Genomic DNA, 138,764 nt, shown 5'->3' with positions numbered 1-138,764 from the left:
CTGTAACATTATAAAATTTATAGTTTTAGTACAAAGCTTTAAACTTCGATTTTATAAATGTTTTGTCTTTAGGTTCAAAACTTTACACTCTAAAATCAAAACATAACAAACTTTGTACTCTATGTTAAGAATCTTTAAAATACAACATTACAAGAAATATTACTAAGGCTTCAAAACTTTACATTAAAGAAATTATCAAACTTTGAACAATCACATCCAAAAATATATACCTACTGCTAATTTCAAATTTGTCGCTTACAATTATTAATAGTATTTAAACTACTTCTATACTTATAGTTCTATAAACTTTAAACTATCACATTATAAACTTTGTAGTAATAGAATTGGAACTTTTACACCTAATTTTAAAACCTTTATACGTACTATCTCATTTTAAACTTTTTAGTGACATGCTATGAACTTTATACACTCTTGAACTAAAATCTTTTTGTTATATTGCATGCTTTTATTTGTAAGGAAAACCTTATATCTTTTGGCTACTGGTCGTGTTTTGCAGGGCCTTGACTTGAACACAACGGTTAATTATCCGCTTGGGCGAGATTAGAGAGAGGATCTCCAAATTCATTCTGGAGTGGATCATCCACCCAGATGGTCCGTTTCATGACCCTGCTGGTGGCCTCATGAACAATAGTTATATTGATGATCACAACAACAATAGTTATATTGATGATCTGTGATGCTATTGTAAGGGTGCATTTGTCCTAGCTAGCTGCTCCTATGCATATATGCATAATTGTGTACTGTTAATTGTGTAAACAACTGAAAATTTGAACTTTGTGTTGACATATTTGAAAATTTGAACTTAATTTAGTTGATCTGTGTTGTGTTGATGTATTATGGGCGAGTTTGGATTATATGCGAACAGTACTTTTTTTTGGTGATTATCAGCATTGTACAGACGTGTGTTATTAACACGCGTCAGTAATAAAGAATGTACACAGACGAGCGTTATTTTACCACAGACACTTGTCAGTACAGCGTGTCTCTAACAAATTACAATTACAGACGCTTACATGCACGTCTGTAATAAATCCTTATTACAGACGTAGTATTGCAGGTCTGTGAAATACCTGAACACACGTCTGTAATAAGCTTTTTTCACATAGTGTCATTAGGTTGATGATGGCAATGGTTGTCGGTGCCGTTTTTCTCCTTAGAGGCGTAAGGATAGACCACCGCCCTCGTGGTGTGAGATCTTGCAAGTGAAAAGTTTGTGTATGCTATAAAGGGAATAGTATCGTCAGTGGTACTTTGTATCTCTCCTTGGAGGCATCGTTCTCTTGCTTAATCCCGACATTCATTGTTGCTTTTATATGGTTTAGGAGGAATAAGGATGTTCCAATTTGATGGAGCTTTGGAAAAGAAAAGGCTCAACTATTACTCAAGGCATTGATTACCGTTTTGATAGGTTGCTAGAGGACAAGTGAGATTCAGACATATGCAAAATGTTTTAGATGTACTGTTCATCACCTTTGTATGAAGACAATAGAGTTTTAAGGACTTTAGCCATCTCTCTTCATAGTCCAAGAAAACAACAGAACTGTGTCAAGCTAGCTTTTTTTAGCTCTATAACTGGAATGTAGTTTGATAGTTAAAATAAGAGAACTATGTCAAGCTAGCTTTTTCTCTGTAATTGGAATGTAGGTTGATATGTTGTTTTTATGCTGTACCTTTATTAGTATGATGTTTTATACATTTAGAGTATATAATAGATCCCATTTTTATTTCTTTCTTTTTTATTTTACTATAATGGTAATACTGCTTTGTTACAAAGATCAAAACTTTATTTAACTTAAATAAAAAGCTTACTCCATCTAAAAAGAAGAAAATTCTGTAAATATTATAACCAAGCCATTTGATAAGGTCATTTTGGGCCGACCATCGGTAATAGTCAGTTAATCGGAGCTCTAGAAAGCTCCTTAAAGCCCACATACCTGCCCCTTCATGATCAACCTTAGCGTGAAATGAAGCCCATAAAATTTTCAGGCCCATGAATGAATTCCCTGAAAAATGAAACACGCTGGTTTTGTGGATTGAGTTTTGGTACATAAAAACTGTTTCATTTCCTTCTTTTTGTTCTCAAAAAAAGAAAAGGAAATTTTCATTTTTTGTACTGTGTAATGCAGAAATGAAAGGCGCATTAAGCATTTCCTTGTTATGAAATTCAACTCGTGAAAAACTTGGTTTGGTCTACCTTCTGCAGCTTATTCGTGGCTGCTCTCACGCCACTTTGAGTTCCAGAACATAGACATGCGTGTAACTTTAATCCTGTCTTCTTAATATAGTACGTGTTTCAACAGATCATGTACTATAGTGGGAAAAAATGCATGGGCTTATAGCACTGCTTGACTTCTTTTTATGGTAAGCATTGCTTGTGTCCTATTGCAGTTTACAGTTCACATGGATTATGGATTTATCCCTGGGACTAAAAAAAGCCTCAATTCTATTAGATAACAAGGGATTTTTTATTTTTATGCCTCTAAGACTGAATTAAAAATGCTTTTAACTACCGTGATTTGCTAATGATGTCATGACACACGTGCAACACTCGTCACCTGCGCCCTACATGGATGCTCCGACATGGATATGGCTGGATATGAAGCTTTTCTTTTCGACAATCGGCAGGATATGAAGCTTGTTTGGATGATGGTAGGGGATTCTTGCCTGGCTTAGATAGCACGTCGGTAGATGTCTGGTTTTGTGTGCCTCTAGAGACCATGATCATTTGTCTGGTAGGTAGACCCGAACACACCCAAAATCAGAATTATTACCAGCCTCCATGACAACACAAGCTCTCTTTTAAAACAGGGGTTGATGGACTTCAGCAGTTTGTCCCTTGAATCAAGCACTGCCCAGTGCCCCGTTGTGCTTCTGTACACTCTAGGTCTGCATCCCAGTGTGCTCGTCATAACCTGACGTTTTATGGATAACAACGACAGATGTTTGAGTATATGCCATATATACGCAAAATATTAGTAGAAGAGAAGTAAGAGACGATCTGATGATCAACCTCAAGTTTCATGATGGCTTCCAAGCCTACAAGTGTGTAGCTAACGCTATCTACACTATCATCTCTCGCTTGTGTTGCTATTTCTGCATTGGATGCGAATATCGTTCATTGCATTTTGCAGCCCCAGGAGTATTTATAGAGTGTTCTTCTTCCTGAGGGTCCCTTGTGCCCTGGGCCCTTCAAATTGACATTATTTTAGATCGAAGTAAGAGACGATCTGATCAACCTCAAGTTTCATGATGCTTTCCAAGCCTGCAAGCAGTGTGCAGGTAGCGCTACCTACACTACCGTCTCCCTTGCTCACGTTGCTATTTCTGTGTTGGATGCGAACACTGTTCATTGCATTTGCAGCCCCAGGGGTGACAGAACCTATAGTATTTATAGAGTATTCTTCTTTCTGCACATCCCTTGTGACGTGGTCCCTTCTAATTGACATGGATGCGTCATTCAGGCCGCCCCTTCAGTGTTTTTAAGATAGTGCTTTCAAGTTCAGTACTTTTCTTTGGTATAATCAGTTACTCACATCACATGACTTCTGTAGTCGGTAGTGATGATGAAGTCCTTTTCTAAAGGAAACTTTCATTTTTTCATGTAATAATATGCCGCGAGACTACTTGATCAGGTCATTTTGGGCCAACCATCTGTAATATTCAGTTAGTTAATCGAAGCTCTGGAAAGCTCCTTACGGCCCACATACCTGCCTCTTCATTTTTTATTTTTCTTTTGAGAATCACATACCTGCCCCTTCATGATGAACCTTAGCATGATGAGAAATGAATCCCATAAAATTTCCAGGCCCATGGATGAATTCCTTGAAAAAATGAAAGTATGCCTAGTTGGTTTTGTAGATTGAGTTTTGGTACATCAAAAATCGTTCATTTCCTTCTGTTTGTTCTAAAAGAAAAGGAAATTTCCATTTATTGTACTGCGTAATACTAGCAGAAATGAAAGGCACATTAATCATTTCATTGTTATGAATTCAACTCATGATAAACTTGGTTTGGTCTGCCTTCTGCAGCTCATTCGATCTTGGCTGCTCTCACGCCACTTTGAGCTCCAGAACGCAGGCATACGTGTAACTTTAATTCTGTCTTCTTAATAAAAGACGTGCTTGAACAGATCATGCACTTTGGGGAAAAAAGAAATTCAAGTCATGCATGGGCTTAAAGCATTGCTTGACTTTTTTTATGGTCTAAGCATTGCTTGAGAATTTTTATTTTAAGCCTCTAAGACTGAATTAACAATGTTTTTAACTGCCGTGATTTGCTAAGGATGTCACGAGCACACATGTGTCAGCATTCGTCACTTGTGCCCTACATGGATGGCTGGATATGAAGCTTGTTTGGATGATGGTGTGAGATTCTTGCCTGTCCTAAACAGCAGCGTCGCCAGATGTCTGATTTTGTGTGGCTCTAGAAGCCACGATCATCTATCTGGTAGGTAGCTATATCTGGGAGCCAAAGATCCAAACACACCCAACTCTGAATTCTCAGCCTCCACAACAACACAAACTCTCTTTCAAAGCAGGGGTTGATGGATTTCAGCAACTTGTCCTTCAATCAAGTATTGCCCAATGACCCCACCTCTGTGTTAGAATGCCTTGATCTGTGCCACCTGACTTCCCGACAGAAGTTGAGCAATCAGGTGAATGGAAGTGGGTGGCGCGACGATACACCCTAGGCCTGCATCCCAGATTCCTAGTGTGCCATAACAACGACAGATGTTTCAGGATATGCCATATATACGCAAAATATTACTAGTACAAGAGAAGTAAGAGATGATTTGATGATCAACCTCAAGTTTCATGATGCCTTCCAAGCCTGTGAGTGTGTAGCTAGCGCTATCTACACTACCGTATCTCTCGATTGTGTTGCCATTTCTGCATTGGACGCAAACACTGTTCGTTGCATTTTGCAGCTCCAGAAGTGACAAAATCGATAGTATTTATAGAGTAATCTTCTTCCTGAGGGTCCCTTGTGCCTAGGCTTTCAAGTTTAGTACTTTTATTTGGTATGATCAGTTACTCAGATCACATGGCTTCTATAGTCAGTAGTGATGATGAAGTCATTTTCTAAAGGAAACTTTCAATTTTTTTCATGTAAGTCAGGTAATGTTTCACTGAACCACTATGCCCTCCAAGTACAGAGGTACCGATATGTACTCATGAAAAAAAATTGTACCACATATTGATTCTTAGTCCTTGGAAACTCTGAGAAGGATAATATTTCAAAACACTAAATTGTAAAAAAAAGGTTAAATACAGATTACTTCATCTAAAAAGAGGAAAATTCTATAAATATTACAACTTGGCCATTTGATCAGGTCATTTTGGGCCAAACATCTGTAGTTAATCGGAGCTCTAGAAAGCTCCTTACGGCACAGATACCTACCCCCATTTTATTTTGTTCTCAAAAAGAAAAGGAAATTTCCATTTATTGTATACTGCGTAAATTGATACTAGGCAGAAATGAAAGGCGCATTGAGCATTTTCTTGTTATGAAATTCAACTCGTGAAAAACTTGGCTGGGTCTGCCTTCTACAGCTCATTCACGCCACTTTGAGCAATGCTTGGCTTTTTTTATGGTATAAGCATTGCTTGACTTTGGTCCTATTGCAGTACACATGGATTGTGGGTCTACTATCTCTGGGACTAAAAAAGCCTCAATTCTATTAGATAACATGAGAATTTTTATTTTCTATTAAGCGGTCTAAGACTGAATTAACAATGCTTTTGTTATGTATGAGGTGGGTATTTTGGATATAGATAACTAGGCCTTATGCTTTGCCAAGAGCTTTAGGATAACTAGGCCTTATGCTTTGCCAAGAGCTTAAGAGAATGAGGGAGACTAGAATTGTTTCTTCATAATTCATTGCTTGCTTTCCATTGTGCCCTATGGGCTGAATATAAAAGGTACATAGGACTAACACCTCTTGTGCCTAGACAATATGGTACTATTCCTATAGACAAATAATTAAGAGAGACACTAATTAACACTAATGGGCTTAAGGCCCAACTAGGACACTTGCGCCCTACGGCGCCCCTCTTTATGCCCATGACAGCTTTTAACTACCATGATTTATTAATGATGCCATGAATACACGTGCAGCATTCGTCACCTGCAACCTAACTGGATGGCTGGATATGAAGCTTTTTTTCGCGATTAGCGTGTTTTGCATCAAACAGAACGCTGGACGATAGCGTGAGATTATTGCCTACCACAGACCACGGCGTCGCCAGATGTGAGATTCTTGCCTACCACAGACCACGGCATCGCTAAATGTCTGATTTCGTGTGCCACCAGAGCCCATGATCGTCTTCCTAGTTGCCAGCTGTCTTAGAGGCCGTGATCCTAACACGCCCAACCTCTGAATTCCCAGCCTCCAGAGACGATCTGATGATCAACCACAAGTTTCATGATGCCTTTCAAGCCTACAAGTGTGTAGCTAGCGCTATCTACACTACCATCTCTATCGCTTACGTGGTTGTTTCTGTGTTGGATGCGAACACCGTTCATTGCATTTTGCAGCCCTAGGAGTGACAAAACCGATAGCATTTATAGAGTATTCTCTTCGTGAGGCTCCCTTGTGCCCTGGGCCCTTCAAATTGACATTATTTCAGATCGTCGTTGAGATAGTGCTTTCAAGTTAAGTACTTTTCTTTGGTATAGTCTGCTACTCACATCACATGGCTTCTGTAGCTGTAGTCAGTAGTGATGAAGTCATTTTCTAAAGGGAACTTTCATTTTTTTTCATGTAATAATATGCTACGAGACTGCTAGTTGTACTAGTCAGATATCACACAATCACTACGCCCTGCAAGTACAGAGGTACCGATCTGTATTCGTGAAGAAAAAAATTGCACTACATATTGATTCTTAGTCCTTGGAAACTCTGAGAAGGACAATATTTCAAAACACTGAATCGTAAAAAGGGAGCAAATTTTCTACTCATGGTTGGTCTCTTCTATAGTCGAAGAACTCAATAAAACCAACCCATAAAGCATCTTGGCTCATCCAGCATGGCAAAATATCCTAAGAATTGGCTGCCTGCTCATAAGTTCAGTCAATTTCGCATAGGCCTGCATGGCCGAAATTCTTTTTCGCTAAAGTTCAAGAAGAAAACTAGGCTGAACTGTCTTGGCCTTACAGAATTCTAGATAGTTATATTTATTTATTTGTGAAATTTTCAGCATTACAGCACAACAACACAAGCTCTCCTCTTCCAAATCTGCAGGTGCAGGATATCAGCAGCTCCATTCCTTGGAGCAGGGGGAGGCCCGGTGCCCCAACCTCAGTATTTGAGGCCTTGATCTGCGCCACCCGTCTTCCTGGAAGATATTGAGTTATGAGGTGAATGGAAGCGGGTTGCACACTCGCGCTACTGCACACTCAAGGCCTGCATCCCAGTGTGCTCGTCATGACCTGATGTTTCATGGATTGACAGCGACAGATGTTTGATGCAAAATGTTACTAATAGAGAAGAGACGAGACGATCTGATGATCAACCTCAAGTTTCATGATGCCTTCCAAGCCTGCGAGCAATCTGCAGCTAGCTCTACCTACACTACCATCTCCCTCGCTCGCGTTGCTATTTCTGTGTTGGATGAGAACACCGTTCATTGCATTTTGCTGCCCCAGGAGTGGCATAGCCGATAGTACTTATAGAGTAGTCTTCTTCCTGTGGATCCCTTGTGCCCTGATGCGCTGGTCCCTTCAAATTGACATGCATTATTCAGGCCGTCCCTTCAATGTTTTTGAGACAGTCCTTTCAAGTTTAGTACTTTTCTTTGGTAATCACTGATCAGTTACTCAGTATCACATGATTTCTGTAGTCGGTAGTGATGATGAAGTCCTTTCCTAAAGGAAACTTTCAGTTTTTTCCAAGTAAGGACTCCTGTCGTACTAGTCAGGTAATGTGTCACATAACCACTACACCCTGCAAGTACAGAGGTACTGCTCAGTATTCATGATGAAAAAATTGACTATTTATTTTTTGAGGGTCAATGGGGGGGGGGGGAGGGGGAGGCGTTCCCCACCTGAAAAAACTTTTATTTTAGCCCAAAACGGCTCGCATATAGCGTTTGGCAAGTTACAAGAGGGTAGGAAACACGAAAATACAAGAGGTGCAACTCAAAGTTGCTGAAAGAAGTTTTAGAAGCAAGTTGATAACTACTATGCCCTGCAAGTACAGAGGCTTCATATGCTCTGTAATGATAATGTCATCTTCTCCAATTATGGAACTTTTTAGAGATAATTTCAAGAGTTCCATATATATCAGTTCTGAAGCTAAGAACTTCAGAAATCACATTTTATGTGTACTGTTCACTGAAAACTGCAGCAGTGCATTATCAGTTTGTCTATGTCTAGTGCAAGTTTTCCTTTTTTTTCTTGTACATTGATGCACATTCTTTGCTTAAGCTACAGTAGCCATCATGCCTAACTGAGATTTTGATTTGGGATGATCCCTACTAGTGCTTCTTTCTGTTATGCTTTTTGTAGCTCTGTTATCCTCCAGTAGCAATGACATTGATGAAGCATTTTTGTTTACCCTGTACTGCTTGTGTATAGCCTCATCCTCCTAGAGTTTTTGAACTGAATGAATTGGGTAATTGAATTAGAAAAGTAGTGTGCTTGTGCTTGTGCCATTTATTATTTAGTTGGCTTGTTAGCTAGTCAGAGCCTCCACGAACTGCTTTCTTCACCGCCTATGCATCTAGGCTGTTGTCGATCAATTTCAGCCCTGACATATCTTTGTTTGTGTGCTTGTCCTGAAGGTGTTTGTTAATGCCGGCATGGCAGAAAGGAACAGAATGTGTCAATATAAGGAACAGCGAGGCAATGGATTATATTCGTTGGTACAAGCTTTATTTGATCTTTTAAATATTTGCTGATTAGTAGGCTAATTGCAGATGATATTCATGTATGAGCCTTGATTTTATCTCTGGTTTGAAAACTGATAAACTAGATTCAGAGTATAGTGTTCATAATGGAAATTCAGAGTAATAAGAAGCTAATCTCTGCAGCTCTTCAAAATGGATGCGTCCATGGCTACTATACTGCTCATCACCAATCTGTATTCATGAAGAAAAAATTTGTACTACATATTGATGAATGGATAAATGTTATCCTTAAGAATTGTTGGGTGCTCATAATTCAACCAAGTTCGTATAGGGCTACATGGCCAAAATTCTTTTTGACTATGCTCAACAAGAAAATAAATTGCATCTAGTTTCACGGTGGTTGAAAAAATGAACCGTTTATCAAGACAAATTTCAATGCATAGAAATGGAAAGTACTCTAGGTGCCTAATGAAAAGTACCCAAAAATATAGTACCAAAAATGTGGGACCAATAACTAAATTATTGTTTTTTACTTTTTAGGAGTACTTTTACTCAAGGGTGAATTAGTAAATTCTTAAAGTGAATTAGTAAATTCTTAAAGTTTCTTTACGGCACCATGATTAGTGATGTCATCAGGGAATTCTTCATCGGGGGATAGCTCCCAATCCCCTAGGGAAAAAAAATTCTCAGTCAGTTGGCTCAAAAAAAAAAATCTCAGTCCTCATACCCTCGAATACTCGCGGGAGAGCTTCTCGTCCCATCCCTGTCCCCATTACAAAAGCAACATTTGGACAACAAAAGCAAATTCATGGTGTCAAATCAATACAAATTGAACAAGCTATATTTCATATTACAAGAGACATCTAATTTAGGGATTAGTTTGCGATTTAAACCATCAGTCTATGTGTTGGACTTATGAATTATGATAGGATTTTAACAAGGCGACAGTAACTCTGAAGTCTGAACCTACCGATTAGGTTGTGTTTTTTTTACTGATGGATGCTGGCAGGCAAGAGGCAAGCGTCTGTTTTATGTGTGATGCACGGATCGCCGACCTGTTGGGTATGATTGTTGTTTAGTTTACTGATGGATGTTGGCAATTGGCATCTCTCGCCGGTCTCCATCTCTCTCCAAATTCCAATTTGTGTAGTTTCACCTAATATTGTTTATTGCATAGATGCGAAATATTATTGGCGCAGAGAATCTCTTGGGTATGATTATTTGACACAAAAGGCTTAGGTGGTAGAGTATGTGCAATGTAGAGTTGAGGATAATAGTCCTGGAGATCTCGTACTCCTGTATGGTAGCTTTAAGCATTCTTGCATCAGCTGAATGTGTTACGAGCACACAATATTCCATCCTCCCGATATATAATAAAACACCTGGACCCAAGTAGTACAACAAATCTTTCATGACAACAGTTTATCAACATTTTGTTATGCTGGATAATCTTTACCAGAGACATTAACGATAATCTCCTCTCTTATAGTTCTTTATATACCAATATGTGCAGAAATACATCAGCCAGAAGGCCACCATGTTGATTCCAACTTCCAAATGAGAAGGAAATCGCAATTACAAGTTCTGATGCATTCCTATAAGTTTACCCTAGCAAGGTTAAAAAGGATTTTGGACACAAACTGAAGTCGATGCACACATCCCTTTGGTGCACAGCGAACACAATTGTTACAAAGGAAAACTAAAACCTGTAAAATCATTGATCTTCGCCCCCTTTTTTTCCCTCCTTGATGGGCCATTACATTTCATAACACAAAATTGGAGCATAATGCACAGAGGAACACAAGATGAAGTGCTCATTTGCTCTTTTTAGCCTATGGTACAACACAAGATTTAATTGTACACCTCAGGTAAGCTTTGTCCTACCAACAACTACAAAACTGCCACTGCCAGTTGTGTAACCACTCTGATGCACTTACATTTTGATAGTAACCTATGGCCAAAATTTCACTGAAGTTTAACCTCTTTGTAAAATGGGAAACCTCAGCTCTCATCATCCGTATCAATGCTAGAGAGCAAGCTCTTCAATGTCTCATATGTCATGAAGGCAATTCCAACACTAGGAACAACCTTGAGGTACTCAGGTGCAATACCTCTGTAGAAGCCACGCAAACCTTCCTTCTGCAAGATATCACGGATAGTTCCAGTTATGGTTGATTTCTGGACAGACGCTGTCCCAGCTGCTCCTTGAAGTTGCATCCGCCGTTTTACAAGATCAAGGGGAAATGTGGCTGCAACGATGAATATAGAATTTAACATCCATTGTTGAAAATCATTTCTTTTATGATGTCAGGCAATCAATTTAGCAATGCAAGTGGATAAATTATGTCTGTCTATCTGCTTTATAAAAGCATATAGCTGCATAAATGTGCTGCTAGCTCCTTCAGCAGAGATCGTTCTTGTTGTGCAAGCAATAATATAAGTGCATGTCATGGCTTTGTTTATTCAGTAAGAAAAAATCAACAATGACAACCATTAGGGCTCAAATGTCAGTTCTTACCTGTCGATGATGCAATACCAGATAGACTCCCAGAAAACAAGCTAACAACTGCAGTTGAATCATGGGGCCTGGTGCATATATGTCCATAGGCATCAGTTGGAGTTTTGGACAACACATTCAAGAGGGCATTACAATATAAAACAAAGAGTAATAATGATGAGCACCTTTCCATTTGCCAATGAGACCTCAGTGATTCGTAGACAGAAAAGCTGATTGCTATACTAGGTCCAACTCCCTGTAATTCCTAAAAGTTACTGGCAATCCAACACTAAAAAAACATATATATAAGTAAAAGGTCCATGACCTACCAACAGCGTGGCCCCAATGCCTTTGTACAATCCTTTGATACCCTCGTCTCTACAAATTGTAGACACCGCATGGAAGATGCCCTTGTAATACCTAGTGGTTTTCTGCAGAAATTTAGATGAAAAGAATAGTATGAATCCTTGGTCCATAAAGCAACACCATGCAAAAGCTGATTTAAAGGAGTACAAAATTGGCCAGGTGTAACTTTTATTCAGGATATAAGAATAATATGGAGTATTACCTGTGTCGCCAAACGAGTACGAACAACATCCAACGGGTAAGTTAAAGATGCAGCAGTTATTCCCGCCAAGCCACCACCAAGCAAACGTACAACACCCACATTATTTGAGTCTCTATCCAAGACAGGAACCGTTTGGAGAAGCTGAAATACTTATCTAAAATCAGCTCATGAAAATAGTATTGAATGCCAAAGCTCACTATGCAATGTTTTATTTTTTAAGTACTAAAGCACAGAACCTTGGTGCTTACATTTTTGTAGCGCTCATATGAATAGAAGCTGATGGCAGAATAAGGTAAGCGGTGTACAATTGTCACTAGATTTCCTTTCCAAAAGGCTCCAAACCCTTCTTCTCGAAAAATTCGTGAAGCCTCATGCCATATGCTATACTTCCTTACAGTCGCAACATCTGAATGCATACCAGCTACCTGTCAAATCAGCATGCAACGGACTCGTATAAGAAATCTTAATGTCAAGAAGGTGTTGACTGTTTCTTGTGAATCAATATCAGATCAGGCATGCACACACAATTAATTAGTAACAACTGCAGCAGTTAAATATTGTGAAGCAGAAATAAAGAGCTCAGGACACTTATCAAGCATAAGAATGGATTGCTGCAGTAAAAGAGAACAATAACGCCAAAATTGCCTAGTACATGATACTGTGTCGAACATTTATTTAATGTGTGCAATTGGCAAGATTATATAGTGTCTCCACCTATCCAGTGATGTGAGTTTCCATATACGGTAGATGGAAACAATTTGTGTATTAATCAGAATGCAAACCATAAATTCCCTCTTAGCTTATTTAACAATTCCAATAGCAAATGAAGTATCCTGGTTCACTGAAAAGAGATGTCCTGTAACATGCTTGCTTAGTTACTTTCATGATATGATATGTACATCACATTGCCGGACGAAGTAAACTCACTTGCTCTTAACACAAGGAGAATTACACATTCAATTATTAGCGAAGTTATCATTAATACAGGTTGAATGTGTAATTCTACAGTGGCAGGAAAAGAAAAACATTGTTCTGAATTGCTAATAATCTTATACAGGTTGAGTCCTGTAAGCCTTATAAGTATCCTCAGTCCTATAAGCGTTCCAAGTCTACTATGAGATGAAAATGCATTTGTAAACATTTGTTTCAATACTCTATCCATTACATCTTTTCTGGAAAATCTGTATCTACTGTATGCAAATATACAACTTATAATCAAACAAAAGAACTTGCAAAAGAGACAGTATACAAAAGCTGTCTTGTCCCTCTTAGCTTCTGATCCCTAAGACTAGTGAAATGCCTAGGTATCTTGTTCTTAGCATAAGATTCCTTTCAAAGACCATGAAGTGCAGCGACAAGGCGCACTAACAACACCCCCAAAGAGGAAGATATGAAGTCTCACATCATATAAGTTGTTACTCCATTCTTTTTTAGACAACAACAGATGGTATTGCTTTGACCCACTGATAATGAACCTCAGGGGTCAGTGCCACGCAAAAGAGAGATTGCTTTTTTGGACAGAATCTGCTCCATAACAATTCATTAAAGCACTAGTGAATTACTAGTGAATTAACTAGTAAAAACAAACAGATATACATATCTTTCTTAATTAGCTCCATGTGGCTGCTACTGCTAGCGTCCACCAAGCATTTGTAACTGAAAACAGGGGACGAATTTCCGTGCATAATTTCCCCATAGAGCAGCAAACAAAAACAAAAGGGACTAAGATAAGGACGCCTCTTGCGTGTGGACGTATTATGGTGTAAGCCCCCAATCCCTTCCCCGCCGCTCGTCGATTCCAATCCGTACCATAACGCTTATATATAGCATGAAAACATAACGTAAAGTCTTAGATAGAGATATAAGCTGGGAGAAATTTCACCTGGAAGAGGATGGTGAGCCTCGCGAGGGGCGCGGTGCACGTCTTGCTGACGGCGCCCGCGAACCCTCCAGCGGCAAGGTGCCCCGCCGTGCTGATGTGGCGCTGCCTCTGGCAACGGCCCACGGCTGCGCCTGCGCCGCCGCCGCCGCCGTCGACGACGACGCCCACGCGCGCCTCCGTCTGCATCGGGCGGGCGCGCGCTCGGACGGATAAGGCTAGGGTCCGCGGTGTGAACGCTCCTCGCGGGGTTGCGGTTGCGGCGCCGAGGTCGAGGGGCGGAGCGGAATTCGAAGCTGCGACTGCGAGGGAGGCTGGGCGCGTTGGGCTCCCTCCTCCTCCGCACGTTTCTCTGCCCCTCTACCTCTGTCGCTCTTCTTTCTATGTTTTTGTTTTTCTTTCAAAAGAAAAGGAGAATTTTCGGACCCGGCACAAATCCGACCTGGATTTCGAATTCGTATATGATTTGATTTCATCAGAAATTTATTTCGAATCTGACCTTGTTTACTTCCACCCAAAACCCAAAATTTTTCAAGATTCTCCGTTACATCGAATATTTAGACGCATACATGAAGTATTAAATATAGACAAAATAAAAACTAATTACACAGTTTAGTCGAAATTTACGAAACGAATCTTTTGAGCCTAGTTAGTCTATGGTTGGACAATAATTACCACAAATAAACGAAAGTGCTACAGTGTCGCGAAATTTTTTTCACCCAGGAACTAAACACGGCCTCTGTATATGTTTGTCAGAAATTTTAGAGTAAATTTTATTGACGTTCCTCGACTTGTTCCAAATCCTCATCTAGATTCATGTACCTCACTAAAATTATTTTGAGTTCTCATTCAGATCTCGGTACTACTAGTTATATGTTATATGTTACTCTCTAAGGTTATCTCAAGTTCTCATCCAGATCTTGAACTATGCATTTAGCTCCTAGACTGGTCCCAAGTTCTCGTCATAGTCTATTTCAACCTATCTCCTCCTCACACACTAGGTTGAATATGCACAACTAGATTCCTAGGATCTGCATTGTCGCTTGGCTGTCCTTGTAATGCTTGCACCACCACACATCTTAGCCAAAGCCTTGGTTGTTGTGGCCTTTCCCACCTTCCACAACACTTAGTTTCCCACACTCCTAGCCTTCCTCATCACCCTCGACAACGATAGGGTCATCGTTGTAGTATAGTAGGATGAGTGGAGCACGTGGCATGACGGTGCAGTGGGCATGACATGGTCTATCGTGGCAACATGAGTGCAGCACTGCACAGACGATGCAACATAGACAGGTGTGGAGTAGGAGGTTGAGCATAGTGCAGCCTTGTATGGCGACGTGGGGTAAGGTGAGCATGCATGTGTGATTTGACAAAGATGAGGACGATGGTGCATGGGTGGATGGACTATAATGGTACAATAATACAACTTTAGGGATCTGATTGTGCATTTTAAAAGTATTAAGACTTGGGCCTTGTTTAGATTCAAAAGGTTTTTGGATATTGACATTGTAGCATTTTCGTTTTTATTTGACAAACATTGTTCAATCATGGAGTAACTAGGCTTAAAAGATTCGTCTCGTGATTTACAGACAAATTGTACAATTAGTTTTTTCTTTTATCTATATTTAATGCTCCATTTATATGCCGCAAGATTCGATGTGACGGGAATCTTGAATTTTTTTTTGTTTTTAGGTGAACTAAACATGGCCTTGCATGAATACTTGGAACAAGTTTAACTAAATACGCAATTTAAAAGTATCAGAAACCTAGATAAGAACATAGGGTAAGTTCATAAAGCTAGATATGCAATTTAAAAATACCGAGATCTGACTAAAAACTCAGAACATGTTCAAGGACTTACAGTAGTCGAAGTTTTATTACGATATATTCTATGGTACAAGTGGATCACGTGCAGCTATGTTTTTATTAATTAATTTATTTATTTAATCAGGACAATGCCAAGGCCAAGCATTACAATGAAGATAGTACTAGTAAGCAATATGAAATTTCGAAATGGAAATTTGTTTGAAAAAGATGGTTAGGCGAAGTTCTGGTCAGCTACTTCACGGCAGCGACAGGCCGTTTAGCGCATTATCTAACTATTACTACTAGTAATGTAATGTATGAGGAGCTGGAGCATGGGCGATGTAGTAAGGGTCAGTCGGTCACGTGGATCACAAGCGACTAGGATGGCTGAACGCCCCAGCATGAAACCTCTGAGAAAGCTAGTGATTCATTTGTAGGAGTACTGCCTTATGCCTTGGTCATCATCATCAATATACTACAAAGTAGTGATTTTCTTTCGTGGCGTATTCCTTTCCTAAATGAAATTATCAACACAAAAAAAAAAAGTGCATACACTATCCAGCTTGCTCATTTTCTGCAAGCCGCTGCTGCGTCATGAGATGACAAGTTGTTTCCATGTCCCAAGTCCCAACAGGATAGGACAGCAGCACACAGCACGAAACCATGGAACAGCTAGCGGGAGCAGCCCCTAGTTTGTCGACAAAACCGGAATCCCCCTGAGACAGAGAGAGCATGCCTTGCCTTGCCTGCATCACTTGCTACTTTTGCTAGAGTCGTTGCTGCCACAACGTTACATTCTTCAGGGGGGAAAAGCAATAGAGATGGTGCGATATGATGCGATGCTAATGGATCAGGATTAGCAGCGTAACTTGCGTGCGACAACGCGATTAGCACTCGCCAAAGCAGTTTGAGGAAACTATGTAGGGCAAAGCCTCGTTCATGTCATGTGTTAGAATGAATTGAAATAAAATTTAATTTGATTTCACTCTAATCCAATTCAACACATATGAATTAAGATAAATATATGCACATCCAAATATCTACAACTAAAAATTATGGAGAAGACCCATCTAACACACTCATGATGAAGCCATAACTCTTATACTTTTTACTTTGCCATGATAAGTTATCCCATCAACCCAGACCCCACTCACCCATGCATGCAAAATTATTTTACCGAATTAAAAAAAGTCATAACTCTTAAACCAAAGATATAAATTAAATTCCGATTACACCATTAAATTTCTTATAACAAATCCTTCAAAACAAGATAACACATGAATATATTTAGATAAAATTTTATTAATGAATATTTATCTCTACAATTAAAAATTATGGAGAGGACCGTCCACAACTCTCATCCCTTTGGTGGTCTTTTTTACTGCGCGATGACACGTTATTCCATCAACCTAGGCCCCACTCGCCTATGCATGCAAAATTGTTTTAGCGAATTAAAAAAGTCATAACTCATAAACCAGAGATATAAATTAAATTCTGATTACACCATTAAATTTTTTATAACAAATCCTTCAAAACAAGATCACACATGGATATATATTTAGATAAAATTTTATTAATGAATATTTATTTTATAAAAATAAAATATTTTTTTATTAAGTAGAGACAATATTCTAGGTTCAACAGCCAATGTTTTGTCTTTGTAAAAAAATGTTATCGATTTAGAAGAATAGTATTTTGGTTTTAGGTTTATGAAACTGATATTACAATATACATAAAAATACATAAATACATGACATAGATAAAAAATAATAATAAAATCTAGAGCAAAAGGCATAAGAAAAAAGTAAAACACAAAATGGAGAAAAATTTCAAATAATGTCAATGGGTTACTTTTCAAATATCGTAAATATATTTATAGAACATTAACATCACTAAATACATCATAAAATATCATTAAATATATTATAGAACTTCGCATCTATTATAGATTACATGTATATTAAGTGAACACCATAAGAAACATCAAGAACACCACATGTATACTACGTAAACATGACATAACACAACATAAAACACTAAATATATACTAATAAACATCACATATATAGAAAATAAAAAAAATAAAATTACTAAGAAGAAAAATATAAAATCAAACATGATTAACAAATGATAAAAAGTGCATAGAGCAAATAAAATAAATGAATAATTTAAATAAGGATAAAAAAGAAAATTAAAAGAAAATATAACATAAAATAAGAATAAATAAGAATGAAGAAACATAGAAAACCTGAAAATAGAAAAAAGAAATAGAAATAGAAGTAAGGAAGAAAAAAATAATAAAACCAAAAAAAATGAAAATAAAAGATAAAATTAAACAAAAAAATAATAAGGAAAGGATAGGAAATAAAATAAAATTAAAAAACAAAAACTGAAAAAGAAAGAATATAGACAGAAAAAATGAAATAATAATGAAGAAACATAGTTTGAGCGCCTCGTCCCGTTCTCTCAACTGACAAGAAAAACATGTGACGACGGGTGGTTCCCATCAGCGTCGACGGAGGCCCACTAGTACAAACTCTATTGGGCTTCTACGGAGCGAAGAAAACAGAGGCCCGGAACAGATGCTTCAGAGTTCCGAATATACTAGTAGTATAAAAGGATTAATAACGTGACTTTAATACAATAACACGCGATTGGGGAAAAGATCTCATGCAATAAACACTTGCAGTGAGACACTGTACACCGAACCACATGTGACTTTTAAAAGGACTGATCCAGCTCCAGCTTTTACAATTTCTGACAGACGAGCGTGGCCTTGTTTTGTTCGCGAAATAAAAAGTTTTTGGTTACTGTAACACTTTCGTTTGTTTGTGGCAAATATTATCCAATCATGAACTAATTAGAGTTAAAAGATTTGTCTCGTAATTTACAGACAAACTGTGTAATTATTTTTTGTTTTCGTCTATATTTACTGCTTCATGCATGTGCCGCAAGATTTGATGTGACGGAAAATCTTGAAAACTTTTTGGTTTTTGGGGTGAACTAAACAAGGCCTTGCATACTTGCAGTACTATCACTGCTAATATATTATTAGGGTCCACATAGATGTGCAAGGAATATATATGTACATAGCAAAGCCGGTATTTGATTAAATAAGATAGTCCTGCGACTACTGCCGAGAGCTATTTTGATGATCTGTTTTCTGTTCAACCGTCTCAAACTAGCTTCTCTGTCGTAGTGATTGCACTGGTAGGTTTGAAAGTTTGCACATTTGTTTCTTTCCACACTATACCTAGCACATTAAGATGGTCACGGAGCGCACTTTTGGTTGCACGTTGAACACAAACCATGTCGTTCCAGGACATTTTCGCCGTGGATCGTAGGGTATACCAATTAAGCCAAGACACAATGCCTTCCCACAGCCATTTGCTGAAACGATAATCTTGGAAAAGATGTAAGCTAATAGACTCTGGCAACCGACGACACGGGGGCAATTTTTGGGGTTTGGCAAACCACATGCCCCCGAACGATCAGATGTCCAAACTCTATGTTGTAAAATAACCCGACTGAATAACTTGCACTTTGGCGATGCCAAAATCTTCCAAATAAGGAATCAAAAATTGTCTTGGTGGAGCCAATAAATTGAGCCTGGTATTTACATTTCTTTATCTGTCTTCACATTTCACCATATATTTGTGCAATTGTAGAGGGCAGAACTATTTCCATTTTATAGAATAATCAGTGAGCGCAAACAAATATATACTGAAACCACAAACAGTCACAGATACACATCACAGAGACCACAGTCAGAGTCACATATTCACATGTCCACAAGACCACAATCACAAAGTCTACTGAAACCTAAGGCATCCAGACATCCAGTCTAGTGGCAGTTTGGCATATATACAACTTATATTTCGATGAAAATTACATATATTGCCTTCCAGTTCATACATGGCTACATTGAGTGGATGGGACTACTAAGCCCAAATGCTTCTTCGGTGGCACGGAGCCGGAACAGCCACCTTCGGTGCGGCATAAAAACTTAATGACAGCTGAAGATGTCATAACGAAGGCACGTCTGTGTTGCGAACTGATGACAGCTGAGATGTCATCACCTGTGACCTCTCCATTGAGCTCCTCTGCTGGAACACCTACAAGCTTTTGTGCTGGACCATCAAATATCATGACATTCATAGAGTCTGTCTCGTCTTTAATCACTGCATCCAGCTTGTACCTTACTTAGCAAAAACATCAACCTGGTGAGGTCTTTCAAAAGGGAAACACAACATGTTGCTGCATATGAAAACTACAAATTGAGCAGCCATGTGGGAATGGCAGAAATATAATAGTCTTTCAGATTCTCACCTAACAGATAACTTGTTATTTGGACAACCATAGTTGCACAAGAATTTGCTTCCATCCCAACTAACCGAGTGATGGCAGTGAAAGCATGACTGGTATGACCAACCTTTATTGGAGTCTATGCCTTTCAAGGTGGCTCTGCACAACCAGGTGCGCTGCCATAGAGAAAAAGGAACAGATAAGTGAGCAAGACATATGGTTTAAATCTGATCAAAGGGCGCCACCTAACCTGTAATTCATCTGAATTGAGGTTTCTCAGCTGCTTTATTGTTCGCCAGCTATCAATTAACTCAGTTGGATTTAAAGGTTTTTGAAGCCGACATGGGAGGCGATCAATCGGTTTATATGGACCATCCAAGCTGCATACACATAGAACTATTAGCTCTGGCCTTATGTAACCTTGATCAGCATTTCTGCTCAAGTATAAATGATTGAGTTCAGTGAGTCCACACACCTTGCGCGGAACTTTTGCACCTCCTCTACATCCAAATCCAGGTAGTATTTTGAAGCAGATGTTGAGCGAACTATAAAGCCTATTTCTAAATTGCATGATGGTGAGATGAGATCTGAAAAACAAGGAAGGATGACATTATTATTATGCACTTAAAGAAATAGCTGACCTTTGTAATGCTCAACAAGCATCCCTGCAAAAATAGCAACAACTGGGACTTTTTGGCCTTGCTTGAAAACCTGCTCTGCGTCGAAATTGCTACCCAAATCTCCAAAAAGAGTGACATTCAATTGCTTTCCCCTATAAACAGTAATACATAAAGTAAGGTGCTGGCACAAATGTAAACTGATGATTTGGAAGGAAGATTAGTAATCCATCACCCCAAATCACGCAGATGTATGTTGCGAAAAGATATGTTACGCCAAGCACCCCACTTCCAAGTCCACCCCTCATCTTCAATGGAAACTATCTGGCCAATGACATCTACCAAACAAGCAAGTAAAAGGCTCAATTCAGAAATATGCAAACAGCAAAATTCATTGCAATTGTACTCTCAGTTCCTAAAACATCTACCTGTAAACAAGCTCCTGTCATTGTTCCTAGATGGAAGATCACCAAAATCAACAAACTCAAAGCTATGGAGAGGTATCGAAGAACCGGCATGGTCGGTTATCTCATTCACCACTGTCTGTGCTCCCATGCTAATTACTAAACCATTGCTACAGGCCATGTACTTGTCCAATTTTTCGCGTACTCCGAAATTCGACAAGGCGTAGACCTTCCCTTCAACTAGCTGGTGTTTGAGTCGCTCCATGTCCCAGGGACGCGCACACGCTTGCATAACTACACCCTACAAATGTACATATCATCAGAGAGAGAGGGGGAAAAAAGGAAAAAGGGTGTGCTGATACTGAAATATCAGGGACTAGAAGTGTGCTACTTGTCACCGGTTTAGTATATGGACTAAAGAACTTGAGCTGGGGAATGGACTGCCTCACCTCGCCGTCGATCAGGAGGCAGTGGAGACCGTATACCTCGCCAGTAATTGGATTGGAGGCCACCCAAATCCTGGAGACGCGCACCAGGACTCTGCAGCTCCGACCGTGGTATCCGAGGGTTAACTGGGACAGCGGGGTGAAGTCACCTTGACCTTGTGATGGACCACGCATTCCGGCATGGGGGCTCAAGCTTGTCCTCATCCCTAACCCTGGGCTGCAGGAGAACAAAGAACAGAACACAGATCAGTACAGATTACAGAACGATACTCGCAGAGACAGAGAGACACCAGAACCAGCGGCGAAGATTTCGATGCTAGTGTCTAGGTTGATCTTAATTGCCATCTATAGTCCTGCACTAAAAAGTAAAGAAAAAAGAAAAAAAATCATGCGGCGGTAAAATAAACCGCCGATTCAAGTTACTGCGCTATCAGGTTCATCAGTTACTGTTGCTATTGAAAGGGGGGGAATTGAAGCGTCGGATCCTAGGCTAGCGAATGCATTCCGCTTCAAGAACTAGAGGCATCGGACGCATTACCGACTACTCCAGATTTCAAGAACAAACGATCAAGGCGAGGCTTTTTGATTGAGATCAAGACGAGGTAACAGTCAAGAAACTGGTGTACCTCGCCTGGTGGAGCGACGGAGGCTTGCGCAGCAGCATGTCTCACCGTCACCGGCCTGAGAGGAAGAGAATGCACCCGTTGCTGCTCCTGCAGCCGCAGTAGCGGCACAAGTTAGACGAGGAGTGCTTCCAAAAAAAACAAGAACAAAAACAAAAACAAAACTGAGGAGACGCGGAGTGTAGCACGTGGAAGGAATAGGCAAGCGACTGGTGTGAAGTAATCTTGACGGGACAGGACGATGCCTTTAGTTCTAAAAAAAATTGTAAAATTGAGATCGTAATACTTTCATTGTATTTGATAAATATTATCTAATTATAGATTAATTACGCTAAAAAATTTATCTCACAAATTATAGATAAACTATAAAATTAGTTATTATTTTTATCTATATTTTTTATTGCTCTATGTATGCACTGTAAAATTTGATGTGACGGATAATCTAAAACTTTTTACAAAGAATTTTAGGAACTAAACAAGACCTAAATTTTTGAGAAATATTATACCATGGCTGATAAGTTAAACTACTAAGTTCAAGCGAACAAGGAACTAGTCAACCTTGCCGAAGATGATCAAACTCTGCTTTGATTGGGCACCGCACTAGAGCTGCCCTTAAAAAGGAAGATTGTATTTATTTTGAGAGAAAGAATACAGAGGATGGTAGATAAGCATATTTATTTCACAAATCATGAGATATATGGAATGCATGCACTTCCTAAAAAACTTGTGCAAATAAGATAAGTTATTTGCACAATAATATGGTACTAGAATGTAAGGTGCATATGCTGGTCGCAACTCTCTGCAGTATCGGCAGGCGAGCCATGTCACTGCCATGTAATTGTGCAATAAGTGTGTCGGAGGCAGATTAATCTAAGTTTCTTTTTTTTTAGGAAATAGATTAATCTAAGTTATGGTGATTTAAATGTCATGTAACATAATCAGTAAGTTTATAGACATGTAAATATGCATTTACGTTTTTAATTAGGACCTAGCTAGAAAACACCTTGAGCTAAATTTGATATTTTTTGATACGGATATTTTCCGATCGTATTCGAGATCGAATTCGTTTAGAGAGGTTCAGATCTGTCCGTATCCGAATCCGAATATTCAACATCCGCTACCGTATCCGTATCCGAATACTTAAATCGTATATTAATAATATCGACATCCAATCGTATCTTATGTGACATGATTGACATTATCCGTATTCGAATCCGAATTCGACCAAAAAATATAAAAACAAATATGATATCGATGATATCCGTCCGTATTCGATCTTTTTTTCATCCCTAGTACTAGCTAGCAAGGCACGGTTATATAAACAACTTCGTGTGTGTAAGTCTAAGGCGCAGAGGACGTGCGGTGTAGACCACCCAATTCCATTGTCACGGTCATATACACGAATTAAACACACAATGACCAGCGGGGGTGGGGGCGGGTGGGTTGCTGATTTTTTTTAACCCGCCAGCTGTAGATCATTGAAGTGCATAGTACCTGTTGAGGAGAACTATTAATTTGCTAGCTTTTGATCAGAACTAACGATACCTAAAATAACAAGAGACAAACATCGATCGAGTAGCTAGTTGACAACTTCATCGTCGTTCTGCTAGCTGTGCGCGCCATGATGGTGCTAACTACGACGTGGTTGTCGAGATCGCTGCGCACATCGCCGCATCCGATGAAGGGACATCTGCAGCCTACGAGCCACGTACGTCTGCGCAACTCAGCATGCAGTCTACCCAAACCTCGCACTGATGACATATATATACATTCATTCATGACTACGTACGTGTCGGTCGGTCGGTGTACCGATCGAAACGTGTACATACTATAGGTACGTGTAGTACGCACACTATAAACTTGTGTACCGTGCGTGTCTTGCTTTGCTTTTGCAGTTGCCAGGACATGCGTGCAAGGAGGGCGTCGTCGGGAGCATGGAGCTCGGCATCGAGTGGCTCAAACGGGCAGCCACTGCCGGGCACCAGGTGGCGGCCTACGTGCTCGGCGTCCTCCACTACGGGGACAAGGAGGCTGAGCGGTACATCAGGCAGGTCGAGGACGAGGATGAGGCTGGTGGACATGGGTGCAAGGCCAGTAGGGCAGCCAAAGTTGCAAGGGCAGTGGTTGTGGCGTGGCGGAAGGATGGGCAGGCTGCGCCACCTTTTGTAGCGACCGATGTAGGATTAGCCATTACCTGTTAATAACTAGAAGCACAACGACTAATGGTGACATAATCTTATACGAACCGATACTTTTTTGTCTTTAAATAAATCAATTTCTACAATCTATATACGTCAAACCACTAACGGTGTCAGCAGGGACAGCGGGGGTGGGTTGCTGAATTTTTTTTAACCCACCAGCTGTAGATCATTGAAGTGCATAGTACCTGTTGCGTCTTCCGTCACTACATCCACCTTGTACCTTGTGCATCGATGACAGCAAACAGTTAGGGCATTCACAGTGCAAGACTCTATCAAAGAGTCCAAGACAATTACATATTATTTATGGTATTTTGCTGATGTGGCAGCATGTTTATTGAAGAAAGAGGTATAAAAAATAAGACTCCAAGTCTTATTTAGACTCTAGGTCCACGTTGTTCGAGGTAATAAATAACTTTAGACTCTATGATAGAGTCTGCATTGTGAGTGCCCTTAAGCAGATCGTGGCGTTTGAACCGAACAACCATGACCTTCAGGCCGTGTTTAGTTCCTCAACCAAAACATTTCGTTACACTGTAGCTTTTTCGTTTGTTTGTGGTAATTATTGTCCAATCATGGACTAACTAGGCTCAAAACATTCGTCTTGTCAATTTCGACCAAACTGTGTAATTAGTCTTTATTTTCATCTATATTTAATACTCCATGCATACGTCTAAAGATTCGATGTGACGGAGAATCTTGAAAAGTTTTGGGTTTTTGGGAGGAAGTAAACAAGGCCTCAAGCAATCCCCTCTTAATGAAGTACAGGTCAAAGCTCGATCTCAAAAAAAAAAAAAAGGAACAGGTGAAGGAACACTTGGGCAACCTTGGTTGCACCAGAAGCATCCAAGATACCATTAAGCGTGGGTGCAATCTATTAAGCTTATTTGCCGAATTACCACTTATTTAAAAATATTTTTTTATTATAATAAATCAGCGAACAATAATTTTATTTATAGCTTTTCTGCGAATAGGTTCAATTCACCGAGGCTCTGCACAAATATGTGGTGCTCTGTAAACGAAAATGCAGACAAGTGACTCAAACATACAAGCAGGTTTATTATATGCAGAGATAACTGGTGGCAACCAACCAAGATCCTCATACAGCGCGACATCTTGTTCCATTCCTCCGTAAATGGTATAATTGTAGAAAATGAGACACTACCAATGAAAATTATCTGAGTGAAATAAACACAACTTCGACTACCTCAAATCCCGAATTTCAATGATGCGAAATTCTACAAGGTGCTCCAGTTTCCAGAACTGTTATGCCTCCAACATATACTATTTGGCCCACAATTGTCTGCATAATTGCAATCAACATGTAAAGCGGAAAAAAAATCATATATTATACAAAATATAAAGGATCGTTTCTCTGAAAATTCATGGCTGAAAGTAATATTCGCTGATTTATTATAAGAGAAAAACCGTACAACTTATAAGACAAGCGAATAGAGTCGTCGAAAACCCGACAAGGTTCCCTTCAACTTCAACTAGATGCTGCTGAATTCACTTCTTTTTCGCGCCTAGGCGCACGTTTGTATTGTTCGTCCTACGAGAGTGCAATTGAGTATCATTCCTTCTGTTTTTTTCCCAATTATGTTATAGCTGCAAACACGCTTGTTTACAGCACACGAAGTCATGTTTGTGTTTTTTTTTCGGACTCTGTTTGGTTGATTACTGTCCGTCACATCGAATGTTTGGACACATGTATGAAGTACTAAATAATAAACTATTTACGAAACTAGAAACTAAAAATACAGTTAGAGAGTAATTTGAGAGACGAATCTTTTGAGCCTAATTAGCCTATAATTGGATACTAATTGTCAAATAAAACAAAAATACTATAGTACATGTTAAACTTTAACAACTTCAACCCAACATTCACTCATCTCACCACTCCTTCCTTCCCCTTGCGGTTGCTTATTGTCAGTCACACTAACCTTGTCGAACAAATACTAGTATGACGCTTGTATAGAAGGTATTCACTTTTCCCTAGCCTAACTACTTATATAGTTTTTTTTTTGAGAAACAACTACTTATATAGTTATATCTAAAACAAAGAATTTGAATATCTTTTTGGATGCCTAGGTAATAATCAGATTTAGAGGACGGAAAAACCCTGCCGTCGAGCAAGGCCTGAATATTTTGAGCCTGGCCTGGGTTTTGCTTGCTGGGCCGTGGGCACGAACATCTTTTCGGCCTGTTCCCTCACCACCACCAACCCGGCTACCCCATTCACACACACACAATCCTCTATTTTCTCAACATGACAATAGGTATCCTGAATCTGATGGGTTTTTTACTTTATTACGGTAAAGATATATGAGTCAGTTTCTCCACCTATGTGTTTATTAATGGGCAAAATCCAGACCTAATAGTACCCAAACTCGTAAACTCATAGATTTTTAAAACCCTATCCATCATAGCGAAAAAATCAGTCCACAATATCCTAAATTTTTCTACTAAACTACTAGATTTAGAGACATATATAAGATGATATGTCCATTCAAGAGAAAAAAAAAGAATGGATATACTTTCATGTTCTGTTTTTTTATTGCTATATGGATGTGTTAACCCGATAGTTACGTGTGACACGATGAGCATGAGTCTGGGCACCAAATTAAACTTATCATAAGTCATGGGGTTTTTATAGGTAAAATCTATATTCATAGCATAGATTTGGATTAACAAAACCCAGCAGCAGATTTGTATCCGTTGCCATCTCTATCTTTTACCATCCGCCTCGTCTCTGGCGGCGGCGGTTTCGGGCTCGCCGGGGCAGCGATTGGCTGTATCTCCTCTCCTCGCACCTGGTAAATCGAGTTTAAAAACTCTCTTTAGAATCTGCATGCGAGATCGAATTCGACCTCGATCGGTAATTGCCTAATGAACTCCCGGTATATGTAGAGTATGTAGACAGGCGATTCCATCTCCTAATAAAATTCGGAAGGAAGAACCTTTTCCGTTTCGAGAGCGGAGGCGGCCAGGGCGCGGCGCCTCCGTCTATGGTCTCGGCCCTCCGCCGTGTCTGGCTTTGTCTGCTATCTCGTAAGGACGGAGTATATTGGCTTCCGGAGCTCTTAACTTATCCGGAAGCCTAGCGCTCCGTGGCCTACAATAACGTCGGCGTTTCATCGCCATCGCTACGGGGATGGGGCGTGGCAAAGCAATCCACCATGTAAGTCTCCCGGGTTCTGTTGCTGGATTGCTTACTCTTTTGAGATTGGAAGAGTTTTTACTTCTAGTCTAGTATTATTATCTAGTATGATGTATAGATTTGTCTTGCCAACAAGTTACTACCTGCATACATAATGAAGTGAGCTACTCGACCATAGCTTGTCTAATGGAACACAGACATCAGCATGGTCAAGTAGCTATGCTAAAATTCCATTAGATACTTTAACTTATTATTACTATGCTAAAATTGCATTCTTTTGTGGATGGAGAGAGTACATTTTTATAACAACTTTACGAAATTATTAGGTGACGATACAATCAACCGAAAATGTGACGTATACATTCCTCTTTTACTCCCCTACTTCATGTAACCTAAGCATACATTGATTCATTTTCTTGGTGGTGAAATACAGGGTCGACAGGACAGGCTAAGCAAGTTGCCTGATGACATTCTGCTTACTATCCTTGAGCGACTTGATATCTGTGACGCTGCACGAACCAGTATACTCTCTAGACAATGGAGGCACATACCTGCTATGCTCAATAAACTTGTCATAAAGGTTAGTTCCTTTGAGCCTAATAAGGACAACAGGGCCAAGATCACTCTCGACGATTTGTCCCGGGCAAATGCCACCATGCGTGAAGCAACAAAGAGCATCCTATCAGGGAGGACACATTTCAAACAATATGCTCTTCACCTACTGTGTCTACAATTCTACATAGGAGATGAGTCCAACTCCATTGTTCAAACCTGTTGGTTACGCAATGGAAAATCTGATGGTTGGTGCAGCAGAGTTCACAATCTTGACAAAGAAGAAACATGCCCACTGCACCGAAGATGATGTGAACTTCCATGGTAAGCAGCTGATGGCACTCTTTGGAGTTTGGCCAAATGCATTTGGTGGTCTCACACGTCTCAACCTAGAGAATATTAGTTTAAACAGACCAGACATGCCCCTCATTTTTAGCGTTTGCAAGAGACTGGAGTTCCTTCGCTTGCACAGTTGCGACATGGGGGTTCTGTCTCCCCTAGAAGTAGAAAACCCGCAGCTTAGAGAGCTAGAGATGGACGACTGCCGTTTTGACACAGTTCATCTCAAGTGGTTGCCAAAGCTCACCACGGTGACCTTTAGAATGTGGATCACTCAACAAGATCCCTTGTCTTTCAGTTATGTTCCACAACTCAGGAGTTTGAGCCTCATCAACATTGGTCTCTCTTGGCACAAGATGCTCAAGCTAAGTGATTTCCTTGGCAATGTCACAATCACTACTCTACAATTGAACTTCAGGAGTGAAAAGGTTAGTCAAGGTGACAGCTTCATTGGCGATGCCTTTTGCTTCCATTGCGCATGTTATCTATAGGTTCAGTATAACCTGTGATGTGGTTACCATATTCGGCACTCCCTTTTGCAGATTTGGATTCAACCAGAATATCCGAAAGAACTGTTGCCTGTGTTTTACAAACTAAGGTCTTGTTTAGTTCCGAAAAAATTTCGGATTTCGGCACTGTAGCATTTTCGTTTTTATTTAATAAATATTATCCAATCATAGACTAACTAGGCTCAAAAGATTCATCTCGTGATTTACAGGCAAACTGTGCAATTAGTTTTTATTTTCATCTATATTTAATGCTTCATGCATGTGCTCTAAGATTTGATGTGATAGGGAATCTTGAAAAGTTTTTGGTTTTCAGGGTGAACTAAACAAGGCCTAAGACTTTTGAATCTGGTCAACATCTCTGAAGAATGTGATCTGAACTGGACACTGTGCATTCTCCAAGGTGCACCCTCCCTTGAGGAGCTGCACATCACGGTTCAGGATCATTTCTGTGAAATGATGATGGACGAGGAGCTTAGGACGCAATACGCATATAGCAAGAACAAGAAGGATGTAGACTGGGAAGGAGCCACATTTGATTTCAAGCACCACAAGCTGGCTGTGCTCAAAATCTTTGGGTTTCGACCAGATGACAGGTATGCCAGAAGTGTCATCAAAGTAGCAGTGAATCTGGAGGATGTTTTTCTGTTTAACAAGTTGGTGTGTGAGAAGTGCAAGCGTGATGTTCCTAGGGCATCCAGATATCCATGGAAACAAAGGTTTTCGTTAAGGAACCGAATCACCAACGGGACCAACTCATTTGTTGCGATTCACTTCCCTAGTTAAAGCATTAATTAGTGCGGAAGGAAGTCATATATTTTTGTTTCTAGATCAAGTTTGATAGCAGCCATATCAGTAATCACTTGTAATGCAGTCTGACAAAAATTATTGTAATGCAACCCAACCCATGGCTGCCAAACTGTGCTGCTTTAGATCAGGTCTAATATGTACAATTTTACCAGATTTAGTTTGTACTGTTTGAATGCAAGAATCCAGTGGGTTTGACGTGCTTTCTAATTTTGAGACCATTTTTGGTTTTGAGAGATTCAATGATATGGCATATGATCTCCAATAATAGCAAAAGTTGCAAAGTGTATTATCGCAGTTGACAAATTGTTCTCTTTGCGATTTTATGCTCAAACTCTTTGATCTTTACTAGTGATCGCCCCCCCCCCCCAAGGATTTTAAGTAGTGGGAATTTGGTTGAAGATCTAACGAAACCTTAAGCGCTATAGTTTTTGCTGGCATCTAGCCAGCATCCTAGGCTCTGCATATGTCAAGTCAAGCTCCTACGAAATTAATGGTTTTGGGGCTAATATGGTGGTACTTCGAAACGGCTAGACTTTTCATCATTGCTTCTGCAGTTTCTCTGCCAGTACAAAGATCTTCTTTTCCCCTTTTGAATCTCAATACAGATCTAAACACTTGTGTATACACTGGTGCATCTACGATCTACCGAAGCTGTCCAGCTCACTGTTCGGCACAAAATCAATCCAAACCCAGTTTTCATCTCATCTCATCTCATCATATCAGAAAGCAGGACTCGTCAAAAATAAATCAGAAAGCAGGCAAAGGTCTTAACAATACTCCTACTATGAGCATCCACACAAATCGTCAACAGATGTGAAGAGGTCGACTTGGACCACATCCTATCCTCTTTTGCGGGAACCAGAGGTGCTTTCCCTTGCCGATACCTAGGACTGCAGCTGCATGTCCGTAAGCTTCAGAAAATACATGTGCAACCACTTATAGAGCGCATTGGCCAAAGACTGCCTGGGTGGAAAGGGAGATGGCTAAATAGAGCTGGTTGCCTCACTCTAGTCTCCTCGGTCCTCTCCTCCATGCCGACCTACCATCTCACTGTGTTCCCCCTCGCAGCTTGGGCCAGGAAGAAAATCGACAGAATCAGGAGATCATTCCTCTGGAAAGGAGAAGATAATGCAAACGGCGGTCACTGTCTAGTGAATTGGCCAACAGTTGCCAGACCTAAAGACCTTGGTGGTTTGGGGATACTGGATCTGGAAAAATTTGGTAGGGCGCTTCGCCTACGTTGGCTTTAGCAAGATTGGGTGGACGAATCCAAACCTTGGGCAGGCGCAGAGCTGCCTTGCAGCGAAGCCGACCGACTGCTCTTCAACTCATCAACTAAGGTCACGATTGGCGATGGCGCAAAGGCTCGTTTCTGGCACAACAGCTGGCTGGACGGTGAAGCACCCAAATATTTGGCACCACACTTGTTTGACTTGGTGAGATGTAAAAACAAATCGGTCCAGCAGGAGCTTCACAACTATAGTTGGATACGTTCGCTAAGGGGCAGGATCACCTCCGCTGTCCAAGTCGAGGAGTTTGTCTCCCTTTGGATAAGGTTACAAAGCATCCAGTTGACACCGGAGGTTCGTGACTCCATAATCTGGAGGTGGACAGCCGATGCTTCTTACTCCACCCGTTCAGCATACAGGATCCAATTCCAAGGTTCCTACGACGGGTTCCGTAGCGAACTCATTTGGAAAGCACATGCTGAGAATAAAGGAAAGGTGTTTGCTTGGATAATGGTGCGAGAAAAAGTCTTAACAGCGGATAATCTTGAGAAGAGAGGTTGGCCTCACAAGGACCAATGCGCCCTATGCAACGGACCTTTAGAATCATGCCTTCACCTATCACTCCTCTGCCCATTCGCCAAGACAGTATGGAGCCAAGTTCTTTCATGGGAGCATTTCGATGCAGAGTTGATCTGCCCCACTCAAGACCCACCTAACCTGAAGTCTTGGTGGCAAGAGGCCGCAAGCAAAATAGCGAAAGAAGAAAAAAGGCGCTTCAACGGGTTGGTCATCTACACACTATGGAACATATGGAAGGAAAGGAATAGGAGAATTTTTAACAACATCCAGGAGTCAGCAATGCAAGTGGCACTAAGTGTAAAGGAGGAGATCGAGCAAAGAAAAAGGGCTTTAGCTTGAGAAGGGACCAATATCGCAGGGGGCATCGTGTAATCCTTTTGGGAGTTTTGGCCCTTTTGATCTGTACATAAACCTTTTTCCCCTTCTTAATTGAAAGGCAGAGCTCCTGCCATTAAGTTAAAAAAAACAAATCGTCAACAGATCACGAGAACGACAGTATTATTAATCCTACCAGTGTGGTCGCGTGGGCGCTTGGGCGACGGCGTGGTGTCATCGGCGGCAGCGGAGCAGCCGGCGCGCGCGCTCGGGAGACGGAACGGAGGATCTCGAAACGGCAGTTGCATTGCCCGCTTTAAGAGCATCTCCAGCATAGGAGAAAACTCCAACCCAAATATATTTTAAGATTTTGAGGATCTTCTCTCTAGTAGAATGAGAAAATCCAATCATCAATGAGAAAATAGTGGACTGAAGGAGAAGAGATCTCCCCTTTCCCTTTCCTTTATTTGAAGGGTGGAAAACTATGATTTGAGGGCTAAAAAAATCTCATTAGAGTAGAAATTACGGAACTAAAGATCTCTAAAATAACAGTTTTTTTCTCATTAGAGGTTTGAAAAGGGGTACTAATGCAAATGCTCTTACATCCTATAAGGCCACTCTCAATGCATAGTTTCATGGTACAGTTACCAAGACTATAAACTAGGTAACCGAGCCACAAGAGTTTCATGGGGATGAAACTCCTCTCTCATCTGATGAAACTCCTTCATTTAATGACTCTGCCAAGTCAGCATTTTTGCTTATGTGGCATCCTATTTAATGTGCATGACACTCTTATGAAACATGCATTGAGACTAGCCTAAAGATTAGAGGAGAGGATGGAGAACATGAGGCCACGTGGCCAAATGAGAGACAAGAGTGTTTGGTGCATGTTCCATCTTTTAAAAGATAAAAAAGACATGGAGTAATGCTGTTTTTTTTTTCCAAAACTTAGTTAAGTTAGAGATGTTTGACTTAGAATACATAGTGTACTACATGCATTAGACATTTGACTTGTACCAATTATTTTTCAAAAATGGTGGGCGTATGAATCAACTAGTAGACGTTGCCAACGCATACATTAGACAAGCATTACGCCAGCAAGCGTATTGACGTTTTCAGGTCACGCAAATTCACCTGAATCACACATGTACGACCCCACAAAGTGAACACGCATTCGCATTTCGTGCCGAGTTCTGCTCGGCAATCACAAGGTGTCAATCACGCGGGCACCACCCCATCACAAAGATTTCATGTCTGACATTAGAGACAGCAGAGAAACAGGATTTCCAATCCTACTTAACCTTTCCAAAACATACTGGTTCCAACTTGCAGATGAACCGGTCGTTATCACACCACTAAAACCATAGCCAAAAAAACGAACTTCGGAAGTTCATGTAAGTGCACAATCATCTTTCATATTTATCTAAAACGAGAAGTTCAGGGCTCTAATCTCATTGTGCAAAGAACATTTTATGCCTGGGGGAATTGATAGCGATGGTGTAGATCTCTACTGCTTGAAATAATCCTTCAGCTTCCTCAGCCAGAGCAGGTACTCACGGCTGTCCTTGTTGATCATGTACTCGTGCAAGAAGTTTGTGGTCATGGGTGAAATGCCACGCAGCTCCAGGTACTTGTGGAATGCCCTCTGCAGGTTCTCATCAAGGTCACTGCACATACAAGAAAATGTAGATTGTCAGCGCCAAGAAAACGATTTGTTGAAGCATTTGAACACTCGAAAAACAAAAAATGAGTTAATTTAGTTAATTTTTTCTTACTTGAAATCAGGACCCTCATACACAATCATGTCATGTTCATCATCCCCTGAGGGCTGCGTCACGGACAGGGCGTCGATGAGGACCTCATCAGGATAGGCGGTGCAGGCGAATTCAAGGACCGGGCCATCACCCTTAGTGATAGTGACTGTGAGAGGAACGCTGGACTGCTCGGGCTTCTGGCCTTCGTCTTCCGCATCGTCATCTCCCTCCTTGTCCTCACCCTCGTCCTCACCATCACGGTCATGATCAGGCTCATCTCCAGTGACAAGGCTGGGCATGTGAGCCACAACCTCAATCTGCTCACCCTGATATGTTCTTTTAAGGGTAACTACATTCGTCCCCTTCTCGTCGCTGATTTTGAAAGGGAAGTTATCTGGAATCTCCTCAACCTGTTTTGGAATGAACTGATGAGTGATGAGAGCCTAACCACAAAACAAATCTACTAAAATGAAAAGGCAGACAAGGCAATGTTCTTTACAAAAGATAATAACAGGCTGGTTGATCCCCAACATCTTGCCATCATATTCACACAGGGTGGCTCACACATCAATCTCCAATTCATCTTTGGTTACTACTCCCTCCATCCCATCCCAAATTATAAGGCATCCAAGAATCTTGGAGAATCAAATCATCTCAAGTTTGACAAAAAATATAGATAAAGTTATAAAGATTTATGAGATCAAGCAGATGTACTATGAAAATATAATTAATGAAGAACCTAATGATACTTATTTGGTATCATAAATGTTATCATTTTATCATATAAATTTGGTCAAATTTGAGATGCTTTGACTCTCTAAGATTCTTGGAATGACTTATAATTTGGGATGGAGGGAGTAGAAATAATATATGGCTGAACTAAACCACTAAGGAATTGCATTCCAAAGGCCGACTCCTCTTCTATCCTACCACGTAGCTATAAGAAACCATAAAAAAAGTACCTTTTTGTTATGTATCTAGACAGAGCATATAGATAAGTGCAGAGCAAAAGCTGTGTACCTAGAAAAGCCAAATGACTTCCAATTTGAAAGGGAGGGAGTATTATCAATGGGCAAAGTGGCAACTAATTTATCTATTTTTATGCTCCCTTGCAACCAGAGAGTAACACAGCAGCATGGACACTTTACATTGAAACCACAACGCCAACCACACTGCTCATACTGATACACTACTCCAAGCAGTGGCAAGCATGCATAAGCTTCCTTAAACAAAAACCCAGTATCAAAACAAATTATATAGTACTAAAGGGAAAGAGGCAGTTGAATCAAAAGACAACAGGCAGTCAAGGAAGTGAAGTGACAGAAAAAAAATCATTTATTCGGATGAGGTGTCCAGGTGTATAGAACACAGGATGGGTAAACAAAGGCATCGAAATAAATTAAAATCATAAGGGCATTTAAGAAGAACAGATCATGTGTGTCAAAAGTATCACAATTTACAGTGACAATGGATCCGGGTGCAACAAACAAGGATTGATTTTTTTACTCTAAGATCGCAAAATAGATATGCACACATTATAGATATGGGAATCTGCTCGTTTACCCTGTCGTGGTCGTCGCAATCCTCGGCGTACTTGATCTCGGAGTCGATGACGCTGAGTAGCTCGGCGTCGGAGCTGGGCCTCGTCGCGGGGGCCGAGGAGAACGGCATCGCGCGGGGCTTTGGCCGCGCCACGGCGGCAGCGAGGGGCCGGAGCAGGGCGGCGCTGCGGTGGGACCCCGAGGAGGCGGAGGCGCGGAGGAGGATGGGGACGGATGAGGCCGCGGCGCGGCGGGCGGCGGCGAAGAGGGCCATGGCGAAGGAGGCGGCAGCGGCGGCGCTGGCGGCGTGTGAAGGCCTACTAGGGTTTTCTGGGTTTTAGGGTCGGGAGCCGGGACTTCTGTAAAGGCGTGGGGACTGGAGGCTTAAGAGAAGCGGTGGTGGGACCCATCTGTCGGTTTGATCTCTAGTCTCCCGTTCCATGATTCACGTCCAAGCTGTACTTCTTGGAAAACAAGAAAGAACTGATGTTTCAGATTTGTTTTAGCATCTTAGAAAATCAGTCTTTAAAAAAATCTAAGAAATTGAAGTCATCACAGTTATCGTGTGTACAGGTTTTTGAACCACGCATTTTACTGCATTTCAAACTTGTATGACCTCGAAAACTAGAAGCAGGTTGTTCGTTTTGCTGATAAGGGCCTGTTTAGATTGGAGATGAAAATTTTTAGGTGTCACATCGGATATGTCGGAAGTATGTCGGGAGGAGTTTTTAGAAAGTAATAAAAAAATAAATTACATAACTCGTCAGGAAACTGCAAGACAAATCTATTAAGTATAATTAATCTGTCATTAGCACATGTGGGTTACTGTAGCACTTAAGGCTAATCATATAGTAACTAGCCTTAAAAGATTCGTCTCGTGATTTTTAACCAAATTGTGTAATTAGTTTATTTTTTATGTACATTTAATGTTCCATGCATGTTTCTGTTGGCTAATTTATTCTGAGAGAAAAACATTGTTGAATGGCTAATAGATTTAGCTGATAAATCTAAACGAATAACTATTCAAACAAAACAGATATCTTAAGCGCTCGAGCTCACCACACTATTCAAACAAAACAGATATCTTAAGCAAGATTTAGAATGCCCTCATTTCTGCACAAGCACAACGACAGGCTCATCGCACTGTCGCAGCCACCAGAATTCCACAACATACATCCGGATTTTTTTATTTTTTATTTTATTTTAGTTTTTGGAAAGGAGATTACCTTTGCTTTTAAGAAAGCATATAAGACTTTACTGGGGATACCAGTTAACACTCACGCATTACAGCAACAGCAACCCTTGCTAAACAACAAGAAAACAGGTAAAACCAACTAACGTAGACACTAAAGGATAACGCTCTTCAGAGCACACGCCTAACAGCCAGGAAGACAGATATGTATCGTAATACCTAATAGCCACCACTAAACATTACTGGAAATCTACTTGCTCCTGTTTTGCCCGCTGATACAGATACATTGAGGCAGATACAATTCTCCTTTTTGGAGTGTGACCAACTTCGTGTAATCGTAGTATTCCTGTAAGGCTGTAACGCATACTAAGGCTAGGCTACCAAAACAAATTTGTCAAATCGCGCCGCTGTTCCTCACTGCTTGACGAAATCCTTCAGCTTTGTCATCCACCGTATGTACTCCTGAGCCTGCTTAGTCACCATGTAATCGTGCATATAGTTGGTAGCCGACAGCGTTACCCCCCTTTGCTCCAAGTATTTGAACAGGCCTTTCTGAACATTCACAGGGAGCTCGCTGCAATACAAATGAACCAGTAAATGAGTGGATTAGTAGCTAGCATTACATTATTACAGGACCCAAACGGATGCCAAAACTGATATTGCTTACGTGAACTCAGGGCCCTCATAGGGGAACTTCTCTTCTCCATCGTCGTCTGTTTTCTCTACTATTAGCATATCATCAATGGTGATCTCCTCACGAAAGGCTGTGCATGTGAACTCAAGCTTTGGGCCAGAGTCTTTGGAAACTACCACCTTAAGAGAAATGCTGCTATCTCCAGCACTCTCATCTTCTTCTTCTGCCTCTTCGTCATCCTTGCCAGCACTCTCACCATCACCCTCACCATCCTCATCATCAAATTCAGGGCCTCCTTCTAAATTAGGCATGCTGACAGTAACCTCAATCTTCTCGTCCTTGTAGTCCCTTCTCAAAATAACCACGCTCATACCATCTTCATCAATTATTTCAAATGGGAAGTTGTCTGGAAGAGGTTCCTGACAAAAGAAGGAAAAATAAAAATGAATATAGCTAAGCAAGCAACCTTATGTACTTGCAAAATCAAGGACTCAAAGTAGAGTGGAACCAGAAAAGTGATTTTTATGTTAAATGTCAAATGTTGCAGAAAGTAACATCTGCCCAAAGTCTTTTCAGGACTGTGCATCACCAGATAACCAGTCAACCTCAATGTCAGTTTGAACATTGCTCTCACGTGGAGCCTCAAAGTAGTTCAAAACTTGAAGCCGAATTCTCAACAAATTCAATCATTGGTCTTTGGTCCCACTAATTTTGAAGTCACAGTCCCTAAAAATCATTAGAATGATTGGGTGATTTGACATCAGCTGAATGATTGCAGCTGTTCAGAAGAAAAATGATAAAAAAAAAATATGCGGGCTTATATAATTAGACTCTTGGATATTCATGTCAACATCCGAGAAAAAACAAATGCAAGAAAGTCAGGAATCTGAATGATTGAACACAGTGAATAGAAGATGCAAGGAACAAAACAGCCATGAACACCGACTGGCTCATATAGCATATTTGCAGTATGATTTCTACTAACAGAATATAGATACCATGACTGGAGAATTTTGATACCGAGTTGTGCAGATGGAAACATTATCCATGTAAGAACACGGAATTGTTTAATCCACTACCACCAAACATGAAGAGGTATTAAGTCACTAGAAAACTCTCAGTGTTATTATTAATCAAATCCTTCATGCAAAGTACTCCCTCTATTCCAAATTATAAGATGTTTTGGCTTTTCTAAATAAATAGCTGATAGCTTTTGTTATGCACTTAGATAGGCAATATGTCTATATGTCTGGATACATAGTAAAAACAATGTATCTAAAAGTCAATGTATTATAATTTGTGATGAAGGGAGGAGCATTTAGGGGGTGTTTAATTCCCCTTCTATTCCAAAAATTTTTGGGTTTTGGTTCATTATTTTGCATAATGAAACTTTTGGCCTTGTTTAGTTCCAAAAAAATTTGCAAAATGGATACTGTAGCACTTTCGTTTGTATTTGAAAATATTATCCACTCATGGACTAACTAGGCTCAAAAGATTCGTCTCGCAAATTACAGGTAAACTGTACAATTAGTTATTTCTTTAATCTATAATTAATGCTCCATGCATGTGCCGCAAGATTCAATGTGACGAGGAATCTGAAAAATTTTGCAAAATTTTCTAGGAACTAAACAAGGCCTAAACACCATGCAAATTTTTTGGCAAAAAGGTGGTTATTCTCCATTTTGGAAGCCCAAAAGAGCCTCAAGAGGCCCTCATGAGGGCAATAAATTTTGCATTTTGGATGGAACTAAACATGACCCTGAAATTTTTGGCATTTTGCATTCCATCATTCCAAAGTAGTTGGCATTTTGCATTTTGCATTTTATGGGGAACTAAACACCCCCTTAAGTAGTCAGATTGGCCCTGTTGTGAATTGAGCTCTCTTTCCTAACACGCTAAATTATAGATGTACTCAGTGAGCAGAAAGAGATAAATCCATACCTACCATTTGCAGAGACGGTAATTAATAAACACATGACAAATTTCAGGTAATCCGCCGTCTCCATCACAAATTCCTCTCTAATACGGCCCAATACAATTCTACTACTCGCGAAATCCCCACTACTCTGATAAGGGAAATACGTTTACCACATAATAATTCGACGGGAACTGAACAATTGAAGTAGCAAAGCTACGAGGGAGTCACAGTCACCTGCTCGTCGCTGTCGAGGTACTCCTGCGCCTCCCTGATCTCGACGTCGAGGGCTCCGGCGAGGTTCCCGGCCCCGGACCCCTTCTTCTTCTTTCCCTTAGCCTTGCTCTCCAACACCACCGGCGCCGAGTTGGGGCCCTTTGCCGCGTGGAGCGGAGCTGTCGACGGCTTCCGCGCCTGTGAGCAGACGCACGCGCCCGCGCTGCGTGCTGGGGACAGGACGGAGAGGAAGAGGGTGGTGGAGGCGGCGGCGGTCGCGGAGACGAAGGCCATGGCGGTGTCGAGGCGAGTGACGGAGGAGGAGATAAGGCGAGGAAGAGGGGAGGGGGGAGGGCTTTGCTTGGGTTTTGGATTGGATGTTTTTTTATTGCTTGGGCAGCAGAATGCGCACGGGCTGCCGGCTTGTGTGGCCCACACGTCAGTGAGACAGTGACATACTAACGGTACAAACACAGCAGTGATATTAGTTGTGTTTGTATTATGTATAAATTTGGTAGAAGAACTGAATTAGTGTACAACCCGAAAGCTAAAATTTTGTTGGGAATCTTTCGAGAAGGCGAACAACTTTGGCAGAGACTATGAGAGTTAGGGAGTGTTGGGACTGCTCCACAAACTTCACTATGGAGCACCTCCATAAAAAACTGGAGTTTGTGGAGTACCTCTTTAGGTGCTCTCACAACTTCACCTTTTTTCCTCAAACTGAGTGCGTGGAACTAAAACCGTTTGGCTAAAAAATATGGAGCGGAGCTAAAAAAACGTGAAGCAGAGCAGTCCAAACACCCTCTTAGTGGCCACGTTTTTTTACTCTGCTCTATATTTTTTTAGCCAAACAGTTTTAACTCCACACACTCAGTTCGAGAAAAAAGAGTAGAGTTGTGAGAGTATCTAAAGAGCTACTCACAAACATAATTTGTGAAGCAAAGTTTATGAAGCAGTCCTAAACACCATCTCAGGAACCATGCATCTAGAGTTGGAATCGACTGGATGTTTCTTTCTCTTTACTTCTTCTATTCTTTTTTCGTGTAGTGCTGTCAGCACCCAACAGTTCATGCAAATGCAAATGATATGCTGCGAACTTCTGATCAATTGATATACTATCGATTTGCAAACACAAGAAAAAGGAAATCAAACAAAAAAACAGTAGGCCTCAGATTAAAAGGGCCAAGCAGTAGCAGAAGATCATGCACAGGGGACAAGAACCTCACAAAGCCTTGGCTAATTGATCTGATATATTGCAAATTGCTATCACAAACATGTACATATCAGTAGCAGTTTCAAATTCGCCGTGTCTCAGAGCCTGCAATTTGGCAAGCACCCGACTGATCACGTATATACAATAGCAGTTGCAGAGGAGCCACCTTCACAAAGGCGCCCCCCTGGACGGCTGGCACTCATCCATCCATCCACCCGTGCCTTTATTCCAAGGAGCAAAGGAGGGGGAGAATCTCCAAGAAGCCAAGAACAAGAAGGAGAGGAGAATCAACGAGGGACTCACATACTCAACACGGAACTAAAGGAAGGAGCTCACGAGAATTCTTCTTCTTCGCACGCCTCGTATCGTATCGCCTCGGACCCATCATCAGCCGGCCGATGATTTGATCGATCGGGATCACCCGCGATCGTAGTAGCCGCGCGCCGCGGAGGAGAGGAAGGCCGGCACGTCGGCTCCGGCGGCGGCGAGGCGGACGTAGTAGGGCGCCGGCGACTCCGGCGGCGACTCGTTGCGGAACGGGTTGCCGATGGGCGTCTGCCCGCCGTTGGCGAGGTGGAGGATGGCCCGGTACAGGAACGGCAGCAGGCCCTCCATGACGATTCCGCTCCGTTGCTCACCAAACAAAAGCGCAGCGCAGCGCAGCGCAGCGCAGGGCGGCTCCAAACCAAAAGCAAAGCAAGAGGCCAACGACTACTGTTCTGTTCCCCCTTAGCCTGGTGCAAGTGCAGCTGCGAGGGGTTTATAAAGGCGATTGATTAGCGAGACAGAGATGTGCTCTGGACTTTGACTAATCAATTCGATCGGAGGAAGTGGAGAACAACTGGATTGGATATGGCGGCTAGTGCTTAGCAAAAAGGCTGGGAAAGGGAAAGGGAAATGGTCAATCAGAGAGCATGTGGAAGAAGAGGAATGGATAATGTGCCTGGACGAGCTGAAGCTCAAGGTCAGGAAATTGATATTTATCAGGAGGCAGAGGAATACAGGTGGGGAGTAGTTTAGGCAGCGGCCTGGAATATTGGTTGGGGGAACAGCTCAGTTGGTGGGGACAAATGGTTTCTTTGTGTGGTGCCTGCTGCCTGCTCCCTGCTGGTGGAAATCCGGTGTTGCTCTGGGTTTCAGATTCTGGTCTGGGGGAGAGGACGGGGGAGGAGGACCAATCCAATCCTCCATATATAAACCACCACCACCAATGGGATTCTCTGTCTGAAGAAATGGAAGGAGGGCCACAAAAAAAGATGCATCAGGTTGAAGACAAGGGACAAGTTACCTGACGTTAGGACAAATTCTAGTGATGTTTGTTATGCATTCATGCCTCCGCTCCTTTGTCTGTTAGGTGAAGCTTGTGTTTGGGACTTCTTCACCTTAAAACCTATCATTGGGCCAATAAATTGAGGTTTGATCCGGAATTTGGTAGACCATCAATAATTCAATCCGGAATTTGGTAGACCATCTTTCTCGCGTATCAGAAAGAATGGGTCAACTTGAAGCATCATCCAACTTTACTGAAAATGACATACTACTAATGTCTAGCTAGGTGCAGACAAGGAGCTAGTGGTCAAATAGCCCCCCCTCCCTGGATCATCAAGAGCTTAGTACATTTCAAACTGCTCGGTGAACACCTGACACACCAATACACCATGGATAGCAGAGTAGTACAACAGCGTAAAGTTCTTACATATATATCCCAGCGGGCTCCAATTTGCAATCATTGGTAAGTGGTACACATAATTTAATTTCCAGAATGAATTTCTAGCAACAAGTGTCGAAGCCTCTCTCCCTCTCTACATAAGCTAACCTATTGCTGATGGCTGGCTCTGTTTGTGTGACGATTCCTCCACATGAAAGATGAGCAAGTCAACGCGGGGTAAGCAAAGATGTTGCTTACAAAACTGGTGTGACAACAATCCAAGGTGCTGTGGATGCGCATCACCTTGGCGAACTTAGGTGGAAGATCTGACAATCTGGTTTGTATTTGTTCTTGGATGTAGCCTCTTCAAATTTCTTCAGTGGCCCTTCGTTCTCTGTTAAGCCAGTCTGGACAAAGTATCGTGTCCACCATGAAGAACTCCGCAATTTTGCCTGAAAACAAACAAGGCAGACTTTGTCAGTGAATGAATTTAATTTGCCGAGCCAGACAAATCTTCACCCAGAAAGATTATGGCCTTCAGTATGCACAGTATATTCCATTATGGTGTGGAACAGACAAATACTTGGATAGTTGGATTAGACAACAAAAACAGCACAACCAACAGTCTCTGACCAATACCAAGTCACCAACCATCAATAGCACTGACAATATCTTACTAAGGTGTGGAACCAACAAAAAAAATACAACCATAACACAACAAAACGGCTAAAGCAAAAGGCTCTAAACAATACCTGCAATCAATATTCAATGACACTGACAGACTTGACAATAGGTAACATGTGTATAAAATTACGTCATACCACATCCTTAGTCAATATAATAGATCTAATCTAATTTTGAGATGTCAAACATCCAGACAGAAATGTGCCATATAAACAATATTACTAGAGCAGTAATTTCTAGACCATCAGTGTTTATACAACGTTGTTGTATCATGAACAGGAAATGCATAGAACAATAAGTTTGGCTTAGTAAATTGGACATCTTGTAGTTAAGTCATAAGCAAAACAAATTTGCATGCTATCAATAGAAACCATCTATGCATACCGGTCTTCCAAATTTTGGTAGTTCTGAGACCTTAGCTTTCTGCTGACCTGGATTGCCTGCAAAGATGGAATGAAAACATTTCTCAGATGATCTAGGCCATCCACGTATGTTTAAACATTTGGTAAATAATGGTATAAAAAAGAGTACAGGAGTAGAGCATTATTCAGGGCCTAGGTGGACATTACTAGCAGACTGCCAACTTTGAATGACTACTCAAAAAGGAATATAGATCTGTTTGAGCAGGAAAGTTTCAGCTCCAGTACCCACCACATGAGTCCAATCATGTACCTAACTACCTGCTCCAGAGACCACCCTTAAAAGTTGATAACACTTTGACCTCCAAGACGTTAGTATCATCTGAATATCTGATGTTGCACTACCCAGATTTAAATCTGCCATATTAAGATAGAAACACATACTACTTTTAAGGTTCATCCTTGTATCATCTGATGTTGCACTATCGTATATTTAAATCTGTTATCTTAAGACAGAAACACATACTTCTTTAAGGTTCATCCATATGTTTCCTTTTATTGCTTCCACTTGGGAAGAAAATCCAATCAGTTCAAGACACATAGCTAAGATACATAGAGTTCTTAATACAGTTAAAGAAAGACACGTGGAAAAATAGCAGCAAGAATATTTCAAGTAAAAGATGGTTTGTTTCAATATAACTGCAACCAAAGGAATATAAACAAGCAGTAGTATTTTGTTGCTGATAGTTAAAAAAAATGCATAGTACTTATTAAAAAAAAGCTATGTGCCACACAAAGGTACAACAATTGGTATGTGTAGGTCAAATGAGGGTTTTCCCAGAAAAAGAGAAGGCAGTAAACATTTCAAGAAAAAACACATACCAGCAAAAATAACAAGGCCATCTGTGGAAACCCTTGCTAAATCAGGAAGCGTTTTGTTCAGATACCTTGGGGTCAGATAATCTAAAGCATCTGACACGACAACAAGATTAAAAGAATCTGGACGGTATGGAAGGGGGAACTTAATATCAGACATACGGACGAAGCCCTTGCGCACGAGGCTTTTGCAAGTACTGTCAGTATCCTCCAAATCATAAGGCTCCACTCCCCAAGCTTCAACCTTTCCTTCTTTCAACAAATTAGAAACTACTGTACAACTATCAGGGCCTACATGGAGAACCTTTTGCATGGCATTGCCATATGCCTTTTTAAGATATGGAAGCGCCCGCATAACTTCTGATGTGCAAGAACCTGGATGCAGATGTAGATGGAAAGTCTGAGATTAAGAGGAAACAAAACTTCCCTCATCAACATGTTGGGGAAGGAAAATGTGAAGATGACTAAAGAAATTAAATAATCATTCTACTTCCACTGCAATATTGGTCAGTTCAACTTGCAGTTTGACTTGTATTAGGGAGTAAAGAAAGGGGGACAAAAGAAATCCGTTTTGTTTAGTTACCAAGAATCAAAGAACCAAATCATAGTGGCACAGCAGAGTTTCAGTGATCAGGGGGGGGGGATCCTATTTATCATGAGGTTGATTACTGTTACTAGTATTAAATGCACTGCTAGATATTTCATAGCCTACTGAACAATACCAAACATCAAATCAGCTACAAAGGAAATAGGACACAACTGCAGCAAAAGAGGAGGCAGAACAACATAAATGCAGGGTCTCATATGATATTGCTCTTAAGGATAAGCATACAGATTGTGTCTGAGATTTTCAGGTAACTGCACCTGCACTACTGAACAATGCTAAGATAACAATAATATAGCCAAGAGTAAGATATATTGTAAGATTGAAGTAAAAATAGTTGAGCATCTTAGTTGCAAACTAGAATAGCAATTGCAACCTTGTAATCAGAGAGAAAAAAATTATTTCAAGCTGCAAGTCTAATGACACATTAAAGAGCAAGTTTCAGAGAGAGATCAAAATTTTGGACGACTAAAGAAATAACATCAGCAGGTGATTAGCTACCCAAAAAGAGACGTGGAAGGGAGAGAAAAATGTGTACCTTCAGACCTGGTCACAGACTCTCTGCTTGTAACAGTTACACCTGGCCATTAAAGAATAAGTCAAACAAGAAGTACAAGGAAACACTGTTTGATTTTGTTTTGGTCTTCTGGAACAAACGACAGTACATGCCAATAAGATAGAACAGTCATAATTCATAGGTGCCAATTCAATACATACTGTCTCAAGTCAGTTTGCTTTCAAAATTGCATGACAATTCAAATACATTGTTACTTTTTTGACAAACAACTAGAAATTGTGCATGGTAGGTGTGTCCCCACTCTCAGATGATGTACTGACTACAAACAATTGATGAATTTGATTTTAAAAGCCACAAACTCTTTCGCCAAGCCATGTTCTATCGCCAAGTAGCAAGCACAAACTTTTCGTAATTTGTAACCCAACATTAATTAGGAAAAACTGAGTGAGCGAGTCTAACCGAGAATCTTTAACCGACCTGAGCTGCTGTTGAAGTAGGCGATGAGAAGAATGACACCCTGCAAACATGAGCACATACAGCATCAGCATCCGGAAAATTCCAAGTAACAGCAGTAGCAGTCGGGTAACAGACAGAGAGCTGGAATTACCAGGACGACGAGGGCAATGGTGAGCACGGGAGGCGAGCGTGACTTGGGGTGGAACAGGCCGCCGACGGACGGCAGACTCCCGTCCGACACCCGCCGGCTCGGGTTCACCGACCTTCTGGACATCCTCCCCTCCCTCTCTCTCTCCCTAATCCGACCACCCAAGCTCTGTGTCCCTCTCCCCCTCGATCACCTGGTCACATGAACACAAGCGTCGCTCAGATTATATCAGTAGCCAGAATAAAACGGGAAATCCCCCCGCAATGCCGCGGCACGGGATGCATCCGCAGCACGCAAGGCCCCGCGTCGGCCGTAGATCGGAACCCCCTTCTAGCGCGAGGCGGCGGCGGCGGTACCTCTGGCAATGGAGGCGGCGCGGCGGAGGCGGCGGTCGGAGACGAGGAGGAGGAACCCGGCGCTAGGGTTGCCGGATTGGGGGTGGATCTGAGGCGCGGAGGTGGGGCGGAGTGGGGTGGGGAGAGGGGGCAGCGCCAGCGGGTGGCGATCCGGCGTGATAGGGACGGCACGGCACGGGCACGGGAATGGGATTAAAACTTCGATGAAGCTCACACACAGGGACAGGGGGGGAATAAAGCGCGTCCTGTGTCCTGCTATATGCGACGGTGGGCAGCAGATCAGCACGCCATTAGCGACCGAGATTGAGGATTAGTGGAGCGCGGCCCGAATTCCGAGGGTGGGGAGGAGGAGATTTTGTTCGGGGATGTCGGTCGTCGACGCATCGTGGTCACTGACTCGTGGGGCCCTCGGTCTTTTCTATTCCCTTTTTTTTTTGGGTTGGTTGCTGCTGGCTGTGGCTGTGGCTGGTGCGGGTGGCCTGGCCCGGGGTGGGTTTCGGCCCAACCCCATCATCGTGCTCGTCCAGAATGTTGACTGCTAGTCACTAGTCAACGCACAAATGGCCATTCGGTTTTTTTTTTTGAGTGGAACAAATGGCCATTCGAAAGCCTGTATTGGCATCATCAATTAGGTTTCAGTGTACCTAACACTAGTACACAGTTGCGATCTTCTAGATTAAATAAAAACAGTTGCACGTTAGAGAGAAAAAGAATGGGAAAAGAAACATAGCTGTGTCAGCATACCAATGTGGTAGTGTAGAAGTTTCAGAGCTCCGCATTAAACCATTAATACATGAAGGCTCTCTTGGTAGAGCTCCACTCTAGTTTTTAGCGGAAAGATGAGGAGTAAGTTTCTCCACTCTAGTTTTTACCTCAGGCTTTATCTCGTAGGCTTCTTCGAAGAAGCCTGTCAAAGGGTCTAGTAGAAGGACCGATTTTCACTGGAACATAAGGAGTTGGCTAGCTCCTTGGCTAGGTTTCAGCTCTTTTTGGAGGAGCGTTTCCAAACACACCTAAAATATGACCAACTAAAAATTACTTGGGCCTTGTTTAGTTTACCCTGAAAACCAAAATCTTTTCAAGATTCTCTGTCACATCGAATCTTACACCACATGTATGGAGTATTAAATATAGACGAAAATAAAAATTAATTGTACAGTTTATCTGTAAATCACGAGATGAATCTTTTAAGCCTAATTATTCCATGCTTGGATAATATTTGTCAAATAAAAACGAAAGTGCTACCGTTCCGAAAACTTTTCAGTTTTCGGAACTAAACAAGGCCTTGGCATAAAAAAGGATAAAGAAACTAAAAAGTCGCTTGAACATAAAGAGCCACGCGCACTTCATTTACATGCAGTCATCAATTAATATATACTACGAGATATAAATCGCAATTAAAATGGCAAATGGATGAAGATGGCCTACCTTACCATTGATTGAGACGGTGGCATGGCATGCATTAACGCCACATGGAATGGCGGTAGGAGGGTGTTGGGAAGCCATTAATAATTAATAAAAACATTAAAGGTCGGTTTGGATGAGATATAACTAGTTTACTAGTTAGGTTAAAAAATTTAGCTTAAATTATCTAAATTTGGTTAGCTAGTTGGCTAAGGCCCTGTTTAGATTGGAGATGAAAATATTTTGGATGTCACATCGATGTGTCGGAAGGATGTCGGAAGAGGTTTTTAGAAACTAATAAAAAAACAAATTACATAGCTCATCAGGAAACTACAAGACAAATCTATTAAGCATAATTAATCTATCATTAGCACATGTGAGTTACTGTAGCACTTAAGGCTAATCATAGAGTAACTAAGCTTAAAAGATTTGTCTCACGTTTTTCAATCAAACTGTGTAATTAGTTTATTTTTTTATGTACATTTAATGTTCCATGCATGTGTCTAAAGACTCGATGGGAATGAGATGGACGAAAAAATTTTGGATGGGGAACTAAACAGGGCCTAACACTAGTTGAATATTTGGCTAAAAAATTATTACAACACCTATTAGCCATTCTGGTTAGGACTAATTTTTAGTTTACTATCGATTAGCTCTTACTCCCTTTGTCCCTAAAAGTTTCAATTCATAAAATTTGTGTCAGTCAACAGGAATATCTATAACATAAAATAAGTATCTTATAAAAATATATTCTATAATAAATCAAATGGTACTAATTTGATACTATAAATCTTAGTACTTTTTTAAAAATTTTATCAAAATTTAAAAATTTAACTTAAGATACCTCTAGAAATTAAAGCTACATATCACCAAAAGAAACACGGTAGGCTTTTAAGGCCTTGTTTAGTTCCCCAAAAATTTTGTAAAATTTTTTCAGATTTCCCGTCACATCGAATCTTTAGACGTATGCATGGAGTATTAAATATAGATAAAAATAAAAACTAATTGCACAGTTTAGTCGGAATTGATGAGACGAATCTTTTGAGTCTAGTTAGTCCATGATTGAACAATATTTGTCAAATACAAACGAAATTGCTACAGTGCTCATTTTGCCAAAAATTTTAGAACTAAACAAGGCCTGGCTGGTTTTGTGAGAGTACACGTCGGCGTCAGTATAGATTTGCAAAATCCAATACAAATATGAATAAAATTTAAAAAACCGAAAATATGAAGGAAAAAAGTCCGACACGGATCACGTTAACCAACTACTAGTACTTGCCTACCGAAACCGAGACCGAGAACAGTGCATGTACAACAGCGGAACCAAGCCATGGTCGTCGCGTCACATCACATGAGGGAACGAAAGTGATTCGCGCACGAGAGCGTGGATCGAATCGTGCGGGCGTGCGGCCCAGCCCACTACGGTTTCCACTTCATCATCAACGCAAGAGAACGGCTGGATCCGTGCGTTCAAAGATGGGCTCGATCCCCATCGTCCCAAATCCTCACGCGCCGCCTCCGGACGCATCACCGGTGTTGGCGACGAGCCTCGGCCTCTGGGTTTCCTTCTATCAGCCTCGAATTCCCGAGTCCGGCGACCAGATTAGCTCCGTGCTCGTCCTCCGCCTCCTGCGGCCGCCGGCGTCTCCATCCCGCCCACTCTAACTCCTGCGGCCGCCGGCGTTTCCATCCCGCCCACTCTAACCTGCCGGGTCTCTCTTGCACCCGCCGCCATACCCGCCCAGTACTACTCTCCCCGGCGCCGCTACTGCTGTTCCATTTCCACCTGGATCATCAGCGATCTTTTGATTCGGGATGCGGTTGGTGGGTCGCGGATCCTGCTCGGGGTCACGGCTCTATTACTTTATATTGTTTATTATTATTACAAGGTTAGCATGATCGAATCGTTGGGTTACGATTCTACAACATGTTCTGTGTCTACATTTGATAATCGCATATTGTAAGTAGTGATCTATACGAATTATTCATTGGACAAAGTTGCAGCTTATATTACTCGCAAAAACAAAAGTTGCAGCTTATATTGATCATGCAGCAGCTACAGCACAGCACAGACAGCTGCCATTTACTACGTAGATAAGCGTGGTCCTTGGGTGGAGTAGTGTTCAGATTTTGCTGAACAATGGCCGGGCACAACATCCGGGCTCCATCTTGGCATGCCTTATTTCCTTCTTGCTATACTTTGCAGATAAGCGTGGTCCTTGGGTGGAGTGGGAGCTTCTCTTACTAATCAGAGATCATCTCAGATATGTTGGAAGAACAGGAGGGCACGCTGAACCAGCACATCGTGCTTGCCCTTATTCGTCAGCCATTCAGCAGTGTTTTTCTTTTACAACAAATCAGCGAGCACAGCCATGTCTTATCAGCCAAGTGAATAGGCTGGGAACCGACATCTTGGGCCACGCTGCCTTGCCACATCCCGCTGTGTTTGCAAGCCCTGGTGCACAATCATTGACATCCGCCGGTTACTTTGGTGGCTATATTACTTTCCTCGGATTTCACCCTTACAAGGAGGTTGTCTTCTTGAGTGAAGGATTGATCCGAGGACTGGCCTATCACTTAAATACCTCAAAGGTTCAAGAATTAGGCAATCTCTTCCCAACACATTATGGAACGTGTATGGGTATCCAACCATTCATAGAAGGGTCTTTTCCATACACACCTTGGATCGGAGAGTTTCCATAGGAAAATTACTTTGTAAGTTCATCTTGATGATTACAATATAATAATGTTCTATAAGGCACTGTTTTTTAGGACAAGGCATGGAGTACCTTTTCAGAGCCCACAACGGCAAACACCTGACTTGCAGAACTATTGTTTATTTGGCATGAGAATACTGGAGGCTGGAATTTACCTGCAAAATGACGGTAAGTTGCCATTACATCTGGAAGCTATCATGTTTCCCATGATTGCTTGATTTCCACACGTGTTTAATGGTTTACTCTACCTCTTAAATCTATATTCCAAAGGATTTTCTTTGCTCAGTGTCATGTCATGACTGAGGAGGTTTGTCCTGCACAATAAGTTGAACGTCACAATATATGCAATTCCCAACCGTATAGAAGTCCTATAATCTGGGTTTATTTTCGAAGTGTGCTGTAAAATGGCGATGATTTATTTATTACACTTGAGTTTGATAAGCCTAAGGCAATGCCCACAACAAAATGTAGATTGGGGAAAATGAATTGAATGAAATCACAAGGTTTTCTGCACACAAATCCATGAACAAAATCACCTGAATTAAACTGCAAGTTGACAGAATTAGACATTGATATTACCAGGGGATCACAGATAGGAAATTCAGACATCCCGTGGGTTATTTAAGCCCCTATATGCCACAGCACATTCGCGCGTGACTAAATGGAGGGCCGGTCCATTGGTGACCATGCTTAAATATTCAGCCATATCACAAATCATCAAACCTATTGGATCCGACCAAATCCACTCTGTTCCCCTACTGCCTCGATTGCATTTTGACACTCATGTCTATGCAATGAAAATCTAATGAAATTCACAATGCTTATCCTTACAACATTGCATTTTCATATTCTGAGCTCATGGCCTTGTCCCTAGCCAACATGCTTTCATCTCACCATCTCTGCATTGACAAAAATGGCATGATGATCCAGGTCTCAACTTTCATCAGGCACTAAACACTTCATGAGATACTTCAGGCCCCAATATCATTTCCATCACAGCATCATTGAACAGGTAGTATACTCCCTAAAAGTATACACAACAGAACTAGTGCTGAAATTCTTCACAGGCGTAAGCAAATTAGCAAACATGGGAAGTAACACTGACCAATCTTGATTAAAGGATTGCTTTATGTTCAGCCTTTCCAGCAGCCAATGTTGCAATCCAGAATAGGAGCAAATCTATTTTATTTTATTTGGTGGTGTTGGTAGTAGGTACAGGTTGCTATTAGTGTGGCACAACACAATGCAATACCATCACAGATTTAAACCCAATATGCCAATTGATTCTTTAGAAACCGCATCATTGGTGTACATTTTAGGAGAAAAGTTTTTTGGGTGTGCATGCATGCTTGTAATAGCATACACTACATGCTTTTCCAAACAACCTAAACCCAGGAGGCCTAGTTTTGAGTTTCATTTCCCCATGGGAGTGGATTTTCAGGGCAGGGCTAAAGAAAACCCTCGCCACTATGTGGTGAAATACACAGCTGCAGGCGTCCTGGCAGTCAGATCTGATCTTTATTTCCATTACATCTTCGACACAAATACATAGAGCCAAGGGATGACACAATGCTGGTATTTTTTTGTGTGTTTGGGTAAGCAATGTTAATCCTGCAAATGGATAGCATTTTGGTTACATGTTGAATTCAAATTTAATATAGATATATAAGTATCGTGTTTTAACTTCGATATAATATTTGACCCAGTCCTTTTTTGGAACATGAGCTTATGTTTCTGCTATGAAGCTTTAGGTTCAGCTCATCTCTGGTTCGTTTCTACATGCTAAGTTCAATATAATAGTTAATTATATATCCTTATTACCAAGCATCAAAAAATATTATTGTTTCATCATGCTATATAATGTGCCGACTCATCAAGGAACTGACTAGGGAACTCATTTTTCAGGATACCAGTTAGGAAGCTCCGTGTCCTACTCCTACACTACTCTTACTCAAGCTGCTGAAACTCACTATATATATAATGTAATTGACCTATCTTTGTTTACGATGAATGATTGCATGCTTTGGCCAGCTCTGTGCTTCGTCATCACTACATACCTATGTGTACTGATAGCATTGGTTTGCCTGCTATTAAAAGGCTTTAAGGCCTTGTTTGGATGTAGTCGGATTCACATCAATCCACATGTGTTGAGGTGGATTAGAATTTAAAGTAAAAATTGAACTAAATTCCACCCCAACACACATGGATTAAAGTGAATCCGACAACATCCAAACAAGGCCAATTTGGTTTTTGTTGCTTGAACTGCAAACCGGAGGAGCACCGGCCACTGTCTGTCAACATTCTGGACGGGTAGAGTACGAATGCAGGATGGGGGTTGGGCCAAAACCCAGCCGGGCTAGGCCACCAGGCACCAATGTGGTATATATATTTTTTTACTTAAAAAGTAAAGGAAAAGAAACACAGCTGCGTCAGTACCAAATGTGGCAATGTTTGGAACTTGAGAGTCCACCGTTAATCCATATATGACCAAGTAAACAGTCACTTGCACATAAAGAGCAAACGCAGCACTTCTATTGTTCGTTGATTTACATGTAATTACGGTTATTATTTCTGGCCGGCATCCTTCTCTATAACTCAATTTACATTTCTTGCGTGCTTACAGCAGAAGATACAGTTTTTTTTTTTTTTTGCAAGACGTCGAATATATAAGTTATAAGTCTCACAAGTCACAGGGTCAGGTCTTCCATCGATCAGCTGCAGAACAGAGTCTCCTTTGTGGGGTTCCCAGTGGTTGAATTCACTCTGGTCGACAAATAAACTATGAGATCAGCAAACACATTACCACTAGACTGAATGGCCATCAATCCATCCATGTCAATGCCTTGCGTCCTTACCCGTCAGCGATTTTGCAGAGGTATTCCCGTTGATCGTCTCGAAGTGGGACATCGGTAAAATCTGCAGGTTGAAGAAAATGGCGCATGGTGACACTACTGCTTATGTGATCATGTAAAAAAGACAAGAACAAGCTCACTTATCCAGTTTGAGCTTTCCCTACTTTTGCTCATTTTGATTTTGCAAAGGGGAATGGAAATTTGTTTGTGCCCCCCTGTACTGATGACAACTTTTTGAATTGGAGAAAGGTACAGTTGCTGAGTTGCAGCAAGAGATGGCTATCAGAGTGGTATGCAAAAATCACTTGCCTGCCCCAGTTATGTTGGCACCTTTGAAAGAAGTGTTTCCTGTGACAAGTGCCCCTTCCAAGTTGGCATTTGATAAGTTTGTCTGCAAAATGAAGCGAGGCAAAACCAACCACGAGTGTTGAAAAACGATCACCATGCTGATATGTATGGACAGATAGTTCAATCAGATGGGGGAAACATGATGGGATTTTTTCATGAACAAAGTTGGCCCAAATATAAACGTCTGATTTAACGATGGCTGAACGTTGAGGTACTTGTCAGACATTTTGAACAGAACAGGATACAGCCTGCCGCGTGCACAAGTTTGATTGAATCTCGATGAAACTGAACAGAAATAATCAATGCTGAACATTTTATTACCTTTGTTAAATTCGCTAGCGAGAAATCGGCGCCTCGAAGATCAGCATCAGAGAGATCAGCGCCTGAATCAGTCGGCCGGCAAACATATCCAGTAAGCCATACAGCCAAACCCAAGTCACAAACTTTCCAATGACAAGGAGCAAGAACTGGAATCATCGAAGATAGCGAGCAAATTCAATACTTGTGAGGTCTGCGTCGAAGAAACTTGCGCCGAGCAGGTTCGCGCCTTTGAAGTTCGCCTGCCTCAGTATAGACTGCATCATCAAGAACATCAAGAATCAACAAGCATGAGCAAGAGACCCTGCTGACAAATGACATACTTTCTTTTTTTTTCTGCATATACATAGAACTTCGAAGATTTGATGCGTTTCTAGGCTTCTCCACATCGAGAAGCAAATTGTGAGAAAATTGTAGAGGCTAGGCAAGGTGAGATGTGCATGCAATCGCAGTTTACCGTCTTGAAGTCCTGCTTGATGAGCGTGAGGCCGCTGAAGTCCTTGCCGGTGAGGTCCTGCCCCCGCGTCACCTGCTTCCCGTACGGACCTCCTCCCTGCAGCCATGCCACGCGCGCTGTCAACACCCTGATTTCCCAAGAACTTGGGAGTTCAGCAGAAACAAGGGAGGGGAAGTAAGCGGCGGACAATGAATGCCACGGCGGGGTCGGCGACGAGGAGCGAGGCGGCGACGAGCGCGGCAGCGCCGGCATTGGCGAGGTGGAAGTGCACCGAGGAGCGCGCGGGCGAAGACGTCGCCGGTGGCGCGGCGCCGGCGAGGGCGGGTGGACACGGGGCGAGCTTCAGGGCGCCCAGGATGGCCATGGCCGCCGTGAGTTTCAGAGCTGCTTGTTTCTGTTTCCTTTCTAGGCTACATACGTGGCTGGGCTGTGTGTTTATCCGCTTTTTGTGGTGCTGCTTGGCCAGTCAGCCAAAACTCCACCATGGCTTCTTCCATTCCTTATTTCCTTCTGTTTTTTTGGGCAGAAAAACAAGATCAAAATCCCCTTCTCTAGTTTGAAATCCAAACTAATCCAAAAATCAAATCTTAGCAAACCAAGGTTAAACGAAGATACCTTATCGCTCTTGAGGGACAAAGTTCAATAACCTAGTTCGTCTTAGGGGAAAAACATACATGCTCTCGTAAAATGGAGAATCCCCCCTATCTCATTACCTTTTCCTATAAAAATGACCGGTTTTCGTGAAACTTTTACCTTTTCCTATAAAAATGACTGGTTTTCGTGAAACTTTTAAATGACTTTTATATTCGTCTCAAATATATTTGCTACATTTTGTCTATCACGTACAAGATGGCAAGAGTATATGAGTGCAAGACCATAAATTCATACAAAGAAAACCAACCACCAGTGTATCATGGACAGAGCTACTACGATGTGTCCCATTTCCAGATTTAACAGAAAAACTAAAAACTAAAAAATAGTTGAGATGACCATCAATATGAATTCAAGTTGTGTGGGCTACACCTAACAGGTGCACTCAAATGCATAGTTGTTCTTTTCTTTGCGATTTAAGCGCATGTGTGATGTATGTTATAAGTGTGAAGCTTTGTCCATGACGCCGGCTTATGGCATGACCCTACACATGGGGCCTATGGTCTAGTCAGCAAAATGCGTCATGAACGAGGAGCTCAAAACTAGAAAACATTGGATCCCTTCATTTTGGAGGAATTAGAATCTACTTAAGAGATTAGACTATTTGGCTTGGAGGTAGACTTTCTTCTTTCTTCTTCTTTTTTTCACAACTATAGTTTATTGCAATGGATTCAATTCCACGGATGCAAACAACAAACTTAAAATCTTCTTTAAGTACTTTTGTGACATATATTCTGTGTAATAAGCTTTGCTCTCAGCGATGATTTATGGTATGACCCAAAGAGAACGTAATGAACAACTCACAAAGAGAAATAACATCTACTTTATTACTTTAACTTATACAATGTATTGATATTAATTAAGTACTCACTAATATTTTTGTCCTTGCATTTTAGGATATACTTCTATTAGATGGAGCATCAGAATATTGAAACCCTGAGGCTCTTCACACGGCAAAATCCTTACACCCTACACAACATGAACCTCAGGACCATGAGCCTATCTCTTGGGGACTAGACCTTTCGGCCAAGGTGCTTAACGAAAGGATCCTATCCAACAGAGATGTATGTTTTGATCCAAGGCACAATACTTCAAGATCTATGATTCATTTTCCAATATGGATCTTGAGGGTATGATAGTTGTTATGGTTTAGGTACCACCCAACCAATTTAATCCAAGAACAATGACCAATTGTAAAAGGATTGGTCGATGGCTAGAGAGGGGTGAAGAATAACCTATTAAAATTTTTCTTCAAAGCAGCAACACTAGCACAACTAGTTAGACAATCAAATGGCCCTATTAACCACTACTTGAATCTTAGTCTAAATAGTCTAACAAGAGCAAAACCCTACACAATTCAAGTACAAAAGATAGCTACTACAACTAAGCACAATACTAGAATTGTTCAGCTAACAAAAACACAAGCTAGGAACAACTACAACAAGGCAAACAAGATATAGATATAGACAAGAAGATCTATATAAATTGAATGCACAAGAGTAAAGCAAAAGTGTAAAGAGCTTAAACCACACGTACAAGCAAAGACACAAGATTTATCCTTGAGGTTCGACAAATCATTAATCCCCTACATCCTCCTTTTGGTGTGTCCAAGGATTGCAAATCCTCCGCTAGCTCAATAACCCTCAAGGTAGGCTCTAACATGAGACTAGACTATGAGTTGGTAGATCACGAGGCACACCACAAGCCTCAATCCACTAGATTTGCTCTTTGCCTTCATCGACGGGGATGAACACAAGAACCCCTCACAATTGAAGTCCTAAACACCTCATAATCTCCAATTAAGTAGTTCAAGGGATCATCATTGCTTCAAGTTGTCTAGGTGGTGACAACCACCAACATTAACCAAAAATTTGCAGCCTAAACACTTATCTTGTGCCACTTGATGCAAACTCTAAATGCAAATACACTAGATCCTCTCCAATCTCACCCAAATACAATCTCAACTAAGCAAATGTGAGTGGAATATGTTCTTGAACTCTAATGAGCGTGTGTATCCATTAGTAGTGCCAAGAGAGCTAAACTACTTGGTCACACACTATATTTCTAAGCCCCACTCAAGAACTAGCCGTTACGAGCTGACCGGCTCTCTTGAAGGCACCATAGCTTCACTGCTTTAGTGGGCATCACCACATCAGAGTGCTCAACTTCACACTTGAGCTTTCCTAATAGCTCTCTGAGTGACTATTCAAACTAGTCATCATTACACTATACGAACCTCTAGTGCACTTTACGATGAACCACCTAGAGCTCTGGTGCCCCCTTGAGGCCTCTGCCTAGAGAACTCTTTGGGGTCACCGTCACCCTCATGCACAACTCCAGTGCACATCGGAGATCTCTGTGAGTGCATCTCTACTATAATGGACCAGTCTAAATTATACTAGGTCTCCGAAATAAAACGTCTCCCGCTGAGAGCCTTCAACCATTATACACCTAGAAAAATGTACACAATAAATTATCTCTATTAAAATCAAAGGCTACAAAATAATATCTCCAGGCATCAATCCAATCATGCGGCCACAGTCGCTCCCAGGCTTCAACACATCCTCGCACCCACAAGCCCGAGGTCGTGGCTTCATCGAGATCAATCACCGATCGCCGGAAAAAGAAAAGAAAGAAACTGCCCGCCAGCACCGAGGGGCAAGTGGCCGTGGCGCCCGATGTTGTGCCTCCATGAGCATTGCGAGGTGCTCGGTGATGATGATCAGAGGTGGAGACCACAGTTCGAATGGCTGGATTGGGCTGCAAGTGGCCCGAAAAACGCAGCTTGATTCGGACTGATTGCTGCAGTGGGCCATCAAGCGGGTGGGCCTAGAGTGGAGAGCAAGTGGGCCAAGATGGTTGGGCCAATTTGAATATGCTCATTTATTTTAGAATAACGGCAAAAGCTTTGCCTGGATTTTATTAGAGGAAGGAAAAAAAAAACAAATTTACACACCGGAAGCACAAAGGGAGACAAGACGCGCTCACTTTTATACGCTTTATTTATTGTTGTAGCTGTTACTATTTGGTGTATCGTGTCTCTCGTTCAAAAAAAAAAGATTGTTTCTTGTATGTATTTGGTGTGCTCGTGTTCACGACGTGTGGAAGAAGAGTAAAGAAATGATTTATCAAGAGCAGTATTTTGAAGAGTGTGTGAGCCGCCCACTCCTTGCTCCGTGCTTCTAAGCCGGCTCTGTAAAAAATTGGATCGACACACACAAGACACATCGAGGAACGCCTCATCTCAGCCTGTTCGTTTGAGTTTACGTACCGAATTTATCAGTCAATAGTATTTTTTTACAATAAATTAGTAAATAATACTTTTAATCATGATTTTTCAGACAAACGGACACGCTCTGCTATACTGGAGATCGGCTGTCATAGTTTGGTTCGTCTCAGTTGCTGCTCCAGAACTCATAAGGACGCAGAACCAAGGGAGTACATCATATGGTTGCACTTCTCATCTTCCACGCTGCACCTGCATCTTGGGTACAGTACACCAGGACAAAGGGAACTGAAGTTTGCATCTCCTGACATCCGCAAAGTTCCTCAGGAAAAAAATATCTCTTATCATCCAAAACTCAAATAACCATTCTGCCTCGGAATCACACTATTTTGTCGGTAGCATAAACTTTGATATCTTCTTATCATTAAGCCATTTGCTTGCTACTTGCAAAACCCATGAATGGAGAAAAAAAAAAGACTAGTGCCAAATCTTATCTCTGTCCTAGCGTTAAACATCTAGAGTTGCATTTGAGAAAACAAACTGAGAGGTACAGGGAGACTGATCACGTGTAGGAACTAGGGACATAACCCTGGGCTTCTGAGCCTTCCGTGGCATGGGCGCATGGCTGCTCCGTTGAAGTCCAGCTTTGAATATAGGGTCTTGTTTAGTTCATCCTAAAATTAAAAAACTTTTTAAAATTTTCCATACATCGAATCTTATGACGTATGCATGGGGCATTAAATATAAATAAAAAATAACTAATTATACAGTTTGTCTGTAAATCGCAAGACGAATTAGTGTATGATTGGACACATGCATAAAACATTAAATATAAACGATTCTTTTGACGTCCTCGTCATGGAGCAGCAGTGAGGTTGGGCAATTCAATCAGATTTATGTCAGTCTGGCTGATCACCGATTTATGTCAGTTTCGGATTCATAAGGCCTTGTTTAGCTCACCCTAAAATTCCAAAAAAATTAAAAGATTTTCTATCACATCAAGGCCTTGTTTACTTCTAAATTTTTTTGCAAAATATGAATAGTGACACTTTCGTTTGTATTTGATAAATATTATCCAATTATGGACTAACTAGGGTCAAAAGATTGGTCTCGTCAATTTCGACCAAATTGTGCAATTAGTTTTTATTTTCGTCTATATTTAATACTCCATGCATGTGTCTAAAAATTCGATGTGACGGAGAATCTAAAAAATTTTGCAAAATTTTTTGGAAACTAAATAAGGCCCAAATCTTTGGCCGCATGAACTATTAAATATAAATAAAAATAACTGATTGCACAGTTTACTTGTTATCTGCGAGGCAAATCTTTTGAGCCTAGTTAATTTATGATTGTTTATCAAATACAAATGAGAGTGCTATAATAGCCGAATCCCAAATTTTTCACCAACTAAACAAGGCCTAAAAACTAAATTTTGTCTCAGGTTTCTAAAATCTAGATTCTGACAAAAAAAAATGGTGACGGTGTTTGGATTTTCTAATTCTTAAGAATCGACTTCCTTTGTTCTACGAGTCACAAGAATCTGCCAAAAGTTAAGTATCAATAGCTTTCTGGTTCTAAAGATTTGGCAAAATCTGACAACAAAAACTAACATATTTGAATCTCACCTAATTTTCAAAAACTGAGTCTATTCACTTAGGCCTTGTTTAGTTCACGTTGAAAACCAAAAAGTTTTCAAGATTCTCTGTCACATCGATTCTTTCGACACATGCATGAAGCATTAAATATAGACGAAAATAAAAACTAATTGCACAGTTTACCTGTAAATCACGAGACGAATCTTTTGATCGTAGTTAGTCCATAATTAGACAATATTTACCACAAACAAGCGAAAGTGCTACAGTAACGAAATCCAAATTTTTTCCCATCTAAACAAGTGAAAAGTCATAACTGAATATATTACTGAACCGGTTCCGTGATAAACTATAATATCTTAAAAACTAGAAAAAAAAACTGTCGACAGATCCCCCAACCCCCAACAGTGCAGTGGAGCCCCTGCCATGTGAGCTGTCCTTGTTTTTGGTTTCCTGTATGGATCTACGCCCATTAATTCAGCCTATTAATAGGGAAACATCAAATCTGAACCGTTTTTATTTGTTTTTTATCCCTATTTCATCACATTTATATCAGGTTGTCTTTTTTTTGTCTTCCATGTCGTTTTCGTTAAAATAAAGCAGGACAGTGAATTATGGGCCCGCGCAAGGAGTGTGCATTGATACACGGTTCCTTTTTCATGGTTTAAAAAATAGCTTAAGCTTACTCTATAGCTTCCTTTAGCTTTTCGGTATATCTTTCGTAGGGTCTACCACTGTGATAATGTCAATTGATATGCAATTGTCTCATTAAGTCCAAATGAGCGTTTACCTGACCCGCTATCTCATTGCACGAATTTGACATATGGAACCCATGTATCAGTGGTAACCGCACATTACAAAAATCATATCTTTTTTCTGTGATCTTGAATTAAGACGATTTTTTTATGAAAATAGTAGCTTTTGATAGGGTCTACAACTTTATATTTTTTTCATTTGGGATCCTTAAGATGCAAAAAAACATAACCACCTTACAAAAATTATATTTTTCTTATATAATGCCAGATAAAGATATTTTGTATATAAAATTGCATCTATCTATGAGATATACAAATAATGAATTTTGAGTTTTGCCATTTAAGGTCGTTAAGATGCTAAAAAATAATATAAAATTTTAGAATCATATATAAAAGTGGATGATAATTTAAGGTCCATTTAAGGCTTTTCTTGTATGGTGTCGAAAAATGATACTCTATATACAGAGGTTATAGCACCCAATAAGAGCGGACAAATTTCTAGTTTTCAGTTTTGTCATTTGAAGTTGTTTCGATTTTTTGAAAAAAACTTATACAAAAGATGATTAATATATTTCTGAAACTTTGTATAAATTTTAGCATCTTAATGACCTCAAAAGACAAATATCAAAAGTAGAAATTTATATATCTCATTGAGAGCTTCAATTTTCATAGTCATAGTATCTTTATCCTATACCATATAAAAGATATGATTTTTCTAAAACGACAAGTCCTGATATGCATTTAATTTGTTGTTGAAACTTTATTTTATTTTTGAGCATCTCAATGACCTGAAATGATAAAACTCAAGACTAGGAATTTGTAGATTTCATTGAGAGCTATAGTTTTTGTATGCAAAGTATCTTTATCCAACACCATACAAGAAAGATATGATTTTTCTTAAGTAATATGCCATGGTACACGATTAATATATTGTTGAAACATTATAGTATTTTTTTATCATCTTATTGACCTTAAATGACAAAACTCAAAACTAGAATTTTATAGATCTCATCGAGAGCTATAATTTATATATAAAGTATCTTTATTCAACACCATACAAGAAAGATATGATTTTTCTAAGTCGATAAGCCATAGTATGCAATTAATATGGTGTTGGAACTTCATATTCTTTTTTATCATCTTAATCATCTCAAATTGAAAGACTTATAAACTATAAAGTCATCGAGGATATAATTTTCATATACAAATATCTTCGTTCGAAGTCATATGAAAAATATACAATTTTTCCAAGGTTGAGTCTCATCATTGACATATGAGTCTCATCTTTTACATCTATGCCACATAGGATAGCGTATCAGTAAACGCTCGTTTGACCTGGATGAGCACAATTTCAAAAGCTAGAAATATACTTTGAAACTTTTGGGACCTAGGCCTTGTTTGTTTAGGGCCTGTTTAGATCCCAAATCTTTACATCGTAAAACTTTTTGTTGTAAACTTTACATTTCAAATATGTGTTTAGATGCTTCTCAAATTTTTTGGTCTGCAACACATAAGACACGGACCCCTAAGCAAGTTTACACAGTTTTAGGGCTCCATGGTCCCAAATTCCAAACTTTACGGACCAAGTTTTATAGGCCCCTGTTTAGATCCATTCTTCCAAAAGTGCTCATTTCTCCAAAAATTTTGGCTGCATCTAAACAGGGGCTTAGTTCCAAATTTTTTGGCAAAATGAGCACCATAGCTCTTTCGTTTGTATTTGACAAATATTGTCCAAACATGGACTGACTAGACTCAAAAGATTAGTCTATCAAATTACAGGCAAACTGTGTAATTAGTTATTATTTTTTGAGCCTAGTTAGTCTATAATTGGACAATATTTGTCAAATATAAACGAAAGTGCTACCGTGTCCATTTTGAAAAAAAAGTTTGGAACAAAACAAGGCCCTAGATAACACCTTGAGATAACTTTGACAACCTCTATTGAATGTTACTCTGTAAGTTAATTAGTTTTTGTGGTACCATAAGAAAAGGTGCACACGTGCAGAAGAAAAAATAGTTGTATGCAGAAAAATTACTTATTTTATATAAGGTCATAAGAAATTGAATACTATATTATATATGAGAAATAACTCGATCAACCGATGAGCTTTTAGGGTAGTTTGGCGGAGCTCTCAAAGCAGCTTCTAGATTGAATCAAGGAGAAGCTCCGCTAAACAGTTTTTTATTGCGAAGTGATTCATGTAGCTTCTCCTGATTTACTCCACACAGAGAAACACTATAAGCATTAAGTTTATTCTAAAAAAATCATAGAGAATCAATTTCAGTAAGAGAATCACTTCTCACAGTTTCACATAGAATCTGGAGCGGAATGAATGCCAGGGCAGACTTTACTGCCTTGAATGTTGTGTCCAAATTCAGCTTGAGATAGCTTGACAGCGGTTTGTCCCAGCGCATGCTTCTCCTCTCCCTTGGCTTTTCTTCTCATTGGCACAAAGAAAAGCCAAGGGAGAGGAGAGGAATGCGCTGGGACAAGCCGTTGTGAAGCTATCTCAAGTTGAATATGGACACAACATTCAAGCCAGAAAAACCAGCTAGTGTCAGTGTCACGCTCCTGCTCGGCGGTGGCCGGCCGGTTAGGGCAGCTAGTGCTTGGGCGTGAGTGGCTTGGGCGCCGCTGGTGGCGATGGCGTGGTGGCAGGGGGTCAGCGTGATGGCAGCTGGGGAAGGGGCGGCGACACAAAGGGAGAGCGACATGGGAGGAGACTGAGGCTTAGAACAGAGGAGAGGGAGATAAGAGTTGAAGCCTAAGATTGGAATGTTACGTCGCCTCTCTATTTACAGTTCTGAGAGTCTTAGCCTCTACGCAATCTAAACCAAACCTAAAAAAAAACTAGGAAAAGAGTACATATAGATTTAGACTGCTTTCATTATAAGCCAAACTATTTATTTCCTAATAAATTTTGATTTATTTCTTCGAGAATCTCCAAAGTACCACATATCCTGCCTCATCCATATTTTTTGGAAAAAAGAGAAAAACTCATCTCCAAGAATACCCGATATCTCTTCCTCATCTATTGGCAATTGGAAAATAATTAAGTTGGCATTGTGCGTAAATATACGCATAACCTTTGTCGCGTGCATCGCTCTTCCCCTTGTCGTCTTCTAAAGGTGAAAAGATGTGGGAAAGAATAAAGATCTAGAAAGAGTTCCTGATTCAAATGTACTTTCCGTCCTGCAATAGAGTGCATTATATCATTTGAGAGGTGTCCCCAAATATAGTGCACACAAGAACAAGAAGATAATGTTTACTTAAACAAAAATATGGGAGATGAAAGAATTGAGTGTTTACCACATTTTCTATAGGAAAACTTAGATTGCACCCTTTAATCATACGGAGTAGGATCAGATTTCAACAAATTAGGAAGTTACCTGAGGGGTACATATGTCTATTACTCTCTCTCTTATTTTGTTTGATAATAGTCACAATACATTGTATTCCAAAACGGAGAGAGTATGAAAGAGAAATAATATATAAAAATAGTTACGATAATTTATAAATAATATAGAATTTCTGATGTAAAATTATTTTCTATTTTAGAAGTGGATTATTGAAAAATCTCGACCTTCATTCTTTTTTCTCCTAATACTTTTTGGCAGTTTGGCAGAGCTCTCAAATCAACTTCCGGGCTGAACCCAGAAGAAGCTACGCCAAACAGTTTTTTACTCCACACACACCGTATGCATTAAGTTTATTCTAAAGAATCACAGAGAATCAATTTCAAAAAAACAATCACTTCTCATCGCTTTCACATATAGAATCTAAAGCGGAAATTTGCTCTAACAAACTGTAGCTGGACTTACCACGGTCATGCATGCTGGTGCGGGCTGCACATTTTGTTCTATGCTTCATACTTTCGACACTAAAAGAAATGTACTTATATATTCAATAAGTCGACATTATTTAGGAACATATGATACTCCAAATAAATAAATAAACAAATTAAATACGACTGGCTTCGAGTATTTCTTGCATGACCCGCTTGAGCGCCCAGTCCTCTGTCACAATAGTACCGTGGTCAGCCCCATGAAGCTTGATCGACTTGTACACCTTGTTCTGCTCCGGCTGCCGACGCATCTTCTCGTCGAACGCTAGCATGCTGATCAAATTGATGATCTGGTCCCCGTCGCCGTACACAATCTCAGGTTCCGCGTCGAAGTCGCCGTCCCAGTAGACCAGCTGCTCCGGCGTGTTGTTCTTGCGGACTCCGTTGATGCACGTCGTCGGCACCATGGGAGCCTGGAAGTAGTTCATCTTCGGGACCGATCGTCTCCTGAAAGGCTCCACGCCGGCGCCGAAGCCGATGGCGACGAGGAGATCTTCGACGTCGTAGGCGGAGTAGTTCCTCCGCGCGGTGACCACGAGCGGCCTGTCCCCGAACACCGCCGGGGACGGGAAGTTGATGATGGAGGACTCGAAGCTCCTCCACATCGGCCTCAGAGTGAGCGCGAGCGGACTGACCGTGGGGATGTACATCACGCCGGACCCGGAGACGAAGTAGTGCAGCGTCTTCACGAACCCTTCCGCCGGCACCGGAGCGGCGAGGATGAGGTGCTTGATGTACCTGTTCCGCCACGCCATGGGAGTGCTCCGCACGAACTCCAGCGCCACCATGCCACCGAAGCTGTGCCCGAAGAGGATCACCTTCTTGTTCTCGTTCTTCTCGCTCGCGTCCTCGATGAGCCTCGTCAGCCGCCGGAAGTAGCGGGAGAAGACCTCCGATGACTGTCCGGGCACCGGCGGGGCGTAGCGGAGGTCGTACTGGGCAGCGAACAGGGTGTCGCCGTCGCGGTAGCCGGCCCTTTCCAGCTCGTGTCTGAGGACCTCGAAGCACCAGGTCCTGCGTTCAGAGTGTGCAGAGCCATGCGGTCAGTCCTCACTGTCTGATCGAGCTACTCCTACTCGTCATGGATCGATGGATACAATTCAGTACGTACGTGTGCTCCGGGTTCCTCTGGAAGCCCCGGGTGGAGCCGAAGCTTCGCACGCGCGTCTCGACGCCGGGGAGGTTCCGGTATTCGTTTGCGACGGGGTCGTAGACGAGGGTCATCTGCTCGAGGAAGCACTGCACGTAGTGGTGCGCGGGCAGGTCGGAGCAGTTGGCCCAGAGCCCGAACCAGCCCTTCCCCTTCATCGCGCCGCACCGCGGCACGGAGGGGCGGTAGGCGTCCGTGAGCCGCGCCTCCAGCTCGTTGCAGGTCAGCCCGGGCACCAGCACCAGCGGGTGGAGGAGGGCCTCGCCGCCGCCGGTTGTTGTTCCGCCGTCGGCAGCACCTGCCGGCGGCGGCCGGGGGTCGATCGTCGTCGTGGGCGAGAGGAGCTCCCGCAGGCCAGCGGGGAGCAGGAGGAGGAGGAGCGGCGCCACAACCTGGAGAATCCTCGCCATGATATGTTGCCGACCGGCTGTGTCTGTGAGTAACGTAACGTTGGCACTCCTCTGTGCAGTGCACTCCAGTCGGTCACGTACTCACGTTTGTACGCCTCTATTTATTTGGCTCCACACGCGCGTAGACGTTTGTCACGTTTCCCAATCGGGCTACCTTTCTAAATTAGTCCAGCTATGGCCTTGTTTAGTTCCAAAATATTTTGCAAAATCGACACTGTAGCTTTTTCGTTTGTATTTGACAAATATTGTCCAATTATGGACTAACTAGGCTCAAAAGATTCGTCTCGTCAATTTCGACCAAACTGTGTAATTAGTTTTTATTTTTGTCTATATTTAATACTTTATGCATGTGTCTAAAGATTCGATGTGACGGAAAATCTGAAAAATTTTGCAAAATTTTTTGAAAACTAAACAAGGCCTATATCGATGGAGAATAATTAAGGCCCTTTTTTTAAAGAAAATAAGTCCTTCTTTGGTTTCACAAGTTAAACTTTAACTTTCAATTATATCGAATGTTTGGATACATGTATAAATAAAGTACCAAATATATATTATTTATAAAACTAAAAACATAGCTAGAGAGTAATTTGCAAGACGAATCTTTTAAATCTAATTAGCTCATGATTGAACAATAATTAATAAATAAAATGAAAATACTACAATATCCGTTAAACTTTACTTTCCCAACCAAATACCCCCTAAGAAAGGACCGTAACGTGAAGCACGCTCTCCTTTTGTTTCCATCCATTTTTGTGAAAAATTTCGACTTTTTTGTCGTTGATTGATTGATTGCTACCACTGTAGATCTTCTCGTGCCATTTTTTTCCATCTCCCTCATATCCTCTCCAAATCAGTTTTGCATTTGATAATTTGCAAAAAACCACAAAAAGAGGGCTCCAATGGTTTTGCAAATGAGTTTTGCATTTGTGCAAACTTTGCAAATCTTCCTCCCAACTTAGCATTTATGCAGAGGACTCTGGGTTTGGCAAAATCTCCTCCCGCGCTGATTCGGTCGCCCGGTCCTCGTCTCGCGCGGACTCGCGCCCGACTCCGTGGCCGCCGCGACCCCCTGTCCTCTATCTCTCTCGCGTGATCCGTGGACGCAATCAGCGGACTCGATCTCTCTCGCCTGACGACTCGTCGTATCGCCGGCGCTGCGGGCACGCAGCGGACGCGGCTTCAGGCAACTCCGGCTTCGTGCGGCTGCCCGACGTCTCCAGGTGGCCGTGGCTCCAGGGTCTCCACGGCGCGCATACAGCAGGCAAGATCGAGGACGCGGCTTCAGGCAACTCCGGCTTCACGCAACTCAAACCGGACGGTGTGGATTTCGTTCACGAACCCGCTTTCTGGAACCCCTCTAGGCCTTTTTATGGTTGTGATCGTAGCTATGGATTTCTGCTAGGGTTTATTGCCTACACATGGTTGTGATGTGATGCCTTGATATGGCCGATCAGTAGATGTTAATTTTTTGATATGTTAAATTTTTTGCAATATTTGTGGTCTCTATTGATGGTGTGGCATCGATTGTGTTTTATTTTTCATGTTGAATAGAAACCTGAATGCCTATGTAAAGAAGATGTTAATTTGTTGATATGTTAAATTTTTTGCAATATTTGTGGTCTCTATTGATGGCGTTGCATCGATTGTCTTTTATTTTTCATGTTGAATAGAAACCTGAATGCCTATGTAAAGAAGATGTTAATTTTTTGATATGTTAAATTTTTCTTCATCTAGTGACATGGGTTGTTCTTTCCATTAGCAGATTACTTTGTAATGGAGGACGTTGGATACTATACCGGCATACTCACATCAGACGCTGATCCGAGTGATGTTGCATTGGGTCTGGATTTGAACTTGAATTTTTCGCTGACGCAGGACATTGAGTTCAGTGGTACTAATGATGAATGACAGCATGTCTTTGTTTTTTACTAGAATATTTGTGCAAAATCCGAGCAGCTGCGCACATAAAAAAGTCATCGTCTTCTGAAGACTCGTCATCCAATTGTCTCCGGAGACGTGATCTGGAAGCCCTCTTCCGCCGCAGCTGAGAACAATTACGCGCCTCACAACATTGAACAAAATACAAAAAATTAATGGACGGACACAAGAATTCACGCACAACAAACCTTGGCGAGCCGCAGTGCAAGCCTGTTTGATGGAGTCGGCGGCAGCATCGTCACCAGCAGCAACTTCGATCTAGAAGCCGTCGAAGGCAGCAGCGACCTGGGATGAACTGGAACTTCGCGACGTCTTGATGAACTTCGGGACTGTAACACCCTAGGTGTTAAGCATGCACTTAGTCTCACCAAAGTCATGCATAAGCATTTCCATCAAGCATAAGCATCATGAGCATGACACTCTTTTCAAATTATGATTTTATGTGCTTCATTTCATGTGCTTTAATTATGTTAAAAATGTGATGCTTGTTTCTAAAATTGTGAAATATTCAAATTAGGTTGCTTTATGTGTAAGAAGAATTAAGAACATTTTTGTGCAATTTTTGGAGCTATAGAATTTGAGAAATGGAATTTATACAAAAATATCCAAAAAGAATTTAATTAAAATCTAGAACTAAGTTTTAACTTGTAATTCAAATTTTGTTTGGAATTTGGTCTTGCTTGTTAAAGCAAAGTTGTAGAGTTTTTAATTTGGAACAATTTTGTTTTTGGGAGCAAGAGGTGAAAATGCTTTTTGGCTGGTCCAAGTAATTTTAGAAAGGAATTTGGAAAAAGAATTTCAAAAAAAAAAGAAAGGGGGAGCTGTTCACTGGCGGGCCGGCGCCAACCAACCGGCCCAGCCAGCGAAGCCAGCCCAGGCCGACCGCGCCGCGTCCACCTCCTCCCCGCGCGCGCTCGGACACGGCCGCGCCGCGCGCGCCCGACCGCGTCAGGCCGACGGCGCCGCGTGGACGGCATGCGGTGCTCGCCGGCGCCACGACCCCCCCCCTCCGCTGCGGACAGCGCCACCTCCCTCGCCATTCTCTCCTCCACCCGGTGCGCGCCCCCTCGCTCTCTCTCGCGCTCTCCTGCCTCCTCTCCGCGCGCACCGTGCCGCCGCTCGCCATTAGAGCTCCCCGAGCTCCGCTCGCCGTGTTCTCGGCACTTCGTCGCCTCTCAGCGCCTCCTTCCACCTCTCCGAGCTCCGCATTCATCTCCGCGTGCTCGGACGTAGTTTCTTCGCGCAGGTGAGCGGTTCTAGCGAGCCGAATCGCTCGCTGGAGAGTCCGCGGCCTCGCCGGAGCTCTCCGCGGCGTCGGCATCGCTGGTTTTCCCCCTCCCGAACCTCTCTTGCCTCGCTAGCGCGCACATCATGGTCGTCGTGGCTCCCTGAGTCACGAGAAGCCGCACTCGAGCGCTCTACCGGAGCGTGGTGGCCGGCACCGCTGCGGCAGCGCCGCCGGTCCGCCATTGCCGGTGGCCAACTCGCTGTGCGGGGTTTCAGGGCGAGTAAAGGGGTGGAATCGAGTCGCAAGAGGGAGGCAAACGTGTTGGTGCCGTTGGTTCCGGCCGAGAGGCATCACCGGCGGCGAGCCGTCGTCGGGGATCCTCCCCCCTCTCGGTGTCCTGGCCAGCGGGCCCGGCTGGCAGGCGGGTCCGCTCGTCAGCGGCCGCGGGTGCACTGCACCGGGTGCACCTAGCAGGGTCACGGGGTGGATGACAGGTGGGGTCCTCTGACTCACGTGTCCCGCCTGTCAGTGACTCCGAGGGAATGGATCCGGGTGCGTTTAGTGTTTTAGGTGGTTTTCCGTTTTAAAAGTTTTTCCAGGAAATGATTTAAATGTTCAAAAATCCATATCTTGATGAATATAGCTCCAAAAATGGTGAAATAAATTTTGGTGTGTTCCTTATTTCCAGATCTATAGCCAAGTATGATTGCATGTCATGTTTGAGTAACTTTCCTGTAAGAATATAATTAATCCATGTTTTTCCTAAACTTGGAAAATGCATAGTAAATAAAATAGGGTTCAGAAAAATGTAAAACTTGTTTTGCTGGCTCTGCATGTGTGTTTAATCACTGAGAAAATATTGTTACATATTATTTGGTGTATAAATGAATTTATGGTAATTTAAATGCTTGCATGGCAGTGCTTTATGATTTTTAATAATTAAATGGGTCATGCAATAAATCTGGAAAATTTTGGGGTTGTTTCTTATGATATTAGATAAATTGTAAAAATATGAAATCTGTTGTTTGACACTTATATCACAGTAGGGTGATTTTACTTGCCTTATTAATTAATCTTGTGATTTTTGTGGCTCAAAATAAGTATCCAAAAATTATGAAAAATTTTCAGTAAACTCTATGCTTAGCTGGAAGTCTCCTGTAATTTCTATGGAATTTATTGATGAACAGAATTGCATGTCATTTTTAATGGGCTTAGAAATGAATACAGAAAACTATGAATGGTTGTATATATAGGTTGAATGGAATAAGTTGGGTTTGGTGTATCTTTGAAGCATCATGGAGGTTGCTGGTTGCATTTGAAAAATAATTATAGAAGAGAATGTAATAGATGTTTGATTCAATTGTTTATTCTTGGATGATGTTGACTACCTTGTAATAAGCATGACCAAGTGTGTTACCTATGCATCATAACATGACTCCTTTGGTACTTTCTCGTACAAGCATCCACTCGGGCATCTAGCACTCCACTCATGAGCATATATGCATCATACAGGCTCGTAGGAGAACGAAGTGGGACCCGAGGAACCCGAGGAGATACAGGAGCAGGAACCTCCGGAAGCACAGGAAACCGGAGAGGAATTGCAAGAGTGTCCGGATCACCGACCCAGCACCTTTGAGAAAGGCAAGCCCCGGAGCATTCTAAGTCTCCCTATTCTCGCTAACTTATATAAAGTGTTATACCTGTTCTACTGTATTGCATATTAAGTGATAGGAGTTGCCTGATACCGTTGCTGCATATGTACTCCTTGTCATCCCTACTCGTTTATCTACCTTGTCCTATGTAGATAGGCGCGGAGTCTATGCTTAGCTTGCTTAGTCCGGTAGAAGTCGGGTGATGCCCTGTCACCTGCGAGATATAGGTGGATACCTGCTTGATTAAGCAGTGGTTGCTTGGGGAAAGAAATAACCAAGTGTGAACTGTAATTGGAGACCGGGCAGGGTCTTATGGTGGGTTGCCCATAGAGCCCCTGCCTGTGTCGATTAAGGACCGATCGTTGACGGCCCTCTTGTCATGTTGAACGCATGCCCCACATTTAGCTGGAAGGATAAGTCGTTCCGACCGCGAAACCTGAGCACTATCCGGGCCGGGAATCGAGCCGCCATGCGCTGTATTGGTGGTGGTTGAGGAGAACGACGAGGGCGCGGCGCGCAACCTTGGTATACCTTGGATACCTCGGTCGCCGGAACGGTCCTCGGGTACTGGCGGTGCCTGCCGAACCCGCGAATTGGTCCTGGATAGTGTAATACGGTGATCTGTAGCTCACTTGATCAGTGAGTGTGGTTTGTGTGGGGAATACCTCGCCAGCTGGTTAGAAATCGATTCGAATCGCCATCGCTCCTGGATAGTGAGCACTTGACATGAGCCCTGTCCTCGTAGTAAGGACTATGGAACACTTAGGTTATAATGATGAATAGTTTTAAGAAATGCTATGATGAGGTACTATCATAGTCTCCTACTTGCTTGTAATAGTGCAGGTGCAAACCTAGACGATAGGTAATGATACTTTCAACTTGAGCCAATTAAAAGAAGAAAGACTTATGTAGGTTATGTTAGCAAAATACTGCGGTTTTGCAAAATGGTCGTCAGCTATCCCACTATATAGCCTTCATGATCCTTGATGAGTCTTTATTTTAAGTTTATGACGGGTAAGTCTAGCTGAGTACCTTCTCGTACTCAGGGTTCTATTCCCATGTTGTTTTGCAGATGGTCAAATGTACTATGGTTATTGCATCCTCTGTCTGTACCCAGCTATGGGTGATGACTAGACCAAGGGCGATGGTCACTCCGTCTCTTCTTTTGCTTTTGTGGAATGACCGCACTATGGCACTATATCAGACTTATCGTGTGTGTTGTAATTTCAAACTATGAAGCTTCCGCTACTTGAAGAACTTGGTTTGTAATAACTTTAAGCACTCCGATGTATTTTATGAATGTTGAAATCTGGATGTACTTGTGGATGGCGACCGCTGAACTTATTACGATCTTGGCTGTTATGTGATGTGTGGTTTGAAATCCATCGAGATTTCACGGACTACCGGGATTATATGGGCTTAAGCGTGATAGTTCGACTATGCAAATGGTCACTATTAGGCTTAATCTCTTATAATTTGGTCGGTTCTGTTACAGGGACGAACGGGAACGGCAACTGGGACGAACTGGAACTGGGACGATCTCGACGACGACCACGGGAGACGGGACAGCAACAACCGGCGGCGAACTCGACCTGGAACTTCGCGGCGCCCTGTTTGTTTTTTCCGCAGCAAACACGACGGCGGCGAGGACGCGCGAAACGCAACAAGCAGCGCGCGAAAGAAAAAAAAACTCGCTGCCGGATCCAAATTGAGAATGCCAAGTCAATTTTGCAAAGGCCCTTGGAATAGGCATCTTTTTAGGCTTTGCATTTTCTTTTGAGACTTTGCAAATAACCTCAAATGCAAAACTGATTTGGAGAGGCCTTTGGAGATGCTCTTAGAGTAACTCTAGCTAGCCTTCTACTTAAGCTTTCATATAGCTCTCATACAAAAAACATGCTTCAGTAGGATCCTATGGTCATCCAAAATTTGGAAGGGCACCCAAATTCTACATTTGATACCTATTTTGGGCTCAGCCGGATGTTGGGTTGTTTTTCCCTCGCGCGCTTGGAATTAACCCACAACGCCGGCTCGCCCTTGTCCAGTGCCGAAGACTTGGCCGCGACTTACTCTAGCTCATGATGTGCTGCCATTGCTCCGGCGCCACACGGTCATGTCTGTCGCGAGTTCCCTACACCTCCCTTCCATGGCCCGCTGCTTCTCCACGCGTGGCCGCAACTCCTCCGTGAGGAACGCCCCATCGCGCAACTCCAGACGACGTCCCGTCGCACGACTACCGACGGAGCGTCCTCACCGGCCCACCCCGCATTGACTCTAGGCGGTGCATCCTCCCCCGCTTGCCCCATGTCACTCCCCGATGCGGCACCCCCTCCTTGGTGCGGCACGCTCCTCCCTGGCCACCCCTCTGTTTCTTCAAATGCGTCCAGGCTCTTCAACGTAGCTCTCTTCGGTCGTCCTCGCACCCCCACCAGATCGGACTGGAGATTCCACGAGCGCCTCTCTCCGTGGGCTCCCTAGCTTCTACCCGAGCTCTTCTACGTGGAGCCCCTAGCGGATCGGACTAGAGGATCGAACCAGAGTGATCATTGAGGCGTCTTCTATGTCGAGCTCCACAGCTGCTGAAGAACGGCGACGCGAGCGGAAGAAGGGACAAGCGCACCGATAAAAACGAAGACACACGAGTGAAAATAGTACACCAATGATGATTTGGAGGCTTGACCTAGAGCTCCAGGAATGGGTGACGAAGGGGGGTGGGGGATTTTTGTGCCCACCTAAATTTGGGTGCTCTAGTAAATGTGCCGTAAGAGATATTTAGCTATAGAGCTTAAGAAGGGGCCCTACTGGAGTTGCTCTAACCAGGGGCGGATCCACATGGAGGGCTGGGGAGCTGCAGCCTCCCCTCGTGAGCCTGATTTCTCCATTAAATCAATGTTGCTTAGCCTCAAATCACCATTAATCTCTAGCTCTAGTCTTAAATCTTTAATATTTAGCCTCTCTCTTTGTCCACGTCCTCGATCCACCCCTGACTCTAACAACTAGCTTAACCGATAAACTCATACCTGGACTAGTGAACCAGTAGCATGCATGACTGACCGGTTCTGTCTGAGGGTTTTGTTCTGTGCTTCGTATTTTCGACACTAAAAAATATGGTTACTGCTCCTATATATCCATACAAACTCGACACTATTGCAAATAAATATATTGTTTTATTAAAAAATCGCTAGAGTCTACAATAAATAAATTCATAAATTAATTAAATACGATTGGCTTCGAGGATTTCTTGCATGACCCGCTTGAGCGCCCAGTCCTCAGTCACAATAGTACCGTGCTCAGCCCCATGAAGCTTAATCGACTTGTACAGCTTGTTCTGTTCCGGCTGCCGACGCATCTTCTCGTCGAACGCCAGCATGCTGATCAAATTAATGGTATTGTCCCCGTCGCCGTACACTATCTCAGGTTCCGCGTCGAAGTCGCCGTCCCAGTAGACGAGCTGCTCCGGCGTGTCGTTATTGCCCACTCCGTTGATGCACGTCGTCGGCACCATGGGGGCCTGGAAGTAGTTCATCTTCGGTACCGCTCGTCTCCTGAAAGGCTCCACGCCGGCGCTGAAGCCGGCGGCGGCGAGGAGATCCTCGACGTCGTAGGCGGAGTAGTTCCTCTGCGCGGTGACCACGAGCGGCCTGTCCCCGAACACCGCCGGGGACGGGAAGTTGACGATGGAGGACTCGAAGCTCCTCCACATCGGCCTCAGAGTCAGCTCGAGCTGGGTGACCGTGGGGATGTACATCAGGTCGGAACCGGAGACGAAGTACTGCAGCGCCACCACGACCCCTTCCGCCGGCACCGGAGCGGCGAGGATGAGGTGCTTGATGTACCTGTTCCGCCACGCCATGGGAGTGCTCCGCACGAACTCCAGCGCCACCATGCCACCGAAGCTGTGCCCGAAGAGGATCACCTTCTTGTTTGCGTTCTTCTCGCTTGCGTCCTCGATGAGCCTCGTCAGCCGCCGGAAGTAGCGGGAGAAGACCTCCGATGACTGGCCGGGCACCGGCGGGGCGTAGCGGAGGTCGTACTGGGCAGCGAACAGGGTGTCGCCGTCGCGGTACCCGGCCCTTTCCAGCTCGTGTCTGAGGACCTCGAAGCACCAGGTCCTGCGTTCAGAGCCATGCAGTCAGTCGTCACGAGCTACTCCTATTCGTCATGGATGGGCAATGGACGATACAGTTCAGTACGTACGTGTGCTCCGGGTTCCTCTGGAAGCCTCGGGTGGAGCCGAAGCTTCGCACGCGCGTCTCGACGCCGGGGAGGTTCCGGTAGTCGTTTGCGACGGGGTCGTAGACGAGGGTCATCTGCTCGAGGAAGCACTGCACGTAGTGGTGCGCGGGCAGGTCGGAGCAGTTGGCCCAGAGCCCGAACCAGCCCTTCCCCTTCATCGCGCCGCACCGCGGCACGGAGGGGCGGTAGGCGTCCGTGAGCCGCGCCTCCAGCTCGTTGCAGGTCAGCCCGGGCACCAGCACCAGCGGGTGGAGGAGGACCTCGCCGCCGCCGGTCGACGTTGTTCCGTCGTCGGCAGCACCCATCGGCGGCGTCCGGTGGTGGATCGTCGTGGGCGAGAGGAGCTCCCGGAGGCCAGCGGGGAGCAGGAACAGGAGGAGCGGCGTCACGAACTGGAGAATCCTCGCCATGATGTTGCCGGCGGCCGGCTGTGTCTCTCTGTGGGTAAGGTAACGTTGGCACTCAGTGCAGTGCAGTGCACTCCAGTCGGTCACGTTCGTACGCCTTTATTTATTTGGCCGCACGCGCGCGCAGACGAACGGTCACGTTTGCCACAATCGGCTACCTTTCCTAGTGCACGTATATATTATGGATAGAGAAAAGAAAAGGACGGTAACGTGAAGTATGGCGTCTCCTGTTTCCATCATCCCTTTCGTGCAAAATTTCAACTTTTGTTGTTGAATTGATTTTTACCTGTAGATCGCCTTGAGCCATTTGTTTTTGTTCTTATATACTCCCACCGTCACAAAATGATTATCGTTTACTTCTCGAGAAATAACTTTAACTAAATATATATTAAAAATGATTAATATTTATGATACATAATTAGTGTTAATAGAAATATCTTTAAATTTAGTTTTTTTTAATAAATTTATTTAAAGATATAAATATTATATATATTATCTAAAAATTAAATCAAACTTATGACATGAAAACTAATAACAACAACAACTAATTTAGGATAATAATTAATTTAGAACGGAGAGAGTACCTACGTGTCTCTCATTCTCGCAGAATGGATAAACACGACTAGAGGCCACACCCGGTCGTCGTCGATCCAAGCAGCATGCGGATGTACTGTGAAGTGAAGCCCGCTGAAGCAAGCAATCAGCAACAAGAGATCCACCACACATGCCACTGTATAGTAGGGAAAAAGCCTAGAGACACGGTACAAATGTGTAGCTTTCCGAGCTAGCTATAGACATTGACTTTCGGGGTGAAAATTAGGAATGAATATCTGAATTATCCAATATACGAATCCGCTAGATTTGTAATATGGATATTTGTATTCGTATCTGTTTCTGATATGAATATTAAATGGATGTTTTTTAGTATTTTCTCTATCTAATTTCAAATCCACATTTCATAATATTTGACAGTATTCATACCCACAAACAAAACAAGGTATCGCCAACCTATTCAAATTTTTTCTCTCTGTAATGAATTAATTTTAGTATTTTGGTAAATATGATAAAAGTTTTAACTCTATTTGTGTACTAATTTAGTTGTTCCAAAAATATTGATACAACAAAATAACTATTTGTTTTCTACTACTTTTATTTGAATTTCTTCACTTGACCTATTATTTTAGTAAATATTAAAATTTATAATTTAGTTTAGATATTGGAGATTATTAGAAGTGTACCTTCATTTAGTTCACTTTGGTTAACGATGAACTTAGTAGTAAAATTTTATTCATGTATGTTGAATTTAACAATATACACTTTGAGAGCAGCTAAGTAAATATCCGAATAGAAATAAATATCTAGCATTGCTAGTGTGGACATTATTCATTTATATTTATATAATTGTTATGCATTGCCGACTGTGCATAGGATGTTGTGTAGTTGCTTGCCACAATTGTTCTATTTTCGTTTTTGTGTTGCATTTAAGTTATCCTTTGCCACTCATGTATAGTGAATTAATTAAATATCAGGCACTGCTAGTGTGAACACTGTTCACTTATTCAGATATAACTATTTTGCCGATTGTACATAGGATGTTGTATAGTTGATTGCCACAATTGATGATCTATTTCGCTTTGTGCTGCATTTAAGTTACCATTTGTATGGATACTGCTATAGAAATTATGGGCTGGAAATGATAGTTTTTAGTTTATATTAATTACTCTCTCTTTCTCAAATTACCCTTAGAAACTATCTATTGGGATTGCCTACATGAGGGTATTTTTAGTCGATTATAGACAGCTTCGATCCACTGGTATGCCGGTTTTTTTAGATTTTGCCTGGGAGAGAGATTGCTTATATACAGTTCAAAAAGGATAAATGATAGATTTATTCTGTTTTCGAAACAGATTTCTTATGACATTAATATTTTGGCTGGTGTTGGCTCCTACTATCCACACCCTAATATTACCGTACTCTCCAACTCCGGCAAAATTGGAATTTCATTTCCACATCCGGTAGGATCAAGCCTCTCCGGTGGGCAAAGGTCAGAGGAATCAGGGATTGGGGGTTAGATTTGGACTAGGGATGTAGAGTTTTGGCTCCCCTTTAGAACACGAGATTTTTTCATTTTTTTATTTTTACTATGAAAGAGTCAATTTCTGTAAATTTTCTTTATAATTTTTGTAAATTTTTTATAGAAGAGGCTAACACTGAGGCACGCCCTAGACATGTGCCTTTCAGAACATGTATGCTTATTGTTCTGTTCCATCTCTTTCAGTGTCAATGTTAACCCGTCAAATTTGCAGTGATTGTCGTTACTTTCTTGATCTCCCTGTCCTGCCGTTAATTTCCATCTCTTTCAATACATTTATTTCTCTACCCATCCTTCAGCTCGAAAGCTCTACGGTGGGAATCTATTTCCATACCCGTGATAGTTAGTTTGCCACGTAGAGACGATGGGAGATTAGGTTAGATGGTTTCCAGTATTTTTTTTAAAGAGAAAAAAAACTAAGTTCAAGCGATGCAATAAGAGTAGTCCATTGGATCAAGCAAGCATGAACGCAAGGGATGACCAAGGCAACGGGCCTTACTGATTTTTTGTGAGAAGAAATTATGTACTATTAATACCTGATAGATTCGATCGATAAGTTTAAGCGAATAGCTGAAGCAATTCTGCCAACAAATACCTAAATGTTTTCTGTAGCACCCCCTAGGTAGGGTCGGGAGCATGTTTCCTCGGATAAGACCCTGTTTCATATCCATGAGATTATAATAATCATACTTTGATCCAAAACAAGATTAGATTATATGGTAATCTATAATCAAAAATTTTGACTACCACAATCTCATAATCCAAGTGAAACCAGGTTATAGAAGACTATGGGGGTGTTTGGGACTGCTCCACAAACTCCATCGTGGAGCAGCTCCACAAAAAACTGGAGTTTGTGGAGTACCTCTTTAGGTGCTCTCACAACTCCACCCTTTTTTCTCGAACTGAGTGCGTGGAGCTGAAACCGTTTAGCTAAAAAACGTGGAGCAGAGCTGAAAAACGTGGAGCAGAGCAGTGCCAAACAATATGGATGCTGAAAGTCCAACTTGCCCCTGAGAAATTGTCTAATGCCTGGTTAGATCCAAAAAGTTTTTGGATTTTTACACTGTAGCATTTTCATTTATATTTAGCAATTATTGTTCAACCATAGTCGCTTAAAAGATTCATCTCGTAAATTACAGACAAATTGTGCAATTAGTTATTTTTTATCTATATTTAATGCTCCATACATGTGCCGCAAGATTCGATGCGATAGAAAATCTTAAAAAGTTTTTGGATTTTGGAGTGAACTAAACAAAACCTAATTTGTCAAACTATATAAGATAAGATAGTAATTTCTCGTTTTAATCAACCAATGATTAAATCAATCACCATAATATAAAGATCCAAAAACTCTGATTATCATTATCTATAATCTTGATTATTATAATTATATACATAACCCATATTATATTAATCTAATTGTGATAAAAAAAGGCACAAATACCATGGAAGTAATGATGTCTCTTTTGTCTCATTTTCCCTTTCTTTTCTGTAGTGCCTCAGTGAATTGAAATCGTTTTCTTTTGTCCATATTTTCTGCTTTCTCTCGGCCATCGGTTATCACGGCACCTTTGCTATGTTCTTAAACTATATCGATAAATTATCACAAAAAAATATATCTATAAATTATTACTCCCTCATTTCCCAATAAACTATAAGACTTTTTTTCTAGGTATTGTTTTTTTGTATTTAAATATACACTATGTCTAAATACATAATCACTAGAAAAGACCACATCTTATAATTTGAGAAGAGAGTAGTAAATAAAAGATTGAAATTATTTACATTTTTTTTGCATATTATTAATCCTAAAAAATATTTATAATCTTATCATATACTCTTATAAAGCTAAACTCCACTAGATGAATTCTCTCTTCATGCAAGGTGTCCACATCATTCCCCATTAAGTAACCCACTAAGGCCCCCATTTGGTTTCACCAGTTAAAGTGTACCGCTCGTCATATCGAATGTTTAGACACATGCATGGAGTATTAAATATAGACTATTTACGAAACTAAAAACACAGTTACATTAGAGAGTAATTTGTGAGACGAGTCTTTTGAGCCTAATTAGCTTATGATTGGACACTAATTGTCAAATAAAACAAAAATGCTACAGTGTCTGTTAAATTTAACAACACCAACCAAACACCCCCTAAATATTCTATCTCTAAATGCAAGGTGTCCTAGATGAGTTCTCTCTTCATGCAAGGTGTCCACACCATTCCCCACTAAGTAACCCACTAAATGTTCTATCTCTAAATGCAAGGTGTCCACATCATCCCCCACTAAGTCCATGTCATCCCATATTAATATCAAAAAATGATTATATCATCTATATCATGTGAAATACTTTAAATCTTTAATTTATTAACATACAAGTCATGTACATACACTATATGTTTCATCACCAATTCCTCTATAATGTAACCAAATATTAGTTTTTCTTCTATTAACTTAGCAATTTTTTACTAGATCTAATACAATAAAATACATGCAAATCAAATTCATATACATGTACATATACATACATAATATACTGAATACCATATAGCAATGCAAATGATTTATTTTTAAGAAAATTCTGCAGCAACGCGCGGGGAATTCACCTAGTACTCCTATAAACCAAACCCCCACTATATATTTCTCTCAACATACAAGCTATCCAACTAAGCAACCCACTATCACACACAATTAAAAATCCACTAGCCCATGCAATTGTAGTGTCCACGTCAACAAGTCACTATATTTCTCTCAACATATAAGTTGTGCATCTAAGCAATACACTATCACACACAACTAAAACCCACTAGCCATACAATGCAATATCCACGTCGGCAAGACACATAAGTATTTTGTTTATCCATATTATCATGCCACGTAATCCACCATATTCCCGCAACAACACAAGAGACCATATTCTTTCTTTTTTTATTTAATTTCTTTGGCACATGCTTCTAACCAAATGAACCATTACTTGCCTCCTGGGGCACATTTTATGAAATTCTAGACAATATTTTTTACCCATTACTTGCCTCCTGGGGCAAATTTTATGAAATTCTAGGCAATTCCTAGACAATATTTTTTTTACCATGCAGGACATGTAGGTCTCCAGCTAAACAAAAAAACAATGATTTTGAGGAATTAAACTGACGACCTACTGCTTAGCGCCTTAGCCTTAACGCCTCTCTACTAGTAGACAACACACTCATTTGTAACTATAAATATAGAATGCTATCTTTTTATATCAACATTTCATAATCTTATATCAAATACCCTTTTGGTTACTAAAAAATTTCAACTATAGGGGTTTAAACCTTGTCAAGTACTACAACTTTGATATAGGATGTGTCTCCATTGAAGATTACTTTAAAAATTCTTTTTTTAATATCAAAATATGTGAATTTAAAAAAAATTGAGGCACTACTGAACTTATGAACAACAAACATGCAGATTAAGTCAGCCACTACAACTTTGGTACGAACTATATGAAAACTCAAGGTCATTTTCAAATTCTAGATTTTGTTCAAAATCTATTAACTTGAAACACATATTTAGGATTTAAACAGCTTCAAATAAAATACTCTTCAACTACAAAGTTATAGCTTGTATTGAGTACTCTTCAACTTTGGTATTGGGAACTGCAGAGTCGTATAAATCGTACCTAAAATCAATAGTTTGATTACTGCGTGAAGTGAAGTTTATTAAAATAGACATCTTAAAGATAACTGAGCATAGCTTAACTAGTTAGGTTTTTTATGGTGAAAATTGTCCATCTAGGTCCTTAACTTGATAAAGGTACTCATATTTTTTCTGAATTTATTTCAAGATTTAAAGATGATATTCTTTAGTGGAAGGGATGTGCCTATAAAATATCAATAGCAAAACATATGTGATGATTTCATCAATATTAAGATTGGTTCACTCAAATGAAGGTGCTTGTAGGGTAGAGTATGAATCCATAAAATAACCGTGTCTTTCAAGGTTTCATAGGTCTAGAATGCGTATACGTGCATGTACTGTAATTTGAAAATCTTATTACAAGTAACTTATAGCCATAAAAGAAAAGATAGCATTAATAAAAAAAGAGTAACTGTAAATCTCATGAACATATGCATCAATTTAACTTCTTCCCAAGTTTAGAGTATGCTTAACTGGCACTTTAACAAAACACATGCATATAACTTTTAGTCATAGGAAGATATCTGCTTGCTTGGCGGTTAGCACAACAACATCACTTTTGTGACAAGACGTGCTTTGTCTAGCTGTCTAAACTAATTGTATCAAAGTTGGTGAGCGATCTAATATGAATAGCAAAGTTCATGAGCTAATGTGAATAGCAAAGTCAAGTAGCAGTGATAGGACACACTTTGTCTAAGCTAAATGTATCAAGGTTGGTGAGCAATCTAATATGATAGCAAAGTTGAGTAGCAGTTGATGTTTGATGAAAAATAAAAAGGACGGATAAAATCGACAAAGGAACAAAACTTGAGGAGAAGCATTCACAAATCTTATGCAAATCCAAATAACCCATTAAGGTACAAATTTCATCAAAAGAGAAAAGTGGGTCTCTAAGGACATGTTTGCAATTACCCCCCTAACAAAACTGTCCACACCAATCCTACGGACGAGGGGCAGCGAGCGGCAACACCGCAGCAGTTTTCTCGGAAGGCAGCCCTCTTCGTCGTCGCCGGCGACCCCGCACCGGCCGCGCAGCTGTCGGGGATGCCGGTCAGGGTGGTCGACACCGCCACGCCTTCCTCGCAGCCCTCCCCAGGTTCCCTCCTCGCATCCCACCGTCTCCAATAAATACGCTATGCGCGCATCAGGTGCGCTTTGTACAATCAGGTCTAGATCTTGTCAGATTATAACTTGCTTAGGCGTGATGCGATTTCGTTGAATTTCAGTTGGAAGCTGTTTTTTTTTCTGATCTAGATTGGTAAGTTGCCTGGAGTTTGTGTGGCTGCAGTTTGGTACTGATTTAGGCGGTTTGATCCTTGTATCGGCTAAATTACTGCGTCCGAAACTCAAGCGTCAGCTGGGGGTAGTCAGTAGTGGGTCTGATCCTTTTGAGCCTTGGAAATTTTTGTGATTGGTTCCAGTTTCAATTGGAATGGTTCCAGTTTCAATTGGAAGCTTCCCCCTGATAACGTAGTGTTGCTAATGTTTGCACGCGTATGATCATTCATGTGTAATGACTGTGCTAGGCGTCCGAAATAATGGTTCATTATTCATATGAGATGGTGTGCCTTGATTGTGACAACATTTCTGTTCATGCTGTATTGCTTGCTGGTTGTCAGAAAACCAATTGATGCCATGTTGATGGAAGTTCTAGTTAATCTGAAAAAATATGGTCGCTTTTCCTTGTGGGATTCTAACTAGTTTTTGTAGAGTTCGTTAACATAAATGTTCCTTTCTTTCCTTTTTTTTTGTGCAGCTACCTTAAAACTGCTTCTGTGATGCTTTTCTAAGTTCAATAGCTCTACATGGCATACTCATTACAATATTTGTTGCAGGGCAAGAAACAAATACTGGACACCCATCTCCTCCTAGCTGTTCACTCTTAAGTGCTGGAAGAGTAAGTGTTTTTGTTCTTTCATTTGAAATTTTGGCTAAGAACGTAATCGTTGTGGTCCAATAAGGTACATGTGAACATATCACTGATTCTGTTACAGCTGTATTATTTACTGCGATCTTGCACAATTTCCTTTCATAAAGCAAATAGGAGTTCTCCATTTTGTCTTCATCTCTACTAGTCTACTAAACTACCACTGCTCCCAGCTCCTGTTTCTATTCTAGGATTTCACAATTGTTGCTTATCATCATTTTGCTTTTCTGCTTCCTTTTTCGTTTTTCCATGTTTGTGTGTCTTGGGTAGGAAAGGCAGGACCGTTGTTGGATGTGTGCTGTCAAATAACTGTAGTGCTGTTTATCTTCCAGTTTCCATTTGATGTTCTGGGATATATGTTATGGTTTTCACAGTAAATTGTACAAAATGCAGCTGTATTCTTTTATATAGCTCAGGTTACTGCTAATGAACATTGTGTCAGCTTTATGATTGAAGCCTGAAGGGTTGCCATTGACTATTTGCTTGTATATTTTTTTCAGTCTTTTGCTGGAACTCAGAATGTTTCAAGTCTGCAGAAGGACGAAGCATGGAAAGTGAATGTTCGCATCCATGGTTGCGATCTTGAACAGGGTTATCTATGTGGAACGATGGAAGCACTTAATGTTCCATTAGCAGATACACCTGTGAGTACTTATTTGTTCTTCCACTTTGAATCTGAAATCTAATGTTATGCATTGAAGAATGTTAGTTATAGTTTTGCTAGATAAATAATTGTGCACCATCAACTTTTTAAAAATTAATTGAGAATTAAATGTGTTGCCACTTGACAGAGTGTAAGACTGGATTTTAAGAAAATATAGAGATAAGCGATGGTTTTAACCTCATGTATTGGCTCTGTCCATAGGTAGTGACATTCTGGGAGGGGGAGATAGTGGATGCTAAAAATTACACTTTTTTCACTGGCAAGTGGGAGGCATCGTGAGTGTTTATGCTTATGCTCATACCATCTCTATGTATGTCCTGGTGACTCAGTGTTCCAAACTTACATGTGAAAACATCTTTCTTATACTGTTTGCAGACCAGAGGACGATATAAGACATTGGTCCAAGTTCCCATCATTTACGCCTCTTCTGGTAATTGATTACCTAACTTGATATTGTTCATCATATTGAATCTTTTCATGATTTGTTTTTACCCCCTTCCTGCAGAGTCAGATTGAGACTGATGGTGGCAAGTCTCTGGACTTTAGCAACTATCCTTATATATTTATGGTATGCCATTACCTGACCTGTTCATTTGTTTATGTATAAGCATTTTATTTACCATTTCTCTGATGCTACATGTAGAGATGGAAAGAGCAATACTTTGTCAATGTTGGAGCTGACTGTGGGTTAACCATTGCTGGTTTCTACTACGTCTGCTTTTCTTGTAGCGATGGCTCCATCAGTGGATTTTATTATGATCCAAATAGCAGGTAATGAATATTTTTGTCATTTATTTGTTGCAAATAACAATGGTATGGGGTCAGATTCATTAATGGAGAAGGTGGGCTGGTGTAAACACTTCTTTTTCTCTTCATGTGCAGTCCATTTCAGAAGCTCGAACTGAAGTGTACCAATGAGAAAAATTCTGGATTCACCTTTTCATCCTATGAGCTGCAGTGACAGGCCCGATGCCCTCGACAGACAACTTTCTGTTAGCATATACTAGTGTATACTGAGCTCGTAGTCCCTAATGCTGTTGTATTAAAAGAAATGAGAGGTTGTTTATGTAACAGTTTGTTTTCTAGCAACTAAGCAAACTGTCACTTTGTAATCTGCAGAAGCATATTGTCTTTTCTAAAATCCACCTTTTGTATTATGTTTGTGTTAATCATGGTATGATGTGTCCAAATTCAGTTGAATAGGGAATGTGAGGGCTAAATGTTGATTCAGAGAAATGTTCTCTGCAGTTGGGGATTTCTATTTCAACATGTCTATGATATACACATTGCGTGTGGTTCGTTCCTAATTACATGCATCATGAATACATGTTTCTGATACAATCATGATGTCAAGCTTTACTGAAGAGAAACTTCATCAAAATTGCTGATTGTTTTCTCTCACTCAAGTTCCTGGTACAAAGCTGTGGAGACCTCCTTTCGGTTTCACTTGCAGCTATTGTATGTTTTAACTGTGACATAGTTCTGTGCACAAAATAAACTTGGGGCATGTTCTTCGCCTTTGCCTTCAGCCTCCTGACATTGTTAGGTAAATGAACTCTACCAATGTATAGTTTCATAATGTCTTGATCTCATGCTTCAAGCTACTGTTCATTCTCTAAGGAATAAAATACTTCTGCATCTGCATTGCATTAATTTAAGGTCATTGGTAATCCAATAATAATGTTCTGCTGATAGGGTTACTCTGGCACATGATCTTACCTTCGATCGCACAAGGATGTGTAGACGGTGGAACAGGAGGTGTTTCTTCTCTTCTTTCCTGCAGAAACCAAGAAGAGATTTCCTTTGCCCTTCGTACCAAAGGCCTCTCAACACTCTCACTCCATGTGTCAAACAGATTGAGGATAGCGTCAGTAATTACTTCTGAGAGCAACGTATCATCTTCCCCAGGTTCCAGCTTCAGCATCAGGTATCTGTTGACTGATATTAACTTCTCTAGCATGTGCCGTCTATCAATGTTATATGCTACCATTGCCTCGTGGATTTTAGCAATCATCTTGAGCACCATCTGATAGACTGTAGCAAATGCGTTTCGGAACACTTGGGATGCTGGTTCAGGCAGCTCCCTGTCTTTCCAGCCACTCTTTTCGTTCCCCAACTCGCGTTCTATGGTTGGCGCGAATGTTACAGTCTTCGGCTTGCTTGTGTTGACACGGAGCTTCTTGGATTCCATCAGCATCTCATTGGCTTCCTTCATTTCTGACTCAAACCTGCTGCTGACCTTGAAGTATGGTTGCTCCTGGTGTGCAGTGGGGCTCGGGACCGGTGTATTATGTCTTGGTGATGCTTCCAGGAACACCTCAGACGCTCTCTCTGAATCACCCGCTGTAATGCGCAACATAAAACAGTTATCATGCATTATCCGCTCCTGAATTCAGCTAAAGATATACAGGTAATACTTCATTTTCAATTATTAACAGCTGATTCGATGTGATGGTGATGCCATGTGAGCCTGTGACTGACATACAGAAAGACGCATGTTGCTGCAGTTTCCTGGGGGTTCCACGGTACTCGGCGTGCCGTCGCTCCTCCTTGGCCCTATTGTCTTCTACACTGGGTCCAGGTCCAGCCCTGGGCGTCCACATCATCTCCTCTTGTGCGGGTTTCTTCTTGTGATGCAGCATGTGCATCCATTTCTTGGCCTTGCTCTTCACCCTGCCCAGCACCGCCTTCTTCTGGCTCCCCCCTGGGGTCATAGGCGACTCTGTCGGGCTCGCTGGTGGCGCCCGTGGTGAAGGCCAATGTCGTTGTTGCTCCTCCCATTCGTAAAATGGATGTTGGCCTGCAAACGAATGTCCACCTCGAGGTAAGCGCAGGCGACATCATCACACTTAACTTCATCAAGAGATCGAATGAGATAACAAATGTCAAAATGTCGTGGGGGAAAAAAATTCAAAAAAAACGATGAATTGAATCAAAACTGTTGTCAGAATAATCCAAATGGAAAGATTTTCTTTACCATTGTGGACGAGGTGGTCAACTGGTTTGGTGCTGATCCCACGCTTTAGCTTTCTGATCTCGCTCATGGTTGTGCAGGAACAGGAACCACACCCGATCCAAATCCAAATCCTAGAAGCTTGGGAGGAGCTATGCAGAGCTGTGCCGGCAAGGCAAGAAGAAATGGATTTGCTCCGCCTATCCTAAAGTTGGCAAACTTGAGGGCAAGTTTCCGAGTTATAGCTGTTCTGGCCCCCGCTATTTGGAGATTGTTTGGTGGTCGGACGGAGGCGAGCCTTTTGTGCCGCATCCTTTGGGGCCCTCCAATGTAGGGACGAGATCTGCGAAACGAGATTCATATCTTTGTCGTGGTAGATGCGCCATGCTTTCCGCGTTTATACAGCATGAATGATACTCATATAGCAGAGTCCAGGGGCGGCCTTATTTAGATGCTTTCAAAATTCCAAAGGTTTACAAAATTTTTCATTATATCGAATCTTTAGACGTATGCATGAAGCATTAAATTTTTCATTATTTGCGAGACAAACCATTTGAGCCTAGTTAGTCCATGGTTGGACAATAATTGTCAAATACAAACCAAAAGTGCTACAATAGCAAAATCCAAAAAATAGACTAAACAAAGCCTAAAAAGAATTGTTTCTTTTACGAACAATGTCATTGCTCACCATCAATTTCCCCTATATAAGTAAGCACGGTTGACTTGAAATTGTAGTTTTGGATTATTATAGATAGTACACCAACGAAAATAGAGTACCTTTATTTTGTTCTTTCCTTTTTGGATTGAAAGTAGAAGTTCTGTTAATATAACAAAATATACTTGGAACCCTAAAAAAACAAAAGACTTAAAAAGAAAAGAAAAAAGGAATGCCCTCTATATAAGTAACCATGGATAACTTTGTTCTTTTGGGGATTAAACTGTAGAGGTTTTGTTACAGAAATAAATAGACTTGAAACCACATTACAAAAGATTTAAAAATAAAATAATTTGGGATTAAACGGCGGGGGTTCTGTTACAAAACAAAATAGACTTGAACCCAGATTACAAAAGATTTAAAAATTAAATATTTTGGTTCTGTTACAAAAACAAAATGGGTCAGTTGCGCAACTGCACCTATTCTGAGACTTAATTGCTCATTTGCCTTTATTTTTTTAACTTTGCACGTTTGCCCCTGTTTTTTGAAACCGAAGGCAAAATACCCTCGACATGAATAACCCAAGAATCAATCTGTAGAGGCAAAAAAATTTCTCGTTTGCCCCTGTCATTCTTGATAAATGACAAAAAATAGAGGCAATCGAGCAATTGAGTCTCAGAATAGGGGCAGTTGCGCAATTGGCCCAAACAAAATAGACTTGAACCCAGAAAAAACTGTTGAGGTTCTGTTACAAAAACAAAATAGACTTGATCTTAGAAAACAAAAGATTTAAAAAATAAAATTTAAAATATAATGTTAAGAATGGGATTCGAACGATTTGAACCGAAACAATACAGAAAAAAAATTAAAAAAAGAGAAAAAAAATTGTCAAGAATGGGATTCGAACCCATGCCCTTTCGGACCAGTACCTGAAACTGGCGCCTTAGACCAACTCGGCCATCTTGACATTTGTGATGGCTGCATTACTGGATTCCAATTATTGTTTAAAAGTGTATATACTTCCAATAAGCACTTCACCACCGTCTGCCTATGATCATCTTTGTATGCCTACTATGATTAATTAGATCAACTTTGTGGATGGTATATATTGAAAGATTGTTTGGATGTACTCCAGTGTTAGATTGATGATGAGCAATTGAGTATATAAAATAGACAACTTTTGTATAAACAAGTATGTGATATCCAACTTTTTTGTTGTATCAAATAACGATGGATATCAGATCCAAATAGACCTCGTCTAGTCAAACCACATTACTTTTCTGTATTCTGAAGGTCGCCTACGACGTGACATGCCAGCCCTCCGGCTGCAGGCGATGAGCAACTGCTGCCTAGAGCAGGCTGTGAAAAACTCCGTGTATCATGGAGCATTCAGCTAACCTGCTCTTAACCAAGTTGTGCCGCCAGGAGACTAGAAAATCAGAAAAGGCATACATATTTTAGTTTTCTGAAATTCCCTCATCATTTGAACCCTCCAATTCCAATCATATAATCAACTGCAGTTTAGAAAATCTTTGTTGCTACATCAATTTGTATCAGCTGTCAAATAAATAGCCTCACTGCGATGGTTCGCTCACTGTGTCATTTTCTGTGTGAGAAGTTATAGTGAGTAAACAATGTTGTGCCGATGAAACAAGTTCTCTCCATGCTCTCTGTAATCTGCTAGGCTGAAAGTTTGTTTACCAAACTTGCTTGATGCCGCAAAGGCAGCAGCACCCCTCCACGCGTCTAAAATGGGATCAGCTGCTCTGACAAGCTTCAGGGGAGCGAGGTAGGGCCGATATTGCCGTATCCCAGACTCCAGCCGAGGGATCATGCCAGGGAACAGGGAGCTTCCGCCAGTGACAAGGATTGACTGGCAGAGGCGCTCCTTCACAGACTCATCCTCCATTAATCTCCTGAGTGAGATGCTGACCATCTCATCAATGCCGGCCTGGTCGATTCCTATCATGCCTGGCTGGAAGAGGACTTCAGGGCAGCGGAACCGCTCAATCCCAATGGCAATTCTGTAATCCTCTGCGGTGAGTGGCCGGACTTTGGGAGGCTCCGGAGTCAGTTGAACAGCTTCGGATTTGGACACAAATGTAGGATCGATCTCCTGCACAATGAAACATCAAATGATATGATTATAGCCGAACTGTTGATATCTGAAATGAAACTAAGATAGGATAGAATTGCCACCGCCAGAAGGAAATCTTGAAGCGGGGATTTTACCTGGAGCTTTGATGTGATTCGAACAAGTTCCGATTCATCGTCATCATTGCTATCATCGTCATTGTCTTTGCTCATCTTGTTGTAGACTAACCAATCCTCGTCTCTCATACCAAAAGTATCCTCACCTTTGCCCCGATCAAATGCAGCTGAGGCAAGCAGCCTCATCCTTTCTTTCTGAGCTGCATTTAACCGTTCTCCACGTCCTACACCACCAGATGAACTATGGTTCCCATTTGTCTGACCACCATTAACTTTCTGTCGCTTCCTCTGCTCAAACTTCTCAGAAAGTTCTGAATATCGGGCCCGAAGCTCTTCAAGGTATAACTCTGGGTTCTCCCTATATAGTTGAATGAAACAAATTACAAGAGTACTATATAATAGAACGTCTGGCAAATATTTTAAAAAAGATTTGAGGTCATTTATCTAAACATGAGGTAGATGACTCATACAGAATTCTAGAGACGTAATACATAGGCACAACCACATTTTCTTTTCCTGTTCAATGCAGCAACAGGGCTCGGTCCTTTGCTCTTAAAAAAACACAGGACCTTATCTTATGCAAGATCAAAAACATGCTTGGAAATACAATTTATAAAGGGTGATCACTATTTGGTATGGCAAAATACACAATGTAGTTTTGTCCTATATTTGGACATTGATCCGCAAGGGGTCATAGTATCTAAAGAAGGAACTTGCTGAAAGTGGCTTTGAAATAACTAATACTGAAAATTAACACGACATGGAATAATAGGAGTATCTTATCATTGGATATAAGAAAGCATAAAAGATAAATTTCAAACTGGTTACATCACAACTTACGCACGCCTCTTTTCTTCTTGTTTCTCCCGTAAAGCCTCCTCTTCAGCACGTTTCTGCTTAGCACGCAATTTGCCCTCTGTTGTGGTTTTAAGTAATATCTGTTTCTTCTTTTCCTTTAACTGGTAAAATACACAAAATTGGAATGCAACAATGGTCAGAGATTCCGGGGTATGTAAAGGTGTAGATTTAAGAGAATATGTGTATACACACAATATCTAGATGTTAGAAGCACATGAATAGAATTCTGTAGATAATAACTGAACAAAAACAGACCTGCTCTGGCGTCAGCGTCTCATCAGGGACAGATACAAGCGGATACTTATCAGCTGCTGAGGCATCTGTCTTCTCATCGTTGCCATTGGACTCCCCTTTTGCTTTCCTTAGGGATTGTGTTGCTTTCAAAATGGCAGATTTGATTTCCTGCTGGGAAAGATATCCAGATCTACCTAGAATAACTGTTGCTTCTTGTTCCTCAGCTTCGTCAAGTTGCTCCATTACTTCCTCCAAATAGGAAAGTTGCTTTTCTAGTTCCGCTATCTTCTGAGATCTCTTTTGAGCAGCCATGTCTCGCAAACGTTGACTAGCCTTTTCCTTCAAAGCTGCTTTCCTTGCAAGTTCTTCCTCAGATGGTGGTTCTTCCTTTGGTGGGGGAACCCATGGTAGCTGCCAATACCTCATTTTCTCATCAGCTTCTTCCTTATTGTTCTGCAACATGAAGTGATCAATCCATGGTGTTACAAGAATGTTCAGTAACAGAGAAAACATATAACTAAATATCCTTTTGGAAGAAAAGAATCACCATCTCAAGGAAGTACAAGCACAACGATTTGTCAAATCCTATAGAAAGCCCTATGCACTCTATACAAGTTCATTCAAAACAAGAATACAAAATTCAAAGCTTTATATAAGAACAAAAAATATATATATAAGTTTCTTACTTTAAATATCTGCAACTCTGCCATATAATCAAGAGCTATATAACAATGCTCCTTCTTCAGCTCTTCAGCCTTTTCCCATGTAATACTTGCCCTGTTCAATGTAAAATGGTACTGTTACATGGTAGGAAAAATAAACACTATGAAGTACTTCAGAAATATACTTCTATCACCTACATGTGATAGGGATATTTTAGAGAGAGAAGCTGCCTCAAAAAATCAGTAATGTGAAATCCACCAACATTGGTTCTGCAGCATGCCCCCAACACAGGCTGCCCTTTCAAAAACTGAAAAAACAGATCAAACAAGGACTTTAGTTCAGAAAACAATAATTTAATTTGAAATACACATGTGAGAAAAAAGCAGAAATTTTATTTCACAGAAATACTTTAATGATTCTAGTAGAGTTTTCTTTTCATTATTGACTATACTACAGGGACCATGACCAAGGAGCAAAACCCAGTTTACACATAAAAAAAAGGAGCAAAATCCATATTGTGGTTCATACACTCAAGGATGGATTTAACATGATAAATTCCGTATGTCGAACCCCAGCAGAAACTGAAATAATATTTTTCCAAAAACTACCTGCAATATCACACTAGATTAAGGCAAGCTTGACTAAAGTTGTTCAGCTAGGAGTATCAGTGGACAATTTCCCTTAAAAATGTGAATAATAACAGCACCTTGGGATATCAATAAAAAAACTCTGCAGCTGCATGCGAAAGTAGTCTTCAGCAGTGGTAGTTTCATTTCTTTTTACCACAGAATTATCAATAGATACAATTCTAGTCGTTAAATATTATTAAACATGAATTGAAATATTTAAAACACATATGCACTGCATTTATTTTACTGGAGGGAAGACAAAATCAGGCAAACATTCTTGTTATATCTGGTGAAAGTTGGAGAGAGGTGTATCTTGGGGACAAGAACTTACTGGAACAACATGACAAGTTCCATGTTCACATGAAATAGCCAGCCCGTCTTCATTACAGTTTCCAAGTTTCTGATTGTACTTATAACTAAACGCATTGTCGATGCCAAATGCTACATTTCAGATAAAAGCAGCAGCATCAGCATTGCAAACCTTATGATAAAGTAACTAATAACATATAACTAGATGCAGCTCATAACATCAAGATCACAGAAAATATTACCAATGGATGGTACACCATATGTCTCGAAAAGTAGTTCTGACATTCGGGCTCGAGAAAAGGACGGATTACATTCACATTCTGTCATAAGAATTGGATGCCCAACCTGTTGAGCATCATTGTTAGCTTTCAACAACACTCAGCCGAATAACAGTTTAGTTGAAGAAAGAGAAGGCACAAATTTCTGGTAGAGGATATATACGGACAGACAATATAGCCGTCTTAATAAGTGTCTGCATGTCTGATGTGGACTAACATAATTGAAGCAATGTGCAGTGATTACACTATGGGAACATGGAAGTGCTGATTTAGGAAGCCAACTCTTCCTTGTTTATGTTTTGGTATCATGGACTGGCAAGGAGAACAAACTTACCAACAGAGTTAACTTGAAAACCCATGCACATTTTGTATTTAAAGTAGAGTAGCTCAATACCACTCATTTATGGTCATTTGCCTCGCCTTTATGAAAGGCTGCAGCTTGAGTTCCTCTTGGAAATATTAGGACACTCTACTGACTTGGAAAATTCTACTGAATGCTATACAATATAAGAATCTCTAAGATCTGCATCTGGAGAGAACCCAGTATTATCAGATTAATTACACACACTGAACTGATAGTTTATTCCATCATACATAAACCACGCTCCTGTGATTCAACAAGACTAGCTAAACCAGCATTTTTCTTATGTCTCAAATACAATGGACAGCAAATTAACAAATAAAAGAAAAGATAATAATAGTCCAATAACAACAGAAGAAGAAATATAAATTATTTTGGAAAGAAACCAGGACACAAAGCAAATTTACCTCTGAATTGGCACCTAATCGATCAAAGCCATAGTCAAGAATCTGCAATAGATAAATAATATTGTATCAGACAAGAAAAAAGAACAATATCAAGGGCAAAAGGAATATGCCCTAGAGTGTAAACACCATGATCCAGAAAATTAAGAAGTCACATGTTTTCTTTATCTCTTTGGGCCATAAGATTGCAATTGGCACTTACTGCAATTATAGGGGACCATCTGAATCATGAGACAGATGATCACTCGGCTAATAATGGAGCAATTACTCAGAGCCTGTTTGGTTCCCCTTGCTAAATTTTAGCTAGCTAAAATTATTTTAGCTACTCTTGGGTGACTAGTGGGACTAAACTATTTTAGCTCCTTTTTAGTCAGTGTGTTTGGAAGGTTAGCTACTAAAGTGACTAAAGTTTAGCTGGCTAAAATTTAGCAAGGGGAACCAAACAGGCCCTCAATATAAAACAGTTTATGAGAGTATTTCACTATTTTGCTTTGACAATATTTTTTACCATCATGTTTGAACGACAGATTATGGACATAAAAAATATCATTTAACACATGTAGTACTTTAGCGATTTTGCCCTAATTAAAACTTCTAATGTGATTTATCAAGAATGTAGTTGTTTTAATGTATTCTAGAGAACAGATTGATTACTGGTTTATCTATCTTTAAAATTAAATATGAATAACAAAGAACCATCTATATATCTACTGAGAACTAAAAAGTGGTGGATGGTGTCTGAGAACAAACATATTCCATGTACTCGAACTGATAGACAACATCATCGTCAAATGGAGAGCGAACTGCCGATCTTGTGCAGTCAAAGAACTTCATTAGAGATGGATCAGTGTCCCCAACAATTGAAACAGTTTCACCTGTACCATGGAAATCAAATTACAATGAGTTGAATAATGAAACTTTCGTTAATCCTCTTGCAAGTCCGTTGATTGAAACAGACATGAGAGTTGACAGCTTCAAATAAGTAAATTTCTGTTCCTTTCATGTAATGATGATTCAAAACAATATGAAGCTTACAGAGCACTCAGCAAACACAATGATAACAGTACTATATGGGCTTTAGAACATTTTGCAGGATTACTTGTAGCACAAGTACATGAAACGGACCAAAGTAACATGGGATCATAAAACACAATCCTATCAAGTCTATGCAGACATGCAGACAACTAAAATTTCAATTTGTATCCAATTCCAACAGAATTAGTTCATGTAGACAAGAGTGAAATCACACAAACAAATGGAAAACAGCTTGAGTGGTATTGGAATCGAACTCTATAACCGTCCCAAATGATCAATATACTGTCGCACAGGTCACATAAACAACAAAGAAAAGAGTAAACGCAAATGAATCGCCCACAATAATAACGATTCTTATAAGAGTAAAGTAAAATTCCTGCCAGCCGGAAACTGCACACTCAACTTCTGAAACCGAACAGCAAGGAGCAACTAAGCAAACACGAGAACAGAAAATCTACACTTTGACGCAGCTTTCAACCACCAAATCAACACCAATTAGCATTCTCCATAGCGTAAGGCGGCGTACCAGTGCTGCGGTGGCGCGGCCTCTGCACGACATTGCGGAATGAAAGGCGCGGCTCCGCCTCGCCCGCCCACCTGCACGGAGGCAACCGCCACGTTACAGAATACTGGAAGGCCCGCTAGCGCTAGGGTTAGGGTTTGGGGAGTGCCCGGCGCGGCAGGAGCTCGTACCCGATGCGGAAGGTAGAAGCGCCGTTGTCGATGACGATGGGGGTGGACGACGGGAAGCGCGCAAAGTCGGCCTCCCGCCGAGGGCGGGTCACCGATGACATCTCGCCGGCGGCGGCGGCGGCGACAGGGCTCGCCGGAAGCGGGGGAGAAGAGGGGGTTTGGAGCTTTTGGTAACCTTGTCCTTTTTGCTGCGTCGTTCTCTTCAACTTCGCGAGTCGCGAGCTCGAGACTAGCGATCAACACCGGGAGTACATTAGCATAAAACCCCTGTCATTTCGCATAATTTGTATGTAGAGCATCAGAGGTCGCACATACTCCGTTTTGCATTATTATCTTTTTAAAGGCCACGTAGGATAGTAGGAGTGAACATATTGGGGGAAAAACTGGATGGAGACTATCTCACCATGCACCCACGGGCATTCATCGTGAATTTATCCCACGTATCTATATATGTAGGCCTGTTTGGTACAGCTCACAACAGCTTTATGAGCTGTTTTTTTTGCCAAACACTTATTTCCAAAACAGCTTCATGGGTGAAGCTGTTTTTCCCCTCCTCTTACAAAAACATAAGTTGGATGAAGCTGAAAAAAGTAGCTTATTATAGCTTCTCCCTCATTTCTCTCTCTCAACTATGCATGAAGTAGTTGGTGAAGCTATTTTGCCAAACACTTTTTACAAAACAGCTTAGCTTCATCTAGAAAGTCACTAATGAAGCTATTTTCTAAAAAAAACAGTTTTACTAGTAAAGTTGAGCTGTGCCAAACAAGGCCGTAATCGTGCAACGGACGTATCTATACATAATCATGCAACAGTGGATGGCTGCATAGTCTAAGGAGGATTAGTTAAGAAAAAAATGGTTGCATAATTTTAGGAGGTTAGCTAGAAAGAAAAATCACGTTGGATGATAAGCAACCCCAAAAGACTCTCTAATATCTTTTAAATGCTAGGAATAGAGACTTTGGTGAAAAGTTACCTTCTTATAGCTCATCTAAATGGTTATACAAATATAACTATCTTCTATTTTAGATTTTTCGTTAGCAAGAAAAAAGACGAAAATGACATTCTAGAGTGCGCACAAGAGATAGAAAAGCTATTAGAGAGTGAAAAAATATAGAAAACAATTTTTGTGGAAATGATTCTCTAAATGTGATTTAGAGAGTGAGAATTGCAAAGACTCTTAGAGATACTAACTATGGACACATGAGATAAATTTATGGTGAGTTCCCACGGGTACATGGTGGGGATAGTTCCTTTTTTTTCCCGAGCATTGATATCACAAAACATTTAGGCCTTGTTTAGATCCAACACAAAAAGTTTTTGGATGTCACATCAAATATGTCGGCACATATTTGAAGTACTAAAACATAGACTAATAAAAAAACAAATTATATAGTTCGTCTGAAATCTGTGAGACAAATTTATTAACCCTAATTAATCCATCATTAGCGCATGTGGGTTACTTATGGCTAATCATGATCTAATTAGGCTTAAAAGATTCGTCTCACGATTTACAACCAAACTGTGCATTTAGTTTTTGTTTTCATCTATATTTAATGTTTCATGCATGTGTCTAAAGATTTGATATGATAGATGAAAAAATTTTTAGTGGAAAACTAAACAAAGCCTTAATTGCAAAATATAACTCGTCGTGGTCACGTGGTTCGAGAAGCCTTTAGGAAAAAACACAATTTCACCTAATAATTTCATCCTTGTTTACACTAAGACCCTGTTTGGATCTCATGAATTAAGAGAAATTTAAAAGTAATCTTCTAATAATAAAAAGAGAAGCATTTTCTATATATTGATTTTAATCCATAGGATTCAAATAGATCCCAAGTGTTGCTTTCTAAACTCTTAAAACGTAAGACGTCTTATTTGTTTGGCTGATAAGCTATGGCAGAAAGTACTATTGGCTGTTTTGTTATAAGAAAAAAAAACATTGTTGAATGACTGGTAAATTTACCTGATAAGCTTAAGCAAACAAGGCGTTAAAACCTAGTGTACTTTGCATTGCGCACAACGTTGAGAAAGAAGGCACCCATTCCTAGTGCAGAAAATTATTTTTTTTTCACAGTGCAGAAAAATCAGCAGGGTCAAAAATTACATGACACTTCTCGATTTGCGATCAAATTGAGCATATGCTACTAGTTGCTAGCGACGAGTTCAAATCGTGCATAATGCAGTTGAACATGTCCAAATTCAGTTAAATCCGCTCCGTCTCTGTTTCCCCCACTGATATAAGGAAATCCACTCCTCTGTTAAAAGGGCCCGCAAAAACCACAGAACACAACACAAGCTTCTTTCGTTCAGAGTCCTTCAACTTCAAGAGTTCAAGGAATATTGAGTCCCCGTAAACCGCTTCTCCTGTTCCTTGCCGCCGGCGCCCTCCGCCTTCCCCTTGCTGACGCCACTGCCAGCCGCCGAGGAGGGGGCGCCAAACCGAACCTTTCTCTTGGGCACACCCGGAGCTACGGCGTTCACTGCCGCCGCCGGAGACGGCGTGGGCGGCGGCTGCTCCACGGGCTTGCCGTCCATCCGCGCCGCGACGCCGGTGAACCGGGCCGGCTCGTCGACGCTGCCGCCTTGTTGGCTGGCGACGACGCGCGGCGGGGGCTCCACATAGTCGAGCGGCGGCGCGAAGTCCACCGCGCAGTCCGTGTCGAGGGAGCAGACCGCGTCGGCCGGCTGCGCCTCCAGCACGTCCAGGTAGTACCACCGCTCGCCCTCCGTCACCGCGATCGTCTCGCCGGCGGTCACGCACGGGAACTTGCGGAAGTTGTACTCCAGCCTGCACGGCAAATTCAGAGGACAGACGGTTAAGCTCAATGCTTTCACCTGCAAAGCCTGAATGAAAAGAAAGAAAAAACTTCAAAATTTCGTCGTCTGGCACTCACAGTTCCCTCGGGTAGGAGACATTGAGGAAATCCTTGGTGTGTGGCTGCAGCTTGATGAAGGTGGCCGTGGGCAGCGACGTGCTCCTCACCAGCACGATCTCGTTCTCCACGACGCCCAGGTGCGTCATCAACTGAAAGAAAAGGAACACAGAGACCCAATAAGCGTCAGCGTTAATAGCGGCTGAATTATTGATCATGCACTAGGGGTTTGCATCGGAAGGACGATTTGTAATTACCCAGCTCGGCATGTGGATGAACCCTTCGTTGGCGGAGAACACGCTCACGCCGCAGTGCGTGACGCGCTCCGTGCTGGGGTTCTTGATCTGGAACAGCATCGGGTACTGGGCGTTGAGGCGTTCGAGCCGATCAAGGGCAGACAGCGGCATGATAACTGCAAATTAAGATGCAGCAACAGAAAGTTAGAACATTGCAGCCTTCAGAAAAGGGAATTTGGAAGAAAAAAAAAAGAAACAAAGCAGAAGAGGCTACCTTACCCCTATTCCCGTCCTCATCTGCGTTCTCCTTCTTCAGGAGAGACAATGGCAGGCAGCGGTAATACTGCACGAACGTTCGCGACTGCAAGTTGAGATACTCCTCGAAATCCTGCACGTGAAGATCAAGCAAGGTTAGTCGATCCGTCCCTTCTGTCTGTCTAACTCTGTTCATCCAAAATCTAAGTCGAACGACCATAAAAAAAAATCTAAGTCGAACCATGCAAAAGGAGATAATAATGATCGACAAGAATCACGCAATCAACGGTTTGTTTGGTTTGGTCGCTTGTATCTGAGCAATTTTGATCGTCGTATCAATCAACAGTAACTTAGACATCGTCTTAGGCAATGCTAGTCTAATCTAAGCAACCAAGAACCCTTCACGGGTTCATCAGATCAGACTACGAAAATCTGGAGAGAAAAAAAAAGAGGAGGAACATGAATGAACGTGAAAAGAATTCGAGAAGCAATCCATACCATCGTGAACTCGGCGATTTGGCGAACCCGAGACCTTTGCAGCTGTCAAAATCTTCTCTAAGAAAAAAAAATCCAATCAGGGCATGAAGACTCAAATTTATGGGAGTGCTCCCGATGCAGGGGAAGGGCGGCGGCAGATCAGTATCGGCGGCGGATTCCGCAGCACAGTCGGCTTCGTCCGCGGCACCAAGCCGGGCCCACGTGCCGGTGAAATCGGCACGAAAGAAAAAAAAAACACGCGCGAGCCTCACGCCACTGGTCTCTGGGCCCCACGAGTCAGCCTCTGCCGACGAAACTACGTGTTCGGCCCCGCGCCGCACCCGCTCTGACTCTGTTTTGTTTCCTCTCGTGCTCCCCTTCGCCGGCGGCTCCGCTACGCCGCGAGGCCCCCAAAACCCTAACCCTAAATTTGGGGGACTGGGAACAAAATATAGGGGGAGGAATCGAACCGGCGACTTGCGGTGGCGGCTGGAGCGATGGCGGCGAAGAGGGAGATCTCGAGCACCCTGAGGAACCTGAAGGTGAGGAGCCCCTGTCCGTTGCCGCCTTCTGTCGCCGTGGATTGGCTGGCATCTCACGGGTTTTCTGTTTTTGTATGGCGGCGGCGCAGTTTATGCAGCGCGGCGCGGCTGCGCAGAAAGTCGAGGAGAAGGCCAAGGTGGAGGTACAGGAAGAGGTGGTGACGGCGCCGAGTGGTGGCTTCAGCTCTTCAGCGCAGGTCGTTAGGAAGTGGTATGGAGATTTCTTTTCACTGCTGTTATGATCTTCTACTTGATCAACATGGTTTCGGAGATTTGCGATTGTGAGAATTTGTATGGAGAGTTCACTTGACGCTAGCATGGAAACTGTCTACAGCGAGCATGTGCATTTTAGTTTTGATATGGTATATCGTTTTGATCCAATTAAATTGGATGCACTGGATGAATATTGTAGCTGTTTTTTTTTTTTTGCTTTTGTCTTTTTTGCAATGTTAATAACTTGATGAAAATGGAAATGAAGATGCTTATGTGATTATGCAGTCACAATGGCAGGAGATTTAGAATAGTGTTACATACTTGTGTGGCACGATTATCCTCATACTACATTGAAAACATAAATGCACATTTTTGTTATTGTAGCTACTTATGTTGTGTGATTTTTGATAAAACTGGTACTGTTTCTCTATGCAGCGTAGTTATCATGGAGGGTAATCCTCATCCAGGAGCTATAAAGGGTCGGATGTCATTCCAAAATTTCAATCCATCTATCGATGTGAGTCTGGAAAGGTTGTTTTTGTTGCATTTGCCATTCTGGCAATTATGTACTTGTAGATTTGTGTTCCCTTACGCAAGCCTAGATGTGTAGAAACTAAATGAAGAGGCAAGAGGTGACCGTCAAACAGAATCAGCTTCACCTAGTAACTCCAGCAGGTTAGCTATTTCTCTGTTATGTTACTTTAGCAAATTTAATCTGTCACAAAATATGTTTCTTGGTAATTATTAAATGATAAACACTCCTAAATAAGAAAGAGCCGGAATGCTTATAAATTGGACACTAGTAACTGTCAGGGTCGTGATATGAGACAAGTTTATATCAACATTTTAGATGTTATAACACTTGGTTTATTGGATACCCATAATTGACACCAATGTCAGGATGAAAATTTCTGAAATCGTATGAAATCCATTTGTTGAGATGTTATTTGGACTTCCTAGATGCGGGAGTTTTGTATCTGTTGAGGAACTATATACTAACAGTTTTCTCATTCTATTGTTTTACTGAGTGGGGATGATGGAAATTGCAAATTTTATAGAAAGTTTTGTGTGTATGCTATGAAAGCTTCAGGATCTGCATACATGCTTACAAAAGCTCATTCTCTATCGAAGTGCAAATGGCCTGTCAAAACCAGATTCAGTTTTATCACTAAATACTAGGTTGTATAGCATCTACAGTTCTGTACTTCAATATCAGATTACTTTGGTAGCTTCTCTGTATCTATGAAATGTCACATATTGATGGATGCTTCATCTTTGCTTGATATATTGTTGATATGAATTTGCGTGTGATACCTTTTGTAATGAAATGCAGAGGGGATGAAGTTCCAGCGTCGAGATCTAGAGATTTTGACATTCCCAGTTCAGAAAGCATATCTATGAATGAACTGAAGAGGAAAGAGCCCGAACTTGATATGGAAACACCGGCATCTTACAAGGAACCAAAAACCAATGTTGACAGTAGGTCATCTTCACAAAGCAATGGTCGCGGATCACACAAGTCCAACAAGCGTGAAAAGCTCGACTTCAATCATCTAAGACCAAAGAAATAAAAATGGTGTCTTGAGTTACCATAACCATGAGTAGCTCTTGTACTCTGTTTGTAGTTGTACCCAATTGGCCATCTGCCGTGTTTTGTCGATTATATCTAGAGAGCTGGTAACCATGCCTATGTGGCATGCATGTTCTTAACTTAGTGAGATTTTGTGGTGTTAATCATTATCTTTCTATTGATGTGTTCTACTCCACTACTCTGCTGTAAGATGTGAGGCTCTACTGTAGAGCAGTGATGAATACAGTTCTGCTTATGTTTTATGTCGCCCACATTGTTGGTGGGGTGGTGAATGGTGATGTTCAAAACTGAGCTATAGCATGATCGTTCCCTAATAATGTATTGGCCACGCCTGTTGGTTGAGGTGAAAGCTTGTTATTACAGGTACTAACGAAAGGAATTTCACACTTGCGATTTTATGTGATTTGTTCATACGGAAATCTTCACTCGAAACATTGAGGTTATGGAAATTTTCTTGGCTCAGGAGGCTTAAATTTGAATCTACAAACACGCTGGCCCCACTTGTCAATGACCGATGTCGTCCAGATGTCCACTTGCTCCATGATTTCTTTCCCCTCTTTCAAGTTCAGTCTGCCGGGATCCCCAGTCTGCCTCTCTCGGCGCATCGGCGTTCACAGTGAAAGCTAAAACCCTAGTTCGGACCTCTACTAGCAGGCGACGGGGGCGGTAGAGCGTGGAATACCCGGAGATGTCAGCGCAGTCTGCGGTTGCGTCGGCCGTGGAGAGGCTGCAGGCAGCGGCGCAGGACGCCGCCAAGTCCTCGTCGCGCTCGGCCGGCGCCTTCTCCGAGCAGGCACAGCAGGCCCTCGTGCCCAGGGCCGCCGGGTAAGCCGTCTCCGCTGACGCCGACCTCCATCTCCTCTCGATTCGATGCATCCGCGGTCATAAGCTTTATGCTTGCTCTGTTGTTTGCCCTGATTTGGTGTGGCAACGCGGAATTTGCAGCGTGCTTCTTCCGATCCCCATTTATGATTAGAATTGTACTTCAGATTATCTTATTACTGTACTTAATTAATGGAATCAGTTTACTTCCAGCCAGTTTGGCTTACGTTTACACAAGCAGTACCAGGTAGTGTCGTGCGATATGAGTGATTCAATGGTTTGGTAGGCAATGTACTTCATTTATATAACTTAACGTTTCCAGTGGTTTAAATTATATGAAGGGCAAATGGTGAATGGTTAAATGTTACCTGTAAATAAAATGGTTAAAATGTTTTCCCCAGAACCCTCATGTAACCAAATTTCCAAAAGAGAAGCATAATAAACCCATTTTGTCTGAAGCCTACAGTTGCTGTCTAGTTAGGCTGAAAGTGGTAGCTTGATGTATTAAATTTTATAGGTTTAAGAACTTCCAAGGACTACTCTATCCGTCCTGAATAAATCAATTCTTAGAGTTGTCTTAAGTCAAAATTTAAGTTTGACCGAATTTATAGAAAAGAACGGCAAGGTTTATGGCACTAAATTAGTATTATTGGATTGGATGCACCATAAACTATATTTTCAGAATATGCTCATTTGGTGTCACAAATATTTGTACCTTTTTTTATAAACTCAGTCAAAAATGAAAATTTTTGGCTTAAAGCAACTTTAGGAATTGATTTATTCAGGCAAGATTGAAAGTGGAGGTAGTAGTTACTTGTGGTTAAACTTTTAAGTGGAGGTAAGATTGAAAGTGGTAGCCAATCAGTTAAGCCCACGTATCAAAGTTTTTTTGAGTTCTAAATCCTGGAATATCTGGCCAGCGTTCAACTTTGTCTGCGATTTCAGCTAAAGCAAACAGTGTTTATCCCTGAACTGCAAATGTTTAACAAATTATGGAGACCACACCAATGTCACTCTGGCTATCAATGTTAGGAAACCTGAGCTTAGCATCAGTTATATGTTATTCATATTGTACATGGACTATGTGAGCACAATCAACCATCTGTGAAAATGTGGTTAGCCTGAAGAAACCAGCAGTACAGTGTTTTTATACTAAGTGTTGCTGTACTTTAAATCTGACATGAAAAGTGGTGCTATTTATTTCTCCTGATGTTAATTTATTCTGCATTGCAGCCGGGTTGTTTCTCTGTCAACATGTACAAAGGTCAGCGCCATTAGCTTTGCAGTTGGAATTGTGGTGGGGTTCACGCTCAAGAAAAGGCTACGCAGATGGGCTGCTAGACTGCTGAAGAGAATTAAGGACGATGACTAGTGCAATCTTTTCCTCATTGTCTTTGGAGTTTGTTCAGAAGTATGCCTACTATGTACCTCAGCATCTTCTGTAGCCAACTCCTTATGTGATTCCACAGATTTGCTATGAATGCTGGTTTATGAATCATCGGTTCATCATATTACAGCACCCTGAAATGATATAACGTCAGAAAGTATGTGGCACACTATTTTTATATTATTAATGGAGAAAGTATTAGCGAGCAAAACTATATAACTGTTTTCGTGTTTATAGATAGATGGATTATGCAGGATCTTGAAGGCTGGTGCAACAGTTGGTTGTTCAGACACAGTTGTTCAAATAACGGACAATCTTTCCCTAACATTATTCTCTAGTCATGGCATATTTCAACCAGCTACTATTATCTTTCTAAATAGGGAACACTTTTCTACACAACAGGGTTCTTTCATGTGCCTCTCTCTAGCAACGGGATTCTTTTATACGCCTCTCTCCAGCTAAAATGAGAACAAAGACACACGCAGAGATTCGATCAATGAACGAGATTTTTAAACATGAATTACTCCACTAAAACAAGTGTGTTTGCATACGACTTTCCTTTTCGGGAGGCCCTGACCACATGAACTATAAGAACGGACTTACGGAGTACCTCACTACAGGAGTTAGCTAGGGTTTAGGGTCTGCTCCTGCTTGGAATTATATAGAGATTAAAAGTTGGAACAGGAAACTAGAACTACTGCACCCGCTCGCACATGAAAAAACTAGGACTACAGCACCCGTTCCGTTCTCATATACTCGCGCTGTGCTCCTGGACTCTTGCTTCCTCTTGCTGCTGCTTCGTTGATGTTGCCTTTTATACTAGAGCCGAGGGCTTTATTGTTGTACACCTGAAGCGTGCTCAGCAGCACCACCGTTTGGCAGGGGTTCCTTGCACTCCAGCCTGGCAGCCTCTAGGCGTCATCGGTCACAACGCTCCGTGCACCATGTTACGCATACTTAGTATTCCTCTTAAGAGTAATTATAATATGCTCATATAGAGGAGAGTTTGACACTCATGCAAGCAACAAACTATGCATGAGAGCTTATTATGCATGTGATGAGAAACAGGAAAGTGAAACTTTTTCGAAAACAAAGGGACATCTATTGTATAACTTAACTCTTATGCCTTGATTTATAGCTAAGTACTTAACTTTATTATTGATTTTGCTCTATGTGGGATGTGATGATGATCAGACTTTGAGATTCTCCCCCATGCTTTTCTCGTATGTTGTATTCGAGGAACGTCTTTCCTTATGGCTTGTAAATTGTAATCAAGGTCATTGTATATTGTATTCACCTTTTTCTCGTGGTTTTGTAATCGAGGTCCTCGTATTTATATTCACTTTTCCTAGTGTCTTGTAATCGAGGTACTAGATTATTCCACTGGTGTCATGATTACATGGATATTTTGTGTTGCACATGTTCAACCTCTCACATGACAATTAGGCTAACTAGATTCTATACGTGTCATAAATACATGGATATGAGCATGGAGTAGATATTTTGTCTTTTCTAGATATATCATTTTTATTATGTACTTAGATACGGTTAGTAATCTAGACAATCAAAACGTCTTATAATTTACAACACAGAGGAAATATATGATTAAGGATACTTATGTTGACCTTTCTACTTTGCACAAGCACAAGGTAATTATGTCGATCCTCCTGCTTTACACAAGGTCACAAGCACAAGGCATTCAAAGACGTAGTAAGGTGTTTAGTTCACCTAAAAACCTAGATTTTTTTAAAGATTTCTCATCACATCGAATTTTGCGGTATATACATGAAAGACTAAATATAAATTTAAAACAACTAATTACACAGTTTGTTTATAATTTGCGAGACGAATCTTTTGAGCTCATAGTCGAACAATAATTACCTAATAAAAACAAAAATGCTACATCACCCAAAAACTTTTCACCTCCTCGACTATTTGCTGCGTGTAAGTGTGTTCAACAAATTGTTAACATTGCCTTTCCTTTTCAGTCATGATGAATCAGTGCAGGAGCTCATGAGGAGCCGAGGCCTTGTTTAGATACGAAAAGATTTTTGATTTCGCTACTGTAGCATTTTCGTTTGTTTGTGGCAAATATTGTCCAATTATGGACTAACTAAGATCAAAAGATTCATTTCGCAATTTACAGTTAAACTGTGTAATTAGTTTTTATTTTTGTATATATTTAACGCTTTATACATGTGCCGAAAGATTCGATGTGACGAAGAATCTTGAAAAATTTTTGGTTTTTGGAAACAACACTTGAAAAAAGAAGATGTGGAGGAGCTCGCCAGTCACCACTCCCCCTCTCGCTCCCGCAGTTCCGCCGTCTCATTTCTCTCCACCCCCAGTTCTCTCTCCCCAGGGCGGCGCTCTCCGCCTGCGCCGTCGGCCGCCGTTGACTGCCGCGCGCCGACCCCCGCCCTCTGCTCTCCGCCGCGCCACGCCCGTGAAAAGTCCCTTCCAGCACCGACGCCGAGCCCCCCCCCAAAGCAGGTTTGACCTTTGACTCCCGCCTATAAAAATATCTGGTAAATCCGTGTGGTTCAAATTTTTGCGACGGTGCAAATTGTGCTAGTACAGTACTAGTGCAAAACTAGGCGCTTGGAATATGTGCATTTCAAAAGGGCCCCCTCTTTGGGCATGGTCCCAACCGTCGATTATTAGAGCAAGTACTGGCCTGATGAGTTGTACTTTGATCTGCTGCTGCTGCCGTCCACCCATTTTATTCCACGCCATTCTCCCAACACCCCACAAGCTTCTCTGTTTTTTTTGAACATCACAATCACACCAAGCGAGCGGGTTTAAAGGCACGCGAGCAGGAATTAAAGCAAGGAATTCCAATTCCAATTCCCTGCAGGGCGGCGGCGACAAGCACCAGGTGCGGAACCCAGCACCACAGCTGTCCCCCTCTCCGTCCTCCCCGAAGCACGCAGCGCGCACCCTCCCCTGCTCTGCGGCCTCGAGGTACCTCCGTCTCCCTCCCAGTGACGCTGCTTTTCTCGCTGTTGCGCCGGCAGGATTCCTGCGGTCGGTTTAGCGCCTCAGCATGTGGCGTGCTTGCTCTGGATTGTCGGGTGCCGCCAAGGTGGTTAGTTCACGGCTATGTTGCTTTGTTCCGCCGCCGCCGCCGCCGGCGGCGGCGGCGGCGGCGGCTTGTTGTTGTTGCTTCGAGGGGGAATATGTCATCACGCGCTGCAACTGTCAGCTGTCTAGTGTCTACCCGTCGAATTGTTGTTAGTTGGAGGGTGCCTGGGACGGTTGTTAGTTGAGACGATTTGGGACCGCCCTAGCTCTAGGAGCGGTTGCGCGCAGCCATTAATAATCGCGAGAGAGATGTGCTTGTCTGTTGCGCCAATCACTAGCTCTGCGCTGTATGGGTGCGGGAACATGGCAAGGCCAAGGGCCAGCCGTAGGACCAGTAGACTTTGACAAGGCACTTCCCGTTCCACTGGAAGGAAAGCAACAATCATTTCTCTGCGATGCTGGTGACTATACTGATGGCACCTTTGCTGGTGAGGAACCCTAGATTGATTGGAGTTGGATGGAATGGATGATTGCTCGTTTTGTTTGTTCCTTTGCTGCCCCTGAAATCCAAACATTCCTTCCTGGGATTGGTGATCCAATTTTTCTAGTTTGCCTTTTGAAAAACTAGACCAACCTAGGAGGAGCTCTAGTTTGCCTTAATGGGGGGAGTACTGATTTGTGTTTGTTTTCCCAAAACTGTCTGGGGTTCAGCTGAACCTGCTGTCTGCATGTCCGGCGTTTGAGACCCCGTCCGATGAAAGTTTATTGTTACAGTGAGTTTTCCTTGCCCAGTGTTGAATAAGTGTGCCGTCAAACTTTAGCAGAACATTGATCAAACATTCTGTACTAAGGAGCTTTTTAGAATCGATCTGATGTCCATCAATGTGCCAGAATGTCTGTTGATTTATCCACTATTCCTATTTATATTCATCTTATAATCTGATCTGACTGACTGTTTGCCTTCTCTTTTCTTTGTAGAATTTAACTTTGGAGTACCAGTGATGCAAAGGGACACTAGCTCTAGCGATGTTTCTGCTTCTCATGCAGGGCGCGTAAGACGTCGCAGACATCCAACTGAGGTAAGTAATTTTCTATTCCTTTTTGCTCTTTATTGCATTATTTTTTCTCTCTAGATTTCAGATAATACTTGCATTGCAGCATGGTTCAAGCTAGAGCAGCAGCCTGTTCCAGGTGCTGTTTTTCGTAACTAATCATGATCATTTTCTTCAGGCTACCACAGATGGGAATAGAGCTAATGGACAGCCGTTGCTTGTCAATGATCAGAACAAGTATAAATCAATGCTTATCCGTACATATTCTACATTATGGATGATTGGAGGCTTTGCCTTTATTGTTTATATGGGTCATCTATATATCTGGGCCATGGTGGTTGTGATTCAAATATACATGGCAAAAGAGCTTTTTAACCTACTCAGAAAATCCAGTGAAGAGAAACAATTGCCAGGGTTCAGGCTGCTGAATTGGTAAGCTATGGGTAATTATGATTCTACTAAGTTTAAACAGAAAATTTTCAATCTCGTAGCTGCTATGCCTTTCAACAGTATTTTTTTTCCTTGTGTTGTTTATATACAAGTTTTATTCCTACTGTAGGCACTTCTTTTTCACGGCAATGCTGTACACTTATGGGCGCTTTCTTAGTCGGCAGCTTGTGAATACAGTAACTTCAGATCACTTGCTTTATAAGGTCGTCAGTGGCCTAATAAAGTATCAGATGTTTATTTGTTATTTTCTTTATATTGCTGGTAGGCTCGGTATCCCATGAAACATGCAATAATTTCCTCTTGTAAATATATTAGTACATAAACTTCATTTTAAATTTAGAATGTTCAAAGTGACTCTATGTTTCTATTATGATCTTGTGTTAAAGTTTTTATACTCCCCAATTCCAAAATGTTGGTTGTTTTAGTTTTTGTCATAAGTAAATTCTCTCCAACTTTGACCAAGTTTATAGAAAATACACCAACATGGCAACATCTACAAAATGAAATGAATTTCGTAAAATCTATTTTGAATATTCTTGATAGTGCAATTATTTGGTATTGCTGATGTTAGTATATTTTTCTACAAACTTGGTTAAAGTTAGAGAAGTTTGACTTATGATAAAACCAAAACGACCTACATTTTGGAGTGGATGGAGTACAAAATAGATGATATTCTACCCTATCCTATCAATAATTTATACTAACATATTATAGTCTACTATGTTAGATTTAGTTCAATGTTACTCTGCAAATTGTGCTAGTTATTGTTTGGTTAATAGTTGTCCACTTGATTTAAATGGTAGAATTCATGGTTGGATTTTCATATTGTTCTTAATATATTTTTTCTCAAACTATGCAAGAGAACGGTATGTCATTTCATTAAGAAGAAGAGAGAAATACAAAGGAAAGAGACGAAGTGCCTTTTCTGGACCCCCAAAAGAAACACCAAAGTGCACCACACAAAACATTAAACGACCAACAACAGCCCCTCAGTTAAATAAGAGCTCTTGGAGCGCTCAAGCACCAGGAGAATACCATAGGCTGCTCTCATATCATACACAATAGCTTGCAGGACAACTTCAATTCTCGGCTTCTCTCCTTCAAAAACACAAGCATTCCATTATTTCAATGCTTCCAAAATTCCCAAGCAACCAAGATAATTAGAAAAATTAAGGCCTTTTCTCACTTCCTTAGACCCCCTTTGCAGCAGTACATCACCAGCCAGAAAATCTAGTTGCATCCGGCCTTGGCGCTAGTCTGGCCATGCCGAGTTTATGAAGAATCATGGTCCAGATTTGCTGTAAGAAAACACAAGAGATAAGAACATGCTGGATCGTTTCATGGGCTTGGTCACAAAACGGACATGCAGCAGGATGAGGAAGTCCGCGTTTGGCCAACTGGTCTGCATTGCAACATGGATTCCTAACCCCCAGCCTGCCTGAGTGCCAAGTTTTCCAAATACAATGCTGTGAATCAAACTTGATGGATCGAAAGTAAAAAGCACCATAAGCGGACTTGCTTATATAAGCACAGTCTGAGATAGGCACCAAATGTGCTGATCAGGAATGTCATGTTGTAGGATTATATTGTCCACCAGATCCCACAAGTGACAAGTGTAAATAGTTGACTAGGACTTGCATCGTCAGTGCACCTTTTATTTCACTTACCCAAGATCGGTAATTGAGCGCTCGAGCTACAGTCCACTGTTTTAGCACTCTCTCCGGAATTAATTTGACCAGATTGGGTTCAACCTCTGCAGCAGTTCTGCCTTACAGCCACTGATCGGACAAAAATTTGTCGTCTCCCATTCCTAATAATAGTTTGCACTGCTACTTTAAAGAGAGCTCGGGCATTTTTAGGCACATTCTCTGGCAGCCTGTCCCAGGGCCAGGAAGCATCAGATTTTTGCTGCCAAAGCCATCTAATGCGAAGCGCCCAGCCCAGGATTTCAAGATTATGTATGCCAAGACCTCCATACTGAAGCGGCTTTTGGACACGATCCCATGACACACGATAATTACCTCCATTGACCTCCTCCTGACCTTTCCACAAGAATCCCCTTATTCACTTATCAATAGCCTTAATCACCTATTTTGGCAAATCCAAAGCAATCATCTGATACAGGTATAGCAGTGAAAACCATCCTAACCGTAGTTAGGCAACCGGCTCTTGTCATAAGAGAGGCTTTCCAACCAGGAGACTATCTGCCACTTTATCAATCAAAAGGTGCAGCTCAGCTTTGGAGGACTTTCTGATATGTGCAAGCGAAGTCCTTAATTGCACAGTACATCGTCTCTTCAATGATTCTCTGATCATCCTCAGCACACTGATTGGTGATGACTGAACTCTTGGCCAGATTAGTCTCAAGCCCAGTAACATGTCCAAACACTTCTGACAAAAGATGGCAGAGTTCAAGGTCATTTGTCGTAAGACAGAGAAACAACACAACATCATCTGCATAAAAGAGATCTTCAAAATTTTGCCTGCCGAATTGCCACTGGTTGTAACAGGTTGATCCTAGTGGCATGAAAGATTAGAGAGTTCGATGCTTCCATAATTAATAGGAAGCATGGGAGAAAGAGGATCTCCTTGCTGCAGCTACTGTTGGTGAGTAATGCTCTTCCCTGGAACTTAACCATTCACTAGATCCTTGCGGAAGAAGTGGATAGCAGTTGGCAAATTAAATTTCACCATTTCCGACCAAAACCAAGTTGCAGCAGGACCTCAATGAGAAAAGACCACGACACTGAACCAAACGCCTTTGAGATGTCCAATTTGATTCACTTGAACCCTTGTCAGTAATGTTATTCTTCATATGAACATTAGCAAATGGAAATTTTATGTTTGTTAGATTTGATTATTGGACATATCACCTTATTTCAGTTGTTCTGGATGGACACCGGGCATTTAAGTCTGCAAATGTCTGGCCAGTTTTTTCCTCGTATATGCCTGCCAAAGTGACTAAGTGATCATACATCCCTGCCTGAGTTCCTAAGTGATTACTGTCACATACTCCCTCCATTCCAAATTGTAAGTCATTCCAAGAATCTTGGAGAGTCAAACTTTTCTAAGTTTGATCAAATTTATATAATAAAATAATAATAATTATGATACCAACTAAATATCATTAGATTCTTCCTTAATTATATTTTCATAGTATATTCACTTTACATTACAAATCTTAATATTTCTCTCTATAATTTTGGTCAAACGTGAAAATGCTTTGACTCTCCAAGATTCTTGGAATGACTTACAATTTGGGATGGAGGGAGTACTAGTTATCTTAGTATCTTCATTCCCTTGGCTGCCTGTGTTGACAGTCATGCTTTAATAACAGATAACCTGCTTATCATGATTTTCTAGTTCGTATCTAGCAGAAAGTTAGTATTTATGGCTCCTTTGATCCAGGGTTTGTATGGTTTATTTTGACTCTGAAGAAAAAGGCATACAAGTATCAATTCAAACAGTATGCGTGGACGCACATGATACTTTTAACGGTTTTTGCACAGTCCGCTTTCACTGTGGCAAACATATTTGAAGGGATATTCTGGTAAGTGATTTGTTTCTTTAATCTTTATTAATAATAACCTGTTTAGAGTTTCAGATTTTTGGGATATATGGAGTGCCTAACTATTTTTGTTCACAGCAATTAAGTTTTTATTTGGTATTTCCATCATCATCTGAAAGTTTCTTCGTCTTCTGGAAAAGGAATCTTGCAATTTTATCTTTCATCTGCTCTAAACTTGCAGATTCATTAGTTTTTTCGACATTATAATTCTGGCTAGTTGTCCCTGATGTAATAAAATGACTAATCTTGATTAATTGCCGTTTAGTCTGACAATCAGATTAATTGTACTAGTCGCCTCTGAGTGCCTAATTGTGGTCCATCGACCGATAAGCCTGACTAATTGCGACTAACGGGTATTAGTCAGACAACTTAATAACACTTTAGGTGTTGCAGAATATCTATGGTAATAGTGTGCCCTGTCTGTCTTCTGTGCCTTGATGTTTCATTTTTGCACTTCACTTTTCATGGGAAGTATTGTTCTCTTTTTATTTTTTTAGTTGAACTTGAATTATTCTAAGTGACTATGTCAATGTTGCATATCTCTAAATATATTTGCAGAAGACATTAGTCCTGATTGTTTAATTTATGCAAGTAGTTTGTATTATGCTGCAGTTGATGAACTCCATGCATCTACAATGCTGTGTACTCAGGTTTCTTTTGCCTGCTTCACTTATTGTGATCAACGATATCTTTGCTTATTTATTCGGGTTCTTTCTTGGGAGAACACCACTAATCAAGTTGTCCCCAAAGAAAACCTGGGAAGGTTTTATTGGTGCATCAGTGACAACTATCATCTCTGCTTTTCTGGTGAGACTTTGTTAAATTCCCGATTTCCCATCAGGATAATTTTTATAGCAACGTTTGATTTTTTTTTTGAAATAATGAAATTTTTTAATAGCCTTACCCCTTGTTTTTATGCACATGTAATGGCACTTTTACTTGAAGTATAGCCCTACCTATACATGTGTCTAAATTAGAAGCTTTACTTCTATCTTCTGTATGCATGTGTGGTCAATGAATGAGTTACTGGTTACTGAGCACTCATCTTTTCTCTTGTTAGTTATCAGTCACCACTCACCAGCAAAACTCTGATCTCCCTTCTCATTGATCTCTCTCTCTCTCTCAGCTAAAAAAAATTGCATTTCAATTATGTTACTCATATTTCTGGCGCACTAGGTGCTTTGCTCTTGCTGAACTCAACAGAAGCTTTTGATACTTTTTGTCCATTATGTAGAGAAAAAACAAAAAAACCTTAGTGCTTTTTCTTCAACTCAATTTGCATTCATTCCTCCACATTTACCAAATCGCTAATGGTAGAAACATTGAAAGTCAGAGACACATGAACTATTGCAATCTGATAATGAAGCTGGTGACATTGCAAGTAATCAAGACTTACCTTAGATCCAAAGGTGACCTGTGGAACAAACCAACTTATGTTCAAAATTTCAAACCAATTAAGCTAGCCATGATTATTGCATCTAAAAGAAAACTGACAGGTATGTGGAGGCAGGGTCTGTCTATTCCTTAGTAACTCATTTTCTTTCATTATCAAACTTACAAGTTAAAAACATGTTGCGATGTGGGGATTTATTTGGCCACTCATGGTTTATGTTCTCCTGGGAATACAACTTTAACAGGTTGATTTTTAAATATAATCCACTATTAATTTCTGTCTGTAAAAATATTGCTATTTGTTTGTAGTTCAAATGATGTGTTGATCACTTTTCCTTTTTCTGTGGCAGTTAGCAAATGTGATGGGTCGTTCCCAATGGTTGACATGCCCAAGAAAGGTTACATAGATTTTCTTCAGAATTTGACTGTTTTATGGCCAAGTTGCTGTTGTATCACTAAATTTGTCATGCAAATAATTTCAGGATCTGTCAACTGGGTGGCTTTATTGTGACCCTGGTCCAATGTTTAAGTCAGAGCATTACTTGTTGGAAGAATGGGTGCCACATTGGGTCAGTATTTTTTTTGCTGAATTCACTCATTTTAATATTGTTTCTTGTACTCGTGACGTTTTTGCACTGTTCCAATCATAAAGGTTATCTCAAAATAATCGTAGTATGGTCTTTTGAACCTTATACTAGCTTGTATTGCACTTAGACATTTTGCATGGTCATTGATTCTGATTGCAATCCCTAATCAATAAGTCATTCCAAAAGAAACAAAGTTTTCCTTCCAAGTGGAAGAGGTGGTTGTCCTAAAAAGCACCAGATTATGTTTCTATTGAGTTGAAGGAATATAGAGGAGTACTAGTGAAGTTAGCACACTGCTGCAGAAAAGGCTGGTTCTTGATGTATATTTGAATTTGGAAAAAAGGGATACATGTACAAATTAACTGCAATCCTTTTTGATATAGCATATTGTAGAGTAATACCAGTACATTCGTATTGACGAGAATATCAGTAGATACTTTGACAAATATAACAGATACCAACTCCATGATATATGGCCACTACATATGATGACATGTCATTTTTATGGAGTCAAAACATACCCATGATTGATCATCGATCTCTTCTGTTAATTGTTTGGAGGGAAAGTAGAGGTTAACAGAGGGGTAGAAATTGATGAAGGGTTTGGACCCAAGCTGACATGAAAGGTCTCACAGATATTTTACTCTGAGAATGTCACTGATATGACCCCTCGTCTATTAATGTTGCTGTGTAGAACACAATAGTTTAAATAACTTGCAAATTGGATAAAAAATAGCCATCTTGTAAAATCGATGGAACACATGTGATTGTAAGTTGTAAAATGCACCAATGTGTGGTCGGTGGTCCCCCCTGTTCCTTTGGCAAACAAGTTGGGCTGGGGAGGAGGAATCCAGTCTGACAACGTAATAAGACAGCTGTATATGAATATGTGATGGGTGGCACACATGTTCTCAGGATAGACAATGCTTTGTCTTCTCTTTTCTTCTGAATTGGTTATTTTCTGAAATCAATGATAAGAGCAAGGCTAGTTCTTGACGATAAATCAATGGAGAAGTTACTTTGATATGCCTGCACAACAGTAAAACAATCATAACCAAGCCCCTAGCTTGTGCTTAATAAGGAACTGAGACTAACTCAGTTGGTGGGAGGTGTAGGTGTACAATTGTACATACTCACTAACCAGGTTTGACTCCTTCAAACTTGAACTCAGGCACTTATTTCTTCTTATATGCAATGCCATCTAGTTCCTCTTGGTTGGTCGAGTTCAAGCTGATGTGCTCAACAGAATAGGCAAATTGAAGTTTGCTCGATTCACTTTACCATGTAATATTATTTCGTGTTTTTTATGAAGTATTACTTGTATATATTGCAAATACTAATATTTATTCTACTGCATCATCATTGGTTTTGTGTTGTCTTTCTAGAGTTTCTGGATGTTTGATTTTGTACTCTGTTTGATTAGATGCGTCTCTTAAGTCTTAACAGTTCCCATGGAAAGAACTAGCCATTATGCCTGTGCAGTGGCATGCTTTAGCCCTGGGTTTGTTTGCATCAATAATAGCACCGTTTGGAGGATTTTTTGCGAGCGGCTTCAAGAGGGCTTTCAAAATAAAGGTATATACCACTTCATTGTTTGCATCAATAATATTGTTTTACTCCAACTGATATATCTTTTTTTGATACAAAATTGTAGGATTTCGGTGACAGCATACCTGGGCATGGTGGAATTACTGACAGAATGGATTGTCAAGTAAGTATCTGAAGAAACATTCTAGCTATAGGGAAATGTTACTGGCCCATGGTTATGCAAGCCTCTAGCATTCTCACTCTATCGATATAATGTAAGATGAGGCCTTTGTGCTGTGGCTAATCTGAACCATCTGCTACAGAACAATCATTTGAATGTCTATGATAATGGCAGGAGTAGCAACCTCATTTTATGTCTGCTATTCCTCCATTTAGCAAGATTTTATCATTTTGTCTGGGCCTGATGTGTCAGGTGTTTCTAAGGGCAATGTGTTCCCATAAACTAACTAGTAAAATTCTGTGGAGAAAGGAGTAATGGTGGGGAAGCCATTTTTTTTTGAAAGGCTCGATAGTATTTGTAGTTCTCCTATGCGGAACATGTTACCTGTTGTTGAGTATAAATGTGTTTCATTGGGGCAAAAACATGCTTTAATACCAGCCTGCACACTAGTGTAGCTTAACATAAATTTCTGCTTGCTTTTCCCCCAGATGGTTATGGCAGTGTTTGCATACATATACCACCAATCATTCATTGCACCTCAGAACTTCTCTGTTGAGATAATCTTGGATCAGGTCAGGATAATTGTACCTTAAATGTTTTATTTTCATTATCTTGAGAGTGATTTTTCCTGTCTTCAAGCAATTTATCTTGCGTGATACTAACAAATGTCTACGGTTTTTTTTTTTCATTCAGATTATAAGAAACCTTGCATATGATGAGCAAAAATACCTGTACGAGCGACTTGGGGAGATCTTCCATGAGAGGCAATTGACGCAAAGCTGACTGTTAGCCTGCTTATGAAATGCATGTTATGTTGTGTATTTAAAGCCTTTGGGTCATTCTGTAGCTCTAGTTCGTGTATAGCATCATGGCATATTGGCATGACTGTACCGTGATACAGCGGAGTACTTGTTCAAACCACTGTATAGAATGGTAGAATGGAGAGAATACATGGGTTTTAGCCTTTTATAGGTGCTTTATTATTCGCTCTCCACTGGTGCTGCCTTGGCCTTCGGCTGGTAACCACATGCCCGGTGCTAATTCACTCCCCTTTCATCGTTTGTGCACTCCTTTTTAAAAGGGGCCTCGACTCAGATCAAATGTTCGAGGATTCACAGAATACAAGACGAAGCAGGGCCGATTCTTCTATGAGGCTCTTCGCTGCATATTTATCATCGTGAGATACTGAGATGTCTCCAGTCCAATGGACCAGCTAAGTCGCGGGGATGTCAGTTTCTGCTCGACATGGAGATGGAGGAAAGAATGCTGGTCCAGGACCGGGAAGTCATCTCGGACGGCCAGTGTCAGTGGCCCGTTTCAATGCACTGTTTCTAAAACAAATTCGCTGACAGGGCATCAATGAAACGAATAATGAAACAACCTCCACAATGCATGAGTTTCACCTTGACGTTTTCTAGGCTGGGCAAAGCATTTAATTACTGCAAAATGATTTGATCACATGTGAGATGGTGAAACGATTTAGCCCTAAGTGGGGATTTCATCCTGTTTCACCGCGTGGGAAACAACGCCCGCGGGGTTTCACCATGGTGAAACTACTTCCTTCTCTCTTCTCTTCGTTTCATGCAAAAAGTGCAGTTTTACTGACATGACGTTTTAATAAATATGCATGACATGCTGGTGAAACCTCCGTTGAGTGACCGACTCACGGTCTATGCTTTTCCATATTTGTCGATGAGTGATCTATGCATTCTTTTACTATTACTCACACATCCAGATAGCTAGTGAATTCGACGCTTTGGAGACGGCCGCTTGTGGCTACTGGGCCACGGCCCAATCCAAAATGAGGAAGAAGGGGGATGCATGAATGCGGCCCGGCCGGTAGAAGCTAGCGTTCCCTGCTCCGAGGTCACCATTCGGCACTTGCTCAGCGCCTTTGTGAGTTCGTTTCGTGAGTTGTGTTGTGAGCAATCGGCTATATTGCAGATCCAATACACTATTTCTGGTGTCTCAATAAACTGTTACGTGATGAAATGTTGGTCAGGTTTGCAGCCAGTGGATTTTGTAGCTAGTTCCCTGGGATCATAGCGGACGGTGAATGCTACTTTTTGAGCCATGTTACACGTAACAACTCCCTGCAGTGGCGAAGCCAGAAATTATGCATAAGAGAGGCAAAAAAAATTTAATTTGTCAAAACTGAGCACAACTTGTGATCGTCTAACTCAATTCAACAACTTGACACAGATGCTCGTAATTTCTATATGTATTTAAGATCAAATGTGTTATTCTTTCGGTGATAGGCGATAAACCCTTAACAACAAGATGTTTTTGAGATGATTTTGTAAACCTTAAGATCCGCGTCTCAGTTTTTTTAAGATGTTTCATAGTATATTATCTAGTTATGTTTTGTACTTCCTCCATCCCAAATTATAAATTATTCTAAGAATCTTGGAGAGTTAAATTATCTTAAGTTTGACCAAAACTATAGAAAGAATTATAAAGATTTATGTTATTAAATAGATATACTATGAAAATATAATTAATAATAAATATTATTATCTTATTATATAAATTTAGTCAAATTTATGATGCTTTGACTCTCCAAAATTATTGGAATTACTTATAATTTAGAATAGAGGGAGTACGATTCTATTATCTCGAGGATATTAATAAGTATATATGACAAAATTGTTATATTTCTCTATTAAAGTAAATAAAAATCTTAAATTTATACTAGTAAAAAAATTATTGACACATGTTAGGGGGGTCCGCCACTGCTCCCCTGTAGAACAGTGAATCTGGTTGCTGATTCAGCTTACAGAGAGTCATTGATTCATTGAAATGATGTGTGCCTATTTGACCATGATGTGGAAGCAACAGAAACGGTGTTCGTTTGAGTGTCCATTCAGTGGATAATGTAAACTATATTTCTTTTATTGATGCTCATATTGTTCTCGAGAATTCGATCTCAAAAATTCAAAACCTTTCCTCCATATGCAAATGGTCACTCAACTATATCAGAGAGAAAATGCATGCATCATAAGGTAGTTCTGATTGTCACTACTATCGATCGTATTAACTTCTGACCTAATTTCAAATCTCCTACGCATATATATTTTTGCTGTTGAACTGGGATTGCTTCCCATATTTCTCAAGCCTAAAGAGTGTCCATTTGTGATCAGATTGAACAATTTTTTATTGGTATATAGATCACATTCCTTAAATTAACAAAAGGAAACAATTATTGCACTACTTTTAATGTTTTCTTTACAATATTCTACATTGTTGGTCTTGCCTGTCAATGAATGATGTTCATTTGTTTATCCCTTTTGTGTAGCAGTCTTGCAGTTTAAGGTTACCCTCTCGACTCATCAGCGATAGGTACCTAAAGAGTAAAGATAAAACTTAGTACAGGGAATAATAATAACTGATACAGTGATACTGGATGCTTATTATTATTATTATTTTTGCCTAGATAACAACTCTACTGGAAATGCTATAACTGAAGCAGTGTCCTTTTCCGTGGCCAAGTGGCCATTCATTGGAAATATAAATTTCTTCTTCTCTTCTGTGCTCTCATTGTGCTCAAAGTTGAGCTGAATAGCTACTAAATTACCAGAAAGAAGATGCTTGCGCCATAAGGTAGTTCTGATTTTTCAATTTCCACTGTAACTTCTGAGCTACTTTCAGAATTCCTATCCTGCATTGGCTAAATGCTTTTTTTTTTTCAATTTTCTCTGTTGAACCCAGGGTCACTAGGTAAGCCATTAGGGGTGTTTTGGAACGGAGAGGTTAAGAGCATCTCCAATACCCCAAAAAACCCCTACCATTTAGGAGATCTAGAGTGTTCCAAGCCTCCAGTATTACCTAATTATTTAAGACAATAAAACATCACTTATACCTTTTTTTTTGAGAAACCACCAAAACACACCCTCTCTTTCACAAACGTAGACCATCCTTACTGGCGCCACGAAACTTTCCGTGCATAACAGAGGCCTTGTTTACTTCCACCCAAAATCCAAAAACTTTTTAAGATTTCCCGTCACATCGAACCTTTAGACGCATGCATGGAGTATTAAATATAAACGAAATTGAAAACTAATTGCACAGTTTGGTCGAAATTTACGAGACGGATCTTTTGAGCCTATTTAGTCTATAATTGAACAATAATTACCACAAACAAACGAAAATGCTACAGTGTTTCGAAAAAAAATCGGCAACGAACTAAGGGCCTGTTTAGATTGGGAACGAAAATTTTTTGGGTGTCACATCGGATGTGTCGGAAGGATGTCGGGAGGGGTTTTTAAAAACTAATAGAAAAACAAATTACATAGCTCGTTAGGAAACTGCAAAACAAATTTATTAAGCATAATTAATCTGCCATTAGCATATGTGGGTTACTGTAGCACTTAAGGCTAATCATGGACTAACTAGGTTTAAAAGATTCGTCTCGCGATTCTCAACTAAACTGTGTAATTAGTTTATTTTTTTATCTATATTTAATGTTCCATACATGTGTCCAAAGATTCGATGGGATGGATGAAAAATTTTTGGGTGGGAAACTAAACAGGGCCTAAACAAGGCCGCCGCCGTGGACTTGCGACACCAGTGGATCTCTGACGAGCAGCACCGGCTGTCGCACAGATCCTGACAAGCCGAGGGCAGAGCCGGAGACAATGGTGAGGTGTGTGCATGCATTCATTCCATCGAGGGTCGCCTTAGCTTGTTCCAAACGCGGCCGGAGTCCATCGAGGCTACCATGCATGGAAAAAGTCGCTGCGCAGAAGGGGATCTTGATTGCGGTCGATCGTCCGCGACGACGGTGATGCAGCTAGCCCCTAGCCTGGGGCTCTCGGCCGCTGCTACCTCCTCCTCGCGCTCTCGGGGCTCTTCTAATACGGGGATTGCCGAACCCCCGCGGCGCTGCCGGGAAGGAAGCTCGCGTACGCGTCCCTCGTCCCGCTGACGGCCGCCGTCGGCCTGCTAGCGGTGGCCACGCTCTTCTGGTTCTGGTGACGTACGTATACTCTTTTTCTCGAATACTGGTGACGTACGTACAGGGGCGAGCCAGGATTTGAACATAGGAGGACCGTACAAGCCAAGAATAATCATGTGTATCAAAATATTACATGACAAAGGTGTACATAGCACCAAAATAAACATTTGTGTTGCCAGGGGCGGAGCCAGGATTTGAACATAGAGGGGGCCGTACAAACCAAGAATAATCATGTGTGTCAAAATATTACATGACAAAGGTGTACATAGCACCAAAATAAACATTTGTGTTGCGATGCAAAAAAAGCAGAAAAACTAAAAAAAATAAAAGAGAAATTTAACTAGTCTCAGGCCTCTAATCTTCACCCGATCATTCTATTTCTTTACCCAGAAAAATAATCACAATAAAAACAAGTAGTTAAACGGGGGCAAAATTAATTAGTACTAGAACCTAACATCATCAAATGATAAACAATCAGTTACATATCGTTTAGTCTTAGACAAAACGATCACTTAAACAGGTAAAATGGTCATTTAAATAGAAGGTTAAACGGAAACACCATACCATTGTTAGTGTTTAAAAGTTGAGTACAACGGGCTAAATGACCGTTTAGAGTTTAGACGAATAATGATAGAAACATAGGAGATAAAAAAGATAATAGGAAGACTAATGCTAAATAATATAGATCTCATTGTTGGAGATCAATTCAGAAGGATTAAACAAGGAAAACACTGATTTTCAATTAACTAGCTAATTAGAGTGTGTGGTAGGGGACAAACTGATGTTTGATAAGCAATAATAAAAATAAAAGATATGAAGAAAATATTAGAAAGATCTAGATTCTATTTGTATAAGAAACTATTAGAGATTAATATAAAATAAGAATAAAATTCTTAGTACAGATAATATCATTAACTAGCTATTTAGATAATTAAACATCTAATCTATGAGGTGTATTAAGGGAGTTATGGAAAGGTTGGGAGTGCCAGGCCCCCTCAGCCCCCCTTCCCTCCGCCACTGCGTACGTATACGTAGTACGACGTCGTTCGGTCGTCGTCGGTTGCATGCATGCATTATTATGCTGTCGCCCGTCGTGTCATGTACTGCTACTGAAAATATATATGATGCTGCATTCTTTTTTTTTTGGGTTGATTAGGATGCTGCATTCTTTCAAGTTTCAACTCTACCGTACCTTTAAGTGAAATAGACGTTGAGGCAATACGGTACTCCTTCTGTCCACAAATAAATGTACATATCATTTCTTGAGAAGTTAAACCTTTTTAAGTTTGAATATATATATATATATATATATATATATATATATATATATATATAAAATGTACTGTAGGTTTGTTTTGTTTCCTTTTCCAATAAAGGCCTTGTTTAGCTATGAAAAAAATTGGTTTTGTATACGGTAGCACTTTCATTTGTATTTGGTAATTATTGTCTAATTATAGACTAACTAGACTCAAAAGATCCGTCTAGTAAATTATAGACAAATTGTGTGATTAATATTTTTTTATCTATATTTAATGTTTTATATGTGCGTCAAAAGATTTAATATGATGAAAAATCTTATTTTTTTTTTGAAACTAAACAAGGCCAAAGTAAAAAAACGCAAGCCTGTTGGGCCTGAGTGCCGGAGGTGACTGGGCTGAGCCACCACATTGGACGCCTCATGCGGGTCATCATCCCGTGCCTCTCAAGTGCATGCGCAAGCACTTGCTGCCTCCACCGCTCTGTGGGCTGTGGCCCGACGACGCAGAAGCCCATCGCGAGAGGGGCATGAACGCAGATCTTGTTTTAGGAGTTTTTTTTTTATAAGTTGTTTTAGGAGTTGGCACGGCGCGGGATCCAGCCTTTTGGCCTAGCAAACTACTAGTATTTCCCTAGCTGGTTGTCCGTGGGCGTCGTCACGGCGGTGACCATTATGATTGATAGCACTAATTACCATGATTTTTCTTATATATAGGATGATTTTAGAATCACTGTACATGGACGCCCCAGATCACACACGGAGCTCTGTTTCATGAAGAAAAATAGTCTAATTTACCTCCATTAACTATCGCAAAAGTTAGTTTTTCTTCCTGGACTAGAAAATTGGACATAACTCTTTCCCTATCCTTCAAACCGGACATATGACCTCCCTGGTTGTTTGATTTTCTCTTTTCCTTTTATATTTATTTCGGCTGAATCTTCGAAAAATTATAGTAAATTACAGAGAAAACATAAAATAGAAAATTTAATTTAGTTGGACTGCACATGAGTAAATCTATACAGTAAATATATAATATGATATGTTTTAGTATAAAATTTTTGTTCTACCTTTAGATCTACGCTTTTTTGTGATTAATTCATAGCTGCAGTTTTTATGGCGGATTAATCACTGTATGCTTGAGATGTAGTAAAAAGTTCATGATCATGGGTATGATTCAGCCAAAATAAATATAAAAGGAAAAAAAAGAAAAACACCTACAAAGATAGTTAGGGAGGCCATATATATGCCCGGTTTGAAAAGATGGGGGAGGAGTTATGTCTAGTTTTCTGGTTAAGGAGAAAAATCTAACTTTTACAGGAGACAAAGTAAACCTTTTCCTTTCATCTAAGCCTTTTGTTGACTCACTGAATGGTAGTTTGTAGAATTTGCTCACACTCACAGCAAGATGTGTTGCTAGAATGGGAAATGGTGGCAGCGGTGAGCCAAGTCCTAGACGGCTAGAATACTATAGTATTCTCTCCATTCACGAAAGAATCAGTTTCTAGAGTTGTCCTAAATCAAATTTTTTAAACTTTGACCAAATTTCTAGAAAAATGCTAAGATTTATGATATCAAATTAATATCATTAGATTTATCATAGAATATATATTTTCATATGATACACATCTTATGTCATAGATGTTGTTACTCTTTTCTATAAAATTAGTTAAATTTTTAAAAAATTTGACCGGTACGGATTCTAGAAATTGATTCTTTCGTGGACGGAGATAGTACAATGTAAATTCTTTCGTGGACGGAGGGAGTACAATGTAAAAGGATGGTTAGCTAGGAGTACGTAGATGCTTAGCGCGACGCGGGAAATGCCAGAGTGCCATGCCAAGACCGGCCACGTACGTACCGTCGTATTACACGCTGACCCAATCGATGATAACTGGGAAACTGAGAATCGGCGATGAGTCACGTTCCACGCCACGTACAACCCACAAAGCAGCCAGAGAATGTGCTCCCCGGTCACGCACATTGGCTGAGACCCCGTTTTAATTAATAATTAAGCTGTTGTGTATGCAAAGAGGGTAACGTTACATGCATACCACTGGCCACGGCTGCTGAGATCCCAAGCAATCTCTGTATGTGTCTGGCGGCCAAGTCGAAGGTGACCAAAGCATGCAAGAGCATACAGACAGACAGACAATTAGATGCATATACGACGCGGCGTCTCGTCTCGTCCAGTGCCGTATTTATTTGTTTTTCTATATCCCTGTCTTCACTGTTGAAAACAATTCAGAGAGGTTGGCAATTGCCATCGTTCAGCGTTGGTGTCTCCGCTGCTTTGCCTGCGCCGCGGAGGGCCGGCCGGCTGGACGCCAATATAAACCCCTCGATCAGCTGCTGAATTTTTGCAAAACCCTGCGCCGCGTGCTGCCTAGCTCTCTTCCATTTTGCAAACTCTGCCGGCGTCGAACCTTTCTCAATTTGGAAGTAATTAATATAAGTAGGACTAGCTGGGAATAAGCTAGCATTGTGAGCCATTACGATCGAGATATAGATGGCACCGGGCATAGGCAGCAGCACCAGGAGGGATGAGGAGGATGCTGACGACCATGGCGTTGCTGCCATGCCAAAGCTTCACCCGTGCGGCCTAACCGGCCTCCTCGCCGTAGCTTTCGCTGTCGTCGTCGTCGTCCCGATGGCCGTGAGCGACGAGCCGCCCCGGGGGATCGACGAGAAGACCTACTTCGTCCTCGCTCTCTGGGGCGTTTTCATTGCCGGAGTGGCACAGATCTTTGCCGCCGTCGTGTGGCTCTTCAACAACGAGCCCCGCCGCCATCGTCGCCGTGCCGTGGCAACAACGGCGACCAAGCTCGCCTCCGTCGCTACAATCGTCGTTGTCACTGCTATCCTCTCGATCGGCTACCTCTCCCTGCCGTGGTAAGTTGAGTTCGTAGCTGCCTCACAGCTCGCTCGCTCATGCATGTGTGTATCCTTCATCTCGAGATCACTGAGCCGATCGATCGAGTGGGGGTTGTCTTGTCTGTGTCCATGCATGTCGTCGTCGTCGTCAGGTCAATAAGCAACATGCGTGTCAGCATGTGACGTTTCTTGTTAGTTTATATTACTAGCTTTCTTATTATTACTAGCTTGTAGTATACTAAGTATATTATAGTGTCGTGTTGTTCGTCTGTCGCGCGCGTCTAGCTATCATGCGTCTGATGTTTTTCTTTTCCCCCTTGTCTCTCCCGGGAAAGGAAAATATGTGTTCACCTATCACGTTGTTCTATTCTAAATGTACTCGGCTGCTTGTTATTTGTGTGGATGACAGTTGTGTTTCGCTGCAGTCAATGCTCACTTCATACATGTTCTTTTTTTTAAAAAAAAATCATACATGTTCTTTTACTTCTTCTCCAAGGTCGCGGAGGGAGGTCACGCCGTTGACTGGTGACCGGTCAACTGAAAACTTCATTACCTGAGTTTATTTTCCCAAGGGGAGGATACTCTAATAAAAAGCTAATGCAAGCGCATAAACGAAAACGTCGGAAACGAAAAAAAAAGCGCAAACGTCGGAATACACATACATGAATATTAAATATAGATAAAAAATATACTAATTACATAGTTTGGTTAGAAATCACAAGACGAATCTTTTAAACCTAGTTAGTCCATGGTTAGCCTTAAGAGCACTTACAATGCAAGACTCTATCACAGAGTCAAAGATAATTAATTACATATTATTTATAGTATTTTGCTGATGTGACAGCATATTTATTGAAGAAAGAGATAGAAAAAATAAGACTCCAAGTTTTATTTAGACTCTAAGTCCACATTGTTCGAGATAATAAATAACTTTAGACTATATGATAAAGTCTACATTGTGAGTGCCCTAAGGCCAGTCTCAGTGGGGGTTTCACCAGGATGTCATGCACATTTATTAGAGCGCCATGTCAGCAAAACTACACTTTTTGCATTAAACGAAGAGGAGAGAGAAGAAAGTAGTTTCACCATGGTGAAACCCCACGGGCGTTGTTTCCCACGCGGTGAAACAGAATGAAATCCCCACTGAGGGCTAAATCGTTTCACCATCTTGCATGTGATCCAATCATTTTGCAGTAATTAAATGCTTTATCCAGCCTAGAAAACGCGTCAAGGTGAAACTCATGTATTGTGGATGTTGTTTCATTATTCGTTTCATTGATGCCCTGTCAAGGGATTTGTTTTGGAAACAGTTTATTGAAACGAACCATGCATTGAGACTGGCCTAAGTGCTACAATAATCTACATGTACTAATGATAAATTAGTTATGTTTAATAAATTCGTCTCGTAGTTTCTAGATGAGTTATGTAATTAGTTTTTTTATTAGTATCCGAATATCTCTTCCGACATTATATAAAACATTTGATGTGACAACCAAAAATTTCCACCGCTCTCCAACAAACAAACAAGGCCGTTGACAACTTTTGGCTCAGCCACCGATTGTACATTTGTATGCATCACTGTATGGAAGCATGTATGTGGCGTGCAGTCGCAGCAACATGTAGCAACATCGAGGAGACCAGGAGCAAGGGCGGGAGATTCCCGGTTCGTAGGGAATTCTTGGCTGGCGGAATAAGGAGCTCGTACTCTCTCTCTCTCTCTATCTATTTTTTTTTTTAAAAAAAAATCGTTGGTACCCTGTACTAGTGTACAGTAGGAGGAACGAACGAGTGGCTGAGGTCGTCACACGCTGACGCAAGAAACAGTGCCAAGGTTCCGAGCTTCCAAGGCTTGCTTCACCGGTGTCGTCTGTGGGCTCATCTCCTGTAGCGTACGGAGTATATCTCGGGTCTTGTTCAGTTTAGGGCCTGTTTAGATTGGGAACGAAAATTTTTTGTGTGTCACATCGGATGTGTCGGAAGGATGTCGGGAGGGGTTTTTAGAAACTAATAAAAAAACAAATTACATAGCTCGTCAGGAAACTGCAAGACAAATTTATTAAGTATAATTAATCTGTCATTAGCATATGTGGGTTACTGTAGCACTTAAGGCTAATTATGGAGTAACTAGGCTTAAAAGATTCGTCTCGCGATTCTTAACTAAACTGTGTAATTAGTTTATTTTTTTATCTATATTTAATGTTCCATGCATGTGTCCAAAGATTCGATGGGATGGATGAAAAAATTTTTGGTATGGAACTAAACAGGGCCTTACAAAAATTTTTTGGAAAACGACGCTGTAGCACTTTCGTTTTTATTTGACAAACATTGTTCAATCATGAAGTAACTAGACTTAAAAAATTTGTCTCACGATTTACAGATGAACTGTATAATTAGTTTTTGTTTTTATGTATATTTAATGCACCATGCATGCGTCACAAGATTACGGAGAATCTTGAAAATTTTTTAAACTAAACAAGGCCCCTCGATCGCGGTGAGATGAGATGTTCAGGTCGACCGCGTCCTTATCCGCGCAGCTTTGCACCGCCACGGCGCGACCTCCTCCGGCGGGCGGCCCTGCTGCCGGCTGCTTGCTCGCTGCCCTTCACACGCCTGCCTGCGTGGCTTTCCCCCGTGTGGGACCCACGCCACAGGTGGGGCCGCGGTGGCATGTCGCACACCTGCCTGCCCCCGTCGTCCACCTCAGCGTCCTCAGCCAGCCGCCTCGTTTTCCCAATCTGGAAATTTACCACGACACCGCCGGCGTGCGCGTGCCACAGACATTCCAACCCCGCACGTCCGCCCTCCCGCCGGGCCCCAATCCCGACCGTCCCCCCCAAGTCCTCTCGCGCAGCGCAGGCCGCAGGCGCAGCCGGGACCAGCAACCGCTCTTTCCCCCTGCTCCTCCCTAGCGCGAAGAGAAGAAGCCGGCGGCTCGGGTTGGAGCGGCTGAGGGTGAGACGTACGGCGATGGCGGCGGCGCGTCGTCGCGGCCGCGTGGAGCTGCGGCGGATCGAGGACCGGGTGAGCCGGCAGGTGCGCTTCTCCAAGCGCCGTTCGGGCCTCTTCAAGAAGGCCTTCGAGCTCTCCCTCCTCTGCGACGCCGAGGTCGCGCTCCTCGTCTTCTCCCCCGCCGGCAAGCTCTACGAGTACGCCTCCGCCAGGTGATTCCCCTGCCTCGCGCCCCCTTGTTAGTTAGTTAGTTAGTTACTTGCTCATCCGATTAGTAAAGCTGAGCGGCCGGCCGGGACGATGGATCGACTGGAGCAGTTCGTCGGCCTCGGTCGGTCCCGTGTTGTTCCGCGGCGAGCCGCCGCCTCGCCATGAGCTACCTACCTACCCCACCCCCGAGTTGCACCGCCTTGCATGAGCATGAGCATGACCCCTGTCCCGCTGTCCCTGTGCTCCCGGATCTTGCCCTAGGCCTGCTAGAGCTCCGGGCTCCGGCCGGCTGTGCTCTGCCCCTGTCTCCAGCCTCTCGCCATGCGCACGTGCTTTGCGTGCGGATGAAACTACTGGGCTCGCTTCGCTTGAGAGCGCGCGCCAGTGAGCAGTTGGCATCCGGTATTTATTTACTATTTATTACTATTTACTGATGATTGCTGATGTTGGGAGAGAGAGAGAGAGAGGAATTTCAGTTCCGCCGCCGCCGTCGCTAAACAAATTCCTAAAATGGAAAGTACGGAAAGTTGGCTTGGGATCAAGATTTGTCTTGCCTTTACCCTGAGTGTCCCCCTTCCCTGCTCCCAGATGCTAATCCAATCCATATTCCTTAAATGGAAGGAATTCGTTTACACGTTATTTATTATTAAATGTATAACCGTATAAGCTTTCGGTAGTTACTTTTCTTTCTTTATTTAGGCATCAAAGTACTACTGTTCAAAGCAAATTGTGATGTAGGCCTTGTTTAGTTCCGAAAAGATTTCGGATTTCGGTACTGTAGCACTTTCGTTTGTTTGTGACAAATATTATCTAATTATGGACTAACTAGGATCAAAAGATTCGTCTCGTGATTTCCAGCTCAACTGTGTAATTAGTTTTTGCTTTCGTCTATATTTAATACTTCATGCATGTGCCACAAGATTCGATGTGACGGGGAATCTTGAAAACTTTTTGGATTTTGGTGGGAACTAAATAAGGCCGTACTCTCTTCGTCTTATAATATAATGTATTCTAAAATTTTTTAAGACAAATTAAGAGAACATAAAAGATATATATACCTTTATTTTATTTTCTAATTAGATGTTATCATTAACATAGTGATTGGTTAATAAATAGAAAGTATTTAATGTAAAATTGGTTTTCATCCTATAAAATGTATTATATTTGAGGACAAATTTTGAATGCTATAATAAACTATATACTGAACGAAGGGAAGACAAATTATTTAAGTAAAGTATATCTTTTCTATTTAAAGCCTTTGATTTAAGATATTAGTATTAGCATTTATATCCATGTGTTGCAATAGAACCTAATATATATTGGAATCAGACTTTATCATCGGTAGCTACGAGTCATTCTAACTTATATGAGTGCACATCATCGTACTTGGAATCTATTTGATTTAGTTGAATGAGTTTGGACCCGTCTTATTTAACAAATATAGCTAACTCATGAGAGCAGGGCCCTACTTGAGTCTTCAACATCAAATTTGAGGGCTAGAGCTAGGAAAAAAGCTCCAAATAGAGCCCATGCTAGAGTCTAAAACTAAAAGACCCCTTAAATTTCCCCTCAACCTTCATTCTTAGGGATCTTGCTTCATGCTCTCAAGTGACGGTTTCTATTGTTTCCCTTCCCGTGTGCTAGTGGAATAGATCTTGCCCGTCCGCCTCCTTTGTCGTGCCCCACAAGGCCTCCTCCATCGCAGCTCCACCGATAAGGCCTCCCTTTGCGCACGGCTACCGTCCCACGGCGTGTCTGCCTCCCTTAGTGGCACGAATCTCCAACGGTAGGCTCCCACAAAGGAAACCTCTCTCATCGACAACACCCTTCCTCCTCGGTCGCGGCTCTCCTACGTGGCTCCTCTAGCGAGGCCTGCCCCTTGACTCTTCTCTTTGTGATCCTCTTTGCATCTTGAATCCTCTCCCCATAGTGAGCCTCCTCCCGGTCCTGACTTCTCTCCCTTGCAAGCCCCTTTTGGGCCTTCCACCCAACCCGACTTATGTCAGCGGTGAACCATTACACCCGCCCCCTTGTCATGGCATGCTCCTCCTTTTTCCGGCTCTCTCGGGTTGTCTATAGCTCAATCGGTTACAACTATGGTGGATGATGAGTAGGTCGCATATAGCAATGCCTACTAAAATGGATTTGAAGATCTTGACTTGAGAGCTCCTGTTTAAGTAGATATAAAAACATGTCTCTAAAAAATAAAGGGATCTCTTGGATCAAAATAGAGGCCCTAATTTGAGGGCTTCTACTAAAGATGTTCTTATCATGGGCATACCTTGATCCTTGATAGTGCAACCAGTTGTACAACCTATTACATCGCATGGGTATATTTGCTAATAAAATATTAAAGTTATTAGTAGGGACCTGAATAATAGTTGACCTCTTCCACATGTTGCACTTGTCTCTATTGACTTTCATTTCTTTATTTAGAGCACTATAAGACTAATTATAGTACTACATAATATTGTATCATACAACTTCATCTTTTAAAAAGATGTATTAGGAATGGAGAAAGTTCTTTAAGGTATATATTTGCACAATCAATTTACATTGCCAGTTAATTTCTTATATGATATATAAATGAATGTATTCCATTTGTCTAAAATATAAGATATTGGGTATTAAAGTGCGTCAAAAGATTTTAGTTAATTAACTCATCAAGCCATTAGGTCTTATTTGGGTACTCAACAATTAGTAATAATCAGATTATATAATAAAATTTTGATCCAAATGAGATTGATTACATACTAGATTATTATAATCAAAACTATTGATTACCATAATCCCATAATCCATGTTATAGGGGATTATAGGTGCTGATAATCCAACTATTTCTGACCGATTGTCCAACTTGTCAAACTATAAAGGATAAGATAGGAATTTCTCGCATTTACCAGCCAAAATCAATCATCATAATCTAGAGTCCCTAAAACTCTGATCATAATCCTAATTATAATAATCCTATGTGCAATCTAGATTATAATGATCTAGCTATGATCCAAACAGGCCCTTAATTTTACATATTTACTTACTATTAATGTCTATTGTTATCTTACCACCAAACTTGAAAAATGGTAAGCATATTATGTCTCCACGGTTAATGGAGGGTTACATGGCATCATTAGTTGAAAGACCAGCATTATGCTTTTCAACCAAGAGAAGCCCAAGAGGTGTAGGATCTCATGACAATGCTTCAATGAGGAAGATGACACAAAAAAACATCACTATTGTTAGATAGATAGAGAACCAAGCAAGACTTTCCCTCGAAAATGCTCCTCAGCCCAACCCCAAATCATGTGGCCCTGCCATTGCACACTAAACAAGCCCTCGCCATGCGAGGCTAGCCGATGAAGCAATGTATGTAGTATGCCACCGTTAGTCAGAAGATGTTGCTACCCCGACTAATCCATAAGTGTGCGTGACCTGTCAACATAACACAAGCTTCCACCAGATCAAATAGGTTACCAGCATGGCCACACCAATATGCTAAACAGGGCAGCAATGCCTCCACCACCACCACACCAAACCAACCAAAGAGCTTGCAACTACCATTGTTGAAAATCCAAGGCAACCAATCGCGAAGATTTGCCTTCAACTAGTTTTGCAAAAAAACAAGTCACAAACATGGGCAACCATCCGACGCTAGTCCACATGAACCGTAGCCAACCAAGTCATCGCCATGTTCTTGTAGATCGCCAAACAAGAGATCAACAACCATGTTGTTCGCTCATCGAAGAGGATGTTGTGTTCGCTGCACCACCGCACCCACCCACGCTACCCCCACATGGGCTGCGCCACCGCTCGTGAGCTAGCAGCCACATTGCCCCCAAGAACTAGCCTAAAGTCGTGGAGTGGTCACCTGACCTAACCACCCCTCCTCCAACCAGCCTTCCGCCTACTTTGCCATAGAGAAGGTGGACTAGCCGATGTCATGCTTACCAATGGAGGTCACCTCCATGGTGCCTATGGTAGTGGGCCGATGGTATCGCCCTGCAACACGGTGATGAAGGTGGCCTCGAAGAGGTGCCAACCACCATTTCGTGGACTAGGTTGATGGCTTGCCCCCCTTTCTCGCAGTCTACCTCGTATAACAATGACTAGAGCTAGGGGCCATTGTCCAACAAAGGAAGCCCAACCAGCACCGAGCTTGCAAAAAATCCGTCCATTGGAACGCTAGATCCGGACACCATTGCGTCATATCTTGCTACGGGTCCGCCATATTTGTCACTAGACAGGGTTAGCAAGAGTCCTTGAATGTTATTCTTGCCTCTCCTATTTAGTATGTTATAAACAAAAGGAAGGATCTATGTTATGTTTTATGTTATTGTATATGATCTCAAACCAGGAAACTATTAGCGTTTCTATTTTATAGGCCAGAGTAGTGCTCGCAATAATTGTAGTGGGTCTAAATTCCACAACTACAAAGGTAGCATTAAAAATTAGCATATTAAAACTTGACAAGTCGCTATAGTGACTGTATTTTAAAACTTTTGTTCATCTATTTTTTTATTTGAAAGTTATACTTTAATAGTTTGAATTTTAGTTGGGTAGGCTATTTGTTATGGTGGGAGATACATGTGTTTTGTGTAGTTTTATGTTTTTAAATATCACTAAACTTAGCGTCTACTATATATCGTTGTGCTACCAAACACTTGACAACAATTTACTACTAATCCTCACCTATTATTTACTACCTTGTCTCAAAACATTGTTGATTATTATATATTTAGATTATATGTCTAATTTAATTACGATTTATATGTATTTTTTGCCATTGTATTGGTTTGAAAAACAACCATAGACATTCTACTTGCACGGCGTCCCACCGTACTCCATGACCTCCACATTCTATGACCTACATGAAACTAGGCAAAGGTGCAGTGCTTCACTTATCCATTCAAACACAAGACTTTGGTGCAGCGAAAGGATTATGAAGAAAGCTACAAGATGTGATAGTGATGATGTTGATGATAGTGTAGTTGTGTAGTTGTTATGAGTAAATATAGACATGCATTTTCTTGCTTATTTGAAATATTGTATTTTAAACCTATTGTTTTTGAACTTGTTTACATTAATAGTTTATATTTGAGAGAACTATAAACAATAGTTTATATTTGAGAGAACTACAAACAAATATAATCTTATATTTTGACATAAAAGAGTTGTATTATATTTAGTTACTATATATACACACACTTATAAAATGGGTAGCGACATCTTTAGTGACTTAAGTTGCTTCTCACAACTGAATATAAAATACCTAAAACATTTGTTGAGACTCTAGCATAGGAAAGAGAAAACCTACAATAGTGTAACCAATATAGAAAAAAATGACATGAACATATAACAAATAGTTGAGTATTTGTATAATGATATAATTATTATATTCAAAAGAGAGAATACTATTGTGTCTTCAATACTTAGCAACATTATTTAATAGTAGCAAAGAAGTTTCTCTTTATGAATAATAGGTTGTTTTTTGATTTGGTAACACCATCGTATCTAGATCATTCACATCATCCTAAACGACAATAGAATTGATATGCTATGGTAGTGAGGGCTATAATATCTTGATTAGCAAGAATGGAATGTTGAAGGAAGATATGCTAAATGACAATAGTAGAATGCCCTATGAGACAAGAATAATATTAGAATGTCCACACTAACCATGCATGTTAAGTTGGAACAACATATGTAGCGATAAACTGATTTTCCATTCCTTCTATGTGCATTGCTATTATGCTTGGAACCTATTCTTTTTCCTTAAGTTGTTCTTGATAATATGCGGATGAGAATGCATATATGGAAGCAAGCAAAGTCAAACCAACACTATAAGTGGTTTCACATCATCTCGGCTAGCAAGCAAAGCCAAATCAACACTTCAAGTGATTTCATGTGATCTCACCTAATCACTATTTTTTACACTCTTCTTCTAGCTTTTCCACTCTTTTCACTAAAAAATGGTCAGTGTCTAGTCAGCCTTAGTTTTGTATAGTTCGAATATAGTTGTCTTTGTTGAGGCACTCAGATATGTTGACCGAAATTATACTCAAGGAAGCTACCTCTTCTATATATATACAATGTATGGACATGATGTAAAGCTCACTAGAGTGATTGCTCTTATATTTCTTGACATATTTTTGCCCTTGAGCATATATAGAAGGGCTCTTTTGTTGTCCTAAAAACCCATCACTGGGTCGCTCTGAAGTTATGAACATGTCCTCAACTTATTCCATATGTTTTGTGTCCTTTCATAGCTATATATCATTCTCAAGTGCCTAAGATTAAGGGGCAACACCTAAGAAGAATTTTATATTTGGCTTCCTTTCAAAAAAAGGAAAGAAGAAAAGACAAGAAAAGTTGGTTATCAACTTCACTTACATGCATAGCAATGGTAGAAAACCAAGTGGATAGAGCCATGTGCATCAACTCGACTCTATAGCACCCCAATATAAAATATGTCATGTAAACAAAAGGCTTGTGCATCCCATGTTCTCGTAGATTTTACAACATTTGAAGATGGAACTTTTTGTTGAGAGTTTGGAGTGTGTAGAAGAAATTTTACCAAGCTAAATCAAACTACTCAAACCATGGGGAAATTAACTTCCAATGTGTAGAAAGAGCGCAAAAGCCTAACCAAACATTTAGTTAACAACTTCCTCCTCACAACACACCCTACCCAACCTGAAACCTCTTGGATTTTCCCAAGGGGGCACATAGGGCTACTCACTTTGAGCCTTTGATTCCTCTAGTACCTAATCATAACTTCAGAACCTAGACAACTTAGATGGTTGTCTTGGTATGTAGTGGTCCAAACTCTAGAGTCAGTTTAGATGGTTTTCTTTGTATGGAGTGGTCCAAACTCTAGAGTCAGATACAAGGAACATCACCTTACATTAATAAATATGATAGGGTATGGTAGAGAAAAGTCTATTTTTTGAACGGCTAACTTGCATATCTACATGACACCATATCGAGGACTCTCAAAGTTATAGATCATCTTGCATTGGAATCATTTTTTATTCAAATGAATAGATTTGAAGCCCGTCAATACCGTACCATATTTGCTCTACTTATCTTAATCACCCATTGGAGGTCCATGTTTTTTCCTTTAGAATCCTTGCCCCATAGAATATATCTATTTTTAATGCCTTTTTGGTTTGATCCTAGAACTTCATATAAATATGAAAAAATTTCAATGATCCACATCTAAATACACACCCTTTTATCTTTGAAATTATGGTAATAAAATCACATAAGAGATTTCTCTATGTTGTGATTCAAGGGAGTAAAAGGCAAAAGAATATAAATAATAAGTTCATAAATAGAAATTGTCTTAGTTCTTTACATTTACTTGTGTAATTTCTTGATACAAGCATTGCCATGATTATGGACTTGCATATATGTCTAGTAGCTCCCAAACTTAGCGTAGAATCTATATTAATTCCCTCTAGATTCTGGTCACAACATGTCATTTTAGGACAAACTTTGGTCAAACCTTAAAAGGTACAAACATCAAATAACTTTTGAATCTATTAGTTTGGATACATGATAAAGTGTCATAGTTGTAGATTGTTATGAAATCTTGAAAATATATTCTAGAAGATATTGGTGGTCCAATCTTTGCATCAAGACTGTGCAAAGTTAGATGTGACTAGTAGGTTATATCATGGTTCAGTTATGATGTTTTTATATGATCAAGAATATAGCATTGAGAACTCTTAAACACATCTAGATTAAAGTGGTGCAAAACCTTTATGAGAACTAGTATGGAATTTGATGGACCAGGGTATGAACTCAACTTTCTTGGCCTATCAAGTCAAATTCAAAACCATAAGGAAATGAGACATCATAATAATAAATTATTTTTGACTGTAAGATTCAGGATGTAATTCATAATAATATACTCTTACCTGCAGTTTTGTTCCACATGAGGTGAATATACATAAACTGATTTTCCAAGAAAACATTATGCAATGAGCTAATATCATACTCAACTTTTCTCCTTTTCAGCATAGAGGATACATATAACCGCTATCAGCAATTTTCTGGAGAAGGAAGGAATATGAATGACGATCGAAATAAAAACAATGTAAAGATCTTGATGTGGTTTTTTCCAATACATAACATGCAGCCTACAGTTGCTCAGCTTTTGATCATATTTTCAGAAAGAATCAGTCTTTACATACTGTGACACTTGCCAGTTGCCAGCATCAAACAAAATGTTCTGTTGGCACTATGCAGAATGTCCTGTTTGTACAGTATGCAAAATACCAGAATATATAATATCAAACTTTTGATAAATGTAGCTTACTAGGGTGTTTCTGGTACAGAACAAAGATGAAGCTTCTTCAGATTTGCAGTTGATGCTGAGAGAGATTGCAGCCTGGTACACCCAGAACTCAGGATTTCCACCCACTTTTCTTTGCCACTTTTGATAAATGATTATAATTCTTCAAACCAGCAGGTCTCCCCAGAGCAATGATGACGAATCAGATGTCGATGGGCTGCAGAAGCTGGAAAATCTTCTGAGAAATGCTTTGAAGGATACGAGATCCAGGAAGGTATGACATTCTTTTCTTGAAATCTGAACAATAAGCCCACAAGCAGGACCCTTGATTAGTTTTCATGAAACTAACCGAAGCTGTTTTCTGCTTCTATCTTTGTGCCTTATTCAAGTTGAGATTAGTCCAAACTGTGGTGCCTTTGGGTAGCTAGTTCAGCATCTCACAGCTTTGGCGTACCCTTCATTTTGGTTAATGACAACCCAATAATAAGGGAGTGCAGAATACCAAATTTCTTTGAATGCTGCTAGTTTTTGTTGTTTTATTTGGATGTTGCTAGCTTCTATCTTTGCACTCTGTGTAAATTGCTACCTTACCTGCAAGTACTATTGGAATGGGCAAGTACTTTAGACAGGCTGGCAGGCTGCTACTGGACAACTGCGAGCAATCTAACTTCAGTGCAGAAATGTCAGACCTTGCATGGAAAGACTTCTGAGAGAGCTCGATCTGTTGGCACAACCGCACAAGTGGTGTAATTTTTTTGTTTCTTACGCTTCTCTTCCCCCCTGGTTCTGTAACTGTACTCTGTTTTATAACTGTGCTCTGTTTTCTTTACTTAATTGATCTTCAGTAGGGGCAAGCCCCCTGTTTTCCTAAAAAAAATAGGAATCATCGAAAGATGCACATAGGAGTATATCTTAACAGTTCTTTTTCTGAATAAGCTTTCAGTGAGACAACATCTGGATTATATATGCTGGAGCCTTGTGATCAAGTCTCTATAGCTTGCACCCTGAAATGATCAGTTGGCTAAATTACTGATTAAAACTGCCAAATGAAATCCAGTGCTATGCTAATTCCTACTTTGGTATGGTCATCAGATGAACATGTTGGCGAAACAAAACAGTGGAGCGAGTACAAGCGGCCAGAAGAGCGAGGGCGTTACAAGTCAGGAGCAAGGAACGGCATGAGGCACGGATCTGTCCAGCTGATGAGTGCATGTGGGCGTTGGCGTGCACCGTGCACCTACCTGGGACTGCTCCGTCTTACTGATCGATGCTTGTACTGATTGTGGCCTTAGCTTGTGGGTTGCGAGACTGTACATTGTTGCGTTGTGCTAGCTTGGGCCTGCCAACCTTGCAGTGTCCCTGGACCCTGGAGGGGAGCTAGTGTAGTTTGATGCTCCCCCTTGTGTGTTGTGATATGCAGCCTACCTTGTAATGGCCAAAGTTTGGTGCTGCAAGCCTGCAACAACTAACTGATCAGGTTGCATTTCGTGCTTGACAGTATATACAGTAGCGAGTTACTGTATTTGAGTTCCTATACGTACGCGTGGTCAGATGAAAATAAAAAACTGGGCTAGCTAGTTCCATCGAGCAAAACGATGGTATTAATTGCACAGGTGCTAGCTAAATGATATTCTTGGTGTTTACGCATGCCGTCATCATATATAACTGGAATTCTTCCTAAGGTTTTGTGAATTGTGATGCCTTGATGAGATTTGTGTGTTGATTACCCATGCCACTTCGCTATTGTTTTTGGATATCCATTGGTCATGTCATATCGAGAACTACTCCAGCTCCAGTGCTCCTCGTCATTCTAAAACTGCACAGATCTTTTTTTAAAAAAAAAATTGTGCATCTTTGTAATTATTAAGGTAGAAATGTTTGATCCAAAACAAGCACTTCTGGCGAGCTCCCTACTAGGAGAGATCTACAGGATTACAATCGTGGGGCTGAACCATCCAGGATACTGGCAGCGATATGACCTAGGAAGAGATCTCTTGCGCTTTTGCTGCTAACGTATGGCATAGCGCGGCTCCTTCCCGACGTCGTGGAAGAGCAACAGTTGGAAGTGTCTCACTGGATTCGCACTGAGAAGTGTACAAAAACGAATTTACTTTAAGATGTGTGTTCACACACTTTTTAATACGAATCCAGTAATAAAAAAAGTAGGAGCACATGCCCTTAAGAGCAGAGGGCAAAGGTATCTCGGTACTCGTGGAAGGATTGTGGACAAATGCATGCAAGAAGCAACTTGACTTCTGCGCGTGCGTGCATGGATCAATATGAACCTCAGTGACCTCACGGCATGCTGGAGCTAGCCAGCAGCAATCAAATTCGCATGCTGAGGAGAAGCAGGAGCCTGTCTAACCAATGATGCCACACTTGTCAAAAAAAAAAAAAAACAATGACGCCGATGAGCAGAGCTCGCGTGGGTCAGGAGCTGGACTTGGATGGTAAGACATGCTACTTTGAGATTCGTGCATTTTTTTTAAAAAAAAAGAAAAAGAAAAAGAAAAAGAAAAAGAGGTGTATTGGAGCCCGCAAATGCCATCTTTAGTTTTGTGACAATTTACACGATCATAACTGAAGCAGTAAAAACCATATCCCTGCAGCTACACACAAGTAAACACAACTAGATACAAAACGGGTGCATGCATTTTATTTCTTGTGGACAAACATGGATCGTGGGGGAAGGACGTACGTACGGTTTGGGGTGGATCGATGAACCGCAATATTACGTGCAGCGAGGCCACGGCCGGGCGGCGAACTCGAAGAAATTAATCGCCGTCGTCGTCGACCGGAACCGCGGCCAGCGATTTGCCCGGCGCCGCCGCCGCCGCCGCAGGCACCAGCAAGGGTGCGTCGCGTGTACGCGCGCGGGTGGATGGATATGGACATATATATATATATATGTATGTAAGACCGGCCGGCGCAACACGTAACGGCCTGACGGGACGACACGGATGATGGACGCGATGCTCCCGCCGCGCGCGCTCTCGCGTCCAGGCGGCCATGCATGGCGCGTTTGGGTTCCTCCTCTTCGCGTCGCGTCGCGTCGGCAGGTGGCGGGCGCACGCCACGAGTGGACACGTGTCCTTCTACCCTAGCGGTGCCGGCCGGCCGCCACGGGTTCTGGCCTGTTCGATGTGCACATCACATGCACGAACGCATGCACACCCAATTAAAGAGCACGTTGTTGCACAAACAAAAAAAATACTGATGTGCTCGTAGAAACTATGAATATCTAAAGATGGATTCTATAAAATAACCGTTTGTGTAAAATATGTTTATTCAGACAGCTGCATAACTAAACTGCTAGTAGAAACTATAAATATCTACACAGGTAGATTTTATAAAAAAACCGAATATATAAATATGTTTACATAGACTGTTTGGGTCGCGGA

At 41.2% G+C, this 138,764-nt stretch overlaps 16 protein-coding genes, 1 long non-coding RNA gene and 1 other non-coding gene across 26 annotated transcripts; 6 read left to right on the top strand and 12 right to left on the bottom strand.

The window, feature by feature from the left end:
* On the bottom strand, window positions 10,379-14,201 carry LOC8073320 (mitochondrial substrate carrier family protein B). Its single transcript, XM_002455171.2, has 7 exons — window positions 13,818-14,201; window positions 12,184-12,360; window positions 11,936-12,076; window positions 11,697-11,798; window positions 11,553-11,623; window positions 11,389-11,456; window positions 10,379-11,119 (listed from the first exon to the last, which is right to left on the bottom strand). Exons 1-7 carry the CDS (start codon window positions 14,001-14,003, stop codon window positions 10,872-10,874), a joined length of 993 nt encoding a protein of 330 aa, XP_002455216.1. The 5' UTR covers window positions 14,004-14,201; the 3' UTR covers window positions 10,379-10,871.
* Window positions 19,345-22,191, bottom strand: LOC8060813 (replication protein A 70 kDa DNA-binding subunit E). Of its 2 annotated transcripts, none has more exons than XM_021455707.1 (9): window positions 22,019-22,191; window positions 21,396-21,609; window positions 20,971-21,247; window positions 20,778-20,880; window positions 20,567-20,697; window positions 20,401-20,479; window positions 20,176-20,305; window positions 19,950-20,101; window positions 19,345-19,818 (listed from the first exon to the last, which is right to left on the bottom strand). In XM_021455707.1, exons 1-9 carry the CDS (start codon window positions 22,054-22,056, stop codon window positions 19,530-19,532), a joined length of 1,413 nt encoding a protein of 470 aa, XP_021311382.1. In that variant the 5' UTR covers window positions 22,057-22,191; the 3' UTR covers window positions 19,345-19,529. The 2 variants fall into 2 exon arrangements, with proteins under 2 accessions (XP_021311382.1, XP_021311381.1); XM_021455706.1 differs by having other exon boundaries at window positions 20,401-20,485; window positions 22,019-22,190.
* Window positions 32,864-35,361, bottom strand: LOC8073318 (uncharacterized protein At2g39795, mitochondrial). The gene is made up of 3 exons (XM_002455169.2): window positions 35,021-35,361; window positions 33,479-33,867; window positions 32,864-33,370 (listed from the first exon to the last, which is right to left on the bottom strand). Exons 1-3 carry the CDS (start codon window positions 35,270-35,272, stop codon window positions 33,211-33,213), a joined length of 801 nt encoding a protein of 266 aa, XP_002455214.1. The 5' UTR covers window positions 35,273-35,361; the 3' UTR covers window positions 32,864-33,210.
* On the bottom strand, window positions 36,170-39,483 carry LOC8073317 (uncharacterized protein At2g39795, mitochondrial; the record flags this gene model as incomplete). Its single annotated transcript, XM_002455168.2, has 3 exons — window positions 36,170-36,764; window positions 36,858-37,243; window positions 38,977-39,483. Coding segments are annotated over 3 exons (1,053 nt in total), but the record flags the coding sequence as incomplete, so codon positions are not given.
* Window positions 41,768-46,285, bottom strand: LOC8073315 (uncharacterized protein At3g49720). 2 transcript variants are annotated; one of them, XM_002455166.2, is made up of 7 exons: window positions 45,817-46,285; window positions 45,464-45,653; window positions 45,334-45,373; window positions 44,878-44,919; window positions 43,742-44,110; window positions 42,885-42,940; window positions 41,768-42,268 (listed from the first exon to the last, which is right to left on the bottom strand). In XM_002455166.2, the coding sequence occupies exons 2-7, from the start codon at window positions 45,584-45,586 to the stop codon at window positions 42,116-42,118; spliced, it is 783 nt and encodes a 260-aa protein (XP_002455211.1). In that variant the 5' UTR covers window positions 45,587-45,653; window positions 45,817-46,285; the 3' UTR covers window positions 41,768-42,115. The 2 variants fall into 2 exon arrangements, with proteins under 2 accessions (XP_002455211.1, XP_021311596.1); XM_021455921.1 differs by having other exon boundaries at window positions 45,316-45,373; window positions 45,817-46,154.
* LOC8073314 (thylakoid lumenal 15 kDa protein 1, chloroplastic) lies at window positions 52,371-54,336 on the bottom strand. Its single transcript, XM_002455165.2, has 7 exons — window positions 54,100-54,336; window positions 53,913-54,008; window positions 53,640-53,712; window positions 53,459-53,520; window positions 53,099-53,180; window positions 52,793-52,853; window positions 52,371-52,700 (listed from the first exon to the last, which is right to left on the bottom strand). Exons 1-7 carry the CDS (start codon window positions 54,274-54,276, stop codon window positions 52,649-52,651), a joined length of 603 nt encoding a protein of 200 aa, XP_002455210.1. The 5' UTR covers window positions 54,277-54,336; the 3' UTR covers window positions 52,371-52,648.
* On the bottom strand, window positions 63,996-65,605 carry LOC8073313 (lecithin-cholesterol acyltransferase-like 1). The gene is made up of 2 exons (XM_002455164.2): window positions 65,093-65,605; window positions 63,996-64,995 (listed from the first exon to the last, which is right to left on the bottom strand). The coding sequence occupies exons 1-2, from the start codon at window positions 65,539-65,541 to the stop codon at window positions 64,098-64,100; spliced, it is 1,347 nt and encodes a 448-aa protein (XP_002455209.1). The 5' UTR covers window positions 65,542-65,605; the 3' UTR covers window positions 63,996-64,097.
* LOC8060812 (lecithin-cholesterol acyltransferase-like 1) lies at window positions 73,507-75,172 on the bottom strand. Its single transcript, XM_002455163.2, has 3 exons — window positions 75,125-75,172; window positions 74,557-75,095; window positions 73,507-74,471 (listed from the first exon to the last, which is right to left on the bottom strand). The coding sequence occupies exons 2-3, from the start codon at window positions 75,003-75,005 to the stop codon at window positions 73,574-73,576; spliced, it is 1,347 nt and encodes a 448-aa protein (XP_002455208.1). The 5' UTR covers window positions 75,006-75,095; window positions 75,125-75,172; the 3' UTR covers window positions 73,507-73,573.
* On the top strand, window positions 81,677-84,645 carry LOC8073312 (glucose-induced degradation protein 4 homolog). The gene is made up of 8 exons (XM_002457332.2): window positions 81,677-81,870; window positions 82,610-82,671; window positions 83,202-83,345; window positions 83,567-83,640; window positions 83,741-83,795; window positions 83,871-83,933; window positions 84,009-84,136; window positions 84,248-84,645. The coding sequence occupies exons 1-8, from the start codon at window positions 81,819-81,821 to the stop codon at window positions 84,324-84,326; spliced, it is 657 nt and encodes a 218-aa protein (XP_002457377.1). The 5' UTR covers window positions 81,677-81,818; the 3' UTR covers window positions 84,327-84,645.
* On the bottom strand, window positions 84,850-86,465 carry LOC8073311. The gene is made up of 4 exons (XM_002455162.2): window positions 86,343-86,465; window positions 85,851-86,165; window positions 85,085-85,708; window positions 84,850-85,004 (listed from the first exon to the last, which is right to left on the bottom strand). The coding sequence occupies exons 1-4, from the start codon at window positions 86,407-86,409 to the stop codon at window positions 84,967-84,969; spliced, it is 1,044 nt and encodes a 347-aa protein (XP_002455207.2). The 5' UTR covers window positions 86,410-86,465; the 3' UTR covers window positions 84,850-84,966.
* LOC110434025 lies at window positions 86,051-86,703 on the top strand. Its single transcript, XR_002451472.1, has 2 exons — window positions 86,051-86,189; window positions 86,420-86,703. It is a non-coding gene; the product is annotated as an uncharacterized LOC110434025 (long non-coding RNA).
* On the bottom strand, window positions 87,860-87,940 carry TRNAL-CAG. Its single transcript has one exon. It is a non-coding gene; the product is annotated as a tRNA-Leu (tRNA).
* On the bottom strand, window positions 88,435-94,881 carry LOC8073310 (actin-related protein 5). Its single transcript, XM_002455161.2, has 12 exons — window positions 94,649-94,881; window positions 94,482-94,552; window positions 93,671-93,795; window positions 92,924-92,965; window positions 92,120-92,222; window positions 91,900-92,009; window positions 91,137-91,246; window positions 90,963-91,053; window positions 90,298-90,729; window positions 90,025-90,143; window positions 89,206-89,542; window positions 88,435-89,089 (listed from the first exon to the last, which is right to left on the bottom strand). Exons 1-12 carry the CDS (start codon window positions 94,747-94,749, stop codon window positions 88,592-88,594), a joined length of 2,139 nt encoding a protein of 712 aa, XP_002455206.2. The 5' UTR covers window positions 94,750-94,881; the 3' UTR covers window positions 88,435-88,591.
* LOC8060811 (ubiquitin recognition factor in ER-associated degradation protein 1) lies at window positions 96,797-98,208 on the bottom strand. Its single transcript, XM_021456079.1, has 4 exons — window positions 98,037-98,208; window positions 97,779-97,933; window positions 97,543-97,673; window positions 96,797-97,436 (listed from the first exon to the last, which is right to left on the bottom strand). Exons 1-4 carry the CDS (start codon window positions 98,206-98,208, stop codon window positions 96,971-96,973), a joined length of 924 nt encoding a protein of 307 aa, XP_021311754.1. The 3' UTR covers window positions 96,797-96,970.
* LOC8060810 lies at window positions 98,818-101,132 on the top strand. Its single transcript, XM_002457331.2, has 5 exons — window positions 98,818-99,031; window positions 99,121-99,242; window positions 99,680-99,761; window positions 99,855-99,919; window positions 100,578-101,132. The coding sequence occupies exons 1-5, from the start codon at window positions 98,987-98,989 to the stop codon at window positions 100,813-100,815; spliced, it is 552 nt and encodes a 183-aa protein (XP_002457376.1). The 5' UTR covers window positions 98,818-98,986; the 3' UTR covers window positions 100,816-101,132.
* On the top strand, window positions 101,367-103,258 carry LOC8060809. Its single transcript, XM_002457330.2, has 2 exons — window positions 101,367-101,660; window positions 102,891-103,258. Exons 1-2 carry the CDS (start codon window positions 101,524-101,526, stop codon window positions 103,027-103,029), a joined length of 276 nt encoding a protein of 91 aa, XP_002457375.1. The 5' UTR covers window positions 101,367-101,523; the 3' UTR covers window positions 103,030-103,258.
* On the top strand, window positions 105,804-115,808 carry LOC110433280 (phosphatidate cytidylyltransferase 1-like). 3 transcript variants are annotated; one of them, XM_021455075.1, is made up of 12 exons: window positions 105,804-106,008; window positions 107,047-107,147; window positions 107,299-107,552; window positions 107,680-107,831; window positions 110,979-111,120; window positions 111,789-111,945; window positions 112,881-112,928; window positions 113,013-113,099; window positions 114,564-114,692; window positions 114,772-114,828; window positions 115,314-115,397; window positions 115,519-115,794. In XM_021455075.1, exons 2-12 carry the CDS (start codon window positions 107,070-107,072, stop codon window positions 115,606-115,608), a joined length of 1,278 nt encoding a protein of 425 aa, XP_021310750.1. In that variant the 5' UTR covers window positions 105,804-106,008; window positions 107,047-107,069; the 3' UTR covers window positions 115,609-115,794. The 3 variants fall into 3 exon arrangements, with proteins under 3 accessions (XP_021310750.1, XP_021310751.1, XP_021310749.1); XM_021455076.1 differs by lacking the exon at window positions 105,804-106,008 and adding an exon at window positions 106,108-106,129; XM_021455074.1 differs by lacking the exon at window positions 105,804-106,008 and adding an exon at window positions 106,403-106,556 and having other exon boundaries at window positions 115,519-115,808.
* On the top strand, window positions 126,521-137,041 carry LOC8060808 (MADS-box transcription factor 51). 5 transcript variants are annotated; one of them, XM_021455321.1, is made up of 5 exons: window positions 126,575-127,069; window positions 135,087-135,165; window positions 135,407-135,462; window positions 135,538-135,637; window positions 136,456-137,041. In XM_021455321.1, the coding sequence occupies exons 1-5, from the start codon at window positions 126,576-126,578 to the stop codon at window positions 136,543-136,545; spliced, it is 819 nt and encodes a 272-aa protein (XP_021310996.1). In that variant the 5' UTR covers window position 126,575; the 3' UTR covers window positions 136,546-137,041. The 5 variants fall into 5 exon arrangements, 4 of the variants coding, with proteins under 4 accessions (XP_021310998.1, XP_021310999.1, XP_021310996.1 ...); XM_021455322.1 differs by having other exon boundaries at window positions 126,611-127,069; window positions 135,541-135,637; XR_002450778.1 differs by lacking the exon at window positions 135,087-135,165 and having other exon boundaries at window positions 126,535-127,069; window positions 135,541-135,637; window positions 136,456-136,500.

This window comes from Sorghum bicolor, chromosome 3, assembly GCF_000003195.3.
Source record: "Sorghum bicolor cultivar BTx623 chromosome 3, Sorghum_bicolor_NCBIv3, whole genome shotgun sequence".
NCBI lineage: Eukaryota > Viridiplantae > Streptophyta > Magnoliopsida > Poales > Poaceae > Sorghum > Sorghum bicolor.
The sequence above is the reverse complement of the archived record's forward strand: the minus strand, read 5'-3'. Positions and strand labels throughout refer to the sequence as shown.

Excerpts from the sequence above, each read along its gene's own strand:
- LOC8073320 (XM_002455171.2), bottom strand. The coding sequence starts at position 14,003 with ATGCAGACGGAGGCGCGCGTGGGCGTCGTCGTCGACGGCGGCGGCGGC. Across the intron at positions 11,624-11,696 it reads GCATTGGGGCCACGCTGTTG|GGAGTTGGACCTAGTATAGC; the intron begins GTAGGTCATGGA and ends TAGGAATTACAG. Across the intron at positions 11,457-11,552 it reads TCTCATTGGCAAATGGAAAG|GCCCCATGATTCAACTGCAG; the intron begins GTGCTCATCATT and ends TATATGCACCAG.
- LOC8060813 (XM_021455706.1), bottom strand. The coding sequence starts at position 22,056 with ATGCTGCTGCGCAAGCCTCCGTCGCTCCACCAGGCGAG. Across the intron at positions 21,610-22,018 it reads CCGTCGCTCCACCAGGCGAG|CCCAGGGTTAGGGATGAGGA; the intron begins GTACACCAGTTT and ends GTTCTCCTGCAG. Across the intron at positions 20,306-20,400 it reads GTGCAAAAGTTCCGCGCAAG|CTTGGATGGTCCATATAAAC; the intron begins GTGTGTGGACTC and ends ATGTGTATGCAG.
- LOC8073318 (XM_002455169.2), bottom strand. The coding sequence starts at position 35,272 with ATGGCCCTCTTCGCCGCCGCCCGCCGCGCCGCGGCCTCATCCGTCCCC. Across the intron at positions 33,868-35,020 it reads ATTGCGACGACCACGACAGG|GTTGAGGAGATTCCAGATAA; the intron begins GTAAACGAGCAG and ends ATTCCAAAACAG. Across the intron at positions 33,371-33,478 it reads TATGAGGGTCCTGATTTCAA|TGACCTTGATGAGAACCTGC; the intron begins GTAAGAAAAAAT and ends TTGTATGTGCAG.
- LOC8073315 (XM_021455921.1), bottom strand. The coding sequence starts at position 45,586 with ATGTCCAGAAGGTCGGTGAACCCGAGCCGGCGGGTGTCGGACGGGAGT. Across the intron at positions 44,920-45,315 it reads AGGTCGGTTAAAGATTCTCG|GTGTAACTGTTACAAGCAGA; the intron begins GTTAGACTCGCT and ends TTTAATGGCCAG. Across the intron at positions 42,941-43,741 it reads TGGCCTTGTTATTTTTGCTG|GCAATCCAGGTCAGCAGAAA; the intron begins GTATGTGTTTTT and ends CCATCTTTGCAG.
- LOC8073314 (XM_002455165.2), bottom strand. The coding sequence starts at position 54,276 with ATGGCCATCCTGGGCGCCCTGAAGCTCGCCCCGTGTCCACCCGCCCTC. Across the intron at positions 54,009-54,099 it reads ACCCCGCCGTGGCATTCATT|GGAGGAGGTCCGTACGGGAA; the intron begins GTCCGCCGCTTA and ends GCATGGCTGCAG. Across the intron at positions 53,521-53,639 it reads CTTCGACGCAGACCTCACAA|GCGCTGATCTCTCTGATGCT; the intron begins GTATTGAATTTG and ends CGACTGATTCAG.
- LOC8073313 (XM_002455164.2), bottom strand. The coding sequence starts at position 65,541 with ATGGCGAGGATTCTCCAGGTTGTGGCGCCGCTCCTCCTCCTCCTGCTC. Across the intron at positions 64,996-65,092 it reads CAGAGGAACCCGGAGCACAC|GACCTGGTGCTTCGAGGTCC; the intron begins GTACGTACTGAA and ends CTCTGAACGCAG.
- LOC8060812 (XM_002455163.2), bottom strand. The coding sequence starts at position 75,005 with ATGGCGAGGATTCTCCAGTTCGTGACGCCGCTCCTCCTGTTCCTGCTC. Across the intron at positions 74,472-74,556 it reads CAGAGGAACCCGGAGCACAC|GACCTGGTGCTTCGAGGTCC; the intron begins GTACGTACTGAA and ends CTCTGAACGCAG.
- LOC8073312 (XM_002457332.2), top strand. The coding sequence starts at position 81,819 with ATGCCGGTCAGGGTGGTCGACACCGCCACGCCTTCCTCGCAGCCCTCC. Across the intron at positions 81,871-82,609 it reads TTCCTCGCAGCCCTCCCCAG|GGCAAGAAACAAATACTGGA; the intron begins GTTCCCTCCTCG and ends TATTTGTTGCAG. Across the intron at positions 83,796-83,870 it reads CATCATTTACGCCTCTTCTG|AGTCAGATTGAGACTGATGG; the intron begins GTAATTGATTAC and ends CCCTTCCTGCAG.
- LOC8073311 (XM_002455162.2), bottom strand. The coding sequence starts at position 86,409 with ATGAGCGAGATCAGAAAGCTAAAGCGTGGGATCAGCACCAAACCAGTT. Across the intron at positions 85,709-85,850 it reads GCAGCAACATGCGTCTTTCT|CGGGTGATTCAGAGAGAGCG; the intron begins GTATGTCAGTCA and ends TGCGCATTACAG. Across the intron at positions 85,005-85,084 it reads ACATCCTTGTGCGATCGAAG|ATGCAGAAGTATTTTATTCC; the intron begins GTAAGATCATGT and ends AATGCAATGCAG.
- LOC8073310 (XM_002455161.2), bottom strand. The coding sequence starts at position 94,749 with ATGTCATCGGTGACCCGCCCTCGGCGGGAGGCCGACTTTGCGCGCTTC. Across the intron at positions 93,796-94,481 it reads GCCGCGCCACCGCAGCACTG|GTGAAACTGTTTCAATTGTT; the intron begins GTACGCCGCCTT and ends TCCATGGTACAG. Across the intron at positions 90,730-90,962 it reads CAGAGTTGCAGATATTTAAA|AACAATAAGGAAGAAGCTGA; the intron begins GTAAGAAACTTA and ends TTCATGTTGCAG.
- LOC8060811 (XM_021456079.1), bottom strand. The coding sequence starts at position 98,208 with ATGAACAGAGTTAGACAGACAGAAGGGACGGATCGACTAACCTTGCTT. Across the intron at positions 97,934-98,036 it reads AGATGAGGACGGGAATAGGG|TTATCATGCCGCTGTCTGCC; the intron begins GTAAGGTAGCCT and ends CTTAATTTGCAG. Across the intron at positions 97,437-97,542 it reads GTCTCCTACCCGAGGGAACT|GCTGGAGTACAACTTCCGCA; the intron begins GTGAGTGCCAGA and ends TTTGCCGTGCAG.
- LOC8060810 (XM_002457331.2), top strand. The coding sequence starts at position 98,987 with ATGGCGGCGAAGAGGGAGATCTCGAGCACCCTGAGGAACCTGAAG. Across the intron at positions 99,032-99,120 it reads GCACCCTGAGGAACCTGAAG|TTTATGCAGCGCGGCGCGGC; the intron begins GTGAGGAGCCCC and ends GCGGCGGCGCAG. Across the intron at positions 99,243-99,679 it reads GCGCAGGTCGTTAGGAAGTG|CGTAGTTATCATGGAGGGTA; the intron begins GTATGGAGATTT and ends TTCTCTATGCAG.
- LOC8060809 (XM_002457330.2), top strand. The coding sequence starts at position 101,524 with ATGTCAGCGCAGTCTGCGGTTGCGTCGGCCGTGGAGAGGCTGCAGGCA. Across the intron at positions 101,661-102,890 it reads CTCGTGCCCAGGGCCGCCGG|CCGGGTTGTTTCTCTGTCAA; the intron begins GTAAGCCGTCTC and ends TCTGCATTGCAG.
- LOC110433280 (XM_021455074.1), top strand. The coding sequence starts at position 106,418 with ATGGGTGCGGGAACATGGCAAGGCCAAGGGCCAGCCGTAGGACCAGTA. Across the intron at positions 106,557-107,046 it reads TACTGATGGCACCTTTGCTG|AATTTAACTTTGGAGTACCA; the intron begins GTGAGGAACCCT and ends TTTTCTTTGTAG. Across the intron at positions 115,398-115,518 it reads TTGAGATAATCTTGGATCAG|ATTATAAGAAACCTTGCATA; the intron begins GTCAGGATAATT and ends TTTTTCATTCAG.
- LOC8060808 (XM_021455321.1), top strand. The coding sequence starts at position 126,576 with ATGTCGCACACCTGCCTGCCCCCGTCGTCCACCTCAGCGTCCTCAGCC. Across the intron at positions 135,166-135,406 it reads ACGATCGAAATAAAAACAAT|AACAAAGATGAAGCTTCTTC; the intron begins GTAAAGATCTTG and ends TTTCTGGTACAG. Across the intron at positions 135,463-135,537 it reads CTGAGAGAGATTGCAGCCTG|CAGGTCTCCCCAGAGCAATG; the intron begins GTACACCCAGAA and ends TCTTCAAACCAG.